The 144,179-nt window shown below is 45.7% G+C and overlaps 1 protein-coding gene across 2 annotated transcripts; it reads left to right on the top strand.

The window, feature by feature from the left end:
* Positions 1-29,509: 29,509 nt before the first annotated feature.
* Positions 29,510-143,942, top strand: CDC42SE2 (CDC42 small effector 2). 2 transcript variants are annotated; one of them, XM_073575346.1, is made up of 5 exons: positions 29,510-29,531; positions 105,091-105,331; positions 130,019-130,120; positions 132,065-132,178; positions 140,758-143,942. In XM_073575346.1, the coding sequence occupies exons 2-4, from the start codon at positions 105,278-105,280 to the stop codon at positions 132,161-132,163; spliced, it is 255 nt and encodes an 84-aa protein (XP_073431447.1). In that variant the 5' UTR covers positions 29,510-29,531; positions 105,091-105,277; the 3' UTR covers positions 132,164-132,178; positions 140,758-143,942. The 2 variants fall into 2 exon arrangements, with proteins under 2 accessions (XP_073431447.1, XP_073431446.1); XM_073575345.1 differs by lacking the exon at positions 29,510-29,531 and adding an exon at positions 34,865-35,276.
* Positions 143,943-144,179: the final 237 nt, after the last annotated feature.

The following is a 144,179-nucleotide window of genomic DNA, read 5'->3' as shown; positions in this document are numbered from 1 at the left end:
GGCGAACTGGCCTGAGGTGGCTATACGTGCATTTGAGCGTCTGAAGAATAGTTTTGCTTCAGCCCCCATTCTGGTGCAACCAGACGTGTCTAAACCTTTTGTGGTAGAGGTTGATGCGTCAGAGGTGGGAGTGGGGGCAGTACTGTCTCAAGGCTCGTCCTTGAGCGAGATGCATCCATGCGCCTACTTCTCCAAGAAGCTGTCGCCGGCCGAACGGAATTATGATATCGGCAACAGGGAGTTGTTGGCCATCAAACTGGCTTTTGAGGAATGGCGACACTTCTTGGAGGGGGCAGCTCACCAGGTCACAGTTATCACCGACCATAAGAATCTGCTCTACCTGGAGTCGGCCAAGCGTCTGTCTCCTAGGCAGGCTCGCTGGGCATTGTTTTTTACTCGTTTCAATTTTCTTGTGACGTACCGTCCCGGGGCTAAAAACACCAAGGCGGATGCTTTGTCTAGGTGTTTTCCGGGGGGAGAACCTCGGGAAGAGCCGGTACCCATCCTCCAGAAAGGGGTAGTGGTCTCGGCTCTCACGACTGAGGTAGAGGCGGAGATTGCCGAGGCCCAAGAGGAGGTACCACCAGGACTTCCCGCCAACAAATCATTTGTACCCCTGCATCTTCGGCCTAAGGTGTTGAAGGAACACCACGATTCGGTACTGGCTGGTCACCCAGGGGTGAAGGGCACCTTAGAGCTGGTATCGCGTCGTTTCTGGTGGCCCAAAATCCGGCAGGACGTGGTCTCGTACGTGGCAGCTTGCATCACGTGCGCTAGGGCTAAGTCACCCCGAACCCGTCCTGCTGGCACGCTACAGCCTCTGGGGGTACCCAATAGGCCATGGACAGAAATCTCCATGGATTTTATCACTGACTTGCCAGCCTCGGCAGGGAACACGGTCATCCTGGTGGTGGTTGACCGTTTTTCAAAGATGGCGCATTTTGTGGCGTTGTCCTCTTTGCCCAATGCTAAGACGTTGGCTCAGGTATTTGTGAAGGAGGTGGTCAGACTCCACGGAGTACCGTCTGACATAGTATCTGATAGGGGTACGCAATTTGTGGCGAGGTTTTGGAAAGCTTTTTGCTCTAGGTTGGGGATCAAGTTGTCACATTCATCGGCGTTTCATCCACAGTCTAATGGACAAACTGAGCGCATGAACCAAAATCTAGAACAGTATTTACGATGCTTTGTGTCCGACAACCAGGAGGAGTGGTCTACTTTCCTTCCTCTGGCCGAATTCGCATTAAATAATCACCGCCAAGAGTCATCAGGAGAGTCTCCATTCTTTTGTGTGTACGGTCAACATCCTCAGTTTTGTACCTTACGTCAGGGTGACTCCGGGGGTGTCCCGGAGGAGGATCAGCTAGGAGCCCAATTGTCATCAGTCTGGAGGCGGGTGAAACAGCGTTTGTTGAGCATGAGTGCCAGGTACAAACGGGTGGCTGACAGTAGACGCGTGCCAGGTCCGGACCTGTGTGTGGGTGAATGGGTGTGGTTAGCTACGAAGAACATAAAACTCAAAATCCCATCTTTAAAACTGGGTCCAAGGTTTATTGGGCCTTTTAGGATTTCTGCCATCATTAACCCAGTGGCTTATCGGTTGGAACTTCCTGCGGTGTACAGAATACATAACGTTTTTCACAGGGCTTTATTGAAAAAGGTGGTAGGCTTGGTGGACACGACGCCGATGCCACCTCCAGTCATGGTGGATGGCGAGTTAGAGTTCGAGGTCGCCAAGGTGGTGGACTCTCGAGTAGTACGCCGTACTCTTCAGTATTTGGTGCACTGGCGGGGGTATGGTCCAGAGGAGAGGTCTTGGGTTCCAGCCTCAGACATACATGCGGATCGGCTGGTCAGTTCTTTTCACCGTCGTCATCCGGACAAGCCGGGTCCTATGAGTCTTGAGGGCCCTGGGGTCCCTCGTAGAAGACGGGGTACTGTCATGTCGGACGCTGTTCACACCACAGCATCCGGCAGGCAGAGGTAGTTCCACCTCCAGCCACTATAGCCTCAGTGGCGCCGGTTTGATCTTCAGGCTCTCGGGGGTTAATCCTGCTGGAGACCAGGTTGGAAGGTTAGTCACGCCCACGGTCTTTAAATAGTCATACTGGCATATGGGCGTCGCCGATTATAGCTTGTGTTTCATACCAAGTGGTTCCGGTCTGGAGTGGAGGTGTTCAAGAGAGAGAGATTCATATCTGGTGTCGTATGATCCGTCGTTATCCTTTCTCCTTCCCATATTTGTGTTTAGTTGTGCCCTGTTCACATTACTGTTTATTCCTGTGTGTGTGCGGCGCAGTGCAGTTTAAGTTCTCCCTGTCTGTCATTATTTGTGTGGGAGCTTTGGTGGTGACTTCTCACTGGGTGGAGGGTGGAGGGTTAAGTGCAGGGCTGAGCAGGAGATAAGGAAAGGTCGGAGGCTCAGGCATTTGCACCTTCAGCAAAAACCCTGGGTTGAGGGTCAGACAGGGTTTCCCCTAGTAAAAGGGACACCACAGGGGCCCCGGGTATTTCAGCCTTAGTTGAACTAAGCCCCCGTGACAACGGAGACTTTTTTACACACAGGTGCATTATATTTATCATCATTAATCATTTAGGACAATATTGGATCATTCAGAGATCCACAATGAACTTCTGGAGTGAGTTTGCTGCACTTAAAGTAAAGGGGCTGAATAATATTGCACGCCCCACTTTTTAGTTTTTGTATTTTCACAAAGATTTGAAATAACCAATAAATTTCGTTCAGCTTCACAATTGTGTCCCACTTGTTGTTGATTCTTCACCAAAAATTTACATTTGGTATCTTTATGCTTGAAGCATGATATGTGGGAAAAGGTTAAAAAGTTCCAGGGGGCCGAATACTTTCGCAAGGCACTTGTGAGGTAGCACTGTCCTTCAGGGTTAGGGGACACTTGCTTGGCAGCGAATAAGTCACATCCGGCACGGGTTTTCATAAAGCAGTATAATCCATGCGGTTTATTTCAGCTTCATAAACCGTCACAGCAACAGAAAACAGCATATAGCCAGCACTGCGTCCATTACAGAGTTCAGCTGTTATCCTTGCATCACACAAGATATGCACTGTTAAATGCGCAGGCTTTCTAGCCACCAAGTTATCTCACCCACGTCAGGGTTGCCTCGTGCTGTTTCACCATGCTGCACGTTCATTACCTCCAGGGAACTAACAGGCGCACATCGCCATTACACACAGCGTCCACATGTGCTGTCAGGCAGGAAGCCCTATGTCAGCGGGACCTTCCTCTCTGGACCAATCGGGTCCCTGCATTCACCCACATGTGACCAGACCTCAGGTACCTTATATGGTCCATAACCACACCCACAGGTGATCACATGACTATGACCTCACCCAAGGTCCTATTTCCCCTTAGCCACACACAGGCTTCCCTGACACATTGTAACGGAACGTACTACTCAGCAGTACCTCTGCTGATCATTATGATCTTTCAGTATCCTACACCTATCAGGGTAATGGAAATGCTTATACGACTGTCCTGGGACACCCACACAGCGCCCCCCTAGCGGACACAGCGGTCACTGCACCACATACTGTATATACTGCGGCTAGCTTATATGGGCTATACACAGCAGTCACAATATATTACACAAAGTGGTATAACCTGTATAGCGTACATACCACAGTCGCAGTTTCACCTATATAATGTATGTATGTGTGTATGTATATGTAAGTGAGCGAGTGTGTGTGTGTGTCTGTCATATATATAACTAGCTGAAGAGCCCGGCGCTGCCCAGACATAGTAACTAACTACGGTTAGTTATAACAAATTATAGTGATTAAATCTATATATAAAGCTGAGTGTATAGCCCCGCCCACTCCACATAGCCACATTCACTATAATATCCCACATCATCCCGTCAGCCAGAGCCACTGGACTACTACCACTAATATCCCACAGCATCCCGTCAGTGCCACCGGACTACTCCCCCTAATATCCCACATCATCCCTTCAGCCAGAGAAACTGGACTACTACCCCTAATATCCCACATCATCCCATTAGCCTGGGGTCAGAACCAGAGCGCTGAGTGGAACGGTCCGAACTTCCATACCGGGGATCCCTTTAATAGAAGCCTGGGGTCAGAATCAGAGAGCTGAGTGATTTACCCTAACTTCCATACCGGAGATCCCGTTAAGAGAGGCCTGGGGTCAGTACCAAAGCGCAGAGTGGATTTGCCCTCACTTCCATACCGGGGATCTCTTTACGAGGGGCCTGGGGTCAGAACCAGAGCGCTGAGTGGAATTGCCCTCACTTCCATACCAATGATCCCTTTAAGAGAGACTGGGGTCAGAATCAGAGCGCTGAGTGGAATTGCCCTAACTTCCATACCAGTGGTCCTGTTAAGAGACTCTGGGGTCAGAACCACAGAGCTGAGTGGAATGGTCTTAACTTTCATACCGGGGATCCCTTTAAGAGAGCCTGGGGTCAGTACCAGAGCATTTGAAGGCAATTGCCCTGACTTCCATACCGGGGATCCCTTTAAGAGAGGCCTGGGTTCAGTATCAGAGCACTGAGGAATTTGCCTTAACTTCCATACCAAAGATCCCTTTAATAGAAGCCTGGGGTCAGAATCAGAGCACTGAGGGATTTGCCCTAACTTCCATACTGGAGATCCCTTTAAGAGAGGCCTGGGGTAAGTACGAAAGCGCAGAGTGGATTCGCCCTCACTTCTGTACTGGGAATCCCTATAAGAGGGGCCTGGGGTCAGAAACAGAGTGCTTAGTGGAAATGCCCTAACTTCCATACCAATGATCCCCTGGGGTCAGAACCACAGCACTGAGTGGATCGGTCCTAACTTCCATATCGAGGATCCCTTCAAGAGAGGCCTGGGGTCAAAACCAAAGCGCTGAATGGATTTGCCCTGACTTCCATACCAATGATCCCTTTAAGAGGGAAGATGTGCCTATGGGATTGAGGATGTGTGATGGGGATATGGGCACAGGAGGGGGTGATTCACTTCTGTCATGTGCTCTCTGCTGCTTTTTGAGAGGCAGACAAGGGTTGGGAGGTTATGTTTCCGGGGATGCTAGATTTCTGCCACTCGGTCAGTGTCTGCAGAGGTGTTGTCGTAGAGTGGGGAAACTGTTGCTCATAGCAACCAATCACAGCTCAGCTTCTTTTAAACAGCTCTGGTGAAATGAAAGATGCTTCATGATTGGTTGGTGATACACACATACATTCAATTTTATATATATAGATAGATGTACACACACACATACAGCACTCTGATTAAATGTGATAAAAGTGGCGGACTCTTTATTAGCCCAAGTGGCAATGTTTCGGATCAGTAACAGAACATTTCTCTGCTATGGAACTGAAATGTTGCCACATGGGCTAATAAAGAGTCCACTGCTTAAAGGGATTGTCTCCCACTAGGACAACCTCATCTTATACTAAATGTTCGGCCCCGATAAATTAATAAAGCCCATTCTCACGTCGCGTGCCGGCGCCGTTCCCACAGTGGCTGTGATGACTCCCTGGGGCTGTGATGTGGTGTTGTGACACAAGATGCCCGGCGCCAATCATGGCTGGTGTCACTGGCTCCGCCTTTGGACAAACAGAACATGAAGAGGAAGTCCAGGATGAGCTGCTTGATCCCGGACTTCTTCATGTTCAGTTTGTATGAAGATGGAGACAGAGACACCAGTGGGGATTGGCACCAGGCATCACGTGTCACAACACCACATCACAGTCCTGGCGACGGTGGGGAGTCATCACAGCCACTGTGGGAACGGCGCCGGCACGGGAGGTGAGTATATGCTTTATTAATTTATGAGGGCCACACATTTAAAGAGTTGTCCTAGTGGTTTATAACCCCTTTAAGATTTGGTGCTGCTCAGTTATTATATATACAGTGGGGAAATAAAGTATTTAGTCAGTCAGCAATAGTGCAAGTTCCACCACTTAAAAAGATGAGAGGCGTCTGTAATTTACATCATAGGTAGACCTCAACTATGGGAGACAAACTGAGAAAAAAAAATCCAGAAAATCACATTGTCTGTTTTTTTTTTTCATTTTATTTGCATATTATGGTGGAAAATAAGTATTTGGTCAGAAACAAAATTTCATCTCAATACTTTGTGATATATCCTTTGTTGGCAATGACAGAGGTCAAACGTTTTCTGTAAGTCTTCACAAGGTTGCCACACACTGTTGTTGGTATGTTGGCCCATTCCTCCATGCAGATCTCCTCTAGAGCATTGATGTTTTTGGCTTTTCGCTTGGCAACACGGACTTTCAACTCCCTCCAAAGGTTTTCTATAGGGTTGAGATCTGGAGACTGGCTAGGCCACTCCAGGACTTTGAAATGCTTCTTACGAAGCCACTCCTTCGTTGCCCTGGCGGTGTGCTTTGGATCATTGTCATGTTGAAGGACCCAGCCACGTTTCATCTTCAATGCCCTTGCTGATGGAAGGAGGTTTGCACTCAAAATCTCACGATACATGGCCCCATTCATTCTTTCATGTACCCGGATCAGTCGTCCTGGCCCCTTTGCAGAGAAACAGCCCCAAAGCATGATGTTTCCACCACCATGCTTTACAGTAGGTATGGTGTTTGATGGATGCAACTCAGTATTCTTTTTCCTCCAAACACGACAAGTTGTGTTTCTACCAAACAGTTCCAGTTTGGTTTCATCAGACCATAGGACATTCTCCCAAAACTCCTCTGGATCATCCAAATGCTCTCTAGCAAACTTCAGACGGGCCCGGACATGTACAGGCTTAAGCAGTGGGACACGTCTGGCACTGCAGGATCTGAGTCCATGGTGGCGTAGTGTGTTACTTATGGTAGGCCTTGTTACATTGGTCCCAGCTCTCTGCAGTTCATTCACTAGGTCCCCCCGCGTGGTTCTGGGATTTTTGCTCACCGTTCTTGTGATCATTCTGACCCCACGGGGTGGGATTTTGCGGGGAGCACCAGATCGAGGGAGATTATCAGTGGTCTTGTATGTCTTCCATTTTCTAATTATTGCTCCCACAGTTGATTTCTTCAATCCAAGCTGGTTGGCTATTGCAGATTCAGTCTTCCCAGCCTGGTGCAGGGCTACAATTTTGTTTCTGGTGTCCTTTGACAGCTCTTTGGTCTTCACCATAGTGGAGTTTGGAGTCAGACTGTTTGAGGGTGTGCACAGGTGTCTTTTTATACTGATAACAAGTTTAAACAGGTGCCATTACTACAGGTAATGAGTGGAGGAAAGAGGAGACTCTTAAAGAAGAAGTTACAGGTCTGTGAGAGCCAGAAATCTTGATTGCTTGTTTCTGACCAAATACTTATTTTCCACCATAATATGCAAATAAAATGAAAAAAAAACAGACAATGTGATTTTCTGGATTTTTTTTTCTCAGTTTGTCTCCCATAGTTGAGGTCTACCTATGATGTAAATTACAGACGCCTCTCATCTTTTTAAGTGGTGGAACTTGCACTATTGCTGACTGACTAAATACTTTTTTTCCCCACTATATATATATATATATATATATATATACATATATATACAGTGGGGAAATAAAGTATTTATCAGACACCAGTTGTGCAAGTTCTCCCATTTAAAAAGATGAGAGAGGCCTGTAATTGACATCATAGGTTGACCACAACTATGAGAGTCAAAATGAGAAAACAAATCCAGAATATCACCTTGTCTGATTTGACAAGATTTATTTTGCAAATTATGATGGAAAATAAGTATTTGGTCATTAACAAAAGTTCATCTCAATATTTTATTATATATCCTTTGTTGGCAATGACAGAGGTCAAATGTTTTTTGTAAGTCTTCACAAGGCTTGCACACACTGTTGGTGGTAGGTTAGCCCATTCATCCATGCAGATCTCCTCTAGAGCAGTGAACTTTTAAGCCTGTCGCTGGGCGACACAGACTTTCAAATCCCTCCAAAGGTTTTCTATACGGTTGTGATCCGGAGACTGGCTAGGCCACTCCAGTACCTTCTTATGCTTCTTACAAAGTCACTCCTTTGTTGCCCTGGCCGTGTGCTTGGGATTATCATTATCATGCTGAAAGACCCATCCATGTTTCATCTTCAATGCCCTTGCTGATGGAAGGAGGTTTGCACTCAAAATCTCACGATACATGGCCCCATTCATTCTTTCATGCACATGGATCAGTCGTCCTGGTCCCTTTGCAGAGAGACAGCAGCAAAGCATGATGTTGCCGCCCCCATGCTTCACAGCAGGTATGGTGTTCTTTGGATGCAACTCAGCATTCTGTCTCCTTTAAACATGACAAGTTTGCTTCTACCAAACAGTTCTACTTTGGTTTAATCTGACCATATGACATTCTCCCAATACTTGTCACGATATGTGACCGGCCCTACGTGACGCGACCCGACGATCACCAAAACAACTGGACAAACAAGGGAACACCAGGGACACAATTACAATGGTGGGCTCTGCTATAGGGAACGGGAAAAGGGGCACCTCCTGCACTCTCCTAAGGATGTACCCTGATCTCCCTGACGTCCCTATACAGGTTCTTTAAACCTGTCGCCGAGCAGGATACCTTAGCCCTCACTTGCCCTGCACCTATCCCTCAATAGGGAATTGGTAAGTGCAGACACTGGTCCCACCGCTGCACTAATGTAACACCAAGGAAAGATAGCAGACAAGGTAAGACAAACAACACTTAGCTTTCTCTGCTGCAATACACCAAACAGCAGTAAGGCACCAGATCAGCATTCAGCAGAAGCACCCCTGCTCTCAGCCAGCTCCTGTCTTGACCACGGTTGGTATCCAAAAGGAAGTGTATCACCAACACCAGCTGATGCCCCAGGTGACCTTATATAGGAAGGTGGGAGTGGTCACCACCAGCAGACTAATTAAACATGTAGTAACACCAGCGGCCACCGGGGGGAAAAACTGATATTAACCCCCGATGGCCAGAAAGGAAAAAAGTTTAAATGTGAGCAGCCCAAACTGACACAGATCCAAAAAAGGATCGTGACAATACTCTTCTGGATAATCCAAATGCTCTCTAGCAAACTTCAGAGGGGCCCGGACATGTACTGGCTTAAGCAGGGGGACACATCTGGCACTGCAGGATCTGAGTCCCTGGCGGCGTAGTGTGTTAATGATGGTAGCCTTTGTTACAGTGGTCCCAGCTCTATGCAGGTCATTCACTAGTTCCCCCCCCCGTGTGGTTCTGAGATTTTTTCTCACCGTTCTTGTGATCATTTTAAACCCACGGGGTGAGATCTTGCATGGAGCCCCAGATAGAGGGAGATTATCAGTGGTCTTGTATGTCTTCCATTTTCTTATTATTGCTCCCACAGTTGATTTCACCACATCAACCTGCTTGCCTATTGCAGATTCCGTCTTCCCAGCCTGGTGCAGGGCTACAATTTTGTTTCTGGTGTCCTTCGTCAGCTGTTTGGTCTTCACCATAGTGGAGATAGGAGTGTGACTGTTTGAGGTTGTGGGCAGGTGTCTTTTATACTGATAACAAGTTCAAACAGGTGCCATTACTACAGGTAATGAGTGGAGGACAGAGGAGCCTCTTAAAGAAGAAGTTAGGCTGTGTGCACACACTGCGGATTTTGCTGCGGTTCCGCAGCGGTTTTGGCCGCTGCGGACCCGCAGCAGTTTCTGCTGCGGTGTACAGTACCATGATTCCCTATGGGAATCAAAAACCGCAATGCAGACGGTGCGGAATTTTCCGAGCGGATTATCTGCGGTCCTCCATTGAGGAGATGAAAAACCGCAGGGCAAAACCGCAGAGCAATCCGCAGGTAAAACCGCAGGTCTTTTGACCTGCGGTTTCACCTGCGGATTTTACAAAATCCGCGTGTATGAATCCGCACCTAATCCGCAGCGTGTGCACACAGCCTTACAGGTCTGTGAGAGCCAGAAATTTTGCATGTTTTTAGGTGACCAAATACTTATTTTCCACCATAATTTGCTAAATAAATCTTGCCAAATCAGACAAGGTGATTTTCTGGATGTTTTCTCATTTTGACTCTCATAGTTGTGGTCTACCTATGATATCAATTACAGGCCTCTTTCATCTTTTTAAGTGGGAGAACTTGCACAATTGGTGACTGACTAAATACTTTTTTCCCCTCTGTATATATACACTGCACAGTACCACTTCTCCTGTCCTGTATATATACACTGCACAGCACCACTCCTCCTGTCCTGTATATATACACTGTACAGTACCACTCCTCCTGTATATATACACTGCACAGTACCACTTCTCCTGTCCTGTATATATACACTGCACAGTACCACTCCTCCTGTCCTGTATGTATACACTGCACAGTACCACTCCTCCTGTCCTGAGTGCATACACTGCACAGTACCACTCCTCCTGTCCTGTATGCATACACTACACAGTACCACTTCTCCTGTCCTGTATATATACACTGCACAGTACCACTCCTGTCCTGTTGTCGGAGAGGCGACATTGGTCTTTGGGATGGTTAATATTGGTTTACTATTTTCAGGAATACTATGGGAAAATATAAAATATCGTATATTTCGGACTATAAAACGTACTTTTTTCTTCCAAAAATGTGGAGGAAAATGGGGAGGTGCGTCTTAGGCTGTGTGCCCATGTTGCGTTTTTTTATACATTTCCGCCGCGTTTTTGCCGCAGCAGAAACGCTTAAAAAACGCTATTAAAACGCATCCCCATGCAATCCTATGGGAATCCGCAGTTGCTGTGTCAATGCTGCGGATTTTACCGCTGCGGAATGGCATACCGGTAAAATCCGCAGCATGTCCATTATTTGGCGATTCCGCCGCCATAGGATTGCATTGAAATGCTCACTTTACGCATGTGGCTATGCCCGCCATGCGTAAAGTGAGCTCTTCATGTGCGGATGGTACCCAGGGTCTGGAGGAGAGGAGACTCTCCTCCATGCCCTGAGTACCATATTCCAGGATCCATGGAAGCGTTCCAGATTTATGACCTCATAAAGGGACAGTGGTCAGAATTGTAAAAATTGGCCCTGTCATTAACATGCAAACCACCCTTGGGGGTAAAGGGGTCAAGAGGACGGGACCGCGTGCGCCCAATTTCTTGCGCAATTTCTCCCGAAAACGGTGCTGCCCTATATGTTGTCAGAAATTACTGTTAGGCCACACATCAGGGCTGTGAAGGAAGGAGCGCTATTTGGCTTTAGGAGCACACAATTTGCTAGAATAGTTTACAGACGACATTTGCGGAGCCCCGAAGGTGCCAGAATGGCAGAAAACCCCCAAAAGTGACCCCATTGTAGAAATTGCACCTCTCAATTAATTCATCTATGGCTGCAGTGACTATTTTGTAACATCCATGTCAGACTTTTTTTTCAGAAGAATTGCAAATCTGCCAGTCTAGTGCCCATCCATTGTGTCCCCATACAGTGTAGCGCCCCCAGGGCTGCCATTAGGAATTTCAAGGCCCCATACTGTAAACATTTTTGGGCCCCCTTGAGACTCCGTCCAGGCTCCACCCCAGCCGTGCCTCCACCCCTCAAATCTTCGAGAGTCCCACTGCCCACTCTTGGAAAAACTCCACTTCTGCACCACATCCTCACCAATCAAACATTAACATTTCCCAGATCATACATATAGCAAGCAGCTTTTGTTCTGGCCAAAAGAATTTTAAGCCACCACCACAACAAGGTAGACTCTTTTGGATGAGCTCTACTCTACTGTAACTTATTAATCATTTGCTAAAATACCCAATACTCTTTTTTAGGTATATTTTTCTTTTTCTTTAAGGAAATGAGTCACATACTTTTTTTTTTAAATAATTGAAACCAGATTGTGACTTTTTTATAATCTGTATTTCTGATTGCAGATTATTGTATTGTTTTCTGTACACGTATGAAGCTGTCGGTGGATATCGATCTGCGCTCGGACCGCAGTGCATGGACGGGCCGCGGGTCTCCTGACTAGAACTCAGCAGCCTCACAGCATGTATGAGGATGCAGGCCAGGAGATCGGCGCCCAGTCCATGCACCGCAGTGCGAGCGCAGAACAATTTCCCAAATAAAGATGTTTCCCAGTCATATATACCCACTTTTTATTTTTCCATCAATATGGTCGTGTGAGGGCTTGTTTTTTGCAGGATGAGTTGTACTTTTGAATGACATGATTGGCTTTACCAAATAGCGTACTGGAAAATGGGAAAATAATTTAAAGTGCAGTGAAATTGAAAAAAGTGGAATTCTAGAATTTTTTTGGTCGTTTCAGCAGCCTCCCATCTCCTCACCTCAGCAGCCTCCCATCTCCACACGTCAGCAGCCTCCCATCTCCACACGTCAGCAGCCTCCCATCTCCTCTCCTCAGCAGCCTCCCATTTCCTCACCTCAGCAGCCTCCATCTCCACACCTCAGCAGCCTCCCATCTCCACACGTCAGCAGCCTCCTATCTCCACACCTCAGCAGCCTCCCATCTCCTCTCCTCAGCAGCCTCCCATTTCCTCTCCTCAGCAGCCTCCATCTCCACACATCAGCAGCCTCCCATCTCCACACGTCAGCAGTCTCCCATCTCCACACGTCAGCAGCCTCCCATTTCCTCACCTCAGCAGCCTCCCATTTCCTCACTTCAGCAGCCTCCCATCTCCTCACCTCAGCAGCCTCCCATCTCCTCACCTCAGCAGCCTCCATCTCCACACCTCAGCAGCCTCCATCTCCTCACCTCAGCAGCCTCCCATCTCCTCAGCAGCCTCCATCTCCTCACCTCAGCAGCCTCCATCTCCCCTCAGCAGCCTCCCATCTCCACACGTCAGCAGCCTCCCATCTCCACACGTCAGCAGCCTCCCATCTCCACACGTCAGCAGCCTCCCATCTCCACACGTCAGCAGCCTCCCATCTCCTCTCCTCAGCAGCCTCCCATCTCCTCTCCTCAGCAGCCTCCATCTCCACACCTCAGCAGCCTCCCATCTCCACACGTCAGCAGCCTCCTATCTCCACACGTCAGCAGCCTCCCATCTCCTCACCTCAGCAGCCTCCCATCTCCTCACCTCAGCAGCCTCCCATCTCCTCACCTCAGCAGCCTCCCATCTCCACACCTCAGCAGCCTCCCATCTCCTCAGCAGCCTCCATCTCCTCACCTCAGCAGCCTCCCATCTCCTCACCTCAGCAGCCTCCCATCTCCACACGTCAGCAGCCTCCCATCTCCACACATCAGCAGCCTCCCATCTCCACACGTCAGCAGCCTCCCATCTCCACACGTCAGCAGCCTCCCATCTCCTCAGCAGCCTCCCATCTCCTCAGCAGCCTCCATCTCCTCACCTCAGCAGCCTCCCATCTCCACACGTCAGCAGCCTCCCATCTCCTCAGCAGCCTCCCATCTCCTCACCTCAGCAGCCTCCCATCTCCTCACCTCAGCAGCCTCCCATCTCCTCACCTCAGCAGCCTCCCATCTCCTCACCTCAGCAGCCTCCCATCTCCTCACCTCAGCAGCCTCCCATCTCCTCACCTCAGCAGCCTCCCATCTCCACACCTCAGCAGCCTCCCATCTCCACACCTCAGCAGCCTCCATCTCCTCACCTCAGCAGCCTCCCATCTCCTCACCTCAGCAGCCTCCCATCGCCTCACCTCAGCAGCCTCCCATCTCCTCACCTCAGCAGCCTCCCATCTCCTCTCCTCAGCAGCCTCCCATCTCCTCTCCTCAGCAGCCTCCCATCTCCTCACCTCAGCAGCCTCCCATCTCCTCACCTCAGCAGCCTCCCATCTCCTCACCTCAGCAGCCTCCCATCTCCTCACCTCAGCAGCCTCCCATCTCCTCACCTCAGCAGCCTCCCATCTCCTCACCTCAGCAGCCTCCCATCTCCTCACCTCAGCAGCCTCCCATCTCCTCACCTCAGCAGCCTCCCATCTCCTCACCTCAGCAGATTCCCATCTCCTCACCTCAGCAGCCTCCCATCTCCTCTCCTCAGCAGCCTCCCATCTCCTCTCCTCAGCAGCCTCCCATCTCCTCTCCTCAGCAGATTCCCAACTTCTCACTCACATCAGCAGATTGCCATCTCCTCACCTCACTCCCCTCTCTGCAACTTCCTGCAAGTCCTCACACACTGCCCACCTCCTCTGCCGATTTCAGCATCTTCTGTCTCCCAGAAACGTGACATGTTGCTGCTCTGCTCGAGAATGAAGAAGAGCGCGCAGTGTGTCACATCACTGCTTTAAAGGTACAGCACCGATTTCTGGCCACTGCATTCACTAACAACACTGTAGGTGTATCTTTAAATCACGGCAGTGTTGTTATATATCTGGCTTGCAGCGGCCATGAACTATTGCACCTGTAGCCCAAACAGCAGTATCAAGAGAGGAGGGCCCAGTCTGCCAGCGTATCCGGGCCCCTCTTTTTGCTACTGTTCATGGGGCCCCATACAGTAGTAAGGGCAGTAGCGCCCCTATACATTGCGCTTAACTTTTGCTTCTGGCGATACGCACCCATAAATTTAGTGTCTTTCCTCAATTACAATAATGCCAAATATATGGCCGCTTGCTGTGGTTTAGGCACAGTCGGGCTCAGAAGGAGAGGGCATTTGGATTCAGGAGTGCAGAATTCACTGCATTTTAATTGAGGGGGCGGGAGCCATGTTGCTTTTCTAGTCTCTGCTCTACCAGTAACATGGAAACCCCCTATACAGTAGTTCCAGTGATTGATGACGACTTGAGTATGGGCTGGTTTTGTGCGGAATAAATTAGGGTTTTTATTGTTAACAGTTTGGGTACATAATATTTTTCCATCGCTTCCAGAATAAGGCTGGATCACATTCTTGTGTTCTACGCTGAGCACTGATGTCAGTGTTTCCGGGTAAATCCCACAAAAATGTGATTCAAACAAAACTCAGTTTGGCATTTTCTCTGATAGCATACATCCTTTTAGGAGTGCACACACCTTTGGTCGCCCACATTTGTGTGCTAAAAAGATGTCTAAAATGATAGTACACTGCTGGAACACAGACTAGTCTAAAGTGGCTTCATCTGCCTCAGTGAGTGGTTCTGTCTGAATCGCAGTTTTGGGGAATTTACACGGAAACCCCGACATAAGCACCCTGCTCTAGACGTAGAGTATGCCCCTTGTCACCATTCTAGGCCTAGGTGTAAAAAGATAATTAGAAGGATTTTTGAACTGTCCTTTCATATATTTGTATCCAGCAATAAGATTGCCACTTAGTTTTACCACTTTATTGTGCAAAAGAAGGATAACAAAGTTTTACTACTTTTTACGAGCACAGTGAATGCCATAAGAATAAAAGCTTCTCACTAAAAAAAATAAATAATAATAATGCAGTGATGTTTTTTTCTTTGCTCTCAAAGCAAATAAAAAAAGCTGTGACACGGCTACAATATAAAGATATATATACAGTATATACCGTACCTCTTGGAAGGAGGGGATGACATGAAACGCTGCGTGCTCAAAACTAGCGCCAAGGGGTTAATAACTTTTTATTATACATTAGTAACATACAGTCTGGACAAAAAGAAATATCATTGTATATAATTAGTGGTTGTAGAGAAGTTGTATCATAATGGTTATACTGAGTCATGATAAACAAAACAGGAAATACCTAAATGCCTACTGAACAAACCATAAGAGAAAGCAGAATTACCACTAGGTGGCGATGGACAGTACCTTTCCTTTACTGTATTTTTTACTACACAATATCAAATTATACTGCATGATAACTGATATATATGGCACGGCACTTCTCCTGTGAAAGCTGGAAAACCCATTTCCTACATAAGAATACTAAAGTATTTAAATGGGACAAGGGAAGCTAGCAACACAGCGTTTTCTACGCCAGTGTTTTATACACCAAAAATGCTACTCCAGGATGCCGAACGCAGAGGCGCACAACACTTACTAGAGGCACTGAATTCTGGGGTGCACCTCTGAATGAATATGCCGCTATGCACTTGAGCTATATCAGGCTTAATGAATCAGCCCCATAGTTTGGAAAGCCAGTTGGGGCCTATAGGGAGAGGCCTGACTAGTCTGATGAGGCCCCTGACAGATATCTCCCTGCTACTATTCAGTTGACTAACAGGTCTCCCCCTCTAAATACACACATGATGGGAGAAAGTATGACGCCAATTCATTAAGGTGTTTTTTTTTTTACTGCTTTATGGGGCAAAACCCCTTTGTACAATGCTACTCACATGAGAGCAAGATGAGGGGAGCATTTCTGCTACATACAGGCGATCTGATCATCGCCTGTATGCAGCAGAGCCGATCAGACAACTGCAGCTTCTAGCCTCCCATGGAGACAATTGAAGCATGAAAAAAGTTAAAAAAAAATAAAAGTTTTACAAAATGTTTAAAAATATATATAAAAGTTCAAATCCTTTCATAATAAAACAATAATAAAAAAAAACAAATATACACATATTTGGAATCGCCGTGTTCAGAATCGCCTGATCTATCCATAAAAAAAAAATTGAGGCTGTGTGCCCACGTTGCATTTCTTTAAGCGTTTCCGTCATGTTTAACCTCTTAATCCCCAAGGGTGGTTTGCACGTTAATGACGGGCCAATTTTTACAAATCAGACCACTGTCCCTTTATGAGGTAATAACTCTTAAACGCTTCCATCGATCCCAGTGATTCTGACATTGTTTTCTCGTGACATATTGTACTTCATGAATAAAGAGTACACGGCACTCAGATAGCAAGAGTTAGGTGCCCAAGTATGGTATTCAACCGACTGATAACTTAAATAAACTTGGCACTCAAAAATAGAGCAATTTGACAGTTCCTTTATTTTGTGCATCCAGACAACAATTAACTTGAACGTTTTCGGTCCTTAGTATGGACCTTCATCAGAAAGTTATTCTCATGGATGATAGCTAGGAAAGGAGCTGTGCAAAGGAGCCCATATATTTGTGGACTGAGTGTCCCGGATGAGAATCCATCCTGTGTTGCTGGATCTAGTTAGGATGATGGATGTGGTAACAGAGCGGTTTGCAGCTACTGGCCCATAGAAGTGGATAGGCACTAGCAACCTAGCTGCAAATGGAATGGTCATACATAAGTCCTGTGGACCTTCAAAGGGTAAGACCGCGCTTGTAGTAGTGGCAACTGTGTTGCACAGGAATAACGCTTATTCCGGGTCCAGAGAAGTGTGCTGCTGTCAGGGCATCTTCACTAACCCCAAAATTTGTTGTGCAATTTGTCCTGAGTAGGCTGATACCCCATATGTGGGGGTAAACCACTGTTTGGGCGCATGGCAGAGCTTGGAAGGGAGGGAGCACCATTTGACTTTTTGAACGCAGAATTGGCTGGAATTGAGATCAGACGCCATGTTGCGTTTGGAGAGCCCCTGATGTGCCCAAACAGTGGCCAATTCTAACTTCAACCCTAACGCCAACACACCCCTAACCCTAATCTCAGCCCTAACCCTAAGGGTGTGTGCACACGTTGTGGATTCTGTTGTGGATCCGCAGCGGATTTGGCCCTGCGGATCCGCAGCAGTTTTTGCTGTGTTGTACAGTATCTTTATATTCAATGGCAAATGAAAAACGCGGTGCACATGCTGCGGATTTTTCCGCGCGGATTTGCTGCGGTTTTAAATCCGCAGCATATCATTTCTTTGTGCGGAATCCTCAGCGGTTTGACACCTGCTCCATTATCAGGTGTCAAAACACAGGGGAAAACCCGCAGACTAATCCGCACTAAATCTGCAGGTAAAACGCAGGTCATTTGATCTGCGGATTTACCTGCGGAGTTAGCCAAATCTGCGCGAAAAAATTCGTAGCAGAATATGCATCGTGTGCACACAGCCTTACCCTATCCCTAACCCTAGCTCTAACCCTAGTCCTATCCCTAGCCCTAAGCCTAATGGGAAAATGGAAATAAATACATTTTTTTAATTTTATTATTTTTCCCTAACTAAGGAGGTGATAAAGGTTAGTTAGTTCTCCGGCTGTGTCGAGGCGTCAAGGGCATCGTAGGTACACCCCACGGCTACTGCTAGTTGTGTTGTTAGGATTAGGGGTCTCCAATCCGCTGAGTTACCAACCTTTCTGGTATCCTGGTGGCCTACCCTATTCCTGCTATCCTCCTCCGTGACCTATTCATAACACTTCACAGAAGTTTATAAGGTACAGTCGTAAAATAAAAAAATCATATTTTTTCCACAAAAATGATCTTTTCACCCCCAATTTTTATTTTCCCAAGGGTAACAGGACCCCAAAAGTTATTGTTCAATTTGTCTGGAGTACGCTGATACTCCACATGTGGGGGTAAACCACTATTTGGGCGCATGGCAGAGCTTGGAAGGGAAGCAGCGCCATTTGACTTTTTTGGCTGGAATTGGGATCAAACGCCTTGCTGCGTTTGGAAAGCCCCTGATGTGCCTAAATAGTGGAAACCCCCCCACAAATGACACCATTTTGGAAACTAGACCCCCTCAATGAACTTATCTAGATGTGTGGTGAGCACTTTGAACCCCCAAGGGCTTCACAGAAGTTTATAACGCCCGGGCGTGAAAATAAAAAAATCATATTTTTTCCACAAACATGATCTTTTAGTTCACAATTTTTTTATTTTGCCAAGGGTAACAGGAGAAATTGGACCCCAAAAGTTGTTGTCCAATTTGTCCTGAGTACGCTGATACCCCATATGTGGGAGAAAACTACTGTATGGGCACACGTCGGGGCTCAGAAGTAGTGACGTTTTGGAATGCAGACTTTGATGGAATGGTCTGTGGGTGTCATGTTGCTTTCGGAGAGCTGCTGATGTACCTAAACTGTGGAAACCCCCCACAAGTGACCCCATTCTGGAAACTAGACCCCCCAAGGAAATTATCTAGATGTGTGGTGAGCACTTTGAACCCCCAAGGGCTTCACAGAAGTTTATAACACCCGGTGTGAAATTAAAAAAAATAATATTTTTTTCCACAAAAATTATATTTTTGCCCCCAATTTTTTATTTTCCTAAGGGTAACAGGAGAAATTGGACCCCAAAAGTTGTTTTGCAATTTGTCCTGAGTAGGCTGATACCCCATATGTGGGGGTAAAACACTGTTTGGGCACATGGCAGAGCTTGGAAGGGAAAGAGCACTGTGACTTTTTCAACGCAGAATTGGCTGGAATTGAGATCAGACGCCATATTGCATTTGGAAAGCCCCTGATGTGCCTAAACAGTGGAAACCCCCCAATTCTAACTCCAACCCTAACCCCAGCACACCCCTAACCCTAATCTCAGCCCTAACCCTAATGGGAAAATGGAAATAAATACATTTTTTTAATTTTATTATTTTTCCCTAACTAAGGGGGTAATAAAGGGGGGTTTGATTTACTATTTTAGCGGGTTTTTATGTTTGTCAGTTGTCATACGCTAAAAGATGGTTTTTATTGTAAAAATAGTTTTTGCATCACCACATTTTGAGAGCTATAATTTTTCCATATTTTGACCCACCGAGTCATGTGAGATCTTATTTTTTGAGAGACGAGTTGACGTTTTTATTGGTACCATTTTCAGGTACGTGACATTTTTTTATCGCTTTTTATTCTGATTTTTGGGACGCAGAATGAACAAAAAACAGCATTTCATGAATTTCTTTTGGGGGGTGCGTTTACACAGTTCTGCGTGTGGTAAAATTGATAAAGCAGTTTTATTCTTCGGGTCAGTATGATTACAGCGGTACCTCATTTATGTCTTTTTTTATGTTTTCGCACTTTTATGCAATGAAAACAATTTTATATAAAAAATAATTATTTTTGCATCGCTTTATTCTGCGAGATATAACTTTTTTATTTTTTCGCTGACGATGCTGTATGGCAGCTCGTTTTTTGCGGGACAAGATGACGTTTTCAGCGGTACCATGGATATTTATATGCGTCTTTTTGATCGCGCGTTATTGCACTTTTTGTTCGGTGGTATGATAATAAATCATTATATTTTGCTTTGTTTTTTATTTTTATTTTTTTAAGGGGTTCGCTAAAGGGGTTAACTAATGGGACAGTTTTATAGGGCGGGTCGTTACGGATGCGGCGATACCAAATATGTGTACTTTTATTGTTTTGGGGGTTTTTTATTTCCAAAAAGTGAATTTATTAGGGAATATTTTTTTTTTATTTATTTAGCGATTGTTTATAAATTATTTTTACACTTTATTACATTGTCCTAGGGTGGACATCACTGTCATGTGTCAGATTGCTGATCTGACACGTCACACAGCGCTATGTCAGATCAGCGATCTGACAGGCGCTGCACAAGGCTTCCTTATGCCTGCGCTCTGCAGGCACTGAGGAAGCGGCCTCCCTGCAGGCCCCCACGGCTATACTGGATCCGGGGACCTGCAGGGAAGGAGGCCCCCGCAGCAGCGCTGCACATCGTGCTGCGCTGGGGGTCGCAGGGAAGTACGGAGGGAGCCCCCTCTCTGCTGATGCTTCTCTAAACCCCTGGTACAATGCGATCAGGGGTTAACGTGTCGGGAGCAGTCCGTGACCACCCCTGACACATAGTGCCGGGTGTCAGCTGTAATAATCAGCTGACACCCAGCTGCGATCAGCGGCGCTCCCCCCGTGAGCGCCGCTGATCGCTGTGACGTACTATCCCGTCCATAGGCATTAAGTCCCAGGGCACATGGACGGGATAGTACGTCCAATGGCAGAAAGGGGTTAATGGACATTTCAGAGAGAACAGCCTCTAAAAAGTTATGCAGGAAAGCAGGCAAATCCTTATCCAAGACCTCCTCAGGTATCCCTCTCACCCAAACATTATTCCTGCACGATCTATCCTCCAAGTCATATGTTTTATCACTGACACGAGCCAATTCTTCCTTTAAAGGTGTGTGCCCACGCTGCCGATTCTGCTGCATCGTACAGTACCATTAAAATCAATGGAAAATTCAAAACCGCAGCATGTCAATTCTTTGTGCGGATACCGCTGCGGTTTGACACCTGCTCCATGACAGGTGTCAAACCGCAGGGGAAACCCGCGGGCTAATCCACAGAAAAACTGCAGATAAGATTTACCTGCGGTTTTTGACAAATCCGCACGGAAAAATCCGCAGGACAATCCGCAGCGTGTGCACATAGCTTAAGGCTTCATTTTCATCGAATAGTGATCGACTAGTGTATTGAAAGAAGTGGCATGTCCAGCCATTCTATTCTCTAAATGAGAGGTGCGCTCTCCCAGAGCTGAGATCTCTCCTTTCAGCTCTCTAAGCATATCATGCATGTCCTCTTTTAAAGAAGCCCTCAAAGAGGAAAGAAACTCCTGCATATCCTCCTTAGTGAGTGGAGCAGAGTGGTGTTGATGAATCCCCGCTCTGCCTGCACCTCTCCCAGGGCCCCCGGGGGAGCATGAAGGGGATGCAGGCACCATTTTACCTGTTGCTTTGGTGGACTTCCCCCTTGCAAAGAAGTCGGGCAATCTCGGCAGGGATCCCCTCTTCTGTGATCTGCCACGTGTCATCATGTGCCTGGGTGGTTGCAGGAGCTGCAGGTGAGTAGCTGGAGGAAGCTGGGTGCTGAGTTGAGCTGGGATGGGCTGCAGGAGCTCTGTAACTATGCAGCTGCCACACTTGCTAGCAGGCCACGCCCCCGTAATAACAGTCTTAATAAGGCCGGGGTCACACTAAATGTATGGAAAATCGGTCTGAGTCTCCCTGCAGAGAGTCGCACAAGTGTTCTCCATATAGTCATCCATGTGTAATGCGCTTCCAATGCGATGATGCGTTTCTTCGCTCACCTATGTATCCGTATGACGTCCATATGACATGCGTGTGGGGAGGAGGACCCCCATATAATGATTGGGCCGGAACCAAGGGGACCACCATCAGAGTTATTGAAGGAACCACATCAGGGGGATTACAAAGGGAGACATGCGACTGAAGTTGTCAGGGCAACAGGGGGTGAGGCTAGGGCAAAAGGAGCAGGGGGCGCGCTGAGGTGGCAGTTGGGAAAAAGCCTGACAGGAGAGAGGAAGCCGTGTGACAGAGAGAGGACTGAGGTAACTGACGGTGTGTGGAAGAGAGACAGGCAGGAGACTGCGAAGGGAAAACTTGGGACTCACCGACAAGCGACGCGTAAGAGACCCTCCCCGGGAGTCCCTCCCCGCATACGTCCAGATAAAGTGACGCCTGCTGATTCTCTCCATAGCGTGACAGGACCGGGGTCTCAGGTGACCGCTGCGACGAGACAGCAATCCGGTACAGTGGCCAGGACACACCCCCCTGTCTCCTCACACAGCTGCGGCCCCGTCATTACTGGCCTCAGGGGGGCGCCACCTCGCTATAGGCGGCCGCAGAGCCCCATCCCGGTTACTGAGGGGACAGTAAGCGGAGTTTGTTAACATTTATGTTTTTGGACTGCGTCATGACCTGGCTGGGGGACGAGAGCCTCTAAACGGACGCCTGGGAGATTCCCCCGACCAGTCTCTTCAGGGCCTGTTGCTCCCCACCGTCCTCGTTGTTTCAGGGCCTGTTGCGCCCCACTTTCCAGCTTCTTCAAGGCCCGTTGCACCCCACCGTTCAGTTTCTTCAGGGCCTGTTACGCCCCACCGTTCCAGTTTCTTCAGGGCCTGTTACGCCCCACCGTTCCAGTTTCTTCAGGGCCTGTTACGCCCCACCGTTCCAGCTTCTTCAGGGCCCGTTGCGCCCCACCGTTCCAGTTTCTTCAGGGCCTGTTGAGCCCCCATCGTTCCAGTTTCTTCAGGGCCCGTTGCGCCCCACCGTCCCCGCTTCTTCAGGGCCTGCTGCGCCCCATCGTTCCGGTTTCTTCAGGGCCTGCTGCGCCCCACCGATCTGGTTTCTTCAGGGCCGGACGAGCCCAAGTCCTTCCGGGAAATCGTGGATTACAAGGCAGCCACATCCGCAATCCCCGAGTGGTCGCATCCGTGAACTCGAGCGACGCCCGGAAGGCTAAGTGCACTATGGAGAAATACGGACCCTTAGTTTGTTACGTTGTTACCCGGGTCCCTGCGAGGACGAATAGTTATTACCTTTTTTTTTTGTTGAAACAGTTTAGCCCTTGTGGCTTGAAATTTATAAAAGTTTATTTCACACCACATTCAGTCTCGTGTCTCGTGTCTCGTGTCTCGCGTCTCGTCACTGCATCCTGTGAGCCTGCTTGAACCCTACATGCGTATGGCTTTACATTTCTCACTGATTTTCTCCATTGAATTTAACCCCTTCCTGACATCAGACGTACTATCCCGTCCATGGGACCCGGGCCCCTATGCCCATGGACGGGATAGTACGTCTACCGCGATCAGCGGCGCCCACGTGGTGAGCGCCGCTGATCGCGGCCGGGTGTCAGCTGATTATCACAGCTGACACCCGGCACAATGTGTCAGGGGCTCCCTCCGTGCTTCCCTGAGCCCCCCACGGCAGCGCAATGTGCAGCGCTGCTGCTGGGGGGTCCTTTCCTGCAGGCCCCCGAATCCAAGATGGCGACGGGGGCCTGCAGGAAGCTGGCTTCCTCAGTGCCTGCAAAGCGCAGGCATGAGGAAGCCTGTGCAGTGCCTGTGACAGATCGCTGATCTGTCACAGTGATCTGTGATGTGACAGATCAGCGATCTGTCACAGAACAGTGATGTCCCACCTGGGACTATTTAATAAAGTGAAAAAAAAATAAAAATAAAGTGTTAAAATAATTTAAAAAAAATCGCCAAATAAATTACAAAAAAAAAAAAAATATTCCCCCAAATGAATCCATTTTTTGAAAATAAAAAAAACCAAAACAATAAAAGTACACATATTGGGTATCACCGCGTCCGTAACGACCCGCCCTATAAAACTGTTTCATTAGTTAACCCCTTTAGCGAACCCCTTAAAAAATAAAAATAAAAAACGAAGCAAAAAATAATGATTTATTATCATACCGCCAAACAAAAAGTGTAATAACGCGCGATCAAAAAGACGCATATAAATATCCATGGTACCGCTGAAAATGTCATCTTGTCCCGCAAAAAACGAGCCGCCACACAGCCTCATCAGCGAAAAAATAAAAAAGTTATAGCTCGCAGAATAAAGCGAATCAAAAATAATTATTTTTTATATAAAATAGTTTTCATTGCATAAAACCGAGAAAACATAAAAAAAGACCTAAATGAGGTATCGCTGTAACCGTACTGACCCGAAGAATAAAACCGCTTTATCAATTTTACCGCACGCGGAACGGTGTAAACGCACCCCCCCAAAAGAAATTCATGAAACGCTGGTTTTTGTTCATTCTGCGTCCCAAAAATCGGAATAAAAAGCGATCAAAAAAGTCACGTTCCCAAAAATGGTACAAATAAAAACGTCAACTCGTCCCGCAAAAAATAAGACCTCACATGACTCGGTGGGTCAAAATACGGAAAAATTATAGCTCTCAATATGTGGTGATGCAAAAACTATTTTTACAATAAAAAGGGTCTTTTAACGTGCGACAGCCGCCAAACATAAAAACCGCCATAAATAGTAAATCAAGCCCCCCGTTATCACCCCCTTAGTTAGGGAAAAATAATAAAATAAAAAAAATGTATTTGTTTCCATTTTTCCATTACAGTTAGGGTTAGGGCTAGGGTTAGGGCTAGGGCTAGGGTTAGGGCTAGGGTTAGGGTTAGGGCTAGGGTTAGGGCTAGGGTTAGGGCTAGGGTTAGGGCTAGGGCTGAGATTAGGGTTAGGGGTGTGTTGGGGTTCGGGTTGGAGTTAGAATTGGGGGTTTCCACTGTTTGGGCACATCAGGGGCTCTCCAAATGCAACATGGCGTCTGATTTCAATTCCAGCCAATTCTGAGTTGAAAAAGTCAAATGGTGCTCCTTCCCTTCCAAGCTCTGACATGCGCCCCAACAGTGTTTTACCCCCACATGTAGGGTATCAGCCTACTCAGGACAAATTGCAAAACAATTTTTGGGGTCCAATTTCTCCTGTTACCCTCAGGAAAATAAAAAATTGGGGGCAAAAATATCATTTTTGTGGAAAAAAATGATTTTTTTATTTTCACGTCCGAGCGTTATAAAATTCTGTGAAGCACTTGGGGGTTCAAAGTGCTCACCACACATCTAGATAAGTTCCGTGGGGGGTCTAGTGTCCAAAATGGGGTCACTTGTGGGGAGTTTCAATAGTTTAGGTACATCAGGGGCTCTCCAAACGCACATGACACCCGCAGACCATTCCATCAAAGTCTGCATTCCAAAACGTCACTACTTCCCTTCCAAGCCCCGACGTGTGTCCATACAGTAGTTTTCTCCCACATATGGGGTGTCAGCGTACTCATGACAAATTGGACAACAACTTTTGGGGTCCAATTTCTCCTGTTACCCTTGGGAAAATGAAAAAATTGGGGACTAATTGATCATGTTTGTGGAAAAAATACGATTTTTTTATTTTCATGCCCGGGCATTATAAACTTCTGTGAAGCCCTTGGGGGTTCAAAGTGCTCACCACACATCTAGATAAGTTCCTTAGGGGGTCTTGTTTCCAAAATGGGGTCATTTGTGGGGGGTTTCCACTGTTTAGGTACATTAGGGGCTCTCCAAATGCAACATGACACCCGCAGAACATTCCCTCAAAGTCTGCATTCCAAAACGTCACTACTTCCCTTCCGAACCCCGACGTGTGTCCATACAGTAGTTTTCTCCCACATATAGGGCGTCAGCGTACTCAGGACAAGTTGGACAACAACTTTTGGGGTTCAATTTCTCCTGTTACCCTTGGGAAAATAAAAAAATTGGGGACTAATTGATCATGTTTGTGGAAAAAATACGATTTTTTTATTTTCATGCCCGGGCATTATAAACTTCTGTGAAGCCCTTGGGGGTTCAAAGTGCTCACCTCACATCTAGATAAGTTCCTTAGGGGGTCTAGTTTTCAAAATGGGGTCATTTGTGGGGGGTTTCCACTGTTTAGGTACATTAGGGGCTCTCCAAAGGCAACATGACACCCGCAGACCATTCCATCAAAGTCTGCATTCCAAAACGTCACTACTTCCCTTCCGAGCCCCGACGTGTGCCCATACAGTAGTTTTCTCCCACATATGGGGCGTCAGCATACTCAGGACAAATTGGACAACAACTTTTGGGGTCCAATTTCTCCTGGTACCCTTGGGAAAATAAAAAAAATGGTGACTAAAAGATCATGTTTGTGGAAAAAATACGAATTTTTTATTTTCACGCCCGGGCGTTATAAACTTCTGTGAAGCACTGGGGGGTTCAAAGTGCTCACCACACATCTAGATAAGTTCCTTGGGGGGGTCTAGTTTACAAAATGGTGTCATTTGTGGGGGGTTTCCAATGTTTAGGTACATCAGGGGTTTTCCAATCGCGACATGGTGTCCGATCTCAATTCCAGCCAAAAACGTCAAATGGTGCTGCTTCCTTTCCAGGCTCTGCCATGCGCCCAAATAGTGGTTTACCCCCACATGTGGGGTATCAGCGTACTCAGGACAAATTGCACAATAACTTTTAGGATCCTGTTACCCTTGGAAAAATAAGAATTGAGGGTGAAAAGATCATTTTTGTGGAAAAAATATGATTTTTTAATTGTACGGCTTTATGTTATAAACTTCTGTGAAGCCCTTGGGGGTTCAAAGTTCTCACCACACATCAAGATAAGTTCCTTAGGGGGTCTAGTTTCCAAAATGGTGTCATTTGTGGGGGTTTCCACTGTTTTGGTACATCAGGGGTTTTCCAATCGCGACATGATGTCCGATCTCAATTCCAGCCAAAAACGTCAAATGGCGCTGCTTCCCTTCCGAGCTCTGCCATGCGCCCAAATAGTGGTTTACCCCCACATGTGGGGTATCAGCGTACTCAGGACAAATTGCACAATAACTTTTAGGATCCTGTTACCCTTGGAAAAATAAGAATTGAGGGTGAAAAGATAATTTTTGTGGAAAAAATATGATTTTTTAATTGTACGGCTTTATGTTATAAACTTCTGTGAAGCCCTTGGGGGTTCAAAGTTCTCACCACACATCTAGATAAGTTCCTTAGGGAGTCTAGTTTCCAAAATGGTGTCATTTGTGGGGGGTTTCCACTGTTTTGGTACATCAGGGGTTTTCCAATCACGACATGGTGTCCGATCTCAATTCCAGCCAAAAACGTCAAATGGCGCTGCTTCCCTTCCGAGCTCTGCCATGCGCCCAAATAGTGGTTTACCCCCACATGTGGGGTATCAGCATACTCAGGACAAATTGCACAATAACTTTTAGGGTCCTGTTACCCTTGGGAAAATAAAAATTGGGGTGAAAAGATCATTTTTGTGGAAAAAATATGATTTTTTAATTGTACCGCTGTACGTTATAAACTTCTGTAAAGCCCTTGTGGGTTCAAAGTTCTCACCACATATCTAGATAAGTTCCTTGGGGGGTCTAGTTTCCAAAATAGGGTCACTTGTAGGGGGTTTCCACTGTTTAGGTACATCAGGGACTCTCCAAACGTGACATGGCGTCCGATCTGAATTCCAGACAATTTTGCATTGAAAAAGTCAAACAGCGCTCCTTACATTCTGAGCTCTGCCATGCGCCGAAACAGTCGTTCCCCCCACATATCAGGTATCAGCGTACTCAGGACAAATTGCATAATAACTTTTGCAGTCCAATTTCTCCTGTTACCCTTGGTAAAATAAAAAAAATTGAACCTGAAGTACTTTTTTTGTGAAAAAAAGTTAGATGTTCATTTTTTTTTAAATATTCAAAAAAATTCCTGTGACGCACCTAAAGGGTTAATAAACTTCTTGAATGTGGTTTTGAGCACCTTAAGGGGTGCAGTTTTTAGAATGGTGTCACTTTTGGGTATTTTCTATCATGTAGACCCCTCAAAGTGACCTCAAATGTGATGTGGTCCTAAAAATAAAATGGTGTTGTAAAAATGAGAAATCGCTGGTCAACTTTTAACCCTTATAACTTCCTAACAAAAAAAAATTTTGGTTCCAAAATTGTGCTGATGTAAAGTAAACATGTGGGAAATGTTAGTTATCAAGTTTTTTGTGTGCCATATCTCTGTGATTTAAGGGCATAAAAATTCAAAGTTGGAAAATTGCGAAATTTTCAAAATTTTTGCCAAATTTCCGTTTTTCTCACAAATAAATGCAAGTTATTTGAATGAAATATTACCACTAGCATGAAAACAATGTCAGAATCACCGGGATCCATGGAAGCGTTCCAGAGTTATGACCTCATAAAGGTACAGTGGTCAGAATTGTAAAAATTGGCCCGGTCATGAACGTGCAAACCACCCTTGGGGGTGAAGGGGTTAATGGTTCAATGGGCTGAAATGAGGAAAATGTGTGTGTGTTTGTCGCAAGCTACATGGATGGTTCGTGTGGGGTCCAAGTTTTTTTTGCACCCATTGGCTTGCATTGGAGAGTCTCGGACGATATACGTGTACAATCGTAGCATGCTGCGATTATACACATGCATCGAATACGCCTGAGAAAAAACACAGTGATGGGAGCTGCCCCATTGACTAACACTGGTCTGAGCACTATGCAATGTTTTCTAGCATAGCACTCGTCCGTATTCTGTGGTAGTGTGACCCCGGCCTAAGGAAAAGAATAGCTGTAGCTCTAAAAAGGACGTTTGGTTTTAGCTTGCAGCAGCAAGGACTGCAAAGCAATAAACCTTGCCTATATGGCTCTAAGGCTAAACCATCCCTTCTCCAGCAGCTATCCCCACTAATAAAGCCTACCCATAAAGACTATGCACTAAGTGCAAGGACTGCCAATCACTATATGGAGGGACTGCAATACCTCCTGGAAGACACGAATAGGAGGGCCTCAGAAAAGATTTCTTTCCCATTATAAAGGAGTGGGACTCCTTTATAAAGTATGTACGATGAGAAAGGGCTAGTATACATATATGTTTTTAAGATAATTGTAGAGGTAGACCTCATACACATCCTGTAAAAAAATATGTAGTAGGGCATCATACACACTGTGGAAAAATTAAGAGCGAGGGTTAGATCATGACCCTGTAGATATAATGGAGGAGGACATGAAATATTATAAAACAAGAACCTTATATCCTTATTTGGGTGGGAAGGGGTGCATGGGAATACACCAGAAAAAAAGGAACATTTTAATTAACTTAATGCTCTGCTGCTGTCATCCATTGGGATTGAGACGTCTGGGCTAATCTACACCTTGTTGATTTTGTAGCCTATTTTCATTTGACAGGTGGATTTGCCTATCAGCAGATGACGCCTACCTATTACCGGCAGAATATGCAAGGAACTAGAGCTGAATGACAAAATAGCGTGAGCATTACTGTAGAAGGTGGCGAGGTAGGTTCCCACACCATGTGATAAATAAAAAGAACCTGGCACTCAACTTAATGCTGTGAAAGGTTGATTTTATTTGTAGTACTTAACAAAGTTTCGCGATGTGAATTCCCTTGCTCAGACTTCTGAGCCGGTGCTCCCTCTGGTGGTTACTGGGAGTAGTGGAGCTGGCCAGTCTGATGGAAGTTTGCCACCTGACGATGATGATTGGGAATCTGGGATTACTGGCTGGAGCATATAAGTGATCAGGCTTCCCTTAGTGGTTGCTGGTGATTTCCTCCTTGGGCATTTGGAGTTCTTTTGTCTCCTGCCTGATCTGCATGGTTGAGTTAAGTGATTCTTTTGCTAATCCTTTGCATCTAATCTGGTTATGTCTTTTTTTGCTTTCTGTTTTGTTGCGAGGGTTCAGTGTACTCCCTGCTGGGGGCAGCGCTAGGCCCCGTTCCATATGTTATAGCTTGCGTCAGTTTCTTCAGTCCCCTGTTGTATTAGTATCTTTTGCTTTGCTTCCAGTTCACGCCAGAGTGCTGATCTAGCGGGGATGAGGTCATATGGCCTCAGGTTTTTTGTATATCAGATGTGTTGGATTTTTTAGGGTTTTTGCGTGATTGCAGACAGTATCTTTTCTGTTCTGTCTTATATAGACAGCTTGGGCCACACCATTTGCTCAGTCTATTTTTCTACCTATGTTTGTGTTTCATCTTGTCTCACCGACAATATATGTTTGGGGGCTGTCTATTCCTTTGAGGATCTGCTCTGGGGCAGTTTAGATTTCACCTTTCTGGGTTTAGGCTTAGTCACCAGGACCTTCTTCAGTTACTACAAAAGTTAAAAATGAACACAGAATAAGAATATACACAAAATGTGAAACAAAAATAAAGTATGTACAAAGAGAAATAGTCATTGGAAATGTTATAAACATCATATGCAGATAGCACCATAGGTGTCACGTCACCGTCGGACACGGGGGCTGGTATTCCTGCCTCGGTCACTGGGAAGCATCGGACTGTCACGTCGCCATCGGACTCGGGGGCTAGCGTTCCTGCCTCGGCCTGTGCGAGGCACCAGACTCCTTCGACTGGTGGTACCGGCGATAGGAGGGCTATGTCCTCATGTGGTCCCTCTCCTTTGACGCGTGCCTCTGTTGTTGGGCATCGCCGTCTTTCTCCTGTGGGTGAAGGTGGTGACAGAGAAGGGGCCCCTGCGTAGGAGTCTGGTGGGCGCAGGCTTCGCTCTTCTGTCAGAGGTGAAGGTGTTGGTGCATCTCCATCTGGCCTGGTTCTGGGGGCGGTCCAGATTAGGTCATCAGGCTGTGAGCCTGTGAGGGATAGCCGTATCCTTCAAATACTTTGGAGCCTGTCCTGCAGGCCACCAGATATAGTCTTGGTTTCCTCTACAGCCTGACGATTTTGTACCTCTGCTGTTCTCCCGGTTTATGACACTCACCTTAGCCTGGATTTTGACTATGCTTTAGCCTGCCGATTTTGTACCTCTGTTGCTCTCCCAGTTTATGACTCTGACCTTAGCCTGAATTTTGACTTTGCTTCAGCCTGACGATTTTGTACCTCTGCTGCCACCTGGTTTTGACTTGGATTCCTGACTACTCATTCGGTCCCGTTTATTAATCCCTTCCTGGCGACCGTCCTGCTCCGGTCCGCTGCTCTCATAGGCAGCTACCCCTTGGGCTCCGCTGTAATTCCAGATCTCTGTATAGGGGTAAAGGGTCTCAGGGTTTCTCGGGCTGCTGTCTTACTTGCAGCTCAGACTCACACCAGACGGACGTCACAATAGGACAAAGTGGTATAGGACGCGTAAGATGCGTGAATATATAATAGGAATGAAAGAATATGTCATACCGTACTGGTAGTTAAATGGAAGTGTGGCGGTATTTAGATCGTAGTTCCATTTGACGGCTTCTGAAATGAAGGGTGTTGATTTTATTGGTTGGTAAAGGGAATTAATAGAAAATATATACTATATTGGTACCTACCTAGCTAGAAATAATGATGCCCCAATTCATTAAACAGAAGTGCGGGCTGAAAGAAGATATAAAGTTGTGTGATATTAGCAGAGTAAATTGTATCCATTGTGGTCCTCACATATATTAGGCAGAAGCCGCCTCTGGGGAGTATATATATATATATATATATATATATATATATATATATATATATATATATCAAATGGTTTTGTGCATAATATAAAGTGTTACCTGGAATAGCACGGGTATATGTGTCTGGACTCGGTATCCACCGCTTGTCTGGAGGCATGGACCTTGTGTGTTGTAGAAGAAAGTTAAATGGTGAAGGGGGGTGTAAGAAGATGAGCCAAGACAGAGTCAGCGGTTCCCTGTACACTTTGGTGCCGGAACTATCGGGATTGTCACCACTGTTGCCGGGGGATGATTCTTCTGAGTGGGGAGGACCTTTGTACTGGATAGCAGGGGGCATGGGGAGATAAAGGGGGCTGAGCGCGGGAACGGGGGAGATTTGGCGGGAAGGCGACAGGAGAACAAGGAGAAGGTTGACTCCCTCCCCACTGCTCCGACTGCTAATGCCTCATCCTTTAGGGTGTGTGCACACGCTGCGGATTTTTCCGTGCAGATTTTGCAATTAGCCTGCAATTTTCCCCTGCGGTTTGTCACCTCTACAATGGAGCAGGTGTAAAACCGCAGCGGAATCCGCACAAAGAAGTGATATGCTGTGGTTTTGAAACCGCAGCAAATCCGCGCAGAAAAATCCGCACCGTTTTTACTGCAGTCTTTGTTTTCCATAGAGTATAAAGGTACTGTACACAACAGCAAAAACTGCTGTGAATCCGCAGGGCCAATACCGCTGCAGATCCGCAGCAGAATCAGCAGCGTGTGCACACACCCTAAGTCCCCTGCGGATTGACTCACCAACGAACTGTGTCCTGACTGAGCTTCCCCCGGAAATTCCCGTACCTTTCAGACCCCGACGCTCGATGGAGTATCAAGCACACTCGCTCATCACTAGTGGAGATGTGTGTTTTTGTTACTAGTCACAGATCAAAAATTCTATGGATCAGTGAAAAACTTTGCCAGCACTCTGATAACATCCTAATTGTACCAGTGTGCGGTCCACATTCACGGACTGTTTGATAGGAGAAGCTTGAGAAACCTCTAGTTTATTTTGCATATGAGATAAACTGACAAAACTCTGATGAAAATCTAATCCAAAACATCCATGACGATCAGTCTGTGTTTTTCATATACGTTAAAAAAAGGGAAGTCTGAATTTGGCTTTAGGCCGGGATCACACATGCGAGAAACTCGGACAAATCTCGCATCTTAAGGGTATGTGTCCACAGGGTGTATGGCAAGCGCTTTGGACGCAGTGGACATCCGGCTCCTCCCAAAGCGCTGCCCCCTTTTGTACGCGCGGAGATTCCACCTGTGCTCATTGAGCACAGGCGAAATCATCACACCCTATACATAGACTGTGTTATTTATCTTGCGGAGAATGAGCGTCTTCGAAAGACAAATAGACATGCTGCGGTCTATAAAGACGTGCCGCATGTCCGCTTACGCGGGTGTGCCTCCTACATGTTTGTACGCATAGTGGAGCTGGGATTTCATAAAATCCCCTCCACTCTGCTGTAACATCTGGACGCTGCAGATTAGACGCTGCGGCTGTACGCAGCGTCCCATGCGCAGCAAGTACTGAAGTAATACGCCCCGTGGAAACATACCCTAATACCCAGCACTGCCGCCTGAACTCAGATCGGAGCGTGCGGCTGCAGAGAAATACATCTTCTCTAGTATTAGCTATCCCTCCTAGCTTTGTGTCATCAGCAAATTTAATCAGTTTACCCTCAATTCCTTCATCTAAATCGTTGATAAATATGTTGAACAATACAGGGCCCAGGACAGAGCCCTGTGGTACCCCACTTGAGACATTCTTCCAACTGGATGTGCAGCCATTTACGACCACTCTTTGGGTCCGATCACTAAGCCAGTTATGAATCCACCTAACAGTTGCCTTGTCCATTCCATACTTAGTCATTTTTTCAATAAGGATTGTATGAGATACTTTGTCAAATGCTTTGCTGAAGTCAAGATATACTATACAGTATCTACAGCATTTCCCTGATCCATCCACTCATGAGGAAAGGATGGGAGAACATATGACTGGAGCCAGGAATGAGATACACGGGGCCAGGATGGGGGATATTATTACCATAGAGTCTAATTAAGGGATATTATTACTGCAGTGATGTATTTATTTTATTTTTTTGAGGATACTGTTTTAAATGGGGGGCAAGTCCAGTTACTGTGCAGAGCAACACTATGTTGCATTTTTTTGTTCATCTGGTGTAGTGTAGAAGTTGGGAAAAAAATTAAGTTATGTGTTCTGAAAGCGGAGCTCTAGATAACTGTGTTATTTCCTGCCGAGACGAGCCCTGGCTGGAAGACGTGATGGCGGTCTGTGCTGGATGAAGATGAAAAGCGAAGCTGAAGGACTTCACCTAGAGACGTCACTGGTGAGTCAGTGTGTTACCTGTACACTGACACTATACATTGTATACAGAATTCCTGTGTACAATGTCACCAGTGATCACTGTATTACCTGTACACTGACACTATATACAGAGCTCCTGTGTATAATGTCACTGGTGATCACTTTATTACTTGTACACAGACACTGTATACTAATACAGATCTCCTGGTATAATGCAACTTATGGTGATAGTATTTTTTTTACTAATGATCAGTATTGTACTATTCAGTCACCATGTGGTGGTAATATGTGGTCTGGTCATGGTGTGGTGGGTGGTATTTGTCCCTTGCATGTGCTATTATTCGGTCACTGTGGTGGTAATATGTGGTATTATTGGTCACCATGTGGTGGTAATATGTGGTTTGGACATGGTGTGGTGTTTGTCCCTTGTATGTGATATTATTTGGTCACTGTGGTGGTAATATGTAGTCTGATCATGGTGTGGCTGTATTTGTTCCTTGTATGTGGTATTACCGGTCACCATGTGGTGGTAATATGTGGTCTAGACATGGAGCGGTGGTATTTGTCCCTATGGATGTGATATTATTGGTCATTTTAAAAATTGAAAAATAAATAAAAATATACCTAAATTGTATTGGATACTTTAACAAATGATTAATAAGTTAGAGTAGAGTAGGGTCTGGCCAAAAGAGTCTACCTTGTGGTGGCAGATTAAAAAAAATCTTTTGGCCAAAACAAGAGCTGCTGGCTGTGACCTGGTGATGGGAACTGTTAATGTGTGATTGGTGAGAAGTGGAGATTTTCCAAGAGAGAGCGGTGGGACTGTGGACAGTTCGAGGGGTGGAGCCTCAAGGGTGCCCCGAAAATGATGCCAGTATGGGGCCCCGAAATTCCTAGTGGCAGCCCCGAGGGTAATTGTACAGCATGCGGAGACCGTCAAGAGCACTCAGCTGCATTTAGGAACCAGCTAGAGCTGTCCGAATCAGCGCCTTATGGTGGACCATGGCTGCCATCTGCGGACATTAAATATCCCAGAAGCATTACATTCTCTCGAAATACTGTCCTCTCATGGTGCATGTGGGTGGTTCATATATGGGCAGATCCACTGGAAATCCCACAAGATCCTTGTGTTTTCCTTACAGAATGATGGATCTATTGTGGATAGGAATGCTAGAAAGGAAGAAGTAACCAGTGGAGGCCATCATGGCAGCCTGCACAGCCCCAAGAGATGAGTGCAGGGTGGCAGGTACCCCTCAGAGCTGGGCAGTGGTCCCCACGGCTGCGCTGCCCTGTGCCGCCACCTGTGGCCGCTCGGTGTGAGGTGCTGCCCGCGCTTTGTCTCCTCCTCCCTGCAGCTCTGATCACTCACACACCGAGGAAGGAGGGGGAGATGTGAAGCCATTCAATTCCTCTCCAGCAGCAGCCATCTTCACTTCCTCCTCCCGCTACATATCAGTGATATCTGCCCGGCTCCGCTGCTGTATCCCCGGCGGGGCGGGAGGTGACCCGGAATAGTGGAGGAAGAGGAGCCCAGGAATTCCCCGGCCATCCATCATAGCCGCACAGCGGGGTGACGAGAGGACAGCGGACCGGTGAGTGCATCAGCCGGCAGGGGAGGACGAATCGCGGTGTGTCCCGGGAGCGGCGGGCATCAGCTGCTCATCACTGCCGGCCTGCACGGTGGGCTGTCACCCGGGCAGCTGTGGACGCTGGGTCATCACCTCTGCTCCATGGCCATTCATGTGGGAGATGGCTGCTGGCTGGATAGCAGATGATTGATCCTGGACGGTTGTGTACAGAGTGTGTATGTATATAATATACACACATATATAGAAGCAGCGGAGGGCAGTGTGCCGGTACCGTGCATTACACTGTGCACATCTCCCACCTGTGCCTCCTCCAGTTGCTGCAGCCCTGTCCTGTGCAGGCCTCTATCACCAGTGATGTGTGTGTACATTATATACCCCCTGTGTCCTGTGCAGGCCTCTATCACCAGTGATGTGTGTGTACATTATATACCCCCTGTGTCCTGTGCAGGCCTCTATCACCAGTGATGTGTGTGTACATTATATACCCCCTGTGTCCTGTGCAGGCCTCTATCACCAGTGATGTGTGTGTACATTATATACCCCCTGTGTCCTGTGCAGGCCTCTATCACCAGTGATGTGTGTGTACATTATATACCCCCTGTGTCCTGTGCAGGCCTCTATCACCAGTGATGTGTGTACATTATATACCCCCTGTGTCCTGTGCAGGCCTCTATCACCAGTGATGTGTGTGTACATTATATACACCCCTGTGTCCTGTGCAGGCCTCTATCACCAGTGATGTGTGTGTACATTATATACCCCCTGTGTCCTGTGCAGGCCTCTATCACCAGTGATGTGTGTGTACATTATATACCCCCTGTGTCCTGTGCAGGCCTCTATCACCAGTGATGTGTGTGTACATTATATACCCCCCTGTGTCCTGTGCAGGCCTCTATCACCAGTGATGTGTGTGTACATTATATACCCCCTGTGTCCTGTGCAGGCCTCTATCACCAGTGATGTGTGTGTACATTATATACCCCCTGTGTCCTGTGCAGGCCTCTATCACCAGTGATGTGTGTGTACATTATATACCCCCTGTGTCCTGTGCAGGCCTCTATCACCAGTGATGTGTGTACATTATATACCCCCTGTGTCCTGTGCAGGCCTCTATCACCAGTGATGTGTGTGTACATTATATACACCCCTGTGTCCTGTGCAGGCCTCTATCACCAGTGATGTGTGTGTACATTATATACCCCCTGTGTCCTGTGCAGGCCTCTATCACCAGTGATGTGTGTGTACATTATATACCCCCTGTGTCCTGTGCAGGCCTCTATCACCAGTGATGTGTGTGTACATTATATACCCCCTGTGTCCTGTGCAGGCCTCTATACACCAGTGATGTGTGTGTACATTATATACCCCCTGTGTCGGCCTCTATACACCAGTGATGTGTGTGTACATTATATACACCCCCCTGTGTCCTGTGCAGGCCTCTATCACCAGTGATGTGTGTGTACATTATATACACCCCTGTGTCCTGTGCAGGCCTCTATCACCAGTGATGTGTGTGTACATTATATACCCCCTGTGTCCTGTGCAGGCCTCTATCACCAGTGATGTGTGTGTACATTATATACCCCCCTGTGTCCTGTGCAGGCCTCTATCACCAGTGATGTGTGTGTACATTATATACACCCCTGTGTCCTGTGCAGGCCTCTATCACCAGTGATGTGTGTGTACATTATATACCCCCTGTGTCCTGTGCAGGCCTCTATCACCAGTGATGTGTGTGTACATTATATACCCCCTGTGTCCTGTGCAGGCCTCTATCACCAGTGATGTGTGTGTACATTATATACACCCCTGTGTCCTGTGCAGGCCTCTATCACCAGTGATGTGTGTGTACATTATATACCCCCTGTGTCCTGTGCAGGCCTCTATCACCAGTGATGTGTGTGTACATTATATACCCCCTGTGTCCTGTGCAGGCCTCTATCACCAGTGATGTGTGTGTACATTATATACCCCCTGTGTCCTGTGCAGGCCTCTATCACCAGTGATGTGTGTGTACATTATATACCCCCTGTGTCCTGTGCAGGCCTCTATCACCAGTGATGTGTGTGTACATTATATACCCCCTGTGTCCTGTGCAGGCCTCTATCACCAGTGATGTGTGTGTACATTATATACCCCCTGTGTCCTGTGCAGGCCTCTATCACCAGTGATGTGTGTGTACATTATATACCCCCTGTGTCCTGTGCAGGCCTCTATCACCAGTGATGTGTGTGTACATTATATACACCCCTGTGTCCTGTGCAGGCCTCTATCACCAGTGATGTGTGTGTACATTATATACCCCCTGTGTCCTGTGCAGGCCTCTATCACCAGTGATGTGTGTGTACATTATATACACCCCTGTGTCCTGTGCAGGCCTCTATCACCAGTGATGTGTGTGTACATTATATACCCCCCTGTGTCCTGTGCAGGCCTCTATCACCAGTGATGTGTGTGTACATTATATACCCCCTGTGTCCTGTGCAGGCCTCTATCACCAGTGATGTGTGTGTACATTATATACACCCCTGTGTCCTGTGCAGGCCTCTATCACCAGTGATGTGTGTGTACATTATATACACCCCTGTGTCCTGTGCAGGCCTCTATCACCAGTGATGTGTGTGTACATTATATACCCCCTGTGTCCTGTGCAGGCCTCTATCACCAGTGATGTGTGTGTACATTATATACACCCCTGTGTCCTGTGCAGGCCTCTATCACCAGTGATGTGTGTGTACATTATATACCCCCTGTGTCGGCCTCTATACACCAGTGATGTGTGTGCATTATATACCCCCTGTGTCCTGTGCAGGCCTCTATCACCAGTGATGTGTGTGTACATTATATACCCCCTGTGTCCTGTGCAGGCCTCTATCACCAGTGATGTGTGTGTACATTATATACACCCCTGTGTCCTGTGCAGGCCTCTATCACCAGTGATGTGTGTGCATTATATACCCCCTGTATCCTGTGCAGGCCTCTATCACCAGTGATGTGTGTGTACATTATATACCCCCTGTATCCTGTGCAGGCCTCTATCACCAGTGATGTGTGTGTGTGTACATTATATACACCCCTGTGTCCTGTGCAGGCCTCTATCACCAGTGATGTGTGTGTACATTATATACACCCCTGTGTCCTGTGCAGGCCTCTATCACCAGTGATGTGTGTGTACATTATATACCCCCTGTATCCTGTGCAGGCCTCTATCACCAGTGATGTGTGTGTGTACATTATATACCCCCTGTGTCCTGTGCAGGCCTCTATCACCAGTGATGTGTGTACATTATATACACCCCTGTGTCCTGTGCAGGCCTCTATCACCAGTGATGTGTGTACATTATATACCCCCTGTGTCCTGTGCAGGCCTCTATCACCAGTGATGTGTGTGTACATTATATACCCCCTGTGTCCTGTGCAGGCCTCTATCACCAGTGATGTGTGTGTACATTATATACCCCCTGTGTCCTGTGCAGGCCTCTATACACCAGTGATGTGTGTGTACATTATATACCCCCTGTGTCCTGTGCAGGCCTCTATACACCAGTGATGTGTGTGTACATTATATACCCCCTGTGTCCTGTGCAGGCCTCTATCACCAGTGATGTGTGTGTACATTATATACCCCCTGTGTCCTGTGCAGGCCTCTATCACCAGTGATGTGTGTGTACATTATATACCCCCTGTGTCCTGTGCAGGCCTCTATACACCAGTGATGTGTGTGTACATTATATACCCCCTGTGTCCTGTGCAGGCCTCTATACACCAGTGATGTGTGTGTACATTATATACCCCCTGTGTCCTGTGCAGGCCTCTATACACCAGTGATGTGTGTGTGTACATTATATACCCCCTGTGTCCTGTGCAGGCCTCTACACACCAGTGATGTGTGTGTACATTATATACCCCCTGTGTCCTGTGCAGGCCTCTATACACCAGTGATGTGTGTGTACATTATATACCCCCCTGTGTCCTGTGCAGGCCTCTATACACCAGTGATGTGTGTGTACATTATATACCCCCCTGTGTCCTGTGCAGGCCTCTATCACCAGTGATGTGTGTGTACATTATATACCCCCTGTGTCGGCCTCTATACACCAGTGATGTGTGTGTACATTATATACACCCCCCTGTGTCCTGTGCAGGCCTCTATACACCAGTGATGTGTGTGTACATTATATACCCCCCTGTGTCCTGTGCAGGCCTCTATACACCAGTGATGTGTGTGTACATTATATACCCCCTGTGTCCTGTGCAGGCCTCTATCACCAGTGATGTGTGTGTACATTATATACCCCCCTGTGTCCTGTGCAGGCCTCTATCACCAGTGATGTGTGTGTACATTATATACCCCCTGTGTCCTGTGCAGGCCTCTATCACCAGTGATGTGTGTGTACATTATATACCCCCTGTGTCCTGTGCAGGCCTCTATCACCAGTGATGTGTGTGTACATTATATACCCCCTGTGTCCTGTGCAGGCCTCTATCACCAGTGATGTGTGTGTACATTATATACCCCCTGTGTCCTGTGCAGGCCTCTATCACCAGTGATGTGTGTGTACATTATATACCCCCTGTGTCCTGTGCAGGCCTCTATCACCAGTGATGTGTGTGTACATTATATACCCCCTGTGTCCTGTGCAGGCCTCTATCACCAGTGATGTGTGTGTACATTATATACCCCCTGTGTCCTGTGCAGGCCTCTATCACCAGTGATGTGTGTGTACATTATATACACCCCTGTGTCCTGTGCAGGCCTCTATCACCAGTGATGTGTGTGTACATTATATACCCCCTGTGTCCTGTGCAGGCCTCTATCACCAGTGATGTGTGTGTACATTATATACACCCCTGTGTCCTGTGCAGGCCTCTATCACCAGTGATGTGTGTGTACATTATATACCCCCTGTGTCCTGTGCAGGCCTCTATCACCAGTGATGTGTGTACATTATATACCCCCCTGTGTCCTGTGCAGGCCTCTATCACCAGTGATGTGTGTGTACATTATATACCCCCTGTGTCCTGTGCAGGCCTCTATCACCAGTGATGTGTGTGTACATTATATACACCCCTGTGTCCTGTGCAGGCCTCTATCACCAGTGATGTGTGTGTACATTATATACCCCCTGTGTCTGCCTCTATACACCAGTGATGTGTGTGCATTATATACCCCCTGTGTCCTGTGCAGGCCTCTATCACCAGTGATGTGTGTGTACATTATATACCCCCTGTGTCCTGTGCAGGCCTCTATCACCAGTGATGTGTGTGTACATTATATACACCCCTGTGTCCTGTGCAGGCCTCTATCACCAGTGATGTGTGTGCATTATATACCCCCTGTATCCTGTGCAGGCCTCTATCACCAGTGATGTGTGTGTACATTATATACCCCCTGTATCCTGTGCAGGCCTCTATCACCAGTGATGTGTGTGTGTGTACATTATATACACCCCTGTGTCCTGTGCAGGCCTCTATCACCAGTGATGTGTGTGTACATTATATACACCCCTGTGTCCTGTGCAGGCCTCTATCACCAGTGATGTGTGTGTACATTATATACCCCCTGTATCCTGTGCAGGCCTCTATCACCAGTGATGTGTGTGTGTACATTATATACCCCCTGTGTCCTGTGCAGGCCTCTATCACCAGTGATGTGTGTACATTATATACACCCCTGTGTCCTGTGCAGGCCTCTATCACCAGTGATGTGTGTACATTATATACCCCCTGTGTCCTGTGCAGGCCTCTATCACCAGTGATGTGTGTGTACATTATATACCCCCTGTGTCCTGTGCAGGCCTCTATCACCAGTGATGTGTGTGTACATTATATACCCCCTGTGTCCTGTGCAGGCCTCTATCACCAGTGATGTGTGTGTACATTATATACCCCCTGTGTCCTGTGCAGGCCTCTATCACCAGTGATGTGTGTATACATTATATACCCCCTGTGTCCTGTGCAGGCCTCTATCACCAGTGATGTGTGTGTACATTATATACCCCCTGTGTCCTGTGCAGGCCTCTATACACCAGTAATGTGTGTGTACATTATATACCCCCTGTGTTCTGTGCAGGCCTCTATCACCAGTGATGTGTGTGTACGTTATATACCCCCTGTGTCCTGTGCAGGCCTCTATCACCAGTGATGTGTGTGTACATTATATACCCCCTGTGTCCTGTGCAGGCCTCTATCACCAGTGATGTGTGTGTACATTATATACCCCCTGTGTCCTGTGCAGGCCTCGATCACCAGTGATGTGTGTGTACATTATATACCCCCTGTGTCCTGTGCAGGCCTCTATCACCAGTGATGTGTGTGTACATTATATACCCCCCTGTGTCCTGTGCAGGCCTCTATCACCAGTGATGTGTGTGTACATTATATACCCCCCTGTGTCCTGTGCAGGCCTCTTATCACCAGTAATGTGTGTGTACATTATATACACCCCCCTGTGTCCTGTGCAGGCCTCTTATCACCAGTGATGTGTGTGTTCATTATATACCCCCTGTGTCCTGTGCAGGCCTCTATACACGAGTGATGTGTGTGTACATTATATACCCCCTGTGTCCTGTGCAGGCCTCTATACACCAGTGATGTGTGTGTACATTATATACCCCCTGTGTCCTGTGCAGGCCTCTATACACCAGTGATGTGTGTGTACATTATATACCCCCTGTGTCCTGTGCAGGCCTCTATACACCAGTGATGTGTGTGTGTACATTATATACCCCCTGTGTCCTGTGCAGGCCTCTACACACCAGTGATGTGTGTGTACATTATATACCCCCTGTGTCCTGTGCAGGCCTCTATACACCAGTGATGTGTGTGTACATTATATACCCCCCTGTGTCCTGTGCAGGCCTCTATACACCAGTGATGTGTGTGTACATTATATACCCCCCTGTGTCCTGTGCAGGCCTCTATCACCAGTGATGTGTGTGTACATTATATACCCCCTGTGTCGGCCTCTATACACCAGTGATGTGTGTGTACATTATATACACCCCCCTGTGTCCTGTGCAGGCCTCTATACACCAGTGATGTGTGTGTACATTATATACCCCCCTGTGTCCTGTGCAGGCCTCTATACACCAGTGATGTGTGTGTACATTATATACCCCCTGTGTCGGCCTCTATACACCAGTGATGTGTGTGTACATTATATACACCCCCCTGTGTCCTGTGCAGGCCTCTATACACCAGTGATGTGTGTGTACATTATATACCCCCCTGTGTCCTGTGCAGGCCTCTATACACCAGTGATGTGTGTGTACATTATATACCCCCTGTGTCCTGTGCAGGCCTCTATACACCAGTGATGTGTGTGTACATTATATACACCCCCCTGTGTCCTGTGCAGGCCTCTATACACCAGTGATGTGTGTGTGTACATTATATACCCCCTGTGTCCTGTGCAGGCCTCTATACACCAGTGATGTGTGTGTACATTATATACCCCCTGTGTCGGCCTCTATACACCAGTGATGTGTGTGTACATTATATACACCCCCCTGTGTCCTGTGCAGGCCTCTATACACCAGTGATGTGTGTGTACATTATATACCCCCCTGTGTCCTGTGCAGGCCTCTATACACCAGTGATGTGTGTGTACATTATATACCCCCTGTGTCCTGTGCAGGCCTCTATCACCAGTGATGTGTGTGTACATTATATACCCCCTGTGTCGGCCTCTATACACCAGTGATGTGTGTGTACATTATATACACCCCCCTGTGTCCTGTGCAGGCCTCTATACACCAGTGATGTGTGTGTACATTATATACCCCCTGTGTCGGCCTCTATACACCAGTGATGTGTGTGTACATTATATACACCCCCCTGTGTCCTGTGCAGGCCTCTATACACCAGTGATGTGTGTGTACATTATATACCCCCTGTGTCCTGTGCAGGCCTCTATACACCAGTGATGTGTGTGTACATTATATACACCCCCCTGTGTCCTGTGCAGGCCTCTATACACCAGTGATGTGTGTGTACATTATATACCCCCCTGTGTCCTGTGCAGGCCTCTATACACCAGTGATGTGTGTGTACATTATATACCCCCCTGTGTCCTGTGCAGGCCTCTATACACCAGTGATGTGTGTGTACATTATATACCCCCTGTGTCCTGTGCAGGCCTCTATACACCAGTGATGTGTGTGTACATTATATACCCCCCTGTGTCCTTTGCAGGCCTCTATACACCAGTGATGTGTGTGTACATTATATACCCCCCTGTGTCCTGTGCAGGCCTCTATCACCAGTGATGTGTGTGTACATTATATACCCCCTGTGTCGGCCTCTATACACCAGTGATGTGTGTGTACATTATATACACCCCCCTGTGTCCTGTGCAGGCCTCTATACACCAGTGATGTGTGTGTACATTATATACCCCCCTGTGTCCTGTGCAGGCCTCTATACACCAGTGATGTGTGTGTACATTATATACCCCCTGTGTCCTGTGCAGGCCTCTATCACCAGTGATGTGTGTGTACATTATATACCCCCTGTGTCCTGTGCAGGCCTCTATCACCAGTGATGTGTGTGCATTATATACCCCCCTGTGTCCTGTGCAGGCCTCTATCACCAGTGATGTGTGTGTGTGTGTACATTATATACCCCCTGTGTCCTGTGCAGGCCTCTATACACCAGTGATGTGTGTGTACATTATATACCCCCTGTGTCCTGTGCAGGCCTCTATACACCAGTGATGTGTGTGTACATTATATACACCCCCCTGTGTCCTGTGCAGGCCTCTATCACCAGTGATGTGTGTGTACATTATATACCCCCTGTGTCCTGTGCAGGCCTCTATACACCAGTGATGTGTGTGTGTACATTATATACCCCCTGTGTCCTGTGCAGGCCTCTATACACCAGTGATGTGTGTGTACATTATATACCCCCCTGTGTCCTGTGCAGGCCTCTATACACCAGTGATGTGTGTGCACATTATATACCCCCTGTGTCCTGTGCAGGCCTCTATACACCAGTGATGTGTGTGTGTACATTATATACCCCCTGTGTCCTGTGCAGGCCTCTATACACCAGTGATGTGTGTGTGTACATTATATACCCCCTGTGTCCTGTGCAGGCCTCTATCACCAGTGATGTGTGTGTACATTATATACCCCCTGTGTCGGCCTCTATACACAAGTGATGTGTGTGTACATTATATACACCCCCCTGTGTCCTGTGCAGGCCTCTATACACCAGTGATGTGTGTGTACATTATATACCCCCCTGTGTCCTGTGCAGGCCTCTATACACCAGTGATGTGTGTACATTATATACCCCCTGTGTCCTGTGCAGGCCTCTATCACCAGTGATGTGTGTGTACATTATATACCCCCTGTGTCCTGTGCAGGCCTCTATACACCAGTGATGTGTGTGTGTACATTATATACCCCCTGTGTCCTGTGCAGGCCTCTATACACCAGTGATGTGTGTGTACATTATATACCCCCCTGTGTCCTGTGCAGGCCTCTATACACCAGTGATGTGTGTGCACATTATATACCCCCTGTGTCCTGTGCAGGCCTCTATACACCAGTGATGTGTGTGTGTACATTATATACCCCCTGTGTCCTGTGCAGGCCTCTATACACCAGTGATGTGTGTGTACATTATATACACCCCCCTGTGTCCTGTGCAGGCCTCTATCACCAGTGATGTGTGTGTACATTATATACCCCCTGTGTCCTGTGCAGGCCTCTATCACCAGTGATGTGTGTGTACATTATATACCCCCCTGTGTCCTGTGCAGGCCTCTATCACCAGTGATGTGTGTGTACATTATATACCCCCTGTGTCCTGTGCAGGCCTCTATACACCAGTGATGTGTGTGTGTACATTATATACCCCCTGTGTCCTGTGCAGGCCTCTATACACCAGTGATGTGTGTGTACATTATATACCCCCCTGTGTCCTGTGCAGGCCTCTATACACCAGTGATGTGTGTGCACATTATATACCCCCTGTGTCCTGTGCAGGCCTCTATACACCAGTGATGTGTGTGTGTACATTATATACCCCCTGTGTCCTGTGCAGGCCTCTATACACCAGTGATGTGTGTGTACATTATATACCCCCTGTGTCGGCCTCTATACACAAGTGATGTGTGTGTACATTATATACACCCCCCTGTGTCCTGTGCAGGCCTCTATACACCAGTGATGTGTGTACATTATATACCCCCTGTGTCCTGTGCAGGCCTCTATCACCAGTGATGTGTGTGTACATTATATACCCCCTGTGTCGGCCTCTATACACAAGTGATGTGTGTGTACATTATATACCCCCCTGTGTCCTGTGCAGGCCTCTATACACCAGTGATGTGTGTACATTATATACCCCCTGTGTCCTGTGCAGGCCTCTATCACCAGTGATGTGTGTGTACATTATATACCCCCCTGTGTCCTGTGCAGGCCTCTATCACCAGTGATGTGTGTGTACATTATATACCCCCTGTGTCCTGTGCAGGCCTCTATACACCAGTGATGTGTGTGTACATTATATACACCCCCCTGTGTCCTGTGCAGGCCTCTATACACCAGTGATGTGTGTGTACATTATATACCCCCCTGTGTCCTGTGCAGGCCTCTATACACCAGTGATGTGTGTGTACATTATATACCCCCTGTGTCCTGTGCAGGCCTCTATACACCAGTGATGTGTGTGTACATTATATACCCCCCTGTGTCCTTTGCAGGCCTCTATACACCAGTGATGTGTGTGTACATTATATACCCCCCTGTGTCCTGTGCAGGCCTCTATCACCAGTGATGTGTGTGTACATTATATACCCCCTGTGTCGGCCTCTATACACCAGTGATGTGTGTGTACATTATATACACCCCCCTGTGTCCTGTGCAGGCCTCTATACACCAGTGATGTGTGTGTACATTATATACCCCCCTGTGTCCTGTGCAGGCCTCTATACACCAGTGATGTGTGTGTACATTATATACCCCCTGTGTCCTGTGCAGGCCTCTATCACCAGTGATGTGTGTGTACATTATATACCCCCCTGTGTCCTGTGCAGGCCTCTATCACCAGTGATGTGTGTGTACATTATATACCCCCTGTGTCGGCCTCTATACACCAGTGATGTGTGTGTGTACATTATATACCCCCTGTGTCCTGTGCAGGCCTCTATACACCAGTGATGTGTGTGTACATTATATACCCCCTGTGTCCTGTGCAGGCCTCTATCACCAGTGATGTGTGTGTACATTATATACACCCCTGTGTCCTGTGCAGGCCTCTATCACCAGTGATGTGTGTGTACATTATATACCCCCTGTGTCGGCCTCTATACACCAGTGATGTGTGTGTACATTATATACACCCCCCTGTGTCCTGTGCAGGCCTCTATACACCAGTGATGTGTGTGTACATTATATACCCCCCTGTGTCCTGTGCAGGCCTCTATACACCAGTGATGTGTGTACATTATATACCCCCTGTGTCCTGTGCAGGCCTCTATCACCAGTGATGTGTGTGTACATTATATACCCCCCTGTGTCCTGTGCAGGCCTCTATCACCAGTGATGTGTGTGTACATTATATACCCCCTGTGTCCTGTGCAGGCCTCTATACACCAGTGATGTGTGTGTACATTATATACACCCCCCTGTGTCCTGTGCAGGCCTCTATACACCAGTGATGTGTGTGTACATTATATACCCCCCTGTGTCCTGTGCAGGCCTCTATACACCAGTGATGTGTGTGTACATTATATACCCCCTGTGTCCTGTGCAGGCCTCTATACACCAGTGATGTGTGTGTACATTATATACCCCCCTGTGTCCTGTGCAGGCCTCTATACACCAGTGATGTGTGTGTACATTATATACCCCCCTGTGTCCTGTGCAGGCCTCTATCACCAGTGATGTGTGTGTACATTATATACCCCCTGTGTCGGCCTCTATACACCAGTGATGTGTGTGTACATTATATACACCCCCCTGTGTCCTGTGCAGGCCTCTATACACCAGTGATGTGTGTGTACATTATATACCCCCCTGTGTCCTGTGCAGGCCTCTATACACCAGTGATGTGTGTGTACATTATATACCCCCTGTGTCCTGTGCAGGCCTCTATCACCAGTGATGTGTGTGTACATTATATACCCCCCTGTGTCCTGTGCAGGCCTCTATCACCAGTGATGTGTGTGTACATTATATACCCCCTGTGTCGGCCTCTATACACCAGTGATGTGTGTGTACATTATATACACCCCCCTGTGTCCTGTGCAGGCCTCTATACACCAGTGATGTGTGTGTACATTATATACCCCCCTGTGTCCTGTGCAGGCCTCTATACACCAGTGATGTGTGTGTACATTATATACCCCCTGTGTCCTGTGCAGGCCTCTATACACCAGTGATGTGTGTGTACATTATATACACCCCCCTGTGTCCTGTGCAGGCCTCTATACACCAGTGATGTGTGTGTACATTATATACCCCCTGTGTCCTGTGCAGGCCTCTATCACCAGTGATGTGTGTGTACATTATATACCCCCTGTGTCCTGTGCAGGCCTCTATACACCAGTGATGTGTGTGTACAATATATACACCCCCCTGTGTCCTGTGCAGGCCTCTATACACCAGTGATGTGTGTGTACATTATATACCCCCCTGTGTCCTGTGCAGGCCTCTATCACCAGTGATGTGTGTGTACATTATATACCCCCCTGTGTCCTGTGCAGGCCTCTATCACCAGTGATGTGTGTGTACATTATATACCCCCTGTGTCGGCCTCTATACACCAGTGATGTGTGTGTACATTATATACACCCCCCTGTGTCCTGTGCAGGCCTCTATACACCAGTGATGTGTGTGTACATTATATACCCCCCTGTGTCCTGTGCAGGCCTCTATACACCAGTGATGTGTGTACATTATATACCCCCTGTGTCCTGTGCAGGCCTCTATCACCAGTGATGTGTGTGTACATTATATACCCCCCTGTGTCCTGTGCAGGCCTCTATCACCAGTGATGTGTGTGTACATTATATACCCCCTGTGTCCTGTGCAGGCCTCTATACACCAGTGATGTGTGTGTACATTATATACACCCCCCTGTGTCCTGTGCAGGCCTCTATCACCAGTGATGTGTGTGTACATTATATACCCCCCTGTGTCCTGTGCAGGCCTCTATCACCAGTGATGTGTGTGTACATTATATACCCCCTGTGTCCTGTGCAGGCCTCTATACACCAGTGATGTGTGTGTACATTATATACCCCCCTGTGTCCTGTGCAGGCCTCTATACACCAGTGATGTGTGTGCACATTATATACCCCCTGTGTCCTGTGCAGGCCTCTATACACCAGTGATGTGTGTGTGTACATTATATACCCCCTGTGTCCTGTGCAGGCCTCTATACACCAGTGATGTGTGTGTACATTATATACCCCCTGTGTCCTGTGCAGGCCTCTATCACCAGTGATGTGTGTGTACATTATATACACCCCTGTGTCCTGTGCAGGCCTCTATCACCAGTGATGTGTGTGTACATTATATACCCCCTGTGTCGGCCTCTATACACCAGTGATGTGTGTGTACATTATATACACCCCCCTGTGTCCTGTGCAGGCCTCTATACACCAGTGATGTGTGTGTACATTATATACCCCCCTGTGTCCTGTGCAGGCCTCTATACACCAGTGATGTGTGTACATTATATACCCCCTGTGTCCTGTGCAGGCCTCTATCACCAGTGATGTGTGTGTACATTATATACCCCCCTGTGTCCTGTGCAGGCCTCTATCACCAGTGATGTGTGTGTGTACATTATATACCCCCTGTGTCCTGTGCAGGCCTCTATCACCAGTGATGTGTGTGTACATTATATACCCCCTGTGTCCTGTGCAGGCCTCTATCACCAGTGATGTGTGTGCATTATATACCCCCCTGTGTCCTGTGCAGGCCTCTATCACCAGTGATGTGTGTGTACATTATATACCCCCTGTGTCCTGTGCAGGCCTCTATACACCAGTGATGTGTGTGTACATTATATACCCCCTGTGTCCTGTGCAGGCCTCTATACACCAGTGATGTGTGTGTACATTATATACACCCCCCTGTGTCCTGTGCAGGCCTCTATCACCAGTGATGTGTGTGTACATTATATACCCCCTGTGTCCTGTGCAGGCCTCTATCACCAGTGATGTGTGTGTACATTATATACCCCCCTGTGTCCTGTGCAGGCCTCTATCACCAGTGATGTGTGTGCATTATATACCCCCCTGTGTCCTTTGCAGGCCTCTATACACCAGTGATGTGTGTGTACATTATATACACCCCTGTGTCCTGTGCAGGCCTCTATACACCAGTGATGTGTGTGTACATTATATACACCCCTGTGTCCTGTGCAGGCCTCGATCACCAGTGATGTGTGTGTACATTATATACACCCCTGTGTCCTGTGCAGGCCTCTATCACCAGTAATGTGTGTGTACATTATATACACCCCTGTGTCCTGTGCAGGCCTCTTATACGCCAGTGATGTGTGTACAGTATATACACCCCTGTATCTTGTGCAGGCCTCTATCACCAGTGATGTGTGTGTGTGTACATTATATACACCCCTGTATCCTGTGCAGGCCTCTATACACCAGTGATGTGTGTGTACATTATATACACCCCTGTATCCTGTGCAGGCCTCTATCACCAGTGATGTGTGTGTACATTATATACACCCCTGTATCCTGTGCAGGCCTCTATACCCCAGTGATGTGTGTGTACATTATATACACCCCTGTGTCCTTTGCCGGTCTCTTATACACCAGTGATGTGTGTGTACATTATATACACCCCCCTGTGTCCTGTGCAGGCCTCTTATACACCAGTGATGTGTTTGTGCGCATTATATACACCCCTGTGTCCTTTGCAGGCCTCTATACACCAGTGATGTGGCTGGTGAGATGTGTGTGTACATTATATACACCCCTGTGTCGGCTTCCTGTACACCAGTGATGTGACTGGTGAGATGTGTGTGTATATTATATATACCCCTGTGTGGGCTTCCTGTACACCAGTGATGTGACTGGTGAGGTGTGTGTGTGTACATTATATACACCCCTGTGTCGGCTTCCTGTACACCAGTGATGTGGCTGGTGAGGTGTGTGTGTACATTATATACACCCCTGTGTGGGCTTCCTGTACACCAGTGATGTGGCTGGTGAGGTGTGTGTGTACATTATATACACCCCTGTGTCGGCTTCCTGTACACCAGTGATGTGGCTGGTGAGGTGTGTGTGTGTGTGTACATTATATATACCCCTGTGTCTGCCTCCTGTACACCAGTGATGTGGCTGATGAGATGTGTGTGTGTACATTATATATACCCCTGTGTCTGCCTCCTGTACACCAGTGATATGGCTGGTGAGGTGTGTGTGTGTGTGTACATTATATACACCCCTGTGTCGGCTTCCTGTACACCAGTGATGTGGCTGATGAGGTGTGTGTGTACATTATATACACCCCTGTGTCGGCCTCCTGTACACCAGTGATGTGGCTGGTGAGGTGTGTGTGTACATTATATACACCCCTGTGTACTATGCAGGCTTCTGTGTGTATATAAATCACTGGGAGACAGTCAGAAGAGGGCCCCTATGCAAAAACAATATATGGGCGCTTTGCAGTCCAATACGTCATCATAAAGCACAATTCCACCTGCCTTGGAGGAAGAAGTGGGCCCTCTTACTTTTCGGTGTATGTCCACCTCTGGTATGTATGTACTGTATATACATACTCACACACACCTGCTTACTTACAGGCCTCCTATGCATCAGTGCTGTTATATATATTTATATTACTCACTTTTATATAGCACCATTAATTCCACTGCGCTTTACAGACATTATTGGCATTCTCCCCGATGGGGCTCACAATCTAAATTCCCTATCAGTATGTCTTTGGAATGTGGGAGGAAACCGGAGAACCCAGAGGAAAACTATACAAACACGGGGAGAACATACCAGCTTCTTGCAGATGTTGTCCTTGGTGGGATTTGAACCCAGCACCCCAGCGCTGCAGTGCTAACCACTGAGCCACTGTGCTGCTCGATACTGTATATAAACACTACATGTAGCACTGAGTCCCTTCATTATGTTCTATAGTCCTCTGGGAGCTCCCAGCTTCCTCTTGTCACTTAAAGGGGCTGTCCACTACTAGGACAACCCTTACTTAAACTACATGTTCAGCCCTGATAAAATAATAAAGTCTGTACTCGCCTCCTGTGCCGCACCGTTCCCGCGGTGTCACACTCGCTCTCCCCGGGGCTGTCATGCGGTGTTGTGACCCAAGATGCCATATTTCCTCTTCATGTTCAGTTTGTCTGGAGGCGGGGACAGTGATGCCAGCACTGATTGGGCATTGGGCATCACGGGTCACTGCACCGCATCACAGCCCCGGGACTGCAAGTGCCGACACCGCAGGAACGGCGCCGACATGGGAGGGGAGAGTAGACATTATTTTATCAGGGCTGAACATTTAGTTTAAGAAGGTGTTGTAGTAATGGCTGACCCCTTTCAGGTGGCGGTGAAGCTGCACCACAGCCTTTTCCTGCTCAGTTGTCTCTAAAGCTGGCGGGTTTCATGAATGGCTTCCTCTCTAGTGATCTTCCTGGATAGTACCAGTCCTGCAGTGACCGTGAAGGCAGTGATCTGCGGCAGCCTCTCCTTTTTCTCTGGCATCCTTCTCAATGTTCAGGAACGTCTTGATCTGCTCCAGGCTGGGTGGGCAGAAGTCCATGATGGTGATGCCAGGGCAGATGTCATGGTAAAGGGGTTTGTGCTCCGTCAGGGTCCAGAAGTGTTGGCTACCATTCTCATAGAGCTAGTCATAATGGGCTGTTAGACGGGGCATCGCCATGCCAGCCAGATATATTTGTATGTATACATGTATCCTGTGCAGGCCTTGTATACATCAGTGGTGTGTGTGTATTTGTATAGATTATACTATCCCTGGGATATTTTCTGGTGGTGGCACCCTGTAGTGGGCATGATAATCTCACGGAATTAGCTGCCATTTTTCATGTAATTGATAGCCCTGTATATGAACGCAGAATAAGGCTGGCATTGCCCGTGCGCTCTGGTTCCCTGTACGTCTGTCCCGTCACTACTTGTGACCACAGAAGTAATCCTGGCTGTAAATGACCCACCGATTGATTCTAGTTGATTAGAATGGCCTCCGATGTAATTGGTTTGTGTGGTCGGAGAAGCCGTAGTGTGGTGTCTAACCAGGCGATTTGGTCCTATTGGCACAATGAGATCAGAGGTATGAAAATAATTGTTTACGTCCTATCAAAAATGACAGCGTATAATCATCATCATGGTAATAATAATATCTTCCCCAGCTCTGGGCACAGAGGCCACGCCACTGCTCAGCACTGGGCCATATGTTCTCCCTATAGGCTCTGCTGAGCGCCGTATGTACAGGGACATTGTGGTCAGATACTATTGGAGGAGCCTGTAGAGGCGTTACGTAGCGCTATGGCTGCATACAATATATGAGCATTGTCTGGGGCTAGAGGGGTTTGGGGACTGTCTTCTATTGAAGACTTAATTTCTGGCATTGTCCTATGGCCTTGATAAGGAATATGGACATCATAGAGGGGGCCGGAGTCAGAGTGAAGAGCCTCTCTGTTCCAGCAGTTCGCGTTCTGGTGTATCAGAGCTGCCCTTGTATTATATAGGACCAGGTAGTCACTCATATGTCAAACTTGCCCTGCAGGAGAAAGCTGATTGCAGGCATCGGGGTGATCTTCTAATGTTTGATAGGGTGAACCCTGCAGAATATCACATAATGACCTGTGTAAAAGTGTCTCCGAGTAAGGTTAAAGAGGTATGCACTACTTGTATAGCACCCTCATAAATGCCCAAGTCCCCCAAATAAAATAAGAAAGGCTTATACTCGCCTCCTACGCTGACGATGGTGTGACTTTGTCACGTGATTGCAGAAACCTATCCGTGGCTATTGACTGGCTGCAGCCTTTAGTATTTAGATGAGCTGCAGCGCTCCTGTGGCACAGGGTCACATCACCCACCTGGAAAAGTGGCACCTACATCGCCGGATCAGCACTGTGGGAGGGGAATAAGAGCTACTATTTTCTATGGGTCCGTGAATTGATTAAGCAGGGGTTGTCCATCAGACGAGCTCTGAACATTGCAATCCACGGTCCTCAGACCGGAGCTGCCTACTTTTTTAGGATTTAGGAGCTGCCTACTTTTTTCCATGCTCTAGTGTGGTCCATAAGATAGACCAGACTAGCGTAGAGCCTCAATTTTTTCTTTGCCCCCCCCCCCCACATGGACCTGAAGTCTGTGTGAAAAGTCGTCTGTGTGCTATCCATTGCATGTGTGGTTAAAATACGTTTTTGTGAAGGTGCCCTAAGTCAGAGTACGTATGTTACCTACAAGAGCATTTTCAGACCTCGAAGTGAGCCCCAATATTAGCTAATCCCGTGCTTAGTACCCAAATAATGCACACACACCCCTGTGCTTGTCTATGACGAGCAGCCGTGGCACCTTACATCAGATCTGCATATGGCAGCGTGGCTGGTGGCCCAACAGGCCCTATGGGCGTAGGGACCATTGTCTAGGTCTGCCTGAATCACCTGCCCAACATTCGCGTTACTGGACCCTTGCGGCTAAAAGATGACTATAGGGGCTCTCATCAGAGAGATCTTGTTTGATGGGGTCTACACTGGACTCCCCTTCATAAAAGCATTGTAACTGGATTTTATGACATGGTCCATACTGCACGAAACAATGACGGGAATGTCAAGAAACAGATGGAGAGGCAGTCCTTCCCCGGGGGCTTCCTCTACTTCATGATGGCAAGTGAAGAGGGCACAGCTCTCTAGTGAGACCGCTGCTCATAGATGCCAGCTTTCACAGATCATGGCTCTGACATGGCGTCCTCCTGTTCTCCTAGGACTGTCAGTCTTTAATATGAGGATTATTTTCTGCTGTAAGCACGCTATCAGCAGTCCGCTGTTATAACCTGGCATCTGACCCTTCTAATAATACGCCTGTAATGAATGTCTTGTTCTTTATGATGGGCCTCTAGATGCATACCCTCATTCAGGCGTCCGGGATTACAAGAGTGTCGCCTTTGTCGGGACACTGTCAGACTTTACCATCAGTTTCCTCAGAGATATCCGCATACAGAAAAATAAATGACAAAGCCTCTCCTCTACATTACAGTGTTATTCACCATAGCCGTCCGTGTGCTGTCCGTGACATATAGACTCATGTTGGTAATTTTGACCCGAGACTGGCATCAAAAACGGACATGCCTCCAAATTTTTTTTGCCGTCAAACACAGACAAAAAAACCCAAAAAACTCTGAATGAGTTTGATACATATGTTTTGCTTCTCTTTTATTCCATAAAATTGTAATTAATAATTAAAAAAATGTTCTGTGTGTACCTGAGAGTTAAATCAGTGTCCTCTGCTAACTCCGGTATCTTGATCTGCTATAATGTAGCATAAGGTTCAAAATCTATATTTTGTCATTCCTGTGTCATTAACAGGCCAAACACATCTTCTGTGCTCGGTGTGATTCATCCCTGCGCCTATCGCCAGCTCATTCTGTAGTTTGCTGATGCAGCCAATTTATCCTGAAGAGCGTACACAGCTGTACATGCAGCAAGTGTCCAAATACACGGCGGAGGGCTTTTGTGTCACCTCTAATCTGATGGGCGATCCATCAACTAATAAAGAGGGGATTGATAGGAGTGGTGCACACGGTGATATCACAAAATATACTAGGGGTAGTAGTAACTCGGCAGAACCGCATCATAGCACTGCAGTGTCTTCATTGAATTTGCACACCAATTCTTTATGTGCACGTTATCATTAAATTGGCGCAAAATCCGCTAGTACGCACGCTATATTGCGTGAATGAGATTTTCTCCCCATAACTGGCAAACTACATTGTGGCATGCTGGATCGCATTGCGTATTACTCGGGTATTCTTTCACATGTAATCGTCAGTAGTAAGAAAAGAAAAAGCGGCACTCTCCGATCCGTAAATTAGTCCTTTAGGCTATGTGCACACGTTGCGGATTCTGCTGCGTATCCGCAGCGTTTCTGGCCCTGCGGGTCCGCAGCAGTTTCTGCTGCGTTGTACAGTACCATTCTTTGCATTGGTAAAACCAAAAACGCTGTGCACATGCTGCGAATTTTTCCGCGGGTTGCAATCTAAAAGACACCACGTGCATATACCCTTGGGCTACATTCCCACTGTTAGTTTTTTACGTTGCGTATTTAGAAAAAAAAAAAAAATGCAAGTACGGTCATCTGTTTTCCAGAAATGCAGCAGAAAATCTGCAACATCAAAAAACGCAGCAAAACCTCATTGTGGGTACGTAGCCTTAGAATATGTGCACACAAAGTTTTATTTTATTTAACAAAAGATGCCTGAAAAATCACTAGAATAGAAGTCTAAAGATTCTTCCTATTCACTTACAGTATATTGTAAAACCATTTTGTTCTTATGTCCATTCTTTTGAGCATTTTTCTTGATTTTTTTTTTTTTTTTTTTTGGGGCAGGTCGTTTTTGAACAAAATATTCTTTTCCCCAACCTTTTCTTTGCCATCTATAGTTTTGTAGGTTGAGAATAGACATACAGTGCCTACAAGTAGTATTCAACCCCCTGCAGATTTAGCAGGTTTACACATTCGGAATTAACTTGGCATTGTGACATTTGGACTGTAGATCAGCCTGGAAGTGTGAAATGCACTGCAGCAAAAAAGAATGTTATTTCTTTGTTTATTTTTTTTTTAAATTGTGAAAAGTTTATTCAGAGGGTCATTTATTATTCAACCCCTCAAACCACCAGAATTCTGTTTGGTTCCCCTAAAGTATTAAGAAGTATTTCAGGCACAAAGAACAATGAGCTTCACATGTTTGGATGAATTATCTCTTTTTCCAGCCTTTTCTGACTATTTAAGACCCTCCCCAAACTTGTGAACAGCACTCATACATGGTCAACATGGGAAAGACAAAGGAGCATTCCAAGGCCATCAGAGACAAGATCGTGGAGGGTCACAAGGCTGGCAAGGGGTACAAAACCCTTTCCAAGGAGTTGGGCCTACCTGTCTCCACTGTTGGGAGTATCATCCGGAAGTGGAAGGCTTATGGAACTACTGTTAGCCTTCCACGGCCTGGACAGCCTTTGAAAGTTTCCTCCCGTGCCGAGGCCAGGCTTGTCCGAAGAGTCAAGGCTAACCCAAGGACAACAAGGAAGGAGCTCCGGGAAGATCTCATGGCAGTGGGGACATTGGTTTCAGTCAATACCATAAGTAACGTACTCCACCGCAATGGTCTCCGTTCCAGACGAGCCCGTAAGGTACCTTTACTTTCAAAGCGTCATGTCAAGGCTCATCTACAGTTTGCTCATGATCACTTAGAGGACTGAGACAGACTGGTTCAAGGTTCTCTGGTCTGATGAGACCAAGATCGAGATCTTTGGTGCCAACCACACACGTGACGTTTGGAGACTGGATGGCACTGCATACGACCCCAAGAATACCATCCCTACAGTCAAGCATGGTGGTGGCAGCATCATGCTGTGGGGCTGTTTCTCAGCCAAGGGGCCTGGCCATCTGGTCCACATCCATGGGAAGATGGATAGCACGGCCTACCTGGAGATTTTGGCCAAGAACCTCCGCTCCTCCATCAAGGATCTTAAGATGGGTCGTCATTTCATCTTCCAACAAGACAACCACCCAAAGCACACAGCCAAGAAAACCAAGGCCTGGTTCAAGAGGCAAAAAATCAAGGTGTTGGAGTGGCCTAGTCAGTCTCCTGACCTTAACCCAATTGAAAACTTGTAGAAGGAGCTCAAGATTAAAGTTCACATGAGACACCCAAAGAACCTAGATAACTTGGAGAAGATCTGCATGGAGGAGTGGGCCATGATAACTCCAGAGACCTGTGCCGGCCTGATCAGGTCTTATAAAAGACGATTATTAGCTGTAATTGCAAACAAGGGTTATTCCACAAAATATTAAACCTAGGGGTTGAATAATAATTGACCCACACTTGTATGTTTAAAATTTATTAAAATTTAACTGAGCAACATAACTTTTTGGTTTGTAAGATTTATGCATCTGTTAATAAATCCTGCTCTTGTGTGAAGTTTGAAGGCTCTAACTTATTTGCATCTTATCAAACCTGCTAAATCTGCAGGGGGTTGAATACTACTTGTAGGCACTGTAGGTCCATCAAGTTTAACCTTTTTCCAGAACCTCTTTAAAACGCCAAAAAAAATGCTTTTATTACACTAAATAAAATAACTCATCATAGAACTAAATATAAATTATCACATATATAACAAAAATATACATTAACACATAGCTACATAAAATCACAAATAACATGTATAACTAAATGTATACAGTATATATAAAAGAAATATAAAGTAACACATGTATACAATAAATATAAAAGAACACATAACTAAAACAAAATCTAGCATAACTAAAAAAAAATCACACATCTCTGGAACTAAATAAAGAGAGAACGGAAAAAGGAAAATTCCATATTGAACTCTAATTTATTGAACCTAAAGACAAGTAAAAGACTTTGGGCTGTATAGTCACGTAATATAAATGTTCCATAAGGGTGAGATGCCATTGACTTGAGTAAAGAAGGACTGTTCATTAGACTGGGCTCATTTATCACAAAAAAATTGATAATTGCATCAGTCTCCAGAAATGGCATTCTGCGGACTGTCAGACATGAATAATGCAGAAACATCCCTATTGTTGGCACTTGTGACTGCTGCATATGAAGGTGGCTCTGGTGTTTACAGCATGCCTGTAAGTAGACTGTGCCACATCGGGTAGCATACCAGCAGCGATCCCCTGGGCATATTACTTATACTGCCATTGTGTGCATGCCTTTACTGGAGTAAGCACTAACCCATGTGTGTTCCTATTAGTGGTAAAAGCTTGTCACACATGGCCGTCTGCTCATTGTAATAAGTGCAAACAGAAACCTGCTGGAAGTGTTGTCATAGGGTGTGGCTGCTGCAGTGTTTATGGGCATCCAACTAGGCCACAATACAGAAGTATTTGTCACAAGGTCTACGAGGCATGTACTTCTTACTACATGAGTGCCAGTGTCTGGCACATCGCTCTTCATCCATCCCGAATTCCCTTTCTAAAACAAATGAAATGCAGCAGTATTTTCCCAGTGTGAACAGGCAAACAGACTCCTCCTTTCCCTTGTACAGTCTCTTTCTAAGGCCATGTTCACACTATCGGTATCTGTAATCCAAAACCAGGAGTGGGTGATAAATCCAGAAGTGGTGACGTGTTTCTATTATACTTTTCCTCTAGGTGACAAACTGTGGGGTGCGGTTTTTGGTGTTTGCTCTTGCAAAAGTGAAAACATTGGGGGCTAAAGCAACATTTTAGTGGTAAAATTTAAAATATTTTTTTTTGCTCATTCCACTTTCCACATTAATTACAGTGTGGCACCTGAAGGCTTAATAGAATTTCTGACAACAGTTTTGAAGTACAGTACTTGAGGAGTGCTGTTTTTGAAATGGTATCACTTTTGGGGTGTTTCCAATTTTAGAAACCCCTCTAGGTCCTTTGAAACCTGAATAGGTCCATAAAGAAACAGGTTTTGTAAACTTGTTGAAAAAATGAGAAATTGTGAGAAATTGCTAAACTATTAGCGCCTCTAACATCCTATAAAAAAAAAAAAAAGTTTGAAAAATGATGCAGATGTAAAGTAGAGAAAAATTAATAATTATATTGTACAGCGCTTGTTTAAGGATATGAAGATTGAAAGTTTGAAAATTGCAGGTTTTTTCCCTCAAAAATTCTCACCGCTGGTTCGAAGAGATGTCTGAGAACCAGCAGTGGACACCACGTTCATCGCCTCTTAGCTGACCCAGGGGATAAAATGCAATCGGATATCTTTTCATTTGGACAGTAGGTACACTGAGGAAGGTCTCATGTGGGCCCAAACCAAGCAAGAAAGCGAGTGACCGCTACTCAGTAGAAAGCTCATAAGAGAGCAGAGCGTTGTATCTGAGAAACGTGCACCATAAAGCAGCTCAGCAGTGAATGGAGTAGGAACGGTTGCCCGTGTGATTCAGCTTTTTTATTTCCAGGCTCTGTGTAGATATGGGGTGTGTTTTACAGCTGACTTCTAACATTAGCTTGGTATGCAGCACTTTATAAACTAAGAAAACGAGGGTGATGCTATTGTTGTAAGCCACGTAAACTCGTAATAATGGTTTACGCAGTTAATCTTCATTTCGGTGACATCATGTAGCATCACCCACTCCTAGATCTTGGCATAGCTTGTAGCTCTTCACGCATTGGCATGTGATGAGTTCATGGAATTCAAGAAGGGAAAACATAATATTGGAGACTTGGGGAAGGACTACACGGTAACGTGTCGCGTGACCGCAATTCTCAGACCAGTCTCACGACCATAAACCATCTACGGCTTGTCTGCGCAATTATTTTACGGCAGAAATGGGCAAATTGCTTGGAAGTCGTCCCCACATCGCAGCCTCGTGAGCCTCGCGTTGAAGTCTATGTATGTGACCAGCAGAAGAAAATCCAACACAGTTGCGGTATTGTGTCGCAGTAGGTCACTGGTTGCAATGCGGCACCATAGAATTGATTAGGTGCAATGGGACAGTACAGTTTCTTTATTGTGCCATACATGTTGTCTAATCCTTATCGAATCAATTTTTTCACCTTTTTTTTGTATAATTTACTGAATAAATGTTGAGCATGAATATCGAAGACCCAACAGCTTTTTTTTTTCCCCCCAGACATAAACCACGTTAATTGTTTAAGGGTACAGGTTCATTGAGGTGAACTACCTGGCATTTCCCAGTGGACGAAGTTGAAGTATACGACCTGTTATTATTAGTAAATGTGCTTTAGTAAGCTTTCCGATGGTCCATGATCTGATTTGGAAGTTTTTACCCATATTTTTAGTGTTTACACCATACCGTTAATATACCAGATTTGTTTCAAGTCCTATGGAGTAATATACCGTATGCCTCATTAGTTTGAGGCGGGTGGCCGTTAACGAACGTGGCGCTTCTTTCAGCTGCCGTGCGCCACAGTCAAAATTGTACTGCAGTCATTGGTGCTAGTCATTGCCTGGCGTTCATTACCACTATAACTATCAACACTTTTTGCAAGAGAATCAGCCCCTCTTGACTTAATTCAACATTTGCATTTTCATAAAGTAATTTTTTTGACTTGTTTTTCTTTATTGTGCTGGTGAATTTTGCACCAAATTGATAAAAAAAAAAAAAATTCTTTTGCTTGTGCCAAAAATATTTTGGACATGTTAATCTAAAAGCAAGAGCACTTCATGCTCACCTCTGCACTAAGAACTAGGGCCAGAATCCGCTCATTGTTGGGGTTCATTTAGACAGGCTGACGATCTGGGAATAAGTGGTTAGTCTGGACTGAGCGCAGCCCTATATCAGTCCATTTTAAGAGGAAAGCAAGCAACTGACATAACGTTCCTCAGGCCAAAGGATGAATGTTTCGGCAGCACATCAACCTATATAAACAGCAGATGTGCTGCCTATAAAACTGTAATGTGTGCACAGAACATTCATATTAGTAATCGTTCTGAGTGCACAGAATTGTGTTCGGCTGGTCTAAACGGCCAATTAAACAACCACCAGTTAGTCTACATGTAGCCAATCGGTGGTCGTTTAATGACCGCAGTCGCCAGTAGGATCGCTTGGGTTCTCCACCACTCGGACTATTCAGTTTAGAAAAATGAATTAAAACAAGAATAACTAAAATAAAAGAGATTCTGTAATCCAGACACTGGCTCTCAAGTCTCTAATAATATAAGGTTGAGCCATATAGCTTAATGTGTCCCACTATACAATGCCAGACTGTTCACCACAATGGAAAAAATATTCCATCTGTGACTGGGAGGCCATGGCACGTACTTCAAATCAACAATTGTGGTTAGCGTCTGGGGAAATAAAGATTATGGAGTCTTTGGTATTTATGCCAATTTTTTTGCAATAAATTATGGCAAGAAAGAGAGAAATTTCTAGGATATTAGTCTGCCAAAACCCATCATATGCCAACATATGGCCATCACGTTGTAGGAGTGGGTAATGCTACATAATGCAGAAATGCAGACACTGAAGTGAAGGTTAATACCTAGGAAATCTCCATAAAATCATGATTACAAGTTTACGTGGCAGACAATCATCATAGCATCATCCTCGTTTTCTTCTAGATTATAAAGTGCTGGAGAGAAATATGTCCGAGAGCTTCATACCAAGCTACAGATATAAGTACACTGTAAATGCACACCCCATCTCCGCACAGCCTGGAAATGGTCTTTTCCATAAGCTTTAACCCCTCAATCGCCTATCCGCAGCATCATCACTTATTACATTTTTATGGGTGGTGGAACAACAAGGGAAAGTAAGGTCCGATTTTGAACAGCCAATCTTCCTGATCTCTAGAGATAAGCTGCCACAAGTCAGGGCCTCTCTCATAGAAAACACGCCAGTGCTTGGCAGAGCGAAGACTCCTGGGTGTGGGAGAGTTGGGCAACATGGCTGTCGGCCAAGCCACTGTTCAGCTGACAGCTATTTAAAGTGTATGAGGTGCTAAAAGGGCTTATCGGGGACTTTTGTATTTTTTTTTATGGGGTTAAGAACGTAACAAGCAGGTAGTCACTGCAGACATCATACCGATTGACAGCGAGCTTCCTGCAGTCAGCCAGCGGGAGACAGCTGTCAGTCAGCATGACAGCAGAAGACAAGCTGCTCTGTTGATGTGTCATTACAGGAAGTGGCAATATTGCCAGCAGAAATAGAGAGGTAGTTTGGAAATACCTACCTGTAAGTTCTTAGAAAAGAATATATCAAAAGTCCTGGATAACACCTTTTAAGATCAGATCAACAATTCTGTTTAGCCGGAATACCCTTTTACCATAGTAATGTGCAGTGAAGAGGAAATATATCCCATATTTTTGAACATTCTGGATAAAACGAATTCTGCATTATGTCCGGCGCATGGCTGAAGTGTTTGTGTTGGAAACAGTAGACCATGTACTGTATCAGTTGTCACCCTCTTGGGCCCTTCACTAGGCATAATACATCTAGAAAGTTGTGCTGACGTTTCTGGAAGGCACCCTAACAGCCAGGCTGATCCCAGGTCTCAAATTTCTGAGACCCTTTGGATGATGAAAGCTGCAGTCTGGATTATTTGCCACCAGATTTGATAACTCCGTTTTGTCTGGAGTGTGCCTTTTACTAGAGATTTTTCCACCTCTGTGACCGTACGTTGGGGTCTCGTGTACCAGAACTCTCTTGTTGTGTGTAGGAGCCACACGTCTCATGGCTAGGCTCCTGCTTGTAGATGGCTCCTCGGTATACTGCCAAAGGTTGTCATCCAGATGACCTTTGTGCTAACGTAGAAAAGTCATTTATTTGTACCCAATATGATGGTTGTGTCCATCCTTTACTGCACTGTGTGCCCAGATAGAAGATGAGCCATACCGCAGGGGCATTTTGTTGGCACGTGTCTTCATTACTGATCGTACAGAACTTCGGGGTCAGACTTTACCTCAGTGACTGAACTGCTCATAGATGGCTGCACCTGAGGGAAATGTCCTGTCGTTGGTGGCAGTATGGATATACCGTAAAGTGCTGGCGTCTTCATTGCACACGTTTAGTTATTCCAGACTACTGCTGTCCAGTCTTGTGCGGGGTGTAAATTTAGCTCTTGGCCTACTTTTCACTATCCTGTAATACCCCATAGGAAGTGTGATCTTTAAAGGGCCCCAAAGACCAATTAATACAGTAGACGGCTGAACAGGGAATGTAATTGGTCTTGTGTAATCCCAATAGGTGCCTGATATGCCGTGTATTCCACATGTTCTTGCCTATTTACTGTGCTGATGAGCTGGCGATAATAATAGGGGTGTATGTGGAATTACCGTATGTCCCAGTAGACTTACACAAAGCTTTTTCCTTATGTAGTGTCTGTAATGTTCCTCTGTAAATTGGAATATTCTGATCCTGCACGCACGACTGCAGCGTTGGTAAGCCAACGATCCCACTCCGACTCCTTAATAAAAGGCTAATAGCTAGTAACGATATACTATCTCTTATTAACATTGTGATTACACAATATTAATAAATGGGTTTTTCATTTTGGAAAACCCCTGTCCCTGGCTGCAGTTTAGGTTTTGAAAAACCAAACAACCGTTCATTGCTTCTACTCCCCCGGTCCAGCCCGGAGTCTCTGCTGCTTCCTGCGTCTGTTATTGTCTGCAGCACTGATGTCACATCGGCGGTGCTGCATCCAATAACTGCACTCAGCTCTTCCTGAGGTGACCGCAGAACTGCTGAGCTCACTGGTTGGCTGCAGCGCTGTTAATGTGACGCCAGCACTGCAGACAATAACAGACTCTAGGATCAGCAGAAGAAACTCCGCACTGGACCTGGGGAGAGTGAGTAAAGTACATTTTTTTAAAAACAAATTGCAGCTGGGGTATGGGTATTCTAAAACCGGAAAACCCTCTTTAATAACAATTAAATAGATGTTCTTTTTAAACTGGATTTGGTCTATTTTTTAGATTCCGATTGCACAGCACTGGAAAGCCCAACATCATCAATACATTGATCAAAACCACAACCGTAAAGAGAATAAGTCTTCAAAACATGAACTACTGTATGAATCAGGTTTAGTTGAACATGTTTAATAATTTTTGGTTCTTTTTATTTCAGATAAGGTGTTACCTGAGCATGCTCACGTGCTAACAGTGTCTTCGGCGTGCTCGGAAAAAAAAAAAAAAAAAAAAAAGCAATCCTTGCATGTGTTGCGACTGGCAAACAGCCGCGAGACATCCAAATGTGGGGACTCGAACATATTTTTCGAGCCCGCCTAAGGCTAGTTTCACACCAGCGTTTTGAGGCGCAGCGCACGCTCGCAGCAAAGCTCCGCCCCCTGCCGCGCCTCCTCCGATCAGCTCCACCTATGGGCGCATGACGCTGCATGCGACCTGCGTACCCTATCTTTAGCATTGGGTACGCAGGCCGTGCACATGTATGCTTTTACCGGCGTATGCGTCCTTTTGACGGTGCTCCGGCCACACCAAAATGCAACACGATGCGTTTGGCGCAGGTGGGCGCACTGTCAAAAGGACCGGCAAAAGCATACCTGCGCACGGCCTGTGTACCCAATGCTAAAGATAGGGTACGTAGGTCGCATGCAGCGTCATGCGCCCATAGGCGAAGCTGACCGGAGGAGGCGCGGCAGGGGGCGGAGCTTCGCGGCGAGCGTGCTCTGCGCCTCAAAACGCTAGTGTGAATTTAGCCTTAGACACCAGGTTAGCACCCAAGCCTGCTCGGCTAACACCTTATCTGAGCACGTTCGCTCATCACTAGTCACTATACATATATTTTTACAAATCCTCCAATTTTCAGTCAGATGTGAACCTTATAATACGTCTTGTTGTGTAGAGATCACACTTCAGTTGTCAGTATCGTCACCGACAGGATTACAGTGAAAAGCAACACAAAACACAGCATCTGCCATTCATAACAGGTGATCACAGCTCACTTCCTCCCCCTCTGCACAGATTATGCCTAGAAAGCCCTCCCATAGAACCGCAAACCAAAGAAAACTATAAAATAAAAATGCACGGCTTAGTAAAAAAAAAATATCTACGTGACACATTCCCTTTAAAATGGCAGGAAGAGAGCGGATGCCCATAAAGCTGTGCGTGCCGCCCCACTAATATCGTACTTACGCCTTTAGTAACCACGTTAAATTACGGTGTATGTAAGAAGGCGGGCACAGTAAACTAGTTTTATCAGTCATACGTCATGGTCTACGACTCTGGTAATTATAACGGCTCGATATGTCATTTTTATGGAAGGGGTTTCCCAAAGAAACAGGACTGAGCAAAGTATTAATGAGCTCAATATCCACATGAGTCTCTTACAGGTGACCAATCCTTGTAGACACATCATATGGAGGATTTTCTGATTAGGCTGAACAATCACTTATTCCCCTCTATTCCTTTATGCCTGCCCTCGTCCTCCTTATGAGACATTAACAGCTGCTGACACTCTGCCAATGCCAAGCACATTTACACTGGTCTCTGCCAAAATTGCCCGTAATATGCCTTAAAATGCTGAAAAATGTATGACCTCAGCTCCAGTGCCGGGCGCTCATTCTTCAGACTGCTCGTTCGTTTTCGTGTTAGGTGTCTCTGATTTTGGGCAAGGGTTCTGAGAGTCCAGAGGAGTTTCTATGGCCCTGATGTGGCCCCGACATATTGTCTGACTGCAGGATCCTCCGGTATTCACAGCATGACCAGTCACACAGTAAGCCGATCCGCACTAGGACCTGGATAAAGTAGCCGGTGCCCCCAATGTGCCCAATCTGTCGGCGTTATGCCCTGTAGCTGCTCGTAATTTGTAATGGGATTTTGTGGGGTTTTTATTTTTTGACACTTTTTGTAATAAGGTGATAAATTCTATTCATGTATCATCATCCATATTTCTTTACAGCAAAAAATATTAGTAAAGCCTAATGGTGTAATAATGGCAGTGCACAAATCCATGGTCTGAGCACAGGCTGCAATATCCAGGCCATCTGGGGGCCTCCTGACCACAACTCAGCAGCTTGATAGGAGAGATGTGGGAATCTTTTGAAATTCTAATTCAACTTTGCCTATTTTTCTAAACATTTTGATTCTCAGTCTATTGATTTGCGGCAGTCACATATGTCTCGGACGTGTATAACACTCTGACGTCTCTTAGGACTGTGTCCAACTTGATTAAAGCTCTTTAATACAATATAGCCCTTGTAAAGTCAACGTGACCTCACAATACAGAGCTATGGGTGTATAAGTGGTAAGTTTCTCACGGCAGTTCCTCTCTTTCAGGTTTCATCGGGGGCCCATCTACAGCATTACAGATTGCTGTAGATAAGCCCCTGATGGCGGTGGCCACATCTTATAGGTCAAAAATGAGGTGACAGATTCCCATAACCATGCCTGAATGTGAGCCTTCACTGGTTGTGGCAATCTTCTGACTGAGGCCATTTTAGTCAACTTACACAAATTGAGTTGCACATTGTTCAGTGAAATCCTAAAATTTGACATAAATTCAATTTGCATTGAATCAATACACTCAGCATGTTTTAGTTCGGGGCTGGTGTGGACAGTCTCTACTCAGACCATGAATGTTGGATGCGTAAAACTAGCCTGAACTGGTTTACATGAGTTTTGCCACTGGTCTATTACGATGTGGTTCATACTATTGTTGGCCGTTCTGTTTGGATGTTTCATCATAGGAGCAGTCAAAGCAAATTCATGCAAGAAATAAACATCTGTGCTATCATGCCTTGTACAAGGTGCGGTTTCTTCTGGGAAAATTGATGGAGCTTGCAACGACCTCTCAGGTGTGATCTTAACCTTAGGTTGCAAGTGTCAAATTGGCATACTGTTCTGAAATTGCATGTAGTTTTAATAGTTTAATCCCTGCATAAAATTCTCTTTCGCCGTCACTCCCTATTTCGCTGTATATTACTTCTGACCATTTACCTGTACCTTCCTGCCTTTATTTAAAGTCCAAGCCATCACATGTATAATACATGCCCTCCAATGTACGGTAAGTATTCCTGAGGAGATGGAACATACTTGCAAGGGTGAAACCCTATTGTCCATGAGGCCCAGCTTGGGGATGTCCTACAATAACCTGCTGCAGAGCTCACTTCTAAAATGAGAAAATGTTCCTTTCCAGCACTACCTAGGATGTGCTAGCTTCTTACAAGTGAGTGGAGGATGCAATGCGGACAGATCTGCATAACTTGTGGTGGTCGCTTACTGTAAAACTCCCTTCACAAATGCATTCCCAGCCTCTATAGGGGGTTCTGTCAAGAATAGTGCAGCGCTAGACCCCACTATAAGCATATTGGGTCAGATGATCAACATTTAGATCAGTATTACAGCAGATCCTTAACATAGATAGAGACTCAGCATTAGGCCGGGATCACACATGTGAGAAACTCGGCCGAGTCTCGCATCTTAATACCCGGCACTGCCGCCGGCACTCGGAAGCGGAGCGTACAGCTGCATGTACTGCTATACGGCCGCACACTCCGATCCGAGTGCCGGCGGCAGTGTGGGGTATTAAGATGCGAGACTCGGCCGAGTTTCTCACATGTGTGATCCCGGCCTTATACCAGCACTGCAGTCCCGTCATTCTTACATTGAGTAGGGTTCACAGGAGTCAGATAAGTAATAATAATGGCATATCCTAGCTTGGCATCATCCCTTTAAAGAAGCCCTCCTATCAACGTTTTAATCCTCTTAATATATTGCAATCACCATATTATATAGCACTGTGTACTTACAATTGCTCATTTTGTCTTTCTGCCCAGTTATTCTCTTTTCTCCGCTCTATGTAGAAACAGGAAGTCTCTTGTACCTGCAGAAATCCTTCCACTCTTCTACTCCTGACCTAGCTGCTCCCTCCTCCCTCTGCAGGGACTTTTGCAGTGACTGATGACTCAGAAGTGGCGCATCACATGAGATGCTCCAATTCTGGCGCTTTGCCTTGGCTCTTCCATATTGTCCTGGTGCGGTGGCAATCGGAGAAACGGGGCTAGGGGTTGATGTCAGCTGTGTAGTGTCCAAAAACACAGCTGACATCAAACCTTGGTGCTAGTAACAGAGGGTAAGAATAAAGAAAAACACACACAAATACTTTATTTAAAAATAAACACTCCCCCACACTATCCCACCTTCATTAATTTATTAAAAAATAAAGTTCCCACTCAGGTCTGTTGTAGCCCACCGAATCCGACATAGTCTGCTAATGGAACCTGCTCTTCAGACGTTCCTGGTTCGGTGGAGTACGGTGGAACTGCGTGGGAACTTTCCTTTCTAATAAATTGGTGAACGAGGGAAAGTATTTTGCATTTATTTCTCCCAGTTTCTAATTTTCCGGTTTCCATTTATGCATTGCTTCAGATTCAGTGGATTCCAGTCTATCCACATTCGTGTTTATACCTGCATTTTTGACTGACTTCATCGAAGTCACCGGGTGAAAACCGCTGCTTACAGAATTGACATGCTGCAGATTGGGTTCTGCACCTAATCTGTAGTCACAGGTAAGAAACGTGTGCAGGACACTTCAGGGTTCTCATTCACTTTGCTGGCATATGGGATTGTCTTCAGGTTTTGTGACAAATCTGCCTGGCAAGAAAGCAACGTATGCACATAGCCTAACACGTCGAAACTTTGATTTGATATGACAGGTGGCTACATTATTGGAACAAAACTGGCTGTATATGTTATTGTCAGTAGCCTTTTCCAACTAATCTGAATGCAGCTGGATCTAGCAACAGTGACCCTGATTCCAGCCATGTGTCACTTACTGGTTGTATTCTTAATCTGAGAGCAACATAATGTAGTGCAAGAGACCCTGATCCTAGCAATGTGTTACTTACTGGGCTTATTGCTGAAGTTTTCATAAAATTACTGTTTTATGAGCTGGAGATTATCAGCAGAGGACTAGTAAACTTGCTGCCAGGTAGTCATTTCATATTCGTGAGCTCCGTATAACCCGGACCCACCACTGATTGTTGGCTTTCTGCCTATGCACAGAGTACACACAAAGTTGTAAGTCAGTGATGTTGGCGGGGTTATACAGAGCTCAGCACGCAAGAGAACTGGAAGATCTGCAAACAATAAATCAATTTTATCAAAACTGCCGCAAGCAGCCCAGTAAGTGATGCATCACAGGAATCAGGGTCTGCCCCTATATCATAATAGACTCAGATGGAGGAGTAAAATCCGGGTGACAGATTTCATTTAAGGTGTGTTGGCTGTATTTTGGGAATTGTCCAGTCCTGGTCTTGCTAGTAAATATGATCGAGTATACAGTATGTAGAATTGCTATTGGCTATTATGGGGTGACATTACCACATGGCGGTCCCCTGTATAAGGTGCAGCAGACAAGAATACTACATATTATGTAAGCGATAATATGTGATGTATATAGGAAGTGCTGATGTGTTATTTCCGGATAGCACAATGGGTCAGTAACAAAGTGAGTGATGCTACACAGTGATATCATCCTATGTAAGGTTTTCACAAATCTCTCACTTTCCCCTTTTTCCTAAAACTCTGAATTTAGGAGGCTTTTTGTACTGGGGATTTCCCAGCTGTATTGGTCAGATTCCTGCCGTTATCTGAGATGCTGTATCATAATGCACAATGGCGTCATTTCTGGAAAGTCGCTACATGCACAGCCTTGTGCTGGAAACGTATCGGGTCACTATGAATAGATTGTGGAGTTATGGGTAGATGCTGTCTGATACATCTAGGATTGATCGAAACGGAAAACCTTTTTTCCCCTCTCTTCAACGCCAGCTTTTGTGACCCGTTCCATATACCCATTGATCTGATTCCATTTAGCTGAAAGAAGGGAATCGCAGCAAATACGAATCAGTGTGTCAGCACCTATTTGTAAAATGCATTGTGGCTGCTGTGTAGTCCAGTTTGATCCATGTATGTTCTGCTCTGCTCCGGTGGCTTCAACATATCTGCCACCTATCTAAGGGACGCTGCCAGATGTCTCTTCCTCCAGCCATTTCTCTTCCATATCGTCCCTTCAAATTTTAAAGCGGTTGTCCACTACTTTAGCATTGATGACCACGCTGGTATCCAGGGTACACAGCGGGTAACTAAGCGAGGCGTGCTTAGTTACCCGCTGTGTACCCTGGATACCAGCTCCCAGCGTCGAGCTCGCTGATCGTTGGTCTCCCGCTGCCACACGCAGTGATGCGTGCTGCCAGTGGGAGACCAACGATCATAAAATGGCCCAGAACATTCCTGCACGATCAGCGATACCCGGCAGGGGGGCCGGTCACTTATGTGTGCCATACACAGCGAGATCGCTGTTGCGTCACAAAATCGGTGCCGCATCAGCGATCTCACTTAGTGTGAAGTACCCCTAAGTCTATTCTGGTCTCATTCTACCTCTCACAGCCTTATATTGAGGGGTCACTTCCAGCTCGCCCAGCAAACACTGGGCAGGTCACAACCCTGATAAGAGAGCTGTGCAGTCTGGAGGCTGATGTGTATGGCTGCCTACAGGCGCACTGTGAGCAGCAGACTGCAGGTGCCGGCCCGCGCTCTTCCCTGGCTCATCACTAGCCGGTGTGTGCTTGCATTAGCTGAATTGCGCTAGGAGTGTTCTATTTTTACATTCATCATGTCAGAGAAATGAGGAGCCCAGATAGCGCTTTCAATTCAGATCAGCAGGACGTCACGTAGCCATAGCAATATGTGATGTGGGAGGCAGCGAGGGGCCACACTACAGTCCTGCCATTCTTCATGTGTATCACATGTGTCCAGGAGAAAGCTGGGCCACTGACATCAAAGTGATAAAATACATTGGATGGACTTTTTTTTTACTGTCCTTTAGAAAAGTAAAGGAATATTCCCATCTCAAACATTTTATTTCAAATCCACACATGTAGGAGATCGGTGTCCCACAAATGGATCCCGTCTCCAGAGCGGGCCCCTGAGATGCCCTGTGGTCAGAGGAGACGCGGGCCAAATGTCCTCTGATTTCTTTGTAGTGATTGTGTATAGCGCCAGTACATGACATTGTTTCATCTCTTCCCCCATATTTTTGCTTGGCTGTGTGTATTGTAACCTTTTTATAATCTGATACAGTTTGTGTCAGGGAAACTAATCAAGGTATAAAATCTGATTGATATAAAAATAATAAAAAAAAAATGCAAATAAAACAAGAGAATGGATTTACATATTCTTAACAGCTTTCATGATGTCACTAACATGTAATGAGATTCTTCTGTCTCGCTATTGCCTACTACATGAATTGTCTTTCATTGCCAGGAACAGAACAGAGCCGTCGTTGTCAGTGACATATATAATGCTTCTTTCATAGTCTTCCGTATGAATAGCCTCCGACTCTGACACTTTGTAAGTGACTGTATTGACTTGCAGTATATTGCCTGGTTTTAGGTGTAGGTGGCCAAAGTGAAGGACAATGCGCTCCTTCCTTCTATATTTAGTGAGCATGTACCTCCTACGGTACCCCCATACATCTGCATATCCGCCTTCCCTTACAGGGATTATCTGGGACTTTTTTCTTCTGGCGCTAAGCTCCTGTTGGTAGCTACCTGCTCTTTACTAGTTGTCCTCCTGGCGGCGATTCTCCCACTTCCTGCAATGCCACGTTAGCACAGCACTTTCTTCTCTTCTGCTCTGCTTAGTTGATGGCACGTCACTATGTTGATTGAGGCAGCGTGGACCAGCTATAACTCAGCACCAGCATCAGCACAAAGCAAAGCATTCTGTACGTGACTGCCCATATGGTGGAAATCACACTAACTCGGCCTGCTGTCTATCAGCATGGCATCAGCAGTCCACATAGCCATGTCTGCCGCAGAACGGAAGAGAAGGAGCTGCTGTGTTACCGTCACGTCACAGGAAGTGGGAAATTCACAACCGGGAGAGATTGGCACATGGCTGAAGAGTTGGCAACTACCTACTGCTAAATGCTTAGCCCCAAAGTAGAGAAAAAGGCCCTGATTATAACCCCTTTTAAAGCTTCTAGATAACCATTTGGATTGGAAAACTGGCTTCTTCAGGAGAAAGACCTTTGGCTACTAATGAAGGCAGTCTTTAAGGTTTATAGGGTGGCATGCTGTAGAGAAACGACACTGCGCACCTTTCCAACCGGCAGTGAGGTATTTCCAGTCCAGCCTGCTTCAGAGAGATACATGAAGGTCGTCACTTACACAGCACACGGAAAGGTAGACATTTCTAATAAAACGACATACATGAGCCGGCATCACTCTCCATGACGGTGTAACAGGTAGCGCCTGATCAGAGAAATCGGCTTATACAGAGAGCAAGAGTCAAAAAGTGCCCACTTCGAGGTTGGTTTACATGAGTAATATTTCTCTTCAGCAATGCCACTTTTACTAGAAATTGTACAAGTGGGGACTGATAAGAGTTTATTTTGGATTTTTGCATTCATGGCTCAATGTTAGGATGGTAATCATACTCCATGTCTGTTCCGCATGTATTAAAGCCCCTCTGATCTGAGCCTGCTGTAATGGCTTTTATGTTACTGAAGAATGTCTGCAGGTTTGTATAAAGGTCATTTTATAAAAGAAATCTGAAAATATGTGATTTCGTTATTTCTATTGTTGATTTTCTTTAGATGTTTTTAAAACAACAAATACGCATGTGTAAAAGAGTATAAGCATGCGGACAGATTGTGGATGAAATCGGTAATACTGAAGGGTTGGCTTCTAGGTAGGAAATTTAACGGAAATCTTCATGTCCACAAATGCTACCAACCTATGGATATAAGGTTAGTATGCAGGTTAATATTGCTACAGTACTTTCCAGCCAACTTACTGAAAGTGCGGCAACTGGGAGAAAATGTACTTTATTCTTCCCAGGAGCTGCCGGCTTTAAGTCATTCATGCTTGCTGGTGTCGCTACAGTATACAGTTATTAGCGGTTGTAAGCATGCCCCGCCACTTTGACAACTTATACGGCACAGATGTGCTGAAGAGCCAGCCAATCAAAGGGCTGGGGTGTGATTACAGCTATTGCTTACTATGTATTAAGTATTTCCTCAGAAGATTAAAGTTAATTTTCTCCCAGTAGCCACTCTTTCAGTCAGTAGGCTGGGCAGCATTGGACTGCTATTAACCTGCAGTTTAATAGCGTTTGGTGATATGACTTTTCTTTCACTACATCAGACGGCCATCTTGGGAATGTAGTGATAAAGATGAAATACTGATGGTGTCCAGATCCAAAAAGTATGCATCTATTTAAAGGGAGTCTGTCGGCAGAATTTTAACTCCAAACCTATTTACATGTGCATGCAGCTCCATCAAAGACAAGTCTAGCAATAACTTTGTATGGCCAGTCGGTTCCTCTGTGACTGAGAGATCAGCTTCTGAAATATATATATATATATATATATATATATATATATATATATATATATATATATATATATATATATATATATAAAATCTATGGTGGATTTTAAGCCCCTGTCACTCCAGGTCTGTGCCCTGCTTCTTCCTGCTCATCTGACTGCCTCTGTGGAGTAGTCAGTCAAGCAGGAGGCGGTAGCCATGATCAGTGACTAGAGCTGGGGTGACAGAGGCTACAGCTTTATTTGCATATAAATTCAAACAGACTGACTGACCATGGAAAGTTATTGCTGGACTAGTCTTTGAAAGAGCTGCTTGCCCATATAAATAGTTTGGGATGTGAACCCTAATGACATTCAAATTAAGTCACTCTACATAGACTTCAGTGGGCATTTTTCTTCTCTAAATTCAATAAAAGTGGTGCATCATTAGCTTTACACTATGGACAAAAAAAAAAAATGGAATACTAATGAAAATATACTCTTGTGAAGGCGACCTTACATCCTTACCTGTTATCCTTCATTTTCAACAACCACCAGTTCCACTTGTTTCCTTGCTTTGGGCATGGACGACTCCATTAATGTCCCACCTTTATCCAACATAGGTAGGCTTTACAGCAGTGTTCCCCAACTACAGTCCACAAGACCCACCAATAGATCATGTTTGCAGGATTTCCTTGGTATCGCACAGGTGGTACTATCATCCAATACTAAATTCTGAAAACAAGATCTGTTCGAGGGCCTCAAGGATTGGAGTTGGGCAACACTACTTTACATCCTGGGTGCAGTTCAGATGTCCAGATGATTCAATAATCAACCAAAATGGGGTTCTCCACAACTGATGCGTTGTGCCAATATCTACAGTTGTGTTTGTACTCATGGCCATGACATTGACCCAGAAAACATTTGCACGTTTAGTGCCTTCAGCTGTTTCCAGGGACAGACAAGGCCCTGTTTGTTCGTAGATGTGTCCTTGTGAGATGTCCCAGCTCGTGACCACGGGATTGTCACACAGAATTGGATTGTACTTTTGGAGCAGGTTGTCTCTTCTCGCAGCCGCTGAAATTGCTTTTGTAGAGAAACGGTCACGCACTTGAGGAGCAGTAATTGTCCCATAATGACAAAACATTGATTGTGGTCTATTTTTATTCTCCTCATCAGGAGGAGCCGTTTTCCTCTTTGCTCGATTCCCGGCTCCCCTCCGCTATCTCTTTTCCAACATAGCCATCTGCTAGGCGTATGCTTCTTTTTCTCTAAATTGTCCTGTTTTGCATTAGTTTTCTGCATTTATAAGAGGGAAAAAAAGCGACTTTATGCCTTTGAACCAAAGATGCTGGAACAGATGTCTTCCACTGCATCAGTATCTGACCAAAAGTGATTGGCACAGATCCTGGTTCCATGGGTGCACCAGAGACGATCTGCATAGATTTCCTCGAATTGCTTTTTCAAAAGGGTTTTCTTATTGTATGGAAATAAAGATTGATTGTTCAATGCAAACTTATACATGCGACCTTCAAGCCCTTTCTCTGCACCCGGCATTAGGAGGGAGAGTCTGAATCCACAATCATGCTTTCATTTTGTATTATACATTTGGGTCCTTTACTAGGATGGATTGAGGGGTTGATGGTGCAAATGGTCCAAGTCTTGAAGCACGCCTTTCTCAAGGCCAACGTACATATGCCCCAATAATTTGTGCCAAAAACTGAAGTACATCTTGCCTTATTTTACTAGATGGTTTTTTTTTTCCACCCCACATTTTTAAGGTATGTTTAAAGCACTTTTCACTCCTATTAATGTTACACTGTCAGAAACATGAGCGTTGATTCATCCAGACCGGGGATTTTGATGACAGACTTGATGAGGGGGGATAATGGCCTCAGATGCTCCTGATCCATGAAGAGGCGTGACCCTCGAAATCTCAGAAATCTCACTTTAGTCCATGACTGAAGTAAAAGTTCTGGCTTAAGTAACACCACAGCTTATCATGAATTAGACGAGCTGTTGTATCACCCCCTACGCACCACCTACACCCCAAGTTCCGCCTTTTTGGCACAACTGAGTGATATTGGTGTGAAAACGTCAAACGTTATGCCAAAAGCTTGCGACTGACTTCTCAATTTCTACGAGAATTATGCTAAAATTTCTTCAAAGAATCAGGGCAATTTATGGGGCAAATTAGGTTGCTGTTCAATAAATCTTACTGTAGGGAAAAAGGAGCTACCATAATGTATGTTCAGCTCTCCTGCATGTGCCACTATGGCTGCCAACCAAAAATACTCCGTGTAGTATCATTTTTGGTTTTTATTTGTCTTTTTTTTTGTATCCCACTTGTATGCATCCAAACAAGAAGTGGGACAGATGGAAGTATTACTGCCGAATGAGACGTACAATTTGTTTGTAGTCTGTTACCATGGCGATAACCAGCTGATGGCATGGATGGTGCAGTGGGACCAGAGTGATTGAGCATGCTATGGACAGTGTCATGTAACCTAATTCATGGATCTGCATCTCTATGTATGATGTGGCCATGTGATGCCCTAGCTGATGCCAGTTTGTCATGGGCGTAACGTTAAATTCTGGTATGGTCGTACAGACACTAGTAGCTCTGAAGGCCTCTTGCTGTTCCTCTGCTGCTCCTGTTCATTACTTACCCCGTCCCCACTGTTCTCCTGCTTTGGGGTCCTGTTTCACTGCACCGGAAATGGTAAAAACATGCCCATCTATCACTGGCCATAGTGTTCATCAGCTCCATCCAGTAATTGGCTGAGTAGGCATTCTCTACCATGTTGAGCTATGAGAAGGTAAAAGCTGGAATGTAACTGCGAGGGGATTGTGATGGTATGTGCTTCTTTTTCAACCCCTTTGAAAAATAATTTTTTTTTATCCTCTAGATTTTTTTTTTTTTTAATTTCTTCCAAAATGCATATAATGTGCACATAGGCACAACCAGTGCGAGCGTAAACCATTCTATAGGCACATGTTGTGATTGCCGTAATGTTCTGCCTAATCCCAAAGCACGATATCAATGACCTGCTGTTACTGCCAGTATTACCTGCTGTAAATCAGCCTGCAGCTTACCGCAGCGCAAGGTACATCCGCTTATGTAACAAATGTCACCCTGGAACCGTCTGACTGGTTGGGCTGCAGCATTATCTGCACTACTCCCCTCACAAGCTGACTTCTCCATTACTGCTGAGAGCAGAGGGAATGGAGCACCGCACACTCCGAAATGCTCCGAGTCACTCTAATGTGCCCTTGTAATATTCTCACTATTAGGCTGTGTGCACACGCTACGGATTCTGCTGCGGATCCGCAGCGGTTTTGGTCCTGCGGATCCGCAGCGGTTTCTGCTGCAATGTACAGTACCACTAAAGTCAATGAAAAATGAAAACCGCTGTGCACACGGTGTGGATTTTTGCTCGCGGATTTGCTGCGGTTTCAAAACCGCAGCATGTCAATTCTTTGTGCGGATAACGCTGCGGTTTGGCACCTGCTCCATGACAGGTGTCAAACCGCAGGGGAAACCCGCGGGCTAAACCGCAGAAAATCTGCAGATAAACCGCAGGTGAAAACCGCAGAAAATCTGCAGATAAACCGCAGGTCTTTTGACCCGCGGATTTACCTGCGGTTTTTGACAAATCCGCACAGAAAAATATGCAGCGTGTGCACATGGCCTTATAGGTAACAATGCAGATCATTAAATGAGTTATCCAAACATTATTTTCACTGGTCCGCTGCAGAATGAGGTGACATGACCGCTGCAGCCAATCGCTGGCCATAGTGGATCACTTGTCACCATTCTAGATATACAAAGAATATGTGCTTCCTATGCCCTGCTGATTATGATCCAAAAGCGAAATCCAGGAGACACGATAAATTTAATGAGGTTTTATTATCGATACTTTTCAAAGTCATCCGACTTCAACAGGATAAACCACATCAGTGCCGAGGAACCACATATATTCTTTGTATTTGTGTGTCGATGGTTTTAAAACCTGTGGATCTGCAGCAGGTGATGACTCACACATCATTTATGTTGTGTGTAACCCAACCGTACCAGGCGAGCACCACCATGTTGTTTCCTTGCCTCCTATATCGATTAAGACTCTATTGTGCTTATGATCCCCATCTTGTTTTCTGCACCACTATGGATGTGTCAGTTTTAGTAGATTCTTGTATTTCTCATAAGAAAATTCGGCACAATATAGTTTCTCTGGAGCTGTATATTTAAAATGACAACTGGGCGTTGCTATCACCCTTGTCAATAGGGTGTGTCCCTGACATGGTCTGTAGACCAGTCGCGAAAAGGCCTATCTTTCTTTGATGGGACCTATAAACCTAACTTTTTTACCAAACATGTCTCTCTTGGACTAAGAATGTAAAAATTCAAAAGGCGCACACACATGCCACATGGAAACAAGCAATATTATTATGGACGAGGAGAAGCCAAAAAAAAAGTAACTGTGGATTTCTTGTCTCCAGAAAATGTGTCAAATGAATGTTCTTCCAGGGTGATATTTACTTTTCCATCTGAACAGGGGTTTTGACTCCCACTAGATAAATGAAGGAGCTCTATGCATTTCACTCACCTCCTGTGCCTAATAGAAGGGTCTCTTCATTCATTTATTTGGTAGCAGGGATATTGGCAGCAGGGATGTTGGCAATGTGGTTTTTCTTAGCGTTAATATTAGTATTCCAAGCATATTTACAAGAACGAACACTTAATGCAAAAAAGACAAGAGCAAAATGAGCATATATACCCTACAGCAAGTAAATAGTAATCGTATCTGTAAATATCATGGGGTACTTGTTTAACACTATTTTGATTAAAAAAAACCCCATAAAAGCCATCCCACTGTGACAAGGTGCACCCAATCAGGACAGACTTTCCTGTCATTAATATTAAAACCTTATCTTATGTCAAATGACCTCACTGTGAATAAGGGCCAAGCAGGACCGGGCCAGACTGAGGCACCCATCCAAGGGAATTACAAGAAACTGCTGAACTCTAAGCTGGTATACATGCAAAGTGTAAGACCATGTTCACACTGAGGCCATTTCACAGACAGCATTTGTCGTGTCTAGGCACTCCTCTACTCAGATCAGGGTCCCATTTCTGTCGCTTTCCAAATCGCTGCCTGTTTGACGTAGGGAGTGAAGTGGCAAGTGTAAACCATGTTTCCTCTGTGCTGTGGAAATGCCGGGACGACATGGTTATGGCTTAGCGCTTGCTCTCCCCATTAATGTTGAGGGAACGTGCTCGGATAAGGTGCTACCCGAGTTCACCCGTGTGCTAACCGAGTATTAGAGCACGCCGAAGATACTTTGTTCGAATCCCCGCAGCAGCATGTGTCGTGGCTGTTCAGCAACCGCTACACATGCAGGGATTGCTTGTTCGTTAGGCAGTCCCTACGTGTGTTGTGGCTGTGAGAAAGGATATGTGAACACGAGCATGAATGGCTCAGTATTTGTTCAGCATTTGACATAGGTGAAATCTGCACAAAATCTGCATCTCAGGTGACCTGCGTCTTTGATGCGTTTTTACACGCGTTTTTGATGCGTTTTTGTCACTTGAAATAAAGCTAATTGAAAGTTGGCTTCTGGGAAGGAAAAAAAGTGATTTCATGTTTGCAGATATATTGGGGTATGTGCACACGATCAGTAAATGCTGCAGGTTGGATGCTGTGTTCATCCGCAGAGTCCAACCTGCAGCATCCAGCTGTTACAGCACAGTGGATGGGTTTTCAAGAAATCCCATTCCCACTATGCGTGCACCGATGCACGCGGCTCACCCGCAGAGATGGACATGTGCGTCTTTCCAGACAGCAGCATGTCAATTCATGTAGTGGAGACGCTCAGCCTCCGCTGCGTAAATTACCCATACACTTTCGTTAGATGCAGTAAAACTGCGTTATCATCCTAGTTACATGCATATTAAGTGCAGGAACGCAGCTTACTACACATGTGTGCTAATTTACATAATGGTGAATCTTGTGACACAGCCAGAAGTACATGACACAGAAAGTGGAGGAAAGAGCAGAGAGAGCGCCCCTCCTTTTTTAATAATTTAAAAAAAATAGTGTGGTGTTCCCCTATATTTGTTAACCAGCCAGAGTAAAGCGGACTACAGGGACTGGTATTTCAGGCTGGTAAGGATCCAATATCCATGAACCTTACTAGCCTGATAATACCAGGTTGCAGCAGTCTGCTTACATTGGGTGGTTAGCAAAAATGGTGGGATCCCCTCCAAAAAAAATAGTATGGGGTCATCCTACTTTTGGCCCTCACCAGCCTAAAAATAGCAGCCCGCAGCCGCCCCTCAATTGGCACATCCAAAGATGTGCCAATTGTGGCACTTTACACGGCTCTTCTCTCTTGCCCTGTAGCGGTGGCAAGTGGGGTAATATTTGTGGGGTTGATGTCACCTTTCTATTGTCCGGTGACATCAAGCCCACGGTTTAGTAATGGAGAGGCGTCTAAAACACCTATCAGATACTAATCCTATAGTTACATGGTAAATAAAGACACAGCCCTGAGATAACCAGACGTGGAAGCACATAATTTGTTTCCCTATGACCTGGATATTGTGTTTACAGTAAGAGGCTAGTAAAGCATACGGTACTTTATAAGGCATGGTATACAGGTTCTACAAGTATTCTTTCTAATCATGTCATATAAAGCCTGCATGAATATTAGATGAACTGTAGCATTGTTATTTTTATAGATCAGAAGGACACATGTACGGTAATTATTACTGTTTTGGTTTTTGTTGCCTCCGGTATGTGTGATGTGTAAATGGCGATCACAAGAATAGCAGGTGTCATTGATAAGGCCTCTGGGTCTGCCACCCGCCTGGCACCTGAAAGAGCTGTCAGCATGAATGGAGTGATTTGCTCCTTATGTCAGGCTCATAGCGCTGGAGAAATTGCATCTGTGACACAAACCTGTGAAATGCTGAGAGGCAGTAGACTGGAAATGAAGCTTAGCTTCTCTGAAGCGTTCCTTACCTAGATGACTTACCTCTGTGTATTGAGGTGGAATAATGTTTTTGTCCACCAAGATCTCCGATATCCAGTAAATCTTGTGTCCTTCTTTTTGGTATTGTTAAAACAAGAAAGATCACTGGTGAATATGTAAAGTTGCACATTGGTTCTCCTTGAGATGTCTTCAGTTAAGTTTCCCTAAACAGAATATGTAGTTTGCCTTCATTGTGGCGCTCTATATCAGAAGTACACAACCTGTGTCCTGGCCTCTTTGGCCTCCATTAATCTGACTCCTCTTTGTTCAGTAACACTCATAAAGTATGGGGATAGCTGTGCTCAGTGTATGGTCATCTTCATTCCTGTTTTCTGAAGACCTAAATAGAGGAGCAGAGTGCGCTTTTTGTCTACCATAGTGAAAATTTCTCCAAAATGGAGCCCCGCTTATTGGATTATGGTGTGTATACATAGTACTGTTGATATATACCTAGGATCAGAATACCGCTTCAAATTTTATGCAACCTTTGGGAGTGGTATAATCACAAAATAATAAAAATTTGGCACTTGGACCGAAAAGGTGGAGCACATTTGCTCAAGATCTGTTTAGGCCTTTTATACCTCATCAGCACAAAAGCGGCGTTAACTGGCAATGTAAAATGCTGTAAATGGATACTCAAATATCACCCAAAAGGAATGGTTGGAAACTGGGGAAAGTACAGGACAGAAATAAGGTAAATGAGATTTAAGTGGTTTGAAGAGAAGTAATATTTTCATTGTCACACTGATCTGTTTGCATCTACAAAGTATAGTGTTTCCTTGTGAGAAAGGTGAAGCTTTCAGCAGTAGGGCAGTGTCATTATGGGAATGAATACACATAAAGGAAGTGGATACAAAGTCCTGTGAAGTAGTATCCCAGCCTAACCAGACAGATGGTATGTTCTACTGTAGTGTAGGGAGTACCTGGATGTGATAGCCTATATCAGAGCTGGGCAAAGTGCAGCCCCCGAGCCACATCCGGCCCTCTGGGTGTTTCAGTCCGGCCCATGGACCGAGACAGCCAAGGGCCTGAAAACAGTGGCCCACAGGCTGCATCATGCCCACTGCCCACGTCCAGGTTTCACCTCTATCTGCATCTTCAGCATTAAATACACTGGTGGAGGACAGACCAAGCCGCCGGCTCCTTGTTAAACCAAATAGCGGATGCAACTGAGACAGTGGGTGACTTGTCATGATTGATTTCACCAGCAGTCCTTATGTATGAAAAGTTTGCTAGCTGAGGTTTTCACAGATGGCATTCTCACCTATGGTGTTCTGTGGGGCTGTGTACATGTCAGATTTTTTTTTTCCCTCGGATCTAGTGGTCCGGAGAAAAAAAAATCGGACACATGTCTGATTTTGATCCGAATGTCAGATCAGAATTGTCAATGCAAGTTCTTTTTTATTTTTACTCTCCACATCAGAGAAAAATCAGTTTGATCACCGTTTTTCTCGGATGAGAAAACTGTCATTCACATGAGAGCTGTCATTCTCCAGTCAGATATCTTACAACTCCCAACCCCCCCCCCCCCCCCCCCCAACATTCCCTGAATAATACTGTTGTATGTGTTTGACTGGCAGAATTGTCAGCAAACGATCACTCGTTATGGTGGCCGTGAACATTAGATTTAGGTCAGCCAAACCCAGTGATTGCGGCAGGACCAGACGGACATTAAATCTGCATGAGAAGATTAGCAGATGTTTGCTTGGCCTTTGTTGGGGGTGAGGATTGGGCATGAAGGCTTTCAACATGCCCAATCCTTTTCTCAGGTTACGTGAGCTGCTGCCACAGGTGAATCAGCAGGTTTTCATGGGCAGATTTCTGCCTATAGCTCTTTTTAAGACACAATAACCAGTTGATTGCGTTCAGTTGAAGGCCCTTTTATGTGTACTGATGCCATCTGTACATTCATATAATTGTGATTTGGATTTTATCCCAAGTCACATTTCAAGGCTCATTATAGGGTCGATAGTGACTTATAGGATTGCTGCTTCCAACATGTGCCGCTATAAAGTTCAAGTCCTCTTCCTCTTCGAAGAGGCAATTTGCATATTATATTTCCCAGAGGAGCATTGCACGGCGAATAAGCCTCCTTACCCTGGCATGCCAGAACTGGTATGTCACTCTCCACAAGGAGAAACCTTTCCACTTAGACCTATGATTATTCAATCATCTAGTTCACAATAATGATAATTAGGCCCAAGTAAGCAATAAGATAAGCTCATTACTGCCATGTTTACATTGGAAATGGTGCTCGGCCCAAGTAAATAATAATAATAATCTTTATTTTTATATAGCGCTAACATATTCCGCAGCGCTTTACAGTTTACACACATTATCATCGCTGTCCCCGATGGGGCTCACAATCGAAATTCCCTATATGTCTTTAGAATGTGGGAGGAAACCCACGCAAACACGGGGAGAACATACAAACTCCTTGCAGATGTTGTCCTTGGTGGGGTTTGAACCCAGGACCCCAGCGCCTAACCACTGAGCCACCGTGCTGCCCCAAGTACACTCAAGACCAACACATGGAAGAGCCGAGCATGCGTGTGTTTGGGAGGAGAGTAGTGATGAGCGAATAGTCTCGGATAAGTGCTGTCAAACATCCACGAGACATCAGCCGCAGAGACTCAAATATTATTCGAGCACGACTTGGGTAGCACCCGAGCATGCTCCGATAACGCCTTATCCCGAGCACGATCGCTCATCCTTAGAGGATAGCGATCAGTAAAGCTAGCTAAAGTGTATGGCCAGCTAGAGCCATCTTTAGAGAGGCAGGTATACGAACACTGATGTGATTTTTTTTAATTTTTTGTTGTATGAAGCATGGAGGGGATAATAATCTTCAACAATCGAGACAACCTGTATTCACATTGTAACATCAGTCTCATTTAGGAAGTTTTCTTCCTTTTAGTTAAATTGTCATAAGCTTTATTGCATAAAGATGCTTAGCTAATAAAAGGCCATAACAGAACCTCTGGCGTTCATTAAAACCAGTCAATACAGATTCATTGAGATCACTGATCAGGTTAGGCCGCTTTCACACTTCAGGCTTTCGGTATCCGGCATGGGGCGGCGAAAAACCGGACTACCGGATCCGGCCGCATACGCAGACACCGGATCCTTCTTTTTGCCAGATATATTCCTGGCAGAGAAGGTTTCCGGGCATGCGCAGTGCGAAAAACCGGTCCGGCGTTGGGAAAAAACGTTGCATGCGACGTTTTTTCCAGACGCCGGACTGGCTATTTTCTCCGGATCCGGAAAAAAACGGACGCGCCGCATTGCCATCCGGCGCAATGCGGCAGCAATGATACAGCACGGGGAAAAAGCCGGATCTGGTCGTAACAGGTGCCGGATCCGGCAGTCCGGTTTTTTGCCGCACCATGCCGGATACCGAAAGCCTGAAGTGTGAAAGCGGCCTTAAAGAGGATCTTTGCTTATTTTAGTGAAGAGCAGTAGCCTAAGGCCATGTTCCCACTTATCAGGATTTGGTCAGTATTTTACCTCAGTATCTGTAAGCCAAAACCAGGAGTGGGACAGTCTGAGGAAAAGTCTAATAGAAACACGTCACCACTTCTGGATTTATCACCCACTCCTGGTTTTAGATTACAAATACTGAGGTAAAATACTGACCAAACACTGAACGCGTGACCGTGGCCTAGTGGTGCATTAGACTTGCCAGACAATGAATACACCATTAACGAGTGACTATACACAAGTTGTTTGGCGCTCATTAAATTGCCTCCTTGGCAGGAAGACTATACACATCACTCATTCATGCTTACACTAGTGGATAATCGGCAACGAGCATTTATTACTTACTCTTCTACTCGCACCATAAGTTGAATAATATTTTGCCCGCCTTTTTTTTTTTTTAAATGTGTCACCAGAAAGGTCTGCCATGGAAGTTGTCACATCTAGAATTTACTTCTGACTGGATGATGACAAACTAATCTTATCATCCTGTTTTATCAATTGCGAATGAAAATGTTACTAGCCATCTTATGTAAAGAATGTCTACCCTTCCCGTTGTCACGTAATGTCTTCTACCGCCGAGTAACGGAGTGGTGTCAGTAAGTAGCTAACGAGACCGCAGGTTTTATGTGTTGCTGTAATGTGAGCATTTTTCCCGACCCCTGGGAGAAGTGCGTGTGACACAGAGATGGGGGGGGATGCCATGGCGTCCGCAGTGTGTTGTGTGCGCGCACATAATGAGTGTCTTTGTGCCCATCAGAACGTGCATTCTAGTAGACGGTGCATCCCTGGCAACAAGACCTTGGGAGAAAGAAGTAGGGCACACTTCTCAACACAAAGCATGGCCCCGCCTGCAGCCAGGCACATTAATCCGTCAGACTAATTCAGGGGACACATCGTGACAATGACATGCCAGACCCTGCTTGCAAATAAATGATAGAGAGGAAGATGCTCAAACGCATGCCTCTTCCTCCAGCGCATAGCTTATGGTAGAGCATTGGATGGTATCTACCCACTGTTCTGGTTAATAGTCAATATGTGGCGTTCATTCCTAAATTTTATATAAACCAGAACAGACAATATTCTTTATACAGGGACAGATACATCAGTGATATAAGCCCCAATTTATAATTTCTGGAGGGGGGGGGGATTGTCACTTTCCTTCTTATTTGTTGTGGTTTTCATTGCCGTTCTTCAAAATGATGTACATGGATTATGAATTGTGCAATTTTGCACAACCAAATGATCTTTATATTTGTCCTTAGCATGTTTTGCAGCTCATTACGTCAAAAAGTGCCACTAAATAATGCAAAATGACTGCCTTGCACATATTTTGTGACTTTTTTACAAGTCGCAATTGATGAGTCAGGCGAAAACATCTGGAAGCCCCAAACTTTGCCCGTAACTGTGAAATTAAAACAAAAAAATAGGTGAACACATCAAACAAGCTTTAAAAAAGATGCAGATTAAGTGAAGAATTGGGCACAAATGAAAAACACATTAAAAAAAAAAAAGGCACAAATGTAATTAGGAATCGGTCGCTGTTAGCAACTCTATTAGTATTATTACATGTGTCCTGGAGTTCCTTCTAAATCCCTGAAAAAAATGGACCATGTAAATTCAGCCAGCTCCACCACTATTTGAGGAAATTTTTACAGAAGGGGCACATCCTAGGGCTGCTAGCAAATTAATCATAATTTTGTGCCATAAATTGACAGATTGTACTCTGTCACTCCAGCTCTATGCCCTGTCCAGCGCCACCGCCTCCTGCTTGACTGACAGTGTTTATTCTGTGTGACTTCAAGCAAAGGAGTCGTCAGTCAAGCTAGAGGAGGCGGCAATGGGTGGCAAATAGAGCTGGAGTGGCAGAGGTTTCAGATCTGCCATATCATTTGCATATCAATTCAATCGCTGATTTCTCAGTAACAGAGGAACGGACTGGCCATGTTAACGGTATTGCTGGACTTATCTTTGAAAGTTACGTGCATATTATAATTATTTTGGTGTGTGAACTTCTGATAGATTCCCTTTAAGCCTAATCTTGCATAATTCAGGATGAGCAGAATAAAACCTGGCATCAACTTTCCTGCTATACCTGTATGTGTTATAGGTCATCCCCAGGTCACGGCGGTGGAGCCCCTACTGCACAGTGTCAGTATAACATGGCGGTTGCATATAGTGACTATACTAGCTGCCTCCCTAGACAAAACGAGTGAGATTTACTAATTAGTATCTGTCATACACTAATTTAACAGATACAGAGAGATTAATATTTTGCTTGCAGCAAATGTTCTGTTCTGTTATGAGAATTCTCCATTACTACTTACATATTTATCAGCCGCAGCCTTGCCTTCCTGCAATAAACACAACCATCTGGTTGAACTTTGGTCGCAGTATCTATTGTCACCTTCATTATTATAGACAATCATGTGAGAATGAGATTGAGCATATGGGATAGCACATCAACACCAGACCGTGTTTTAGGTTTGTTTTCTTATAGGAAAATGTCAATTTATGATACATTAAAGCAACGTGTTGCAGCGGAGGTGCCATTTATAGATTCCTAAACAAGTCATGGGCCTAGCGGGGGTGCCATTTATAGACTACAAAACTTGTCATGGGGCTAGTGGCGGTGCCATTTATAAACTTACTAGTCACGGGCCTAGTGGAGGTGCAATTTATAGACTAAACTAGTCATGGACCTAGTGGAGGTGCCATTTATAGACTACAAAACTAGTCACGGGTCTAGCGGAGGTGCCATTTATAGACTACAAAACTTGTGTCAGTGCTAGTGGTGGTGCCATTTATAGACTAACTAGTCACGGGCCTAGCGGAGGTGCCATTTATAGACTCCTAAGCAAGTTAGGCCTAGCAGAGGTGCATTTATAGACTACAAAACTAGTCACGGGCCTAGCGGAGGTGCCTTTTATAGACTCCTAAACAATTCACAGGCCTAGCGGCGGTACCTTTTGTAGACTCCTAAACAAGTCACAAACCTAGAGAAGGTGCCTTTTGTATACTCTAAACAACTCACGGACCTAGCAGAGGTGACTTTTGTTGACTCCTAAACAAGTCACGGACCTAACGGAGGTGCCTTTTGTTGACTCCTAAACAAGTCACGGGCCTAGCGGAGGTGCCTTTTGTAGATTCCTAAACAAGTCATGGACCTAGCGGAGGTGCCTTTTGTAGACTCCTAAACAACTCACGGACCTAGCGGAGGTGCGTTTTGTAGATTCCTAAACAAGTCACGGACCTAGCGAAGGTGCCTTTTGCAGACTCCTAAACAAGTCACGGACCTAGCGGAGGTGTCTTTTGTAGACTCCTAAACAAGTCACGGGCCTAGCGGAGGTGCCTTTTGTAGACTCCTAAACAAGTCACGGACCTAGCAGAGGTGCCTTTTGTAGATTCCTAAACAAGTCACGGACCTAACGGAGGTGCCTTTTGTAGACTCCTAAACAAGTCACGGACCTAGCGGAGATGCCTTTTTAGACTCTTAAGTCAAGTCACGGGCCTAGTAGTATGGCCATGCAAAAAGATTTAAAGGGTTTGTAAGCATAAAACCTATATTTACCTTTAAAGAAAATGAGTATTTCTCTATGCGGACTGGTGTGGTATTCTGATACTGGTGGTCTTTGCAGCCGTAGTGTGCTTTGGGGCACTGAATGTTTCACTTTGAGTTGTACATTAAAAGAAAGACTTAAAGTGTCATTCTAGGTCTTGAATGGTCTGGTCTTGTAAATGTGGTATTACAAGATACCTCCTCCAACATAAGGAACTTGGGCAGATTGTCTTACAGATTTATCATAATTTGATGCAATTGTATGTCCGGTAATATGTATGATAATTTCATTTAAAGAGTTGCAAAGTATATTGAAAAGTTATAGTTAAAATCCATTTTTGTATAACCTCATCCACCAATTGTGCATTGGTCCTACATTTCTCCCCCAAGCTATTCTGGACTGCGGTGAGCAGGAAGTATAGTTGGAGCTTGGCCTGCCTGGACAAAAAGTTGCCACCATGATGTGTTTGGCCAATCCGTCTTCCTTCTGAAGAAAAGCCCCTTTTAAAGGAATCCCAGAAATGCCTCCACACTATTGTCATGTAATCAGCTCATGAATGAAATTATTGCCCTGGTTATGTACTCCGCATGGTTTGAGACTTTTGAAAGATTTGACAAATGTTGCCCTTCTATATGAGGAACTTTTTGGGCTCCACCTTTCATATGCAGTGATGTCTGTGGTGTTGGCGAAATTCATTAAATCTAAGATCCGGTACGGCAGATTGTCGTTCACCTTTCATCGTGATCAGATAAGGTAACAAGTTGATCAGGGCACATTTGCTTCTGTAGACATAGAGCGATCATCTGCATAATGTGCAGGAGAAGCCGTTCATCTCCATACCAATCCTATTATTGTCGGCAGCACGTACCTGTTTACATAGCTGGATGATGATTCATATGCCCAGAAAAAAGATTGGTAAAAATATGCCTCTTTCCCACTTATCGGTGTCTACCCCATTTCTCCCTCTTGTCTTCTGCACTAATCATTCAGTCTCAAAACTGCTCAAATCTGTCTTCACTGAGGGATCAAGTTACACCTGCCTCATATAGAAGTCTACTGAGAGCCTAGTGGGTCAAAAGTAGCAGCTTCTCGCTTAACATTTGTGGGGTCAATCATCAGCCCAGGTAAATGGGTCTTTAGAGCAGACAGATCAATGGACTTGATGGGGCCTTTGGGATAACTAAATAACAATGTATACCCTATGAAGCCAGTTAACAGTGAGGATCCGTTTGTTTTCAGCCTCACTACACTAGTGCCTGGAAGGCTGAGTAATGCTGTGCTCTCAGGATTGTGGAGAATAGTGGGAACTTCTGAACCATTCTTGGCTGCTGCGTTTCGTGACTCACCTGTGTTGGTCCAGAAATGTCCTGGCGGCTCCTACGCTATTGTGGGTCACTTCCAGTTCCCAGGTCTTTCCAAAGTGTTAGCACTTTCCTTTATTTGGTAATAATGTAATAAACCAAGTGTCTTAATATTTAGGTATTTCATGATAAAAGCAGAGCTACGTCACAGGAGGACGAGTCCTTGTGTTAGTGAAATATGAAAGGAACAGACGCTTCTTTCTTCTCCTCGATCACATGAAGATTTGTTGTTTACAAGGATTTGGTGAGTCTTAGGAGAATCCTCAGGTCTCTGTGTACTTCCAAAATTCCCATTATTTCTAGAGTCTTTCTCTCTTAAAAGAGCAAACCTATAGTTCCTATTGTGACTATTGATTAGGGTTTTTTTTTTCATAGTGTCCACTATAGATGTTTTGCTCTTGCTTTGTGTTTGTGTGAATCCCGATCACAAATATAAAATAATTAAATAAAAGCATATAGTTTATTTTAAATTTAACCTGCAGCATGCCCATCTGTTGCAGATTAGTAGTGGTTTGTCCTCATTGGCTTCAGAGGGGGGGAAAACACAGGTAAAAACCAGGATTGGATTTTATAGCAGTTGCTAGAATAGGTCATCAGTATCAGATTGGTGGGGGGTCGACATCCCAACACTCAGCTGTTTGCAGCTCTGGTGGTGGACAAATGTAAAGAAGGTACGGAGTCGGCGCCATGCAGCTCTGTGCACCGTGTTGTGATTTTTTTGGGGGCCGTGCAGCTGAGCCCCAGGAGCCAATTTGCAAAAGGCCATTAGACATGCTGAGGTGTCGGATATTTCACTACTACTACCAACAAATGTAAATGCATTATAGTGGTACAATTCCTATTAGGATGAGGAAGATGCCATAATGCAATCCTGGATTCTGGATTTCTTCCTATTTTTTTATTTTTATTTTTGTAATGTTGATTGATTATGCAGATAGTGGATAACAAACATTTATGTAAAGATTTGAAAAGCAACTGGAAGCAGCATCTCTATGTGTATATAATAAGGTCGATCTATCTATTGTGTGTATGTACCATATGTGTGTGTGTGTGTGTGTGTGTATGTGTGTGTATATAGTGTATGTATATATTTATTACATATATGTTCATAGATATATATAAATATGCATCTATTCGAAAACTCTGTTGCATATCCACAATTGGTCCGAGTGTCGGATCAAAATCCGCAATGTACGGTAAATCTGTAACAGTGAAAAAATCTGCAGAATTCTGATGCCATCTATCATCGTTTTGCACTGATAGATAAAAGTTGGAGAAACTTTTTCTTTATTTTGTCATCAGTGGAAAAAAACTGATGCATATCACAAAATTAGAATATCATCAAAAAGTTGATTTATTTCAGGTCTTCATGTGAGATATTGCTCCCTGAGTGTGTTGGGGGAAACTCGCTTGGCGACAGGATTAAGGGCCCCGTCACATAAAGCAATCTCGCTAGCGAGATCGCTTCTGAGTCACAACTTTTGTGACACAACAGCGATCTCACCAGCGAGATCGCTGTGTGTGTCAGCGACCGGCCCCCCTGCCGGTATCGCTGATCGCTGCAAGAAACCTCTGGACATTTTTTTCATCGCTGATCTCCCGCTGGCCAGCACGCATCGCTGCGTGTGACAGGCGGGAGACCAGCGATCAGCTGCAAAATAATAATAATAAAAAAAAAATATATTGTTATTCTTAACTTCCGGCGTCCCGCGCAGTCTTCCCGCCTCTCTCCACGCTCCCGGTCCCAGTAATCCTTTGCAAGAATGACCACGAGACTTCGCGATCCCGCGAGAATGGACGTCATCGCGGTAATTCTCGCAAAGGATTACTGGGACCGGAGCGTGGAGAGAGGCGGGAATGCTGCGCGGGACGTCGGAAGGTGAGAATAACAATATTTTTTATTTTAATTCTATTTTTGACATGAATATGGCATCAGCGCGAACGAACACAGCGATGCCGCGCGCGCGGCGTCGCTGTGCTAATCGCTGGTGAAGCTGTCTGTTTGACAGCTCACCAGCGATCACATAGCGACTTACCAGCGATCCTGACACGTTGATATTGTTGTCGGGATCGCTGGTAAGTCGCTATGTGTGACTCCAGCTTAAGGCACACAGGAACGGCTTATCACAAAAAGTGTATTTGTTTTATTTACTCAGCAGAAACCACATAACGTAAAGTCCATTTCATTACGTCCACGAACATATCATGACCACCAGTCTGTTCATGTAGCAGATTAACCTCTGCCGTTTCTTACAACCCCATTGTCTGAGGAACCTTCCAGGACTTCTGCTCCACACGCTGACTCCTTCAGTCCTGGCTTCCCACCCGACAGTTCCAGACCCTTAGAAGGTCGGTAGCTTCCCCAACACAGTTAGCTGTCACAGGCTCTGCAGGTACATGGTCTCACCATGTGCTATTCAGGATTCCAGTCCTCTTGCAGGACCTTCCAACACAGAGACCATGTGACCACACCACAGTCTCATTATATCCCATGAGACACTCCCCTTGATGGGACGTAGGTGGTTGGCCAGTACCACCAAGCTCTCTGGCCAACCCTGTAACCCAGACCCTTACAAATTATCCCCATATCTATAGTGTTTTTTCTGGTCACCAGTTTCCTGTAATGAATCAAAAGTCTGAAAAGTGGTGGATACCTCTGTGCACCTCCCTACAAATCTTACTCCAGTTAGGGACTGCGGTAAGATTCCTGGCGCAAGGTACGTCACACCTCGTCAATAGTTAGATGAGAAGTGGCATCACACCCCCGTCCCACCCCAGCTATGCCTGGCAGGAAGATGCCAAAAGTTGAAAATGTTTGCAACTTATTCTAGTGTTTTATGCCAGATTTCTGACACCAAACACTGATGAATCTGGGCTTGTGTTATTTGATCTAGCTAAAAAACTAATTGCAGCTGGATTCCAGTCCTAGACTTTATAACATTCTTGTTCCTGCCATCATTCTTCACAGTGCTGTGCCCAAGTGGCATTTAGATCTGTCCGCTGATGAGGATGAATATCGTTACTATCACTCGGAAATGAATGAAATGTGACTGTCATTTTATCATTGTGGACAGTAATACTATGGAGGGAGAACTGCAGTTTGCTGCTGCCCTGGCAGCACATGTAGTTTGTCCCCTCATCTCATTGAGAGAGGACATAATGAACTCAAGTGGTTTTATCCTACATGGTCCTAGAATAAATGAGGCAAGTGTTGTCTGCAGCGTCAGAGCGTGGCTTGTTGTTACAGATTCCCCGGCGAGCTGTTACTTGAAGTTTTGAGCTCGGGGTGATATATCTGATACCATCAACATTTCATAAGCTGCTTCCGTTACAGAGGAAACTAGCACGGGAAAAGTACATGGTAAGAATAGAGCGATACTCCAGCACCCAGCCTTTCACACTTTACCGCCTGTATGTGTAATACTGTATGATTTCTGTGTGTGTGTGTGTGTGTGTGTGTGTGTGTGTGTGTATATATATATATATATATATATATATATACATACATACATACATACATACATACATACATACATACATACATACATACATACATTACAACCTGACCACCTGACCATCTGCTAGTCTCGTTAAGGCTGAATGAATGGCAGGATTTTTTGCCAGGTTATTTCCACTCTTCCTTTCTACCCTTGCCACTAATATTCATTCTCATGTTTCTTGCCTGGAACACTCATAATCATAAATGTTTCTTGAATTCATAGTATTTCTGACATTTTGTACTTGTAGTTGTGGCCTGATATTTCAGTATCACTCTCCTCCTTCCTTCCCCTGCAAGTTTGGTTACAGACTGACTTTAAATTGAACCGGTCAGCAGGATTGTGCACAGTAGCCTACAGACAGTGTCAGGTCGGCGCCGTTATGTTGATTTTAATGATAGCTTGGTTGATGACATCTGTCTTGTGGTTGTTGTTTAATCTTTATTTTCAGTTTTGAGGTAATGATATGCTCGTGCTCTGGGGCGGCCTGGAGGGGGTCTTTATGTAATGCTCTGCCTACGTATTCATCTGTATGGCTTCTGACAGGTCACTGATCCCTCACTGACCTGCCCCCTAGTTTACATACATATGGGGTTGGAAAAAAGAAAAATTACATTCAGCAAAATGGCAGGGGCGCCTGCGCAGTAGCATCTATTGCATTCTAATAGATGTTACTGCACAAGCGCCGCTGCCATTTTGCTGTAGTCACATTTTTTTTTCCAGCAAAATGGCAGCGGTGCATGTGCAGTAGCATCTAACGGCAAGCAATAAATGATACTCCGCCATTTTGCTGGAGAAAAAAAATGTGGCTGCAGGAAAATGCAGCGGCGCTTGTGCAGTAGCATATATCAGAACACGATAGATGCTACTGCGCATGCGCTGCCGGCGCCATTTTGATACTTACATTTTTTATTTATTTTTTTTACCCGACAATATTATATAATACATGCTACTATGTCACCGGCGCCATTTTGCAGAATGTAATTTTTTTTCTAACTGCACAATAATATATGCAGTATGTAAAATACGGGGCAGGTCAGTGAAGGATCAGTGATCCGTGATAAGCCCATAAAAATGCATATGTAAGCAGAGCACCACATAAAGCCGCCCTGGAGCACACTACCGTATAACACGGCCGAGTGGTATGTGATAAATATCTCCTAGCACTCGGCACATTGTTACACTATGAGGCAGCTCAGATCTGCGATTATTTTCTCATGCCGATTCGGCAATTGGCAGCCAGACTGCTCACACGCACCCATACAAGTCTATGAGTGTGAGTGAAACATCACCAGAGTTCGTTGCGATTCCCTTGGACGCTGGCAGCAGAGTAGATGGAGAAATTACTTTCTCTGTCTCCTACACAGCTGTACTCTGTTCCTCCTCATGCAAGAGGATCGGAGCACTGACACTAGGATCACAGGCGCAGCAGAGAAGGAGCCGAGTCATTAGCATATCGCATTGAACGTTGTACACTGCTGTGACCCCGGCCTAACTGAAAACAGAAAGTAAAGATTAACCAACAACCACAAGACGGATGTCTTCATCCTAGGTATCATTGTCATCAGTATAATTGCGATGACCTGACACTGTCTGTAGGTTACTGTGCACAATCCTGCTTCCCTTTAAACTACTTATACTGTCCTATTGGGGACTTACCAGCTATATGAAAAAACATACCTTCAGTAAAGATTTCGCTTTATTTCACATGCAATCTAGGGTTCCTAGGTGTATTCTTGACGTGCCAAGGGCTCAGTGGCCATTCCGCCCCCTCACTTGGTACCGGTATGCTGCGAACTTCCCTTTAGCTTAATTGACAGCACTTGCTTGCCCAGAGCTAGCACTGTCTGAACTGAATTCTTGGCTCTACACTGACACTGCAGGAGCGAGTGCATTCACCTAGTGTCGGTGCACTCGCGATCTCCCCTATCTGCAGCAGCCGCTTGCTGCACACTCTATCATACTGCCTGCTCGCACTGACACTGCGTGCGCTCGCTGGCCTCCTCCAGTGTCAGTGTGCACATGCAGGGCCAGGATTTCTGTTCAGGCAGCACTCGCTCTGGGCAAATGAGGACTGTCAGGCAGGGCTGTGGAGTCAGAGTCGGAGCTCATTTTGGTGGCGTCGGTATAAAATGGACTCTGACTCCTAAAATATATAATTAATTGGGTACAGTAATTCAATGCAGAATGTGCTGAATATTTTTTCACAGGAATTTGGGAAAGTTATGAAATGTCCTATAAATGACCGTTGTATTCCAGATCTAAGGCTACATTCACACACAGCGTTTTTCCTGCATTTTTTGAGGATACGTTTTTCAGCTGCAAAAGCAGATCAGCTTTTTAAAAAACTGCATCACCTGAAAGGTTTTTGAGCTCATAGATAATGTTTTCAATAGCAAAAGCAGATTAGAAATCTGCTCTATCTATCCATTTATCCATATATGTCTATCCATATCTTATCTGTACCAAAAAGAATGAAAGCTGGGTAGCACACAGACTAACACTCCTTCTTTTTTTTTTTTTCTTTTTTTTTTTTTAGCACCAGTCAAGTACACCTCATAGCTGCCCAAAAGGACGCCCAGGACAGGCATTGCTCGTCCTTAGTAACACATCAGCATCTATTGATAGTTGGAATTAATAGACTGCATTCACCACATCTTCTTATGGTGCAGGCTTTATTTTCAAGTTTGGGGTGTGCAGTATGAGGTTCTGCAGCAGCTGAGGTGTGCAGTATGAGGCTCTGCTGAACAGTATGAGGTTCTGCCCCCCGCCCTAGGTTTGATCCTGGCTATGCCCATGCTATGAATGTAGCCTGAGGATCTAGGACTTGTCTTAGCTGAGATAAGTCATAGTGTTTTATATATATATATATATATATATATATATACACTCACTGGCCACTTTATTAGGTACACCTGTCCAACTGTGTGTTAAGACTTAATTTCTAATCAGCCAATCACATGGCGGCAACTCAGTGCATTTAGGCATGTAGACATGGTCAAGACAATCTCCTGCAGTTCAAACCGAGCATCAGTATGGGGAAGAAAGGTGATTTGAGTGCCTTTGAACGTGGCATGATTGTTGGTGCCAGAAGGGCTGGTCTGAGAATTTCAGAAACTGCTGATCTACTGGGATTTTCACGCACAACCATCTCTAGGGTTTACAGAGAATGGTCCGAAAAAGAAAAAAAATCCAGTGAGCGGCAGTTCTGTGGCCGGAAATGCCATGTTGATGCCAGAGGTCAGAGGAGAATGGGCAGACTGGTTCGAGCTGATAGAAAGGCAACAGTGACTCAAATTGCCACCCGTTACAACCAAGGTAGGCAGAAGAGCATCTCTGAACGCACAGTGCGTCGAACTTTGAGGCAGATGGGCTACAGCAGCAGAAGACCACACTGGGTACCACTCCTCTCAGCTAAGAACAGGAAACTGAGGCTACAATTTGCACAAGCTCATCGAAATTGGACAGTAGAAGATTGGAAAAACGTTGCCTGGTCTGATGAGTCTCGATTTCTGCTGCGACATTCGGATGGTAGGGTCAGAATTTGGCGTAAACAACATGAAAGCATGGATCCATCCTGCCTTGTATCAACGGTTCAGGCTGGTGGTGGTGGTGTCATGGTGTGGGGAATTTTTTCTGGGCACTCTTTGGGCCCCTTGGTACCAATTGAGCATCGTTGCAACGCCACAGCCTACCTGAGTATTGTTGCTGACCATGTCCATCCCTTTATGACCACAATGTACCCAACATCTGATGGCTACTTTCAGCAGGATAATGCGCCATGTCATAAAGCTCGAATCATCTCAGATTGGTTTCTTGAACATGACAATGAGTTTACTGTACTCAAATGGCCTCCTCAGTCACCAGATCTCAATCCAATAGAGCATCTTTGGGATGTGGTGGAACGGGAGATTCGCATCAGGGATGTGCAGCCGACAAATCTGCGCCAACTGTGTGATGCCATCATGTCAATATGGTCCAAAATCTCTGAGGAATGCTTCCAGCACCTTGTTGAATCTCTGCCACGAAGAATTGAGGCAGTTCTGAAGGCAAAAGGGGGTCCAACCCCTTACTAGCATGGTGTACCTAATAAAGTGGCCAGTGAGTGTGTATATATATATATATATATATATATATATATATATATATATATAGTACAGACCAAAAGTTTGGAAACACCTCATTCAAAGAGTTTTCTTTATTTTCATGACTATGAATATTGTAGATTGACTCTGAAGGCATCAAAACTATGAATTAACACATGTGGTATTATATAATTAACAAAAACGTGTGAAACAGCTGAAAGTATGTGTTATATTCTAGGTTCTTCAAAGTAGCCACCTTTTGCTTTGATTACTGCTTTGCACACTCTTGGCATTCTCTTGATGAGCTTCAAGAGGTAGTCACCGGAAATGGTCTTCCAACAGTCTTGAAGGCGTTCCCAGAGATGCTTAGCACTTGTTGGCCCTTTTGCCTTCACTCTGCGGTCCAGCTCACCCCAAACCATCTCGATTGGGTTCAGGTCTGGTGACTATGGAGGCCAGGTCATCTGGCGTAGCACCCCATCAATATAAGACATATTTTCAGTTGTTTCACACTTTTTTGTTAATTATATAATTCCACATGTGTTAATTCATAGTTTTGGTGCCTTCAGAATGAATCTACAATTTTCATAGTCATGAAACCAAACTCTTTGAATGAGGTGTGTCCAAACTTTTGGTCTGTACTGTATATATGTAATCGATATTGCATAGTGTATTGCATATTTACAATTTATTACATTTTTTTCTGTTCTAAAGTTGTATTCCAATAAATAGATATTATGTTCTATCTAAATATCTTGATTATTGGATCATAGAAATGATTCAATGTCTGATGTTCACATTGTAATACAATCAATTTTTCACTTAAATATAAGCAATATATGTGGGAGTCGGAATCATGGAGTCGATGTAAGGGAAATTGAGGCGTCGGAGTCACAGGTTTGGCTTTCCGACTCCACAGCCTTGCTGTCAAGCTAAGAAGATGTGGAGGAAGCTAATCCAGGAGCTATGATTTTATAGAGCCTAGGTTCCCCTATAGGACTCAATAAGTAGTTTATATTGTAATTTGGAAATGACAGACTCCCGTTAAGGCAGCTGTAATCTGATCCTCAGTGATCTGGCAAATCATTTTCACTGTTTACAAAATGGATGGTGAGTACAGGAGGCAGGGGAAGGGGAAGAAGTACAGAACAAAGCATAGTTTCCCGATAAGGTATTTTACAAAGTTTCTCAAATTCACTTGAACTATTGCTTTCTGCAGTTTGTTGAAATTGCAGTAACCATTTAATAAAGCACTTATGTCCGCTGCCCAATCCGAAGGCTCACAGAACCGGACATCGGTAAGCCTAGGTGGTTTTTATTAGGAGCGCTCATGTTTCTGTGCTGTCCCCCACCTTGTATTGGCTGGTATTGGTGGATTGGTACTACCTGCCCAGCTAACTGTGAGATGGGATCTATTATAGATATACACTGTTATAGCAGCTATATATATATATATATATATATATTGCTGTCTATCTAACTTCTATTTTAGTCCCTGTCACTATTGCTTAGGTCTTTGTATTACAGTATTCTCCCTAGATCTGCAATGATGAGTCTTTAGGAGCTGTGGGACTATAGTTCTGCGAACGGTGTAGGTTGCGGTTATGACCTGTCACAGGTTTTCGAGTGTGTGGGTTGGGAGGATGTCTGCTATATCTGGGCTGTCGCCTCCTTTAGAAGGTGCTACTTCATAACAGGAAGATCATAGACATTATACAATCCCACAGGTCTTCTCTTCCTTTGCAGAGAAGACCTATATTTTCCAGGCATAAGCCCTTCCTCCTCATAGGTTCTACAACATGGCGAACCTCGATGATGAGAAGCTATATGTCAGCACTTTCCATAAGCGCATATTCATTACCCGGAGCTCGAGGTGTCAGCGTCTGATATTCATCTCGTGTACAGCTGATGAATTTCCTCTCTACCTCCAGCTTTGGGATGATGCATAGAAGCAATGGCAATAGAAGTGCCAGAAACTGCATCTAGATTGTAGTTGTTCTAGATACTTCTTATAGATCATTTTCTTCTAACATCTCCAGTCCTTGAGGTGTCCTCTTCAGTGAAGTCATTAGAAATTCCGTTTTGTGATTTCTTACAGTGGGGATGACTGCCAGTACAGCCATTACCAAGCTTGTCATCCGACATATTTATGCCGCGCTGTTCCTCCATTCAATCTGGTGGTCATATTGGTTGTCACCCAGCTACAGACAGAACTCCAGAATGCTGAATTGTCTGTTACAGAGGACAAATCAGGGACATGTAGGCCCCTGTCATTGCCAGTTACCGCTTTATTAATGCGTGCTAATAAACCCTTGTAGCAGAGCTTGAGATAGAAATCTATGCATCATAAAGGGGCTCTCCACTACTGGACAACACCTTTCTGAACGCCACAAGTGTGTTGTGTGTATTCGGGGTCATTCATCTCCGTCCTGTTAATTGTAGCTGGCTGAGAATTCTTAACAAGAAGTAACCTGCAGACAAGGTGAAATCCAAGGAGCTCCTCACGCTTCCGAGAAGCCCCTGAAGGCTAAATCTAGGGACTTTTCTCTCTACCCTCTCAATTACAGGTAGGCTTCATTTAGTTGCTTTCCCTTTGTGTTCCTGCAGTTTGGGGTACAGACCTTAGATCTGCTCTTCGGTCTCTGCTTGGGCCAGTTGTCACTACCGTGAGCCTGGGTGATGCAGTAGTGAGGAGCCTTGTAGTGTCCAGGGTGTGTGTCGCTCTGTACATATTCACTGTTTGTTTTCAGCTGCCAGAGGAGAATATGCTTTTCCTTTTAAAGATCTAAAATGGCTTTTTTTTGGTGTCAAACAATCTTGTGAAATGTTCAATCTTCTCTATACTTAAAATAGGTCACATGCCAAAATATTTGTGCAGCCTTACAAAGGATAGGGTCGTTATTTGTCTTGCGATAATTGGTTCCTTCACCTGTATGACATGCAGATGTCACTATCGGGAGCCTCGGCCATAGAGTGTGTGCACACGAGTGTTGTCAGGAAAAGGCTGCGTACAAAACTCGCCTTTTTAACACGTTTTTTCTACATTTTTGCTTGCATTTTCAGTCTCTTAGTTTGGGTGAAAAACGCAGCTATCACTTTGAAAGAGTTGACAGGCTGCAGATTTGCAACAAAAAATGCCTTGGTTAAAATCCGAAAGATGTGCGCAAGGTGCAGCATTCTTGCATTTTTATGGTACAGACTGCATTTTTTACCCTTGAAAAAGGAAAGTGTGAACAAGTTTTGAATGATGTTCCCGGGGTTGCGCCGACGTCGCTCAAATACGATTTGAAAATCCCGTTCTTGTGCCGTGAGGAGCGGCTCCAGCCACACAGTCAGTGAAGCTGGGTACTACACACAATTTCAGTGCACATGCGCGTCTAATCGCTTGTCATGGCGCATGCGCAGCTCACCGATCGACATTGTGCAAGCGCGGCCCCATGGTACACTGCGCAAGCGCGGGATTTTCGAATGGTATTTGAGTGACGTCAGCGCAACCTCATTCAAATTGCTAAATGAGCAGGTACGATATAACTATATCAAGTCCTTTTTCCACATGATTAGACCACCACGTATTGGCGATGTACATTGCATCACTAACCGCACTGGGGATAGTTTACATACTACAAAGGACACGGCAGGTACCCTTTAAAAGACGTGACAAAAGACGGAACATGTGCACAGCAATGTCATTCTGTGGGTGGATTCCAGGCACAATCCGCTTGAGAAATCCATTGTCACCTAGCCTGAAGCAGTTTGGAAGAGTTTTTGAAGCTGGCTTGTAGAGTTCCTTTCCGGAAACGTGTTTTGCAGCTTCCTGATTGAACACTGCATAGAGTGGACCCCCTTCCATTGAAAGACCCACTTCAAAGTAGTGACAAACCCTGTCTTTTTTTTTCCCATTAAGTGTTTCTCCAAACTTGGAGCAAAAAACACTCCAAAGACTGAACATATTAATAGAAGAGTGGTTTTACAATAGACCTGGAGAGAGTGTTTCAAGAGTTCCCCCCCCCAAATGTTGGGAGACAACAATAATCCTCCTTATAAACTGTGTACATATGCCTCAAGGTGGCAAGTGCAACTGCATGACTAAATGGCAATTGGGGCCAGAAAGAAGGCACGGACTATTTGTACATGGTTTCCCATAGATTACCCCGTGCCCGGTCTGGTACGGTCAGCTTTTTAGAATAACCTTCTGCTCATGTTCCTAACCTGGTTGGTTAAAGCCGCACACACATGGTTGTAGCTGTTTGGGAAAGATCGATTCAGCCAGAGGGACACTGGCTTGGTGCATGCTCTTTTTAGATCAGTACTCTGTGGGCCTTCAGCTCTCCGTATTAATATTTAGGGTCGAACCGAACCAGATCCTAAATGATTTATTCTTTCTGTGTTAATGTACTGACCAGACAAGAAGATCCGTAGTGTGTTCTTGCCACCATTTCTCACCTGCAGGAGCGGAAATTCTAGCTGAATCCTTATTCCTGCTGTTTAACAAAAAAGATACTCAAAAATGTATATTGTAGCATTGAAGAATGGAGCAAAGAGGGGTAGGAGACAATTCTACCACCCAGATCTTTTATGAATGTATCATAAAAAAAGAAAAAATAAATAAACCATTGTTTTAATTTTTTTAAAATAGTTTCGTTATTTAATGGTTTAAAATGTGAAAAATAATTAGAAAGTTTGGATATTTTCAGCTACACAAATTTGCTATAAAAACCAAGTGTCATTTTTGCTCATTTTACAGCTGCAGTAAATGTGGTTGGGATCTGCTCGCTTGTGTCTATCACTCCTTCCCTCCCTTCTGGGTGTTTGGGAAAGGATAAGGGAGGAAGTTTAGGGTTCCAGGGCGGAGCCATTTTGTTGGTGACTGCAATGTGATACTTGGTGTAAGAGAATAACGGCACTCCTAGAGAAAGGGGCACAAATAGGGTCCCAAACCTTGTAGTATAAAGTTGTAGATGTGAAAAGTAGTCTTTAATGCAAGTATTACAGTACAGGTGTTAGACGTTTCGGTCCACAAGGACTGCGTGTTTCCTTGTGTTTGATTGCCCTATACCTAATGTCTCTGTGACTCTTGGTCCTATTCCAGGAATATAATGCTTATTTCTTATAATGATAATGGCTGTATATACTTTTAATGTTTTCTTATACTTTCCTTGTCTTAAAAATTTTTCTGATGAATGTCCTTGTGGACCGAAACGTCTGTAACACCTGTACTGTAATACTTGCATTAAAGTTTACTTTTCACATCTACAATTTGCATGCAATGTGATACTGACTTGTGGACAGTGTGACCGATCACCTCTGGCAGAGCCGATTCCAGCATTCCTGCTGCGAGAGGCGACCGTTGGAATGACGTGTCTCACCGCTGTACATTTTTTGTGGATTTTTGTTCACAGCGTTTCATTTTTATTTTTAATGTTGACAAAAATATATACATTTTATTTTAAATTGGTTTGTGGTGCCCTTTTCTGTGAGCAGTTATGTTTTTGTTTTTTCTAGAGTAGATTTTAAAAGACTTGTTTTTTGCATGGTAAGCTGACATTTTTATTGTATTCTTTATAGGTGGGATGTGGTGTGACCAGAAAAGTACAGTTCTGACATTTATATATATTTTTTTGTTTGGCACTTACAGTAGGGGTTAATTTAATGATCTATCTTGAGAGACTACTTTTTTGGATGAGGCAATACCAAAAGTTTGTTTATGTATTTTCAATGGAGGGAGGAGGTGGGGGTGATTCTAATATTTATATTTATTTATTTTTTTAGATACATTTTTTTTTAAAATTCTTACTATGTAGAGCACAGCAGCAAAATGTTAACAGCTGCTGAACTCTGAACACTGCTCTGCTCTGTGTAAAGCCTCATTCAGATTTTCTTAAGCTGCAGGCATCTGAATGAGGCTTTGCTGCTGCCTATGCATAGTGCACCAGAAGGGAGGACTTCCACTGGTTACAGCTGATGTTGATTCATCTCTTCTGATTGACTTTGGACAGGCTGTAGCAAATCCATATTCATCACGGACGTCTGAATGAATCTTTACACTGACATAGCAGAGCTCAGTGTTCAAAGTGCTGCAGTATGATGACTTCACTCTGAGCTCTGAACACTGTAGCAATGACAGCCGCAGTGAAAACAGGTTGGGCAGCCTGGTATTGTACAATTACCTACCTTTTCTAACCGCTGGAAGAAGTTGCAACTGCAGTATCTTTAGTGGTGAACTGTGACAGAGGGAAATTGTAGCTTAGTGCCTAGCCGGCCTCCTCCATAGCTGTGAACTGCACATGACGGAGTGGGCATAGTTCACAGCTGATGCTGATACAGCATAACGATGCAGTTGGTCCCCACCTGCAGTCTCCTATGGCCCTGCAGTGCTTAAAAGTTGTGCTCTCACACTTAGAAACCATCAAATAATAATGGCAGCCCGAGGGACTAGCAGAAAATAATACATTTTTATTTATTTTTAAAACAATATAAAATGTATTGTTTGTATCATTAATAATTTAAAAAAAAACTATCATTGTTATGATCCGGAGTCTAGGCATCTAGCACAGTTCACTTATTTATAAGACCTTCCACAAACCTGAACTTGTTGAATTTAAAGGCAGTCCGTCAGTAACATCAAACGCCACCCAGACCGTATAGACATTCAGATTTCTGAAATGTAAATTCATGGACCCCTTTATATATCTCATATCTGTTGCTGTGTCCCTGAGCAATTCCAGGTTTGATTTTATGTGCAAATGAGGCTGTAAGTGCTTTAGGCGGGACAGAGCTTTTAAGGAGCCACTGCTTCCCCAGGTTTTTTCCCGCCCAGCACCACCTTTTTTTAGCTTGATTTATAGGGCAACAACCTCAGAAGGCAGTGGCCCCTTAAAGCACTTCATGCCTAACTTGCCTGACTTGCATATGAATGAAAATGCTAATTACTTGGTAATGTAGCAACAGATAATGCTTTTAAAGTTGGAGATGGATTTACATTTAAAAAACCTGCATGCCCATACATATGGTTTTGATCTTACTGAGATTCCCTTCCTTTTATGAACAGCTCCCGTTTTAGCTTCCAGGACAGTGGTTTGTCACATAGGATTACTACGGCATATAGGCTGCACACATTACTGTAATGTGAAGGTATTTAGGCTTCTTGGCCTACAGTGATGGCCTGGGTCCGCTCTCTTTCCAACATTAGGTGACATTACGTCTACCAGTATTTGTCAGCTTGTGTGCGAGAAGCAGGTATCCTAACAGCACAGGTGTGCATGGCACAACACCTGCAGCTCACGCACCACACATAGACGTGAGGTCACCAGCTCCGCTAACCTTTCATTGTGGAATTGTGCAGAACAAGGTTAGCCTTCTAAGATGTCAAAGGGGTTGTCCACCCGATCTCCAGACATTGCCACCAGTTCCGATAGTTTCACGTCTGGGTTGTGAGAATGTTTCCTGTGTCTGGATGTGACCAGTGATGTATGTGCAGGGGGTTGACCTAAGCACGACATATAAGAATGTGACCAGCAAGGTTACTGAAGGAGGACTCACATATTTTGGTAGTATAGCAAGCTCTTCTTTCTCTACTCCTCTGTTGTGACAGAGAAGGGGGCTGGTTTGTGCAGGACACGGGAATGCTTCCTATGTCTGGATGTGGCGGCCTGTGATGTAAGTGAAAGGGGGCTGTCTGACTGGTTTATCTCAGTAGCTAAGCCCATTCTCATTTGTCTACTCATCTGCTGTGACAAGAGTAAGGAGCTGTCTCGGTTACTGAAATGAGCCATTCAGCCAGCCCCCTCCACACAGGAATTGCTGTCCTGAGTAGAGCAGGAATCCATATACATGCATGTATAAACCCTAGAAATGGAAACATTTCGCTTCTCTGTATACTTTTTTTTTTTTTTTAATGATGGCATCTGTCCAGAGCTGCGTTCTCCCACATTTCCTTGCGGGATGAATGTCTGCACAGAAGCTGAAATGTGCCCAGTTAATTAGTTTGCCCCCTGGAATCTGAAGGGTTATTATGTGCAGGGGAACGACAAGTGGAAGAATGAAAGATGATTTCTCCTTGGGAACAATCAATTGATTTCCACCTTGGTATTTCTGAGCACATTCGGCCGTTAGTACATAACAATTTGGCTGCAGAAGTGAGGTTAGATCAGGTCACTGCAGCTCCTTTATGGCGGAGCCGTGCCAGCGCCACCCGCTAGGGGTCCGGCAGACTGCAATCAGTCCTTCAGTAATGAGGTGCCAGTGACAATACTACATAGCATCGTATGGTAAGACTATACTATAAATCTGCCTACTAGCTTTGAGAAGATGCCATTTTATTACATAAAGAAATCCTCTAGACTCTAATAACCAGCATTATTCTAGGTCTCGGTCCTGCAACTGGGTAATGTAATAGTTGTATCTACCCGGTCTTATGAGCCAGCAAGGTGGCCCACATGGGCATGTGATGTCCCAGATGTGTAGAGTTCCACCATTGCTTGATGCAAGGATTATTTTGAGTATTCGTACTTTACAAGTTCTTGCTTACTCTCCTTTATATTCCATCACAAATACCTAACTATGACCAATACTTGATTGGATTGTGCGTCCCATTAGGTACAATTATCAATTCTGCTATTTTTCTTCTTTTTTTTTTTTTTGAGCTAGCCACTTTTGCTTATTCATCTGATTACATCTCCAAATTAAAAATGTGATTATCTTGTATTGACAACAATTTATATATATATATTATTATGTATACCCCTTTTCACATGTAGAGTGCAATGGAATAAATGGCGCTATAATAATTTATTTCTTTTTCTTAGGTTTCCATCTACGCCGTGAACAGTGGACTCTCCTCGATGCAGGCGCAACTCGCTGAGGATACGGCTTTGCTGAGCACTTGACGTTTGGATATTTACCTCCCGGACTCCTTTTTACTGTCCTGGCCACCGGATTGTGGAGCGTGACTCTCGCCATTTTCCCTGCACTGTAACTTTTGGACTTTTAGCAATGAGTGAATTCTGGTTGTGTTTCAACTGCTGCATTGCAGAACAACCGCAACCTGTAAGTAGTCCCCACCTTGTATTTCTTAGGATTGCGGCAGATACATTTCCTAATGTCTAATTTTACGCAATGTATGCCTTGGACAGAATACATTTAGATTTCGTAAGGCTATACCAACAGTGTACCACAGCTGGAGGAAATAACGCCGTCCATGTGGTTCTCGGCCTCCATGTGACAGCTGTCTGGCAACTCATGGTCAATTATGTTCTGCTATTTATCTTGGAAAAACAGTGTCATTTGGTAATAGAAATGCTTCTGCAAAAGTATATCCTCTTATCTTTGGCAGCAGTGGTTATGAGCAGTGGTCTCTTCTAGGAAAACCTCTGTAGGAGGAAACACCTCTGCACAAGGTCACCGACACATCTCCTTTTCTCACGTTGCATCTGCTGGCCCAGTCCATGTTTTTCAGTGTACGAAAGAACATCCTATGCGCACGTTCTGTATCATGTCTCCTGGACATCCCTGACCGGTGGCTTAAAAAGGCCAACGGGTAAAACCCGTCAAAATGTTTGCAGTAGTCATACAGGTGGTGGCTGATGACCTGGCTGAGTGATGAGTGGTATGGAGACATGGTCTGGGCAGTAATGATAGAAGGAAAATGCTGTCAAAAGGTATTGGGGAGTTTGGGAACTTTAACCCCCATACCAGTCCATAAAATAATGGTGTGCATTAGATTCTTCAGGGAAACCATTGTGCTGTCACCTTCTAACTATTCTAGACGGTTTTGTTGAGGATGATGGCATTGTTCTGGCATGATACCCATAGCAGACGGCTGAGCAGGTCTGGGTTGTTCACCTATTGAGCGGCCATATTCCTCTCTCTTCCACACTGAACAGACTGTGATTCCCTTTTGCTGACTTCTTATCACTAAGTTCAAAATCTGACGTGGCAGATCCAAAGCGTCTCCAACATCATCTTTCGAGGGAGAGTGAGGAGACCCCCACACACATTAGATGGTTGGTCTGTCCTGCCAATGCTGGTTGGTTTGGTTAGTTTAATATGTATACGAGCCTTTAAGCTGACCTTACATGTGAGATAATTGGTGGTCAGACATTCATGTGTTTTTCAATACGGAAAGAGGAGAAAGCCACGGCTTCTCTGAAAACCTAAGGATTGTAAAGTTCCAATGGCCTGATCCTTCATTCACCTGACTTCATCTGTCAGGAAGCCCCCAAACACGTGTTGATCAGCTGGCTCTACCGAAATCTACAGGTTTGGCCGACTGTTTTTTGTATGGGGGCTTTACAGTGTTATCATATTACTACAATGTGGAACATTTCTCAAAGCAATCACATTGGTTTTCAGGTATAAAACATCAAGGCTACGTGCCTATGATCAGGAACTATATATAACATAAACCTGCAGCGGCCAGATGTTAGTGTAGTGGATGGGATTTCAAGAAATCCCATGCCCACTATGCATCCACAGACGCCTGCGGCTGACCCACGGACACTGACATATGACGCGTTTCCCCAGACCGAAGCATGTCTGTTTCTCTTGTGGAGAGGTTTAGTCTCCGAAAGAGAAATTACACCAATAGAATGTATTGGATACGGTAAATCCGTACCATTCAGTGATCACATGCGAATTCACCTACGTTCAATAGACGGCAGCGCCTTGGATGCAGCAAACATGCGCTGCTAGTTCCAGATCGTGTGCACCCGGCCTAAAAGATGTGCCTCTTTTTCCTGCTAATTGTGCTTTTAAAAAAGCATCTTCGTCTAAAATGTGGTTTCTCACTACAGACTTATTTATTTCCAGCAGAAACATGGTTGAAAACATAATCTGGAAAAAGTGCACCATTTTCAGACCGTTAGGCAGTAGTTAAAAGCAGTGTCTGCCCAATAGTGGTCACAGCATAGCCCCATATTTATTCCAGTAGTCACATCAGTACCATCTAACAGGCTGTCTACCCCTGTAGTCACAGCATAGCCCCATATTTATTCCAGTAGTCACAGCAACGCTGTCTCTCCCTGTAGTCACTGCATAGCCCCATATTTATTCCAGTAGTCACAGCAGCACCATCTCTCAGGTTGTATCTCCCTTTAGTCACAGCATAGCCCCATATTTATTCAAGTAGTCACAGCAGCACCATTTCTCAGGCTGTCTCTCCCTGTAATCACTGCATAGCCCCATATTTATTCCAGTAGTCACAGCAGCACCATCTCTCAGGCTGTCTCTCCCTGTAATCACTGCATAGCCCCATATTTATTCCAGCAGTCACAGCAGCACCATCTCTCAGGCTGTCTCTCCCTGTAATCACTGCATAGCCCCATATTTATTCCAGCAGTCACAGCAGCACCATCTCTCAGGTTGTCTCCCTGTAGTCACAGCATAGCCCCATATTTATTCTAGTAGTTATAGCAGCACTTTCTCTCAGGTTGTGTCTCCCTGTAGTCAGGGCTGTGGCGTCGGTAAGCCAAACCTGCGACTCCGACTCCTAAATTTCCCTTACACCGACTCCAACTCCGACTCCCACATATATTGCTTATATTTAAGTGAAAAATTTATTGTAGTACAATGTGAACATCAGACATTTAATTATTTTTATGATACAATAATCAAGATATTTAGACAGAACATAATATATATTTATTAGAATACAACTTTAGAACACAAAAAACTGTAATAAATTGTAAATATGTAACGCACTATGTAATATCGATTACATGTATATTGTATGTGTATGTGTGTGTATGTGTGTATATATATATATATATATATATATATATATATATATATATATATATATATATATATATATTTATATTATAACACTATGACTTATCTCAGCTAAGACTAGGCCTAGATCCTCAGGCTACATTCACACCATGAGCGTAGCCAGGATCAAACCGGGGGGGGGGCAGAACCTCACACTGTTCCGCCGCAGAACCTCATACTGTTCCGCCGCAGAACCTCATACTGCACACCTCAGCTGCTGCAGAACCTCATACTGCACACCCCTACACTTGAAAATAAAGCCTGCACCATAAGAAGATGTGGTGATGAATGCAGTCTATTTATTCCATCTATCAATTGATGTTGATGTGTTACTGAAGACGAGCAATGCCTGTCCTGGGCGTCCTTTTGGGCAGCTATGAGGTGTACCTGACTGGTGCTAAAAAAAAAAGGAGTGTTGGTCTGTGTGCTACCCGGCTTTCATTCTTTTTGGTACAGATAAGATATGGATAGACAGATATGGATAGATAGAGCAGATTTCTAATCTGCTTTTGCTATTGAAAACATTATCTATGAGCTCAAAAACCTTTCAGGTGATGCGGTTTTTTAAAAAGCTGATCTGCTTTTGCAGCTGAAAAACGTATCCTCAAAAAACACAGGAAAAACGCTGTGTGTGAATGTAGCCTTAGATCAGTGACAAATAAAGAGAAAAGTATATGCACATAAATAGGGATCACCACACACTAATATAATCAAGAATCAAATTTTATTATAGTGAACACAACAAGCAAACACACAGACTCACAGACACACATAGACATGTCTTTCTCAAGGTCAGTGTCACACTGACCTTGAGAAAGACATGTCTATGTGTGTCTGTGAGTTCAGACATTTTAATTGTTTTTAAACTAAGTGTTTGTTGTGTTCACTATAATAAAATTTGATTCTTGATTATATTAGTGTGTGGTGATCCCTATTTATGTGCATATACTTTTCTCTTTATTTGTCACTGTGCTAATTTATTTATATGCACTAGGTGATCCCACCAGAGTATATATTGTGGATGGTGCCCGTTTATCCCTTTTAGTCAGATATATGTAGCCTAAGATCAGGAATAGAACAGCCATTTATAGGACATTTCATAACTTTCCCAAATTCCTTTGAAAAAATATTCAGCACATTCTGCATTGAACTACTGTACCCAATTTATTATATATTTTAGGAGTTGGTCCATTTTATACCGACTCCAACTCCACCAAAATGAGCACCGACTCCACGACTCCGACTCCACAGCCCTGCCTGTAGTCAGAGCATAGCCCCATATTTATTCAAGTAGTCACAGCAGCACCATCTCTCAGGCTTTCTCTCCCTGTAGTCACAGCATAGCTCTATATTTATTCCAGTAGTCACAGCAGCACCATCTCTCAGGCTATCTCTCCCTGTAGTCACAGCATAGCTCTATATTTATTCCAGTAGTCACAGCAGCACCATCTCTCAAGCTATCTCTCCCTGTAGTCACAGCATAGCTCTATATTCCAGTAGTCACAGCAGCACCATCTCTCAGGCGGTCTCTCCCTATAGTCACAGCATAGCTCTATATTTATTCTAGTAGTTATAGCAGCACTTTCTCTCAGGCTGTGTCTCCCTGTAGTCACAGCATAACCCCATACTTCTACCAGTAGCCACAGCAGCACCTTCTCTCAGGCTATCTCTCCCTATAGTCACAGCATAGCCCCATACATCTTCCAGTAGTCACAGCAGCACCTTTTCTCAGGCTGCGTCTCCCTGTAGAATACCAAAAGGACAAAAACCCCATAAAATATAGCTTTTATTTATCACATTAAAAAATCCTACACAAAGAACTATACTAAAGCGAGTTGAGCCTGTAAGGGTCATAAATTTTCAAATGTTGGCAACTATAACGTAGATAATTAATAAAGTCATCCAGAAAAAAATCTAAGGGAGACAGAAAGTAAAATCCGTTCCCCTTCCTGACAGCAGAGGTTGGCACCATAGGGAATACTTGTGGCACCACCACTCCACGTACACTGTCCCTACAAAGGACTCCCTCACCAAAGCCAACACCACCACTCAAAGTGCATATACAGTGTCTGAATCTGATAGAGCCACTATAGGCATAAGCATATGTTGTATGGCTGTCTCTCTGTGGGTGCAGACGTTACATAATAATGGGAGAAAATTTGCTCACTACCTAATATGGAGAGACTCAATAGAGCAGAGGCAATGGATATATTCAAGGATATCCAATAGGGATGTTCAATGTAAAAAGCCATAAAAGAGGAAAAACACCTAGCTCTTAAAGGTTAAATGAGAGCTATAATGTGTAGCATGCTCCGCTGCATATAAGGTCCGAAATCAATCATCTGATATACACATATTTATTCCATAATAGGATTGGTAGTAAGAGAAGGTTTTTTAAGCTAAACTAGTGTTGAATAGGCACCCTCTTAGGCCATAACATGTATGAAAGAAAGAAAATAGTGAATAGCAGAATCAGGATCAATTCCCAATACAAACTTCCATAACAGTCAGTAAGTAGGGTAAAACATTGTATGACTTTGCTTATGCATAGTACCCATCCGTATTCAGTGAGTACCCCACCGGGCCATAACAAGTAACAGACAGAGGTAAAATATAAAGAAATAGAATCATTATAGATTCACAGTGCAAGCGTCCATAATAGAGCCAATAGATAAGACAAACCCTACAGTCACTTATCTTAAGCAGAGTACACCACCCTGACGCATTTCCCCCCTTATAGATTAGCCAAGGTGTTCATCAAGGGATTACAAGGTGAAAGGCAGAGCTTGAGGCAAGGCGGCTCCTGCCACGGGGACCGCATATATCACAGTGGAATGCTACGTACTGTACATGTACCACCATGGCTAAGGTCCCCTTTTAAATATTACCGCTGATCCCATGCTGGAAGTGGTCCTGTGGTGATCACATGACATCTGCCCCCAGGTCTGTCCTTAATTACGTCCCCGGATGTAGCCTATATTCAAAGGTGGACCGAAAATGTGCTCCACCAGAACCAATTCCCGGAAATGAGGGGCGGGCATTTTGACCGGCAGAGACCAGTGTTCAGGTAAAGTGAACAGGATGCGCGTCGAGATATGCTCCAGGATCGCGTCACCGGAAGTAGTATGTATACAAAGGAGGAACTCAAGTGCACCCCACTAAACAGGTAGCCTCATACTTATTTAAGTAGTCACAGCAACACTTTCTCTCTGGATGTCTCCCTGTAGTCACAGCATAGCCCCTTACTTTTTTCCAGTAGTCACAGCAGCACTTTCTCTCTTAATGTCTCCCTGTAGTCACAGCATAGCCCCATACTTTTTCCAGTAGTCTCAGCAGCACTGTCTCTCTGGATCTCTCCCTGTAGTCACAGAATAGCCCCATACTTTTTCCCGTAGTCACAGCAGCACTTTCTCTCTGGATCTCTCCCTGTAGTCACAGAATAGCCCCATACTTTTTCCCGTAGTCACAGCAGCACTTTCTCTCTGGATCTCTCTGTGTAGTCACAGGATGGCCCCATACTTTTTCCTGTAGTCACAGCAGCACTTTCTCTCTGGATCTCTCCCTGTAGTCACAGCATAGCCCCATACTTTTTCCCGTAGTCACAGCAGCACTTTCTCTCTGGATCTCTCCCTGTAGTCACAGAATAGCCCCATACTTTTTCCCGTAGTCACAGCAGCACTTTCTCTCTGGATCTCTCCGTGTAGTCACAGCATGGCCCCATACTTTTTCCTGTAGTCACAGCAGCACTTTCTCTCTGGATCTCTCCGTGTAGTCACAGCATAGCCCCATACTTTTTCCAGTAGTCTCAGCAGCACTGTCTCTCTGGATCTCTCCCTGTAGTCACAGAATAGCCCCATACTTTTTCCCGTAGTCACAGCAGCACTTTCTCTCTGGATCTCTCCCTGTAGTCACAGAATAGCCCCATACTTTTTCCCGTAGTCACAGCAGCACTTTCTCTCTGGATCTCTCCGTGTAGTCACAGCATGGCCCCATACTTTTTCCTGTAGTCACAGCAGCACTTTCTCTCTGGATCTCTCCCTGTAGTCACAGCATAGCCCCATACTTTTTCCCGTAGTCACAGCAGCACTTTCTCTCTGGATCTCTCCCTGTAGTCACAGAATAGCCCCATACTTTTTCCCGTAGTCACAGCAGCACTTTCTCTCTGGATCTCTCCGTGTAGTCACAGCATGGCCCCATACTTTTTCCTGTAGTCACAGCAGCACTTTCTCTCTGGATCTCTCCCTGTAGTCACAGAATAGCCCCATACTTTTTCCTGTAGTCACAGCAGCACTTTCTCTCTGGATCTCTCCCTGTAGTCACAGCATAGCCCCATACTTTTTCCAGTAGTCTCAGCAGCACTTTCTCTCTGGATCTCTCCCTGTAGTCACAGCATAGCCCCATACTTTTTCCCGTAGTCACAGCAGCACTTTCTCTCTGGATCTCTCCCTGTAGTCACAGAATAGCCCCATACTTTTTCCCGTAGTCACAGCAGCACTTTCTCTCTGGATCTCTCCGTGTAGTCACAGCATGGCCCCATACTTTTTCCTGTAGTCACAGCAGCACTTTCTCTCTGGATCTCTCCCTGTAGTCACAGAATAGCCCCATACTTTTTCCTGTAGTCACAGCAGCACTTTCTCTCTGGATCTCTCCCTGTAGTCACAGCATAGCCCCATACTTTTTCCAGTAGTCTCAGCAGCACTTTCTCTCGTACAATGAAGCAAATAAATTCAGCTCACCTGGATGAAGCAGCACACGAGAACTCCAGGTGCACTGAAGAAATCCAAGTGAAAGAAGCCAGAAAATCCAGCGCATAAGCTTCAAGGAAATATCTTTATTTGGATAGCGGTGAGTAGAGCAGAAAAAACATCTAGATAGTCGCAGCTATCTGAGAAAAATCATTAAAAGCATCTTCATACGCGTTTCAGCTAACAAGTAGCCTTAGTTATTGAACATCTCAATTTTCAATCACTAAGGCTACTTGTTAGCTGAAACGCCTATGAAGATGTTTTTAATGATTTTTCTCAGATAGCTGCGACTATCTAGATGTTTTTCTGCTCTACTCACCGCTATCCAAATAAAGATATTTCCTTGAAGCTTATGCGCTGGATTTTCTGGCTTCTTTCACGATCTCTCGTAGTTACAATTGTAACCCTCTTTGCTCACTAGCAAGTACATTGCCTCTATAAACTTGACTCCATTCTGCCCTTCAGTAGGCACATTAGCAACCCCCTGTCGCGCAGCAGACACACAAACACACCTGGCCCATCTGGTCCAAGATGCTTGCTGCCTCTGTAGTCTTGTGATGTGTCCTTCGCTAGCAGGAAGCCTTTCTTCGAGAGATCTGTGCCAGAGGAGGCATGGACATCAGGAGGCACCCTGCTTTATTCCCTCTGTGCCCGGCAAGAGATAAATGGCTACCTCTGCTGGAGTCAGTCAGTCCGTAACGGCCCTGCTCCATGTATTCAGGTGCGGTGGAAGGGCCCGGCAGCTATGTAGAGGGCTGGGACACAGTTTTCACCTGCCGTCCACCTGATGGATCCATAATTCTTCTTTTGTAGTGAGTCCCTAATTTCATGTCTGTAGCAGGGAATGTATACGTACCTGCTGGAGATGCCATTGCTTGCTTTGGACCACTTACATGGTCAGCTGTATAGACCAGCACTGTAATGTAAAGGAAGGGGATGTTGTGTTTAGGCGTTGGCTCTGAAATGACAAGTAACAGGAATGGAAAAGCATCAGACTATTCATACAACGGGCTTCTGTCAGTGAGTTTCCTTTAAGTATAGGGCTGTGCAATACTGAACGCCAACAGATCTAGTGAAAGTGCCAAAACCTGTCATTTTATAAAATACCAGGGAGCATTTACAAGTGTGCAGACAGCTTTGTTGCTGGCAGATCTTCAGGCCTCATTCTGCTGTGAACTCGGTTTTTCTCCTTCGTCTCATTGGGGGACACAGAGACTGTGGGGACACAGAGACTGTGGGTGTGTGCTTCTGCCGTCTGGAGGCCGACACTAAGTGTACAAAAAAAGAGTTAGCTCCTCCTCCGCCGCATACACCCTCGCCCCTAGGCCGGGCGTAACTCAGTTTTTGCTTAGTGTCTGATGGAGGCACACGCAGTCTGGAGCTCCAGACTAGATTTTTTTTTTTTTTTTTTTTCCCTTTTTTTCTATGAAGTTAAGACAGGGGCGACGGATCCTATAGAGAGGATCCGATCTCCCCAAATCATCAACGGGCGACCACGTGTGAGTAAACCTCCTCGTGTCCTCTCCCGCACCGAGGGACACATCTGGGACTTTTTGCCAGACAACTATTTTTTAAAAGAGGGGCAACGCGTCCTGATAAGAGGATTCGGTTTCCCCATAACTTCATCAGGCGAGCACGTGTGAGCAGAACCAGGGGTCAGCCTCCACGTTGTTCCTCTCCTACAACAACAATGTATGGAGGCCCCTTCCACCCCTTGGTAGTGAGTCCAGGAGCTGAATTGGAGGCGCAGGTGAGCCGATCTAGTTTGTGGACGTGGCGAGTACAGGGGGAAGAAACCGGTACCAGAAGTCCCCCCCCCCCCCCCCCCTGCCGGGGATGGAGCCCACGGCGGATGGCCCTGCTCACCTTTAATATTTGGGGGATCCGCTCCTGGAGCGCACCGCAAGTTTGCCCCGGTGAGTAACGGTAGCCAGAGTGGCGTTGCACCCGGACGCCGCACACCGCGTGTACCGGAGTGCGGCCGGAAGCCCGCCGGCGGCCGCGGCCCCGCTGCAGGAGGAGGTCCGTGAGTATCGCGCGAGGCCACGCGCCGACTTCCGGTGGTAGCCGGAAGTCCCGCCCACTGACGTCGGGGAGACGCGCTGTATAGGAGCAGGAGGCCTGGAGGTCAAGGGGTGGAAAACGGCGGGCGCACAGGTCCCGGAGAGGAGACTTCCGCCCTACCACCTCGCGTCCACGCATCCGGAGCTTCCCGGGGTACTTCAAACAGGAGTGGGACCCTGCCGGTGGGTGAGTGTAACTCCGTTTGGAGAACCGCACTGGTTGTCAGGGAAGGGGTTACCCTCCTCCTCCTTCTACCCTGCCTTCAGCCTGTGCAAGTATGTCTGCCAAAGGGAAAGCTCACTCTTTCCTTTACGCGGTTTGCGTGTCCTGTGGGGTCAGGCTGCCAAAGGCACAGGCGGGTAAATATTGTGAAGCCTGCGAGTCGGAGCGCGCCCAGGAGCCCCCCACTGTTTCTGAACCCAGGGGTCAGGACCCCCCGGAATGGGCGGTGTCCTTATCGCATTCTATGCTGTCCCTTACAAGGGCAATTGAATCCCTTCAAGGCCCGGGCAGGAACAAGGATGGTGGTCTGCCAGCGGAAGAGAGCTCGTCCTCGTCTCAGGACCCTCCAACCATTAGAGGTCGCTCCAGTACCAGGCAAGCTCATATCAAAAGGGCTCGTTCCCCGTCGGCCGGGCCCTCCGGGGCTTCGGCGGCGGGTATTAGGGCATCCCGTTCCCCGTCGCTGAGCTCAGGGAGCGATCAGGATGAAGGAGAGGAGGAGGAGGCCTGGAATCTAGAAAGCCTGGGGTTCCAGGACTCGGTGGACAGTCTCATTGAGGCAGTCAACCAGACATTAGAGATCGAGGACGATGTGCCCACAGCCTCAGGTCACAAGGTCTCTTTCAAGAAATCCAGGCGACCACATAGAAGGTTTGCCACGCATCCGGAGTTTGAGGAGCTAGTCCAGAAACATAGAGAACACCCGGATAAGCGTTTTGCAATGCAAAAAGCGCTGCAAGCAAAGTATCCGTTTCCTCCTGAGCTCCATAAGGGTTGGGTAGAGTCGCCAGTAGTGGACCCACCGGTATCACGTTTAGCATCAAGATCGCTTTTGTCGATACCCAGTGTTTCTTCTATAAAGGACCCAACTGATCGCCTCATGGACGGGCTTGCCCGCTCGGTATATGAGGCAGCAGGGTCGGCTCTGGCCCCCTCCTTTGCGGCAACTTGGGTGGCTAAAGCCATGGTTTCGTGGGGGGACGCTCTGTATAAGGCCCTCCAAGACAAGGATCTGCCCGCGGAGGTCTTGGAGGTGGCAAATCAGATATCAGGAGCGAGTGATTATCTTGTCAGCGCCTCACTGGACGCGGCCGAGTGTTCGGCTGTGGCGGCAGCGAATGCGATCGCCATTAGGCGTGCATTATGGCTGAGGCTGTGGAAAGCGGATTCTATCTCTAAAAAATCCTTAACCTCATTGCCTTTTCAGGGCAATCGGCTGTTCGGTGAGAAGCTGGATAGGCTTATCTCAGAAGCCACAGGGGGGAGAAGTAGTTTCCTCCCGCAGCAGAGAAGTTGCCCGGCATTCAGGCAAACGCAGAGGCGTTTTCGACCCTTTCGTAGCCCCTGGGGGGGGACTTCGGCCAGGGCATACTCCTCCGCAAACGATGGCCAGAGTAGGGAAAAGCAAGCCTCTTACAGGGCCAATCCGCTGGGTAGAGGCCGAGGCCGTTTGCCCAGAGCGAGGGGGGCCAGGTCCCAAAAACCTCCAGCTAAATGACTGGAGGCGCTCCGTACCTACGGACGACAGAGTGGGCGGACGCCTACTAGGGTTCAGCCACGTTTGGGTCGCAGTGACACGCGACACTTGGGTGGCAGAACTAATATCGTCCGGGTACAAGATAGAGTTTGTCGGACGGCCACCACAGCGATTCTTCCGTTCCCGACTTTCCAAGACAGATTCGCAGGCGGAAAGTTTGTTACAGGCTATAATGACGCTACAGCGCAAAGGGGTCATCGCCCCAGTGCCGCAGGGCGAAGAGTCGCAGGGGTTTTACTCCAATCTGTTTTCGGTCCCCAAAAAAGACGGGACTGTGAGGCCAGTACTGGATCTAAAGATCCTGAACAGATTCATCAGGGTCAGGCGATTCCGGATGGAGTCCCTCCGCTCGGTCATTGCAGCCATGGATCCAGGGGAATTCCTGGCCTCGATCGATGTGCAGGATGCATATCTGCATATTCCGATATTTCCCCCACACCAGAGGTTCCTGCGATTTGCGATCGGAGGACGTCATTTCCAATTTGTGGCTCTGCCCTTCGGCTTAGCCACTGCCCCTAGAGTCTTTACAAAGATAATGGCGGTGGTTATGGCCATCCTGCATGCACGGGGCATAACGGTGTTACCTTACCTGGACGACCTTTTGGTAAAGGGGCCGTCGTTTCAGGAGTGCCAGGACAATGTCAGTATCACTCTGGATACCCTGGCCCGTCTGGGCTGGTTGATCAATCGGAGCAAGTCGTCCTTGGTTCCAGCCCAAAGAATCGTGTTCCTAGGCATGATTTTCGACACCTCCCGGGGGCTGGTGATCCTCCCTCAGGACAAGGCGCAAAAAATCAAGCAAGGGGTACGGAACCTTCTACAGCCGGGCACCAGATCCATCCGGTACGGCATGAGTGTGTTGGGCAGAATGGTGGCGGCGATGGAAGCAATCCCGTTTGCCCAGTTCCATCTCCGTCCGCTTCAGCATGCGCTCTTGACAGCATGGGACCGGAGGCTGCTGTCTCTCAGTCATCGGTGCAAGTTGTCTCCGCTGGTACGAGGTTCACTCCGGTGGTGGACTCGCGACTCGTCTCTGGTCCAGGGGAAACCCTTTCCCCCGGAACAATGGTTGGTGGTGACGACCGATGCAAGCCTGCAAGGTTGGGGAGCAGTTTTCCAGAGTCACATAGCCCAGGGGCGGTGGTCCGTTCAGGAGATAGTTCTCCCGATCAACATTCTGGAGATACGGGCAATACGATTGGCCCTGCAACATTTCCAGTGTTTCCTGAGACACCGGCCGGTGCGCATCCAGTCGGACAATGCTACAGCAGTAGCATATGTCAACCATCAAGGGGGCATGCGCAGCCAGGCAGCCATGCGCGAGGTCGGACTGGTACTGCGTTGGGCAGAGAAGAACCGCGTGGTAATTTCAGCGGTGCACATTCCAGGAGTCGAAAACTGGGCGGCAGATTTTCTCAGCCGACAGGGGGTCGCGGCAGGGGAATGGTCCCTGCACCCCGAGATCTTTCAGCAGATCTGCCAACGGTGGGGGACACCAGACGTGGACCTTATGGCATCCAGAGAGAATGCCAAAGTACAAAGGTTTGTCGCTCGATCCCTCGATCCGCAGGCAATCGCAGCAGACGCTCTGGTGCTCCCGTGGAGCCAGTTTCGTCTCCCGTACTTGTTCCCCCCGCTGCCGCTGCTTCCAAGAGTTATCAGGAAAATAAGGAGAGAGAAGGTTCCAGCAATTCTGCTGGCCCCAGACTGGCCCCGGCGGGCCTGGTATGCAGATCTGGTCCAACTAGTGGTGGACGTACCCTGGCGTCTTCCAGATCGGCCGGACTTACTGTCCCAGGGGCCGATCTGCCATCCGAACTTAGGGGCCCTGTGTTTGACGGCGTGGCCATTGAATCTTGGCTGTTAACACAGGCAGGATTCAGGCGCGATGTGGCGGCCACGATGGTGAGTGCCCGAAAGCCTTCCTCGGCGAGAGTATATCATCGAACTTGGGAAGTTTTTTTCCGTTGGTGTAGGGATCGTGAAGTGGCTCCTCTGGTTTTTTCGATCCCCAACGTACTGGCTTTTCTACAGGCAGGGCTGGACGCAGGGTTGGCTCCGAGTTCGCTCAGAACGCAAATCTCGGCCCTGTCGGTGCTTTTCCAACGAAAAGTCGCTTCCGTCTGGCAGGTTAGGACGTTTATGCAAGGGGTCGCACAATTAGTACCCCCCTATAAGGCGCCGACGGAATCATGGGACCTGAACTTGGTGCTCAGGGCCCTTCAGGAGGCTCCTTTCGAACCATTGCAAGAGGTCTCCTTGCCTTACCTGTCCAGAAAGGTCGTTTTTCTAGTAGCTATAACGTCTATTAGGCGGGTTTCGGAATTGGCGGCCTTATCTTGTAAACCGCCGTTCCTGACCTTTTATAAAGATAAGGTAGTTTTAAGGCCAGCTCCTCCCTTCTTGCCGAAGGTTGTGTCTGCATTTCATATCAACGAAGACATTGTCTTACCCTCATTTTGCCCGGCACCGGTGCACAGGGTAGAGAAGGCTTTGCACACCCTGGATCTGGTAAGAGCTCTTAGAAGGTATGTGACAAGGACAGCGCCATTCCGCCAGACAGACTCTCTATTCGTGGTTCCAGAGGGGCGGCGGAAGGGGCTCGCTGCGTCCAGAGCGACTTTGGCCAGATGGGTTCGCCTGACGGTCCAAGAAGCTTATCAAATCAGTGGCACGCCGGTTCCGGCAGGGATCAAGGCTCACTCGGCACGGGCAGTGGGTGCCTCATGGGCACTGCGACACCAGGCTTCAGCGGAGCAGGTATGCAAAGCAGCTACCTGGTCCAGTTTGCATACGTTTGTCAAACATTATAACGTACATACCCAGGCATCCTCGGATGCAAGCCTGGGAAGAAAGATTCTCCAGGCAGCAGTTGCGCACCTCTAATCAGGGGCACAAATTAGCATGGATTGGGTGAGCTAAGATCCCGCCCAGAGGACTGCTTTAGAACGTCCCACAGTCTCTGTGTCCCCCAATGAGACGAAGGAGAAACATGGATTTTTGTGAGTACTCACCGTAAAATCCTTTTCTCCGAGACGCTCATTGGGGGACACAGCACCCACCCTATCAGCCAGTTGGCATTTACTTATTTTGAGTTATACAAATCCTTGTACAAGGTTTAGGGTGGCCCCCTTTTTCAGACATATAGTTTCTTGCCTGAGTTTAAGGCGCGTTCTCCTACTGCTTATGCACTAAACTGAGTTACGCCCGGCCTAGGGGCGAGGGTGTATGCGGCGGAGGAGGAGCTAACTCTTTTTTTGTACACTTAGTGTCGGCCTCCAGACGGCAGAAGCACACACCCACAGTCTCTGTGTCCCCACAGTCTCTGTGTCCCCCAATGAGCGTCTCGGAGAAAAGGATTTTACGGTGAGTACTCACAAAAATCCATGTTTCCGGTATATAACCAGCATATGTTAAAGTGTAGATCCAATTTTTGTAGAACTTTTTATATATAGTAAAGGGAATCTGTCAGCAGGTCTTTGCTCTGTAATCTGACAGCACCATGGCGTAGGGACAGATGTATCACGGTAGTTTACTGTGTGCAGCAGTTGTGATAGAATCACAGTTTTTTCTGCTGCAAAGCTCAGAATGCTGATCCCTGTATAACCCCGCCCACACCACTGATTTACAGCTTTCTGTGTACACTTTTTATTGAGAGAAAGCTGCTGATCAGTGAGGGGAGGCATGGTTGGGCTAACAGGACCAAGGACAGCTTGTCTTCTAGTGATAATCTCCTGCTGATAAAACACTGATTTTGAAACAGCAAAACACAGCCTGAGAAGTGACACATCACTGGAATCAGGGTCTGAGGCCCTACAGTATGCTGATCTCGGATCATGTAGCAAATCTGCTGACAGATTCCCTTTAAGTTGCTGTCAATGGCTCCTCCACACTTCAGAATTAAGCTTTATTAGTAATGTACATAGGGATAGCCGCGGTCTCGTGTATAACCAGTGTGGTTGAGACCGCAGGGCGACTCACAGCTCCCACGTATCTGAATAATATACTGTAGGATGCAAAAGTTTTAGGCAGGTGTGAAAAAACTCTGAAAAGTAAGGATGCTTTCAAAATTGTTCCGTTTTTTTTATTTTTATGAATGAACAAAATACAAAGTGAATAATCAAAAGAGAAATCTAAATCCTATCAGTATTTGGTGTGACCACACTTTTCCTTCAAATCCGCATCAAAGCATCAATTCTTCTAGTAGCATGTGCACACAGTTTCTGAAGGAGCTCAGCAGGGAGTTTGTTTCAAACATCTTGGAGAACTGACCACAGATCTCCTGTGGATGTAGCTTGTGCAAATCCTTAGTCTCTTCATGTAATCCCAGACAGACTGGGTGATGTTGAGAAGAGGATGCTGTAGGGACCATATAGTCAATTCCTGGACTCCTTGTTCTTTTTAACTCAAAAAGTTAGTTCTTGTGACTTTGGCTGTATGTTTGGGGTCGTTCTTCAACTTCTGCTGCAGAATAAATTTGGTAAGCTATAGCATTTTGCCACAACTAGGGGGCATTGAAGTCCCTGTGTTATTGTTGGCTTCAGAGTATTCCTGTATGCAACATTCCCTCCTTGGTTGTAGCCAAATTTTACACTGATGCCTATTTATGGGACTTGGAGCTCTGTAACAGAAAAGTACTGCTCTGACCGCTATAAAAATACATTACAGATAGTATATATTTCTTTCTATAGACTACCTTATGCCTTCTGCCTGGATTTCAACATCCAATAGCTATTGATTCAGAGTTACCCAGAGGCTGGTATCATCTGATGTGACCTTATGTAATCTGTACTCAAAATATAAAATTGTAGTAGCCTTTGAGAATGGTGTGAAAACGGTTAGGTGAACTTAGAGATTTTCCACTACTAATTTAACCCTCTTTTATTTGTCTTAACTTTTCCTAAGGCTGGGGTCACACTGTGTTAATGCAGTCCATTAGACGGACTGTGTTACACCACGGCATAACGCGATGTATCGCAAGCCCATAACACTGCCATTCACTCCCATTAGGAGCGCATCGCTAGCGCATGCCATAAATCAACATGCGCTAGTGATGTGCCGTCATTCTGTGATGGACCCTCGCACGTGGGCTGCAGAGACCGGGGGTTCGTCACTGCTAGCGCAGATGAAGCACCTGCGCTAGCGGGCTCACATAACGCGATCGCGTTATGTGAATAGCTTTCATTCCATCAACGATATGCGTTAAACTCTCTGTGGGTCCTATAGCCTTCTGTTTTGATTCTGCCTCTGCTATTTTCATTTGGGGACCGGAATCAGACTAACGGAGCAGATCTCTTCACTGGTAGGGGCAGGGTTACGACTCGGTGAGTGACAGCAGCCGGCACACATGTTCAGATCAGACTTCACTCTCTGCTTAATCCTTAGAAGTGCTGTCCTTTCAACTGACAACCCCTGCGATGTGCTGTATGTTATTAGACAGTATATCACAGGGCTTGTCAGCTGAATCAGGCAGAGGAGAGTGAAGCTTGATGTGAGCTCGGTCATGTGTGCTGGCGAGTGACTCTGCCGATGTTTGTGGGTTTCTGGGTGCACGCATAAAAATCATGGTTATCGGCAGCACATTGCCCCATGTAAATAGGTGATGTGCTGCCGATCATTCTATGCTTGTTGAATGTTCGTCAGCTGGTCTAAACAGGCTAATAAATCAAACGACCGCTGAACGACGCGATATAGCTGATTAATTGCAGATTACTGTCCTGGAATGGATCATGTGAAAGTGCCATTACTTTTGTATAACCCAGTGGTAAATTCTGTACAAGTACTTTGATGCACGAGCCATCATGACATCGTTACTTTTCCATGTCTCCATACCTTACTCAGTAATGCTGTTTTTACTTATTCCCATGTTGTCACCCTGTAGGACTTTGTATATTGGACAGTGGTCTCCCGATGGGAAGCTTAAAACAGAATGCCCTAATAAAAGCCATTAAGTGCAACCCATGGTTAAGATATGGTGGAGGGTAGCAGCAGAACGCACCCTATATTTTCATGACTTCTTTATTGGACGTCCTATTCTTGATGACTTATTCTGGAGTGATGTTGAGCTTCGGTATGAAGTGCTGCTATGACCTAAGCACATTAGTATGGATGTCTCCAGTCCTGGGGGGCTTGTCATATTGTATTTCTGGTGCAGCATTTTATTTCCATATGTTTATTATTGGTCATACTTGAAAGCTATGGATTTCTTCTTCTGGAAATATAAGTCTTACTAAGATGTTCTTATTGTTTTTATAACGTAATTACAAAAACATGGAAGACCATGGTTAGTTTATAGAAGGGAGAAGCTGCGGCCCCTCATTTCTCTCCATTGCCTCATTTTATGTAAAATCTGAATAAAAAAAAACCACTGCCCTCCTTTATATGAACTCCCCAACAATGAAATTTCAACGTCAAGGAAAAATTGTGGAATTCTAGAAATCCTAGAAATCAATAGACCTGTTAGCGCAAGTGTGAAAGTAGCCTATGAGGTGCAGTGCTAGTGTAGGGAAGGTGATCTGACGGACGGACGGACCTGTCAGTATAGAGAAGGAAAGGTTTGCACAGTTTAGATAGTTGTCAGTTACTACAGTGGGGACACAGCTAGAAAAGTGTAGTGGACGTGCAGTACCTGGGTTGACCATTAGAGGGCAGGGAGGAGGGGGAGCAAAGGACTTGACATCAGCTTAGGGCTAAGGCCTGTTTCACACTTCAGTTTTTTTGTGTCAGTTAAAATCCGCCAAAATGGCGGTAAGCGGATCCGTTGCTAACTGATGTGAACGGATGCCACCGGACCGTTTTTTTGACGAGAGAGAGAATTTTTTCTGTCCGCCAGAAATGATTTCAGGGTTAAATTTCCGGCTGACTTCATTCCTTCGAGCATGCGCACTATAAAATGCGGATCCTGCAGCAAAAAAAACGTTGCATGGTCCGTCCAGGCATGTCGGCGGACGCAAAAAAATTGACGGATCCGCAAAAAAACGGATCCAACGGATGGCCATCCGTCAAGATCCGCCGGTAATGCAAATCAATGGGGAAAAAAACAGATCCGCCAAAAAAATGGCGGATCCGTTTTTTTTTGTAAAACGGCAGATTTTGACTGATGGTCAAAAACGGAAGTGTGAAACAGGCCTTAGGAAACCGTTGGTCATGGGGGGCGGAGTTACAGGGAACCAGGAAAGGTATAAATACTGAGGGAGGGTTCCAGAAAGTTCCAGTCCCCAGGGGGAGCACAGGTGACAGGAGGACTACGACAGATTGTGCACTCTGAGGAGAACCGAACCAGGGGGACTGAGGAGAGAGAACGTCAGGGGGGTGGTCCTGACAAGAAGAACCGCAGAAGAGACGAGACACCGGGTGTGGGACACCGTATTTGACATGACGCCTGACCAGTAAAATTGCTGTTGGTTTACGGGCCTAAGGCGGCCACAGTGACGGACCTATCAGGAGCGTCAAACAAGTGAAGAGGGGGACGGTACATGCATGTGCGTCCCTAGTGTGAAAAGTACGGTGTGTATAACGGGCCCTAGAAACGGAGGGCCGTGAGGTGAAGAGAAGTGCCGTGTACTGCAGAGGCCGTCAGGCGGACGGCGAGTGGAATAAACTTGGACCTGTTGCACCCAGAACCTGCCTCCATCTTGTCTCTGCGCGGTATATGGAGGGACCACACCCCAGCTCGGCCCACCGACCCTACACTTGGCGTAGTCGGCAGGATAAACGCCGCTAATACGTCATCTTCTGCGGCAGACCTGCCTCAAAGAATGGAAAAATACTTGGACTACTCCGCTTGGATTACAATCACCTGTGGATTACAAATTACCTACCTGTGGAATACAAATGGGGAGCGCTGTGGCGGATCTGTGTGGCCAGCAGAGGATCCGGGGCAGCACCAGGTACTGTGCAGTATGGCGGTATTGCTTCAGCGTAGAGGAGAGGTCCGGGTGTTCGCAGTTGTTCAGAATGGACTGGGACCCCCTCCAACGTACCCCAAAGGGAAGCGGTATGTGCCCGGAGACTGACGCTTCCATATATTGGACCCTGACAGGTGGGTGGAGAGGCCTGCCGATGCCCCACCCCACAGAGGGAGTGACACCGAAGAAAAGCTTGGGTGCGGCTGCTTGGCGCCAATTGATTGCTGCCCACCGGACGGTATGAGACGCTGCGGGTGTCGGGGCATCGGCCGCCTGGAGTGGCAATGGCGGCGGGAGACTGAGCTGCGCCAGAAGACGTCATCTTCAGATCCACGGGCAGGAAGCGGAGCCGGTGCGGAGCCAGAAGGAGCGGCCGCCATTGATACTGGCGGAGAACTTCCCCGCGGAGTCCCTGAGCCTGGAGGCTAGGCCCGCGGGACAACGGGTTGAGGAGCGGAGACTGCTTAAAGAGCCGTGTGGTGACGTGACGGAGGCCGCGGCGCCGGGGAAGGTGAGAGTTCCCCCAGCCCTGCCGGCAGCTTCACAGGTGGCCCCCACCATTCTGCCGCGGCACACAGCCTCCAGCGTATTGGAAGGTCTAGCTGCTGAGGGCCCTATGGTGTACTCAGAGCTGAGCGAGGCCCCTGTCCCCCGTCCCTGAGTCATCCCGCCCGGAGTCATCAGCGCGGAGCTCGGTTACAGAAGACATGGCTGTGGTCCCCCGACCGGTAACAGCTTCGTTACCAGAACCGGCCACCACCCCGGCTGTGCTGGAGGTTTTGGATGCGGCCTACCCGACGGCTGCGGCTATGCCGGCGCTAGAACCGGCTGCGGCCTGCTTGACAGGCCCTGTGACTGTCCTCCGGAAACACGGCTGCTCCCGTCCGCCACCCGGCCCCAGCGGCTGCTAGGCCGCAGATATCATCGGCCGCCTCTGCCCCACGCGCTTTTTCGGTAAAGTCCCGCCCACCGGACTCTGGGACTGGCGGCTGTGGGGCCCCTCGCTGCCTGCCGCCTGGGAGTGGTTTGAACTCTCGAAATTTCGTTGCACCGTTGTGCCAAAGCATAAAGACAGTTGATGTATATGTTAGTGAAAAGTTTGATATAAGAAGTTAAAGTTGTTGGTTATATTAAGCCTGGCAAATCGGGGGTGTCAAGAAGCGAGGGAGTGCATATGTCCAAGGAAGGGGGGAGAAGGAAAAAGCATGTGATGTTTATTTGTTAAATGCTGGTTTAAAGAAAATGAGCAAAAGAAAATGAAAAAATATATATAAAAATGGGTACTTGTGCTATTATAAAGTTGTTTAATGTATAATATGCAAAAGTAAAATGCAACAGGTTCGGGTAAGGGAAGGTCTGAGGTACCAACAGGAAGTGTGAGATCCGAAGAGGGGTCTATGTGTGAAGAGGGTCTGGGAGACCGAGACGCCGACCATGACATGTAATTGAAAGAAAGGTACAAGAGGTGAAAGATGTGAAAAGACAGCCGTCCTAGGTCAGGTCCCCAACACCACGGACACCCCTGAAGGAGAGAGATGGACGCCGGCAATGATCTGGTAGGTGTGAGACCTCGATCATGGCGTACCAGACTGGGGAAGGTAACAGAAGGGTAGAGTAGGGGAAGGTACACGCCATAGAGAGAATATGGGTGTACCTAGCCCAGTTTGAAAGACGTTGTCATGTGGCGTGCGCGCTGGTGAGTAGCAGTAGGCTACTCAAAGCATGGTGCTCCCAGTATGGTTCGGCCCCCGCAGGTAGTGGGTTTGGCCCAACAGCTGGTCTGACAACAGAGTGTAGGTGAAGCTTCAGAACGACGAAGGCAGGGATGATGATTGTCGAGGACGACAATGGAAAAAGGAAGGGGGAGTGTAGGGAAGGTGACCGGACGGACGGACCTGTCAGTATAGAGAAGGAAAGGTTTGCAGTTTAGATAGTTGTCAGTTACTACAGTGGGGAAACAGCTAGGAAAGTGTAGTGGACGTGCAGTACCTGGGTTGACCATTAGAGGGCAGGGAGGAGTGTCAGCAAAGGACTTGACATCAGCTTAGGGCTTAGGAAACCGTTTGTCATGGGGGCGGAGTTACAGGGAACCAGGAAAGGTATAAATACTGAGGGAGGGTTCCAGAAAGTTCCAGTCCCCAGGGGGAGCTCAGGTGACAGGAGGACTACGACAGTTTGTGCACTCTGAGGAGAACCGAACTGAACAAGGGGGACTGAGAAGTGAGATCGTCAGCGGGGTGGTCCTGACAGGAAGAACCGCAGAAGAGACGAGACACCGGGTGCGGGACACCGTATTTGACACGACGCCTGACCAGTAAAATTGCTGTTGGTTTACGGGCCTAAGGCGGCCACAGTGACGGACCTGTCAGGAGCGTCAAGCAAGTGAAGAGGGGGACGGTACGTGCATGTACGTCCCTAGTGTGAAAAGTAACGGGCCCTAGAAACGGAGGGCCGTGAGGTGAAGAGAAGTGCGGTGTACTGCAGAGACCGTCAGGCGGACGGCAAGTGGAATAAACTAGGACCTGTTGCACCCAGAACCTGCCTCCATTTGTCTCTGTTTTGTCTCTGCGCGGTATATCCAGGGTCCACCCCCCAGCTCGGCCCACCGACCCTACACTCGGCCGCCGGTAAGCTCCGTCCCCTGCCGCGCCCCCTCCGGTCAGCTCCTCCTATGGGCGCATGACGCTGCATGCAACCTGCGTCCCCTATATTTAGCGTTAGGTATGCAGGCCATGCGCTGGTATGCTTTTGCCGGCGCTTGCGCCCTTTTGGCGCTGCACAGAGTGCACCAAACTGCAACACCGTGCGTTTGGCGCACGTCGGCGCAGCGCCAAAAGGGCGCATGCGCCGGCAAAAGCATATCAGCACATGGCCTGCGTACCCAACGTTAAATATAGCGGACGTAGGTCGCATGCAGCGTCATGCGCCCATAGGAGGAGCTCACTGGAGGGGGCGCGGCAGGGGGCAGAGCTGCACGGCAGCCGTGCGCGGCGCCTCCTAACGCTAGTGTGAAACTAGCCTAACGGACATGCAGTTGATGGAGGAATGGAACCAATTTTGCATACATTTGAATTTGCTCAGTAGCAGAAATCCCCACAACTTCCACATCTTAAGAAGCTGCTTCCAATGAGGCTATTAATGGTTTCTGAGGAATGTCCCGCTAAACTGAATGCTGCATATTATGCAACCCCAAACCATAACTCAGGAGTAGGATCGCTGTGACGTTCCCTTGTGAAGGCCTCATCATGGGGTTGTCAGAGGGGTTCCCAGATGGAGGCCGGAAGCTAGAATGTAGTAATGGAGGTCTGTCCTCTTCAGAGACGAGTGACGCTTTTGTCTTAATGATAGCTGGAGATCAGTCTGAAGATTAAGTGGTCAACGCCATGAAGAGGCCTTCACAACGGATTGGCTAACCAGGATCATGGTTTGGGGTGACGTATTGCACTGTAGCCGGTCATTTTTAGACTTCATTCCAGATACACTACCAGCTCGGTGTTGTATTTATTAGCCATGTGTATTTCTATGTGTGGTGCTCATTGATTATATAAAGTTGTTTTGAAAATGTGTCCATTTTTTCATAATTTGCGAATCATTAACATGTCTATCGGTCCTGTGATTTCCATAATAACATGACTATTCCTTCTTGGTGTTACGATTTCAATGTTGCATATCCTAGTGGTATAGCGCAACAAAAACACGTTTCCATTTATTGAAGAAACCACGACACAATGCAACTTTTCTCATATCGACACCACCTATACCCTACAGACCACACTGAGTTATAATGGGGTCTTTCATATATCATTGTGATATTATATTGATGTGAAAAATAGCGCAGCTTGCATCAGACAAGATCCGCAATGTAGCCTCTATAGCAGGTGTGATCCGAGCCCGATTACTGTGATCATTGCAGGGTGGCTTTTTTTTCATCCCTATTCCACATGCATTTCTGTGTAAAGTGTATATCCTATATGTCTGCTTTGCACCATGGTTGTTATCTTGCACTATGCAGGAGTCTGCAACTTTCCATGACCTCGGCTAGTTTGTTTAATCTTATGTAACAGGACATCCTTATTCTCTTTTTGTTTCCTTAATCACATGATTCCCTCCTATCTAGTGTGTACACATTGCCAGTCATGTATGAAAGTGTCCATGAAACAGAAAAGAGCAATGGTACTGTATGTAGCCATCTGCAATTATCAGAGCCTTACTCTTTAAAGGGAACCTCAGCAGGATTGTGCTGAGTAACCTACAGTGTCATGTGGGCACCATTATACTGATTAAAATGATACCATGGTTGATGAAATCCATCTTGTGGTTGGTTATGCTGCCCTTAAAGAGGTTGCCCTGGACTTCATATTGATTCTTAGGCTAGGTTTCCAGTGGCCGTAGATTCCCTCAACTGAGAGAATTGGGTCGATTGTGCAAATTATACTCTAATCAAACTCTGATCAGAGTGTCAGCATAGCCTGATCCAATTCACCCGGCTGAGAGAATGGGAGCACACTGAGGAGAAGATGGAGAGCAAAATTTTTCCTTCTAGCTTGTCCGTGCACAGAAAGCTGACTGCACTCAGATGTTGTTTGAGTGCAGTCTGATGATTCCCACAAAGTCATTGACTTTCATAGCCAAGTGCAATCTGATAATCTGATCAAACTTGGAGATGCTGTGATTTATGGTATTCTTTTGTTCCTCGGACTGAGATTCTGATGAAAAAAAATTGTGCTTGCCGCGGCTCCGTAGAATGACATTGGTTCGCACTGAGACCAATCACATTGCACTTGGATGAAAACTACGGTGGTGTGAACAAGCCCTAAGGATAAGTCTGACACCTGTTACCCCGATTATTCAGCTGTTTGCAGCTCCTGTAATGGATGAATGTGCGCCGTCGGAACAGCACAACCCCATGCACTGTGTAGTGGCCTTTCTCAGTTACTGCTGCTTTTCTCGTCGCAGCTGCGAGTTTGAAACCACCCCAAATGGGTAAACCATCTATATCAACGTACTGGAAAAGCTCTTTAGGCTAATGCTACTTGGCGACTTTGGTCGCGACACAGGTTGCATGGCCAAAAATCCCTGTATGCCGCTCCTCCATCATAGCAGGCACATTGTTTCCGGATCCCATCTGCACTTTGCAGGGCACGATCATTACAAACTTGCTCTTTTAAGGTAATGCTTCTTCTTACAAAGATCCCACTGGTGTTGAGTCTTGGGGACGGAATAAGAGAAAATTTACCGTCCGGTTTTGTGGATGGACAATTTGCAAAAGAAAAAAACAATCTAAACACAACCACTTTCTGGCATCCATAAACCTGGTTATTAGATCGGACATAATCGGTAATGAGCACAGCTGTCACAGTAAACTGTTGTGCTGCCTACCATGCGTGCACCTATAAGCAACGTTTATATGATGCCATTTCTTTTCATAGGCGAGGGGCGGCATGTGACTGGGCCAGAACGTATCATTGCATTTTTCTTTCTTTCTTTACAGAAAAGGAGGCGGCGTATCGACAGAAGTATGATAGGAGAACCCACAAACTTTGTTCATACTGCACATGTAGGATCAGGGGATGTATTTAGCGGAATGAATTCTGTAAGTATAAAACGTTAACAAAAACGGGATGTGGGCTGAGCTTTGTAGACAGTGGTATCTTTCCGAGCTGGAGTATGGGTCTAGGCTTTACATTTGTATATTCTAACCCATTCCACTCCTTGTGTGTTTTCTGTACCGGATGTCGTCCATCAGTAATTGGTATGAAGCGCTCTCTACAGTTACATGTCAGATTGGAAATACAGTAGGTTTATCCTCTTAGAACTTTATAGTGGGGTTCTCACATCTGGGACCACCAACATTAGTAGAGATGAATGACAACCCCATTCCATAGGTCATATGTATGGATATCTTACAGGGGGAAATCCTTCTGCTTAAGACCACCTTATATATCATAGAAACACCTTTACAAACCAGCTCCTGCTCTGGTGGACCTGGCGTTAAATAGTCAGCCATTCACTTTATTTTTTGGCATCTATTGATACATATATGGCTAAATGTTGCAGTATACTGGCCTCAGATGGGGACGAGCCAGGGTGGGTGACTGCAGACAAGCGGCACTACCATCATGACACTTTATTGGTAATTTGCATACATTTGCACCACTTCTCCTTACTCCGGGTAATAAAGTTGGTCTTCTCAGAACCCTTGCCCTTTTTTTCTGTTGGCAGCGTAAGTAGAGTAGATTGTGCCAGAAATTGTGCACATTTTTTAAAATGTTGCATTTTCTATTAAAACCTGGGACAAATGCATTCATAAATTAGTAGCTAGGATGGTGAACTGATTTAAGCGCAATGCATCTTTTTTTTTTTTTATTATTCTGAGCTTATATATTTTGCATCAAAGTGATATAGAGGTTCTGGTCACATCTGTGCCTGGAGACTAAGGGGACCCCAAAGGTGGTAGTTCAAAGGCCTTGAAGCTTAAACGCGGCTGCTCACTTCTAGGGCATTTTATAATTTTTTTTTTACTGAAATGCATGTATTATGGGCTAAAAATCATTTTTGCAATTCAATTTTAATAAAAAAAAAAAGTTTCCATTAAACTTATCAGCAAAAAGAAACAAAAAACATACACACACTTTATGTATATGTAGAAGAGAAGAGGTTAAAAGGAACCTGTCACCAGAAAAAATGCTGTTAATCTGCAGGTTAGTGTTATAATGCAGGCCTGTGCCTGCACTCAGCCTAACGCTGCGGGGGGAAAATTAACTTTATTCCACTAGCAGTGTTCCTGTTTCAGTTACAGGGGTGGCGTCGGAGCCGGTTCAGTCACCGCTCTTAGTATACAGAGCCGTCTGTACCCCCGTCTCTGACTGACACTCCCTCTGCATTGGGGGACCGACTGTCAGTCGGGGACGGGGGTACAGACGGCTCTGTATACTAAGAGCGGTGACTGAACCAGCGTCGGCGCCACCCCCGTGACTGAGATGGGAACGCTGCCTGGGAGAAGAAATTTAATTTTCTCCCCAAAGCGTTAGGCTACGTGCAGGCGCCGGCCAGCATTATAACACTAGCCTGCAGATGAACCTCATAGCCGCAGGTTAATAGCGTTTTCCTAATGACAGGTTCCCTTTAAACCTGTGCTTCCAAATGGATATGTGGAGCCAGGAACTTGATGAAGTAGGCAAGTAGTTTGTCAACGCGTTTCAAAGTTACACCAGAACTACTTATTCACGACAAGCTACAGAAGTTTGTCTTGTAGTAGTTTTAGTGTAACTTTGAAACGCGTTGACAATAAACTACTTGCCTGGCTCCACTATACAAAACTGATCTATCAAATGGGTGCAAGCCTCTATGTATTACTCAGTATCCTCCATATACATAGAGCAAAAAATGGCAGCACTGGTAGTCTTTTCCGGGTCGGAAGCTAGAACCCCTTTCAAATCTGTTGTTGGTAGATTGGACTGTACAGTGGGCCCGGTGATGATTTTGCAGTAAATGCAGTTATGATTGGTCTCTAATGCTTGTCTTTCTGATATTGCAGGTGAGTTCTATCCAAAACCAAATGCAGTCAAAGGGCGGCTATGGTGGCAACATGTCTGCGAATGTCCAGATGCAACTGGTAGATACAAAAGCGGGATAACCTTAGTATTACCTGGTCAGTATGTGACGCATTAATGTATTTTCAGTAAATGTGAGTTTCAATACTCTCCCACTTATCCTAAAACATGTACTGTACAAGGCTTTTACATGGATCAGTAATCAGCCAAATAAGTGTTTGTAAGCTCTTTATACCCAAGATCACAATTATTGGTCTTTGTAAAAAGCTCTTTAGATGTGTAAAAGGGAACCTGACTATTGATCCAACCTGCCCGATCCACGAGCAGCATGCATCAGGCTCCACGAGCAGCATGCATCAGGCTCCACGAGCAGCATGCATCAGGCTCCACGAGCAGCATGCATCAGGCTCCACGAGCAGCATGCATCAGGCTCCACGAGCAGAATGCATCAGGCTCCACGAGCAGAATGCATCAGGCTCCACGAGCAGCATGCATCAGGCTCCACGAGCAGCATGCATCAGGCTCCACGAGCAGCATGCATCAGGCTCCACGAGCAGCATGCATCAGGCTCCACGAGCAGCATGCATCAGGCTCCACGAGCAGCATGCATCAGGCTCCACGAGCAGCATGCATCAGGCTCCACGAGCAGCATGCATCAGGCTCCACGAGCAGCATGCATCAGGCTCCACGAGCAGCATGCATCAGCCTCCACGAGCAGCATGCATCAGGCTCCACGAGCAGCATGCATCAGGCTCCACGAGCAGGATGCATCAATCAGGCTCCATGAGCAGCACAAATATAAAGATATGGGCTGAAAAGCCCTAGCCAGCTCACCAACTAAACAACTGGAGCACGGAACCTCGTCTGGACTTCAGCGAAGCATCGATTGAAGACAAAAAGGATCGTTCCAGCTACTAAAAAACTTGCTTTATTGAAGAAAATTTAAAATAACAGCATGTCGGCTTTCTCCTCTCCAGCAAAGGATATGCTGGGGACACTAGAAACAGCTACGCGTTTCGATCCACTAAGAATCTTTTTCACAGCTGTAGATTGATGGAGTAACACAAATCTTATACACATCAGGAACCAATAGCAGATACACTTACAGTCACATGATTAGACACTAAGGTCCTTTGCACTTTTCTCAGAGAAAATGGAGATTTGCGTTATGCTGACAGATAAAATAATTATTTCACGTTAATAACAAATACAAATTAAAAAAGAGAATATAGAAATAACCAATTAGTAATGGTACATGATTTCAGTTCTCTTACTTAGACCATTAGGATATCTGGACACCAAGCAAAATATCCAGAAAGCCTCCCTTGTAAGAAGGCGTCTGTTTACATCTCCTTCACGTTTTAAATTTTCATAAATTAGATTATAGGGAACAACTATCTATTCTCAATTTACAATCTTTAGAACTAGAAAATGGTACATATAATGAAAAAGATATTGTTCAGTCTCAGCATATTAATGTAAAAAATCCTTTTTTTTACCCAATTCAGAGCCGAAGTGATTGTATGGATAGATTCCAAGAGGTTTTAGAGAGAGAGCTGAAACAGTTAAGTTTGGAAATATCCACCAAGACCTCATTCTCTGGCTTTAATAGAAATTTAACTAAAAAAAAACAACAAACTGCTTTGTCAGATCTTAAAAAAATGACAGATATACCGTATTTTTCGGACTATAAGACGCACCCCAATTTTCAGAAGGAAAATAGGGAAAAAAATAATAATGTGTCAAATGGAGGTCCGTCTTACAGTCCGAATTCAGCTTACCTGGGAAGGGATCCAGCACAGGTGGAGGAGTGGTCACAGGGGTCATTCAGTGGTCCAGGCTCGTACGGTGGCGGCAGGTTGGTTGTGCTGGAGTAGCTGGGCTGTGCTGGGTCAGGTGGGCTGGGCTGTGCTGGCGCAGGTAGGCTGTGCTGGGGCAGCTGTGCTTGGGGCAGCTGGGTTGTGCTGGGGCAGCTGTGCTGTGCTGGGGCAGCTGGGCTGTGCTTGGGGCAGCTGGGTTGTGCTGGGGCAGCTGTGCTGTGCTGGGGCAGCTGGGCTGTGGCTGGGGCAGCTGGGCTGTGGCTGGGGCAGCTGGGCTGTGGCTGGGGCAGCTGGGCTGTGCTTGGGGCAGCTGGGTTGTGCTGGGGCAGCTGGGTTGTGCTGGGGCAGCTGGGTTGTGCTGGGGCAGCTGGGCTGTGCTGGGGCTGGGGTAGCTGGGCTGGGGCAGGTGGGCTCTGTGGGGTGAGGGTGGGGCTCTCTGTGCTCCGGTGCAGGGGCGGCGGCTCCGCCGGCATTTCCTCCAAGCCCAGAGGCCCCCGCACATCCCTTGCTGGCCGCCGCCATGTTGCGGTGGCCTCCGGGAACATGGACGCCGGGAAGATGGCCGCCGGTCTGGGGACGGCGCATGCGCAGGTTCAAATCTCGTCCCGAGATCTCGTTGCCGAGATTTGAATCTCGTCCCAAAATATTCTCCTTTTTTAGCCAATTTGACTATGGCATACTGGGAAAAGGAGTTTTTGTATTCTGTGGATAATCCTTTTGTGAGTGATATTAACTGGTATGGTAGATACATCGATGATACCCTAATTATTTGGGAGGGCGATGTATCTACCATACCAGTATTTATGGATTATATCAATTCTAATAATTTTAATATCAAATTCACACACAAAATTGAAAAAAACTAAAATGGCATTTTTGGATTTGGAATTGCAGGGAATTGTGGGACAAATTATTAAATCTATCACTTACTTTAAACCTATTAAAGGTAATACAATATTGCATGCCCACAGTGGACATCCCAGACATGTTATCAGATCGATCCCCGTTGGAGAACACATTAGATTAAAAAGAAATTGCACAGATGAACAGGTTAAAAATAAAGAATTTGAGGATCTGCACAAACAACTAAAAAAACGCGGCTATCCAAATTGGATGCTAGAAAGAGCTAAAAAAAGAACAGACAGTAGAGACAGAAATAGTTTGATGGAACCTAATAATAAAAACAAAGTGAGAGGGGATATAAATAAAAAAAATGTTTGTCAGTCTGGAATATAGTCTTCAATTTAATAAAATCTGGGAAATTTTTTATAAGTGCTTACCAATTTTATATGGGGACGAAATTTTGGTTAAAATATTACAAACTGGCACCAATGTAATAGCTAGGCGTGCTCCTACAATTGGGGACATCGTTTCTCCAGGTTTTTTCTCATCAGTGCAATCCACTGGTAATTGGTTAAAAACTACATGTTTTTACAGATGTGGTCAGAATAAATGTAAAATGTGTAGATACACACAAAGGGTTAAAAAATGTAGTGACATCAATAATGTTCAAACTTACAACATAAAACAATTTATTAACTGCAATACAGAAAACGTAGTGTCTAAAATACACTGTGAAATATGCAATTTGTTCTATATAGGTTGCACAACAAGGAAACTAAAAACTCGGATTTTGGAGCACATTAGGGATGTAGAGAATAATAATTTAAACACACGTAATATTTCTATGGTTTCAAAACATTTTTTAATGCACCACAATGGTAATTTGGATGCAATATCTTTAGTGGGAATTGAGTGCATTAAAAATGTAAAACGTGGAGGAGATGTAAGAAGACGCCTTCTCACAAGGGAGGCGTTCTGGATTTTTTGCTTGGGGTCCAGATATCCTAATGGTCTAAATAAGAGAACCAAAATCATGTACCATTATTAATTGGTTATTTCTATATTCTTTCTTTTTTAATTTGTATTTGTTATTAATGTGAAATAATTATTTTATCTGTCAGCATAACGTAAATCTCCATTTTCTCTGAGAAAAGTGCAAAGGACCTTAGTGTCTAATCATGTGACTGAAAGTGTATCTGCTATTGGTTCCTGATGTGTATAAGATTTGTGTTACTCCATCAGTCTACAGCTGTGAAAAAGATCCAGTGGATCGAAACGCGTAGCTGTTTCTAGTGTCCCCCCCAGCGTATCCTTTTGCTGGAGAGGAGAAAGCCGACATGCTGTTGTTTTAAATTTTCTTCAATAAAGCAAGTTTTTTAGTAGCTGGAACGATCCCTTTTTTTGTCTTCAATCCACGAGCAGCATGCATCAATCAGGCTCCACGAGCAGCATGCATCAATCAGGCTCCACGAGCAGCATGCATCAATCAGGCTCCACGAGCAGCATGCATCAATCAGGCTCCACGAGCAGCATGCATCAATCAGGCTCCACGAGCAGCATGCATCAATCAGGCTCCACGAGCAGCATGCATCAATCAGGCTCCACGAGCAGCATGCATCAATCAGGCTCCACGAGCCGCATGCATCAATCAGGCTCCACGAGCCGCATGCATCAATCAGGCTCCACGAGCCGCATGCATCAATCAGGCTCCACGAGCCGCATGCAGCAGTCAGGCTCCACGAGCAGCATGCAGCAGTCAGGCTCCACGAGCAGCATGCAGCAGTCAGGCTCCACGAGCAGCATGCATCAATCAGGCTCCACGAGCAGGATGCATCAATCAGGCTCCACGAGCAGGATGCATCAATCAGGCTCCACGAGCAGCATGCATCAATCAGGCTCCACGAGCAGCATGCCTCAATCAGGCTCCACGAGCAGCATGCCTCAATCAGGCTCCACGAGCAACATGCCTCAATCAGGCTCCACGAGCAACATGCCTCAATCAGGCTCCACGAGCAGCATGCCTCAATCAGGCTCCACGAGCAGCATGCATCAGGCACCACGAGGAGCATGCATCAGTCAGGCTCCACGAGCAGCATGCATCAATCAGGCTCCACGAGCAGCATGCATCAGTCAGGCATAACGAGCAGCATGCATCAGTCAGGCACCACGAGCAGCATGCATCAGGCAGGCTCCACGAGCAGCATGCATCAGGCTCCACGAGCAGCATGCATCAGGCTCCACGAGCAGCATGCATCAGGCTCCACGAGCAGCATGCATCAGGCTCCACGAGCAGCATGCATCAGGCTCCACGAGCAGCATGCATCAATCAGGCTCCACGAGCAGCATGCATCAATCAGGCTCCACGAGCAGCATGCATCAATCAGGCTCCACGAGCAGCATGCATCAATCAGGCTCCACGAGCAGCATGCATCAATCAGGCACCACGAGCAGGATGCATCAATCAGGCACCACGAGCAGGATGCATCAATCAGGCTCCACGAGCAGGATGCATCAATCAGGCTCCACGAGCAGGATGCATCAATCAGGCACCACGAGCAGCATGCATCAATCAGGCACCACGAGCAGCATGCATCAATCAGGCACCACGAGCAGCATGCATCAATCAGGCTCCACGAGCAGCATGCATCAATCAGGCACTGGCTGCCGAATTTCACCCATGTGTCCCTGAATACTTAGTCATTCAGTGAAAAACATGGCTTATTTGCCACCAGGGAGTGAGATCCCGTGCTTACTATTAGTGTGGCCTCAGACCATAGGGGTTGGAAAACTGCCTGTATGATTTCACCCATGTAGGTTTAACTCTGTAATGCTGTGGCGCTTTAATAGCCGACTGGGGATGAGTTGAAAAGGCTTCTACCTATACATGCATGAAGGGAGAGACTACTCGTCTCGTGGAGCATGCATCAATCAGGCTCCACGAGTAGCATGCATCAGTCAGGCACCACGAGCAGCATGCATCAATCAGGCACCACGAGCAGCATGCATCAATCAGGCACCACGAGCAGCATGCATCAATCAGGCACTGGCTGCAGGATTTCAGCCATGTGTCCCTGAATACTTAGTCATTCAGTGAAAAACATGGCTTATTTGCCACCAGTGAGTGAGGTCCCGTGCTTACTATTAGTGTGGCCTCAACCATAGGAGTTGGAAAACTGCCTGTATGATTTCACCCATGTAGGTTTAACTCTGTAATGCTGTGGTGCTTTAATAGCCGACTGGGGATGAGTTGAAAAGGCTTCTACCTATACATGCATGAAGGGAGAGACTACTCGTCTCTTGGAGCATGCATCAATCAGGCTCCACGAGGAGCATGCATCAATCAGGCTCCACGAGGAGCATGCATCAATCAGGCTCCACGAGGAGCATGCATCAATCAGGCTCCACGAGGAGCATGCATCAATCAGGCTCCACGAGGAGCATGCATCAATCAGGCTCCACGAGGAGCATGCATCAATCAGGCTCCACGAGTAGCATGCATCAATCAGGCTCCACGAGTAGCATGCATCAATCAGGCACCACGAGCAGCATGCATCAGTCAGGCACTGGCTGCAGAATTTCAGCCATGTGTCCCTGAATACTTAGTCATTCAGTGAAAAACATGGCTTATTTGCCTCCAGGGAGTGAGATCCCGTGCTTACTATTAGTGTGGCCTCAGACCATAGGGGTTGTAAAACTGCCTGTATGATTTCACCCATGTAGGTTTAACTCTGTAATGCTGTGGCGCTTTAATAGCCGACTGGGGATGAGTTGAAAAGGCTTCTACCTATACATGCATGAAGGGAGAGACTACTCGTGTCGTGGAGCATGCATCAATCAGGCTCCACGAGTAGCATGCATCAATCAGGCTCCACGAGTAGCATGCATCAATCAGGCTCCACGAGCAGCATGCATCAATCAGGCTCCACGAGCAGCATGCATCAATCAGGCACCACGAGCAGCATGCATCAATCAGGCACCACGAGCAGCATGCATCAATCAGGCACCACGAGCAGCATGCATCAATCAGGCTCCACGAGCAGCATGCATCAATCAGGCACTGGCTGCAGGATTTCAGCCATGTGTCCCTGAATACTTAGTCATTCAGTGAAAAACATGGCTTATTTGCCACCAGTGAGTGAGGTCCTGTGCTTACTATTAGTGTGGCCTCAACCATAGGGGTTGGAAAACTGCCTGTATGATTTCACCCATGTAGGTTTAACTCTGTAATGCTGTGGCGCTTTAATAGCCGACTGGGGATGAGTTGAAAAGGCTTCTACCTATACATGCATGAAGGGAGAGACCTGTCACTCATGGGGAGTGGGTAGTGTGAAGACGACGGGGACCGGCCTTGGCAACTAGTCACTCATGCAGCTTGATCCCTGAATGGCTTTCAAAGTATGTTTTTTAACCAGTTCAGGACATGACCATTTTGCCCCACTCCTGACCAGGCACTTCTTTGGGGGTTTTCGTACACACACTTTTAAAGGGAATCTGTAACCAAGTTTTACTGTACCCTATCTGAGAGTAGTATGATGCAGGAGCAGAGACCCAGATTCCAGCGATGAGTCATTTACTTTACTGGGTACTCCGGTTTTGATTAAAAACTGCTTAATTTGCTACAGATTATATATCAAAACCGGATCTATAAATGTAAGTATTTTGTTTGTGGGTTTTTTGTTGATAAAAATATGTAAAGAAAAATAGGTAATATGTCTGTTTTTCCACATTTTTTTACCAACCATAAAGGTCCACTAAAAAAATATAAATATATATATTTTTTGTTTTAGTTTTGTTCCCCTTTCCATAGAAATTATTTTTATATGTTGGACACTTTTTTTTTTTTTTTTTTTTTTTTTTTTTTTTTAGGGGTGAAGCTTGAAACAGCTTAATATTTCTCCTTTTTGCTTTTATTTTTATATTTTCATTTGTATTACACACTGTGCCCTTCCCACCTCTGGGGGGTAAAGGAATCATTTTAAAGGGAACCTGTCCCCAGGTTTGTCCCATATGAGATAAGGCCACCAGCTTTCAGCCCTCAGAGCATTCTATAATGCTGTGGTTAAGCCCCCAATATGGCCTTCAAGAAAAACACCTTTAATTATACTAGCCTGCGGTGCGGTCGGGTCGAATGGGTATTGCTGTCCTGGTCCGGCACCTCTTCTCTTCTTGCAGTGCTGTCCTCCTCTGCTTCGTCCTACATCATCCACACTGTTCCCTGGCATAGTGCTCCTGCACAGGCATACTTTTCTCTGACCTGTAGAGGACAGAGTAAAGTACTGCAGTGCATGTACGCTGGGAAAGGTCAAAGAGCCCCGTTGCATGCGCACTGCAGTACTTTACTCAGCCAGGGCAGAGAAGTATGCCTGCGCAGAAGCGCTATACCAGAGAGACTGTGTGGATGACGTAGGACGCATCATCCATACGAAGCACGGGAGGAGGACGATATCACAAGAAAAGAGGAGACTCTAGACCAAGACAATGATGCCAATAGGACCGGTCCACCCCAGAGGTGAGTTTAATGAAAGGTGTTTTCCTTGTCTTGCAGGCTGGATTGGCGTCATTATACAGCATTATAGAATGCTGTATATGAGGGCTGAAAGGTGGTGGTCTTATCTTGGATGGAACAACTCTGGTGACAGGTTCCTGATAACATATTTATATATTCACTTTAGTGCTGATTTTCCCTGTAACTGGAGCTGGTATTTTAGCCCCAGTTACAGTGGAAATTCAGCCTCTTGCCTACATAGTAGAACTGACTGTAGCTTTTAGAAACCAGCAACACCTGTGCCCACTCAACATCAACAATCACATGATCACTGGGTCTGGATGACGAAGCACTGCCAGTGCTTTCTATTCTGTACACACAAGCACTGGTTCATAGTGACCCCTTTAATGTGTAATTTAGTTCGTTTGTCTTGCCTTCAATGGTGCTCTGCTCTTAGTGACAGAGTGAAAAACACACCAGCCGGCGGGTCCCATGTTTATGACTAATCTATTACATTCTTTCTTTCTAGGGTCCTCTGGATGGTTCTTACTTCTCCTTCCTTTTGTCTTTACCACCCTCATTTTGCATCGGTGACTGCTTTCTGTTTTCTTCATTGTGTGCAAGATGATGCATTTGTTCTCCCACGTGAAAAAAGATGACGACTTGTACCGACTTAAGCGCAAAAGGGCACAAAGGCTCCATGCCAAAATGAATAGCAACATCTTCAAAATCATATTTTGCTGATCCGGCTCATTTTTCACTCCTTTTTTTCTTTAGTTAATAATTGCTATATGCAGGCCTTTGCTCATGGATGTTGAGAAGGCCTGGGACCATCAAGCACAATGCTTATTGAAATTTGGACTGCCAGTGAAGTAGATGACTTGCATGCTATGTAATGTTGCTTTGTACAGTGGCCCAATGCTGGGTTTAGAAACGGGGAAACTGCCTGTTGCTGAAGATGATACTACTTGTATCTGCCAAAATATCCTCCTAAAGCAACAGGAGAAAATGCGTGTAAAGACTGAGTATAGCTTTATCACTTTAGGTCTACCCCAATCTGATCTCGCTAAGGATGATAATAATAAGACGACGTAATAATAAAACGCTTCCACTCATAAGGAATTCTGTTGTAAATGTTCTCTATATTTATTTGGAAGCTCTGACCTCGAGATTGTAAACCAGTGTAGTAACCTATGAAGTGTTGTGTTGGTGCTTTTGTCTGTTCTAAAGAAATACTAGAATCACCATTCCTGCTTTCTTACCCATTTACTTGCCTAAAGTAAGGTGGCCAATAGTGCATGTCAGACTACCTGCAATAATCCCACCATGTGATGTACAGGCAACCACCCCTCTGGACTAGGCTGAAGCTCCTGGCCTGCCATGCAGCTGATGGCACAGCACATTGGATGTCTGGCCAGTGTTCAGACCTCTGAATTTAAGCCAATGATATTCTAAACATTTAGCTCTAGCCATGAAAATCTGCAATGTGCTTCTCAATATTATCATTATACCCTTCCAGGAGTGATCACACGCATCATAATCAACACTACATTGGCACAAACAGCTATAGATGGAAGAAAAGGATAATTATTTTCAAATGGAGAAATTTATTAAAGGAGAATATAATATAACTTCTAGATTTATGATTAGAATAGATCTCATAGTCCATCATTTACAACTGTATAACCTGAAGAAAGGGATTCCAACTGATGTTCTTATTGATTTTGCCAACCACAAAAGACAGAAATATATTGTAAGTCCTCAATGAGAGACATGGTCAGATGAGCCACGCCAACAGCATTTCCATCCGGTTTTGAGTTTTACATTGCACAGTATGATACTCGGAGAGTCGGGGCACTTGCCCTCTCCCACGCTACCCAGTGAAACAAACTAATTCTGCCGACCAATTATACCCTGCTCCTTTGCTAAAAAGATGGCAACTAGAAAACTGAAAAGTTGGTGGTACGTCAGAAATAAGTAGCACCAGTATTTTTTAATTAGGTTAACATTGCTTGCCGCCACAACATCTGGTATAGTTGCCTCTCGTGGCTCATCCCTGACTTTATTATGGATTAGGGTAGTGATCCCCATCCAGTAGCTCATGCCCCATTGATTGGCAAATTACCATACTGCAGACCATTTGCAAATTCCTGCCATCTCTCTCCATTTCTCAGTTGAATGTAGCTCCAGACCTTGGCTCAAATTTAAATTATGCTCCAAAGGTACAAAATGTTACACTTTTGGATGGGAGGGTGGCGTGATTCATCCATGTATCTCACGTAATCTTGTGGAATCGCTCCGTTTCCAGGGATGTCTCTTACTGCAAATGGCAAGAGCATGTTGGAAACGAAAAGAGACTTGCGTCTGTCACTTGTGGGGAAAAAGGCAATTATTTTTTAAGAAAAGAAACATAGTTGGAGCTCTCCAAAGGAGAATTTTCAAAACGGAAAATTAAGTCATTAAAAGTTTCCTCCAAATGGGAAAAAGTTGAAACCATTATCAGTGGAATGGCAAATCAGCTCCTGGTGACAATACAAATAGTTGTACAACCCCCATTCACATCTCATTAGGGACCCTAAAGGGGAATGGACCATGATCCACATTTTAGCTAATGGTAGAAGTTCAGATTTTGACATTTCATCCTGACAGTGAGCCACTTCGATCTCTTCATCACATTTGAAGTGGTGTCATTGGGACCAGTGGAGAAGTGGTGCTTGAATTTTCAAGATTTTCCCAGTCCCAGTGACTTTCCACATTTTCCAATTTGGATGGAGTGTATATATTTTGTATTTCCTTTTTGGGAGTTCTCCTTTAGGACTATATGAGACCATATTCATTCTTACAGGCGTATATGATTGTAGGCTGCTGCTCTGTGGTTGAGAAAATTCCAGGGCAAGGGAAAAGGTAAAAAGGCTTTTAAAATACAGGGTGAATTGACAACGTCTGTAAAATGTCTTTTGCTCAGGTTCCGAAACGTGTATGTCTTTTACACATTGTAAAAATAGCTATTTTGATATTGCACTGTTTACAGATATACATGTGGTTTGGTCCCGTGCGCAGATCATGTAAGTGGTGTGTCTTGGAGCTGGCAGGACTCCATCACGCCAGCCTAGGTTCAGCACCTCGTTGAACACAGTATTGAATAAATGGGATGTTAAATATAACTCTGACTGAATGCCTGTCAAGAACCGTGAGTCCAAAATGTCCTGTATAATGTGTAGTGTGACAAGCATACCCTATCCATACAGAGTCACAACAGATGGCTTATCAGAGTGGGGGAAATGAGAATTAATTACAGTACACCCGCTAGATCAAAGCTCCTCGTGAACAAGCAGCGGTGGAATTCTTGGGCGGATATCTGCTCCTCACCAAAATGATCACACTGTTGTGATCCATCCAAAAGCCTAATAAACTGTTGTGATACATTCAGTATTGTGTGGCATTACACACTGTTCTGTGAAAGGCATCAGACTGTGCCAGGATTATTTGCCATGCTTTTTATCATCCTACTACCAATCTGTCTGAAGAGCAGGTTTATCAAAAAATATTTTCACATTCTTTGAACAAGAGAATAAGAAGTAAATAATTGACATATTTTTATAACAAAGCATACTTTTTGTACATTGTGTTCATTCTTGAATAAAGTCAGTTCAGTGTTGGCTTGTAGATATTACAGAGAAGTATTGACATTGATTCAATAAATGTTTTCTTTCATCTCTGCTTTGGAATTTTTTTTCATTTTCTCAACATTATCAAAAATGTCAACTGAATGGAGTGTGAGAGTGTATTTCTTGTGGAATTGCCCTTCGTATATGGTACTACAATAAGACTGGGTTACGTATCCCTCTATACATAAAAATATAAATTTCTCATGTCCATTCTTTATGCACAGCCACATGACTGGACCAATCTGCCCCAAATTTGGCATACAGGTAAATCAGGCACTTCTGA

This window comes from Dendrobates tinctorius, unplaced genomic scaffold, assembly GCF_039654945.1.
Source record: "Dendrobates tinctorius isolate UK_male_01 unplaced genomic scaffold, ASM3965494v1 ptg000044l, whole genome shotgun sequence".
NCBI lineage: Eukaryota > Metazoa > Chordata > Amphibia > Anura > Dendrobatidae > Dendrobates > Dendrobates tinctorius.
This window is presented reverse-complemented; position numbering and strand designations above follow the sequence as displayed.

Bases quoted from the DNA above. Each gene is read 5' to 3' on its own strand.
- CDC42SE2 (XM_073575346.1), top strand. From the start codon at position 105,278: ATGAGTGAATTCTGGTTGTGTTTCAACTGCTGCATTGCAGAACAACCG. The intron at 105,332-130,018 runs GTAAGTAGTCCC...CTTTCTTTACAG, and splicing joins TTGCAGAACAACCGCAACCT to AAAAGGAGGCGGCGTATCGA. The intron at 130,121-132,064 runs GTAAGTATAAAA...CTGATATTGCAG, and splicing joins TATTTAGCGGAATGAATTCT to GTGAGTTCTATCCAAAACCA.